This window comes from Talpa europaea, assembly GCF_964194135.1.
Source record: "Talpa europaea genome assembly, chromosome: 1".
In the NCBI taxonomy this organism is placed as follows: Eukaryota; Metazoa; Chordata; class Mammalia; order Eulipotyphla; family Talpidae; genus Talpa; species Talpa europaea.
The window spans coordinates 144,716,772-144,827,112 of record NC_140073.1 but is presented as its reverse complement, the minus strand read 5'-3'; the positions used below and the strand labels follow the sequence as shown (position 1 = coordinate 144,827,112).

At 56.1% G+C, this 110,341-nt stretch overlaps 3 protein-coding genes across 12 annotated transcripts; all 3 read right to left on the bottom strand.

Annotated features, from left to right (window-relative positions):
- Positions 1 to 6,809: 6,809 nt before the first annotated feature.
- On the bottom strand, positions 6,810 to 12,358 carry GMPPA (GDP-mannose pyrophosphorylase A; the record flags this gene model as incomplete). 2 transcript variants are annotated; one of them, XM_084241231.1, is made up of 13 exons in its annotated part: positions 6,810 to 6,910; positions 7,203 to 7,371; positions 7,472 to 7,564; positions 7,751 to 7,797; positions 7,966 to 8,063; positions 8,176 to 8,310; positions 8,678 to 8,692; positions 9,329 to 9,459; positions 10,304 to 10,363; positions 10,724 to 10,910; positions 11,169 to 11,272; positions 12,110 to 12,207; positions 12,313 to 12,358. In XM_084241231.1, the coding sequence occupies 13 exons, from the start codon at positions 12,350 to 12,352 to the stop codon at positions 6,810 to 6,812; spliced, it is 1,278 nt and encodes a 425-aa protein (XP_084097357.1). The 2 variants fall into 2 exon arrangements, with proteins under 2 accessions (XP_084097357.1, XP_084097356.1); XM_084241230.1 differs by lacking the exon at positions 8,678 to 8,692 and having other exon boundaries at positions 12,313 to 12,352.
- A 6,468-nt stretch (positions 12,359 to 18,826) lies between these two features.
- SPEG (striated muscle enriched protein kinase) lies at positions 18,827 to 73,506 on the bottom strand (the record flags this gene model as incomplete). 4 transcript variants are annotated; one of them, XM_084231240.1, is made up of 43 exons in its annotated part: positions 18,827 to 19,019; positions 19,204 to 19,353; positions 19,531 to 19,606; positions 20,179 to 20,402; positions 20,497 to 20,736; positions 21,173 to 21,785; positions 21,885 to 22,052; positions 22,164 to 22,286; positions 22,398 to 22,565; positions 22,712 to 22,828; positions 25,240 to 25,371; positions 25,719 to 27,720; positions 27,955 to 28,023; positions 29,033 to 29,075; positions 29,263 to 29,415; positions 30,055 to 30,081; positions 30,515 to 30,693; positions 30,797 to 30,874; positions 31,439 to 31,496; positions 32,465 to 32,665; positions 32,784 to 32,880; positions 33,122 to 33,290; positions 33,611 to 33,723; positions 36,209 to 36,384; positions 36,466 to 36,589; positions 36,945 to 37,151; positions 37,755 to 37,859; positions 38,103 to 38,222; positions 40,585 to 40,808; positions 40,911 to 41,100; positions 41,208 to 41,366; positions 42,456 to 42,716; positions 45,153 to 45,328; positions 46,428 to 46,516; positions 46,746 to 46,921; positions 56,656 to 56,838; positions 57,143 to 57,286; positions 58,785 to 60,082; positions 62,737 to 63,073; positions 63,157 to 63,246; positions 63,803 to 63,837; positions 64,679 to 64,721; positions 73,116 to 73,506. In XM_084231240.1, 43 exons carry the CDS (start codon positions 73,504 to 73,506, stop codon positions 18,827 to 18,829), a joined length of 9,921 nt encoding a protein of 3,306 aa, XP_084087366.1. The 4 variants fall into 4 exon arrangements, with proteins under 4 accessions (XP_084087366.1, XP_084087369.1, XP_084087367.1 ...); XM_084231243.1 differs by lacking the exon at positions 73,116 to 73,506 and adding an exon at positions 65,718 to 65,750 and having other exon boundaries at positions 63,803 to 63,832; XM_084231241.1 differs by lacking the exon at positions 64,679 to 64,721 and having other exon boundaries at positions 63,803 to 63,832.
- Positions 73,507 to 81,219: 7,713 nt separating this feature from the next.
- DES (desmin) lies at positions 81,220 to 87,324 on the bottom strand (the record flags this gene model as incomplete). Of its 6 annotated transcripts, none has more annotated exons than XM_084243655.1 (9): positions 81,220 to 81,280; positions 81,484 to 81,566; positions 83,018 to 83,061; positions 84,367 to 84,587; positions 84,955 to 85,080; positions 85,256 to 85,417; positions 85,565 to 85,660; positions 85,792 to 85,852; positions 86,750 to 87,324. In XM_084243655.1, the coding sequence occupies 9 exons, from the start codon at positions 87,322 to 87,324 to the stop codon at positions 81,239 to 81,241; spliced, it is 1,410 nt and encodes a 469-aa protein (XP_084099781.1). In that variant the 3' UTR covers positions 81,220 to 81,238. The 6 variants fall into 6 exon arrangements, with proteins under 6 accessions (XP_084099781.1, XP_084099783.1, XP_084099784.1 ...); XM_084243657.1 differs by having other exon boundaries at positions 84,367 to 84,566; XM_084243658.1 differs by having other exon boundaries at positions 84,367 to 84,518.
- Positions 87,325 to 110,341: the final 23,017 nt, after the last annotated feature.

The following is a 110,341-nucleotide window of genomic DNA, read 5'->3' as shown; positions in this document are numbered from 1 at the left end:
CTCTTCAGGGTTTCCCAAGTCCGTGGCCACAGCCAGGCAGGGGGTGGGGGTGAGCACTGGGTAAGCAGTGCAGGGAGCAGAGAGGCAGGATGAAATGGGGGAGCGACCCCCAGTAGGGGGAGAGGGTGTGGTAGAGGGAGGGGAAGCGTCCCAGTGGGAGTACTAGAGGGGGCCACTGTGCTGTCCTTCACCAGGAAGGGGTGGTGCGACCCCAAAGAAATAGAGGCGGGGTTCCCAGCAAAGTGGGCTGGGGCATCCAGTCCCGGGGTAGCTGCTGTCTCCAAGGAGTGGTGGGCTGTGGGCTGTGGGCACAGGCAGGGTGGGACGCCTGGACATGGTTTGGGGTCCCCAGGGTGGGGGCGTGCCCTTGGGGCCAAAGGAGAGCGTGAACCCTCACGGGGGAGGAAGCGCTTGTCCCCCAGAGGAAAGGGGCCCTGATTAATCGGGGTGCTAATGAGCAGCAGGGAGAGGAAGCTCAGAGGGGCGGGGGAGGCGGCTCCATCGATCTGAGCTGAGGAACCAGCAGCAGAAAAAAAAGTGAGAAGGGAATCGATCTGAGGGAAACGGCAGCTGCTGGGGATGAGAGCCTGAGGTCCACCCGCTGCCCAATGGCCACCCGTCCCCTACGCCAGGCCTGGCCCCGCTGGTCCGGTCACAGCCCCAGCCTGGCCCAGGGGAGGAGGCCTAGGACGGCCCCCTGGGGGGCAGGGAGCTGCTCCGCCCGCCTGGGCTGCAAGGCCAGGTCAGGCCATCAGTCACGGGTCACCTGAGCGCGGAGCCCACCCACACCCCGCCCTGGCCGCTTGCGGTGCCCTGCATGGGTTGTCCCCAGCCTCTTATCATCGAAGTAGCTTCCTCAGGGACCCCGCGGCTGGGCTTCCCACAGCGGCTCCCCAAGCTGGGAAGATAAGACCCCTGGGGTCAGGGGCTGCATCTGGCTCTCGGGAGGGGGGAGCAATGAAGCAGCTGCTGAGTTAGCACTAAGAGTCTCCAGATGACCACGGTAGGTCCCCCTCCCTGCCCCCTGCCCAGGCAGCCCCCTCCTGCCCTCTCCCTGGTAGATTCCCAGCCCCTTCCAGTGCCTTCTTCCCACCCCCTCTCACCACCCCCTCCAGCCTCTCTCCTCCCCTTTCTCCTAGTATTGATTTTTCTTTACTGGGTTTTTTTAAAAAGGTGATTTAATTGCTTTTTTAAGGTTACTTCAGTCTGGGGCTCTGCCAAGAAGCGGGGAGCTGCCCCCCAAGCTCTCTAGGGCACTCATTACTGCCTTGGACTCAGTGCATGTCCCCCAATTGCCCTGCCATCCTTTGAGATCATGGGGTCATCCTCCCCCAACATACTGGCCTCTCGGAGCCCAAATCACACCCTGGGTCCCGGGGGCGCAGCAGGAAGCCTCCAGCCTCTAAGAGGAAAGAGTTGGGTGGTGAGCCAGTGGGGGTGGGGGGTGGGGGGCGCTCCAGGCTGCTGGCAAGTGGAAAGGCAGTTAGCTGCTCGCACCACCCCTGCCCCAGCCAGCTGTCTCCAATTGTCCCCAAGCCCCGACGCTCCCGTCCCCCGGGCCCCCTGGCTCTGTTCAGCGGGCATACCCCCGTCTCTACAGCCCTTTCCTTGGCCTTTCCCCCCACGCCTCCAGTCTCTTTTGTCCCCCTCAAGCCTTCTATCCTGCACCCCCTTCCCCTCTGGCCCCCATCTTTCCCCCCTCCCTCTTCCCGCTTCCCTGCCTGCCTCCCTCTCTGCCCGGCTGCAGTTGGGTGATAATCTCCCTCATTTAGCCTCCCGGCTGCTTCCCCGGCTCATTGCCCAGCTGGTCCCTGGGGCCCGGCCCAGCTTCTTCCCCACCCCCACCCCAGCCCCGCGCCCAAGCTCCCCCAGTCCCTTCCTGCTTTCCCCACCCATTCCCCCGGGGCCAGCTGCCCCCTGCAGTGAGCCTTGGGGTCCGGTGTGGCTGGCCAGAACCTGAGCTGAGCGTGAGCAAAGGGTTGGGAGTGTGGGTGCAGGCGTAGGGGATTGGGAGGGGCTGGGGGGGTGTGGGTGCAGTCTCAGCCGACCAGCCTTTGCACTCCGGTTCTCCCCATTCCCTACACTAATCCCCAGTCCAATTCTCCGCCCCCCCGGCCCCCCCAGCCCAGGCACTGAACTAGGCTTCCTGACAGCGAGGAAGGATGGTGGAGAGGCAGAGACTGGAGTGGTTCTACAGCCGCTGCATGCGAATGGGGGCAGAGGGTGCGGGAGGGCAGAGGGTTCTGACTGAGCACCTAGCGGGAGGCATGGAGGCTTTATTTGGGCAAAATGCCCCCAAAGCAGTCCTCCCAAGATGGAGCTGGGGGGCTCCCAGGGCACCCTTGAGGCCCCTTTTGCACCCTGGTTCTGGGGCTTTGCTTCTCCCAGTATAGGGGAGTCCATACTGGCCGCATTTGCCCCTTTCCGTGCTTTGTGGGCCCAACTCCCTGCCTGCTGGTCCCATTCATGAATGACATGGTCCCCGAACTCTTCCCGTTCTCCTAGAGAGATGGTCCCCCGCTCCCCTGTTCTGAAGGACATCTCCTGGCCACTCTCCCCAGCCCTGACACCTGCCCCAGGTCTGGCTCCGGTGCGGACCAAGGATGAGCCAGTGCGGGACGGATGTGGGCGGGAAGGGACAGGGATGGGGGGGCGGAGGCCGGCCTGGGCCAGGCCTGGCTGGTGAGCGAGCAGCGGTGACAAACGGGCTGTGCGGGGGCCGAGGGGCGGGGGGCGGACGGCGGCTGATTTATCTGGGTTATTTATGCCGCGGACGAGGCAGGAGAAGCGGTTAATGAGAGTCCCAGTGAAGGGGGTGGGGAGGCCCAGACGTGATCTGCGGCGACTGAAGAGGGTTAGCGACCCACCGCGGGCCCAGCCCCCACTGCCCGACAGCCCTCTGTACCCGCCCCCATCCGAGGGCAAGCATGGCCTGGCCCGGACACCTCTCCAGAGTCCCTGGAGCCAACACCCTCCAGCCTCCTCCAAGCCTTCCCAAGGCCAGGCAGCAGGTCATGGGGCTGAAGGGGAGCCGGTCTAACACCGAGGGGTGGCAGGGAGAACTGGGGAGGGGGCGAGGAAAGGGGGGGCAGAGAAGAAAAACCTTGGCTGGGCAGAACTGACCCAGTCCATGGGGCCTGCAGGGGAGGGCTGGGCAGGAGGAGGCCAGTGTGGGAGTGGGTGGGCGCCGGCCCTCCGGGAGCTGAGGCTGGAGAGAGGGCAAAGGACGTTGGGGTGCCAACCTGGTGTCAGTCAGGAACCCATCACGGGGCACTGAGACGGAGACAGGTTGGGGGGTGTGCAGGTCGCAGAGAAGCGGGCTGGGAAAGGCAGGGGGGCGGGGGGAAGATCCAGGGAAGGAGGGGGAGAGGGCTTTGCAACTGCGAAAGCTGCTGGGAGCAGATAAGGCGGCACAGCAGCGGGAGGGATTAAAGCTCCGAGGGGCAGGGGCGGCGCGGTGTGGGCCTGGGGAGGGGTGAGGGAGGAGGGGGTGGAGGACAAGACTCCAGGACCAAGGAGATGGGTGGGGGGAGACAGGGGAAGGCTGCAGAGGGGCCATGATTTCACCAGGGGCCCCGAGGTGGTCGCCGCCTGGGAAAGCAGGAAGTCCAGTCATCCCCTGGGAGGGGGCTCTTCTACCCCGACAGCCGCCATAGACATCCTGCAAGTGTCAAGGGCACCGGAGCTGAGTGGGGGGATACACTGCTGGGGCAGAAGACTGGCAGATTATTGGGGGGCCGGAGGGGGGGGCAGGAAGGGGCCAGCCCTGAGAGGTACTGAGCTCCCGGCTGGAGACTGAGGGCACACAGCGCCCCCTTGAGGAAGTCAGTGGAACGGTGTCTCTGGAACAAGTCCAGGGTGCCCAGCCCACCTGGGCTGGAGCCCCCGGCAGGCCCCGGGTGGCCAGGACTGAGGAGTCAGAGGGAGCTTCTTTGTGGGAAGGGGTATGGGCAGGGAGTCTAGGCGGGTAGTTTCCCCAAGCTCATGCCCCACACCCAGACTCCTCTGCCACTCCCTGTCCTGTTCTCCAAGCTTCCCGGAGGGGTGTGCTCCCTTTCACGCGGGACAGGACGGAACGGCAAAAGCCTGGGTTGCTTCAGAGGTGGCCAAGGGGAGCCTGGTGATAGGAGGGGCAGGGGAGGGGATCGGGGGTGGCAGGCGGGGCAGAGTAATTGCATGTTTGTCAGTTCGCCTGTCTCTGCACACAGGGAGCATGAGTGCTGGTGGGTGTAGCTTTGCCAAGAGAAGTGTGTCTGTTGGCAGAGGTGTCAGTGTGTCTGTCTCAGGGGTCTGGGTTCTCCCAGTCGCCCGCCCCCTTTGTGTTTTGGGGAGCGTGGCTCTGGGCACACCCAGCTGTGCTCCGTGCTGATGCGGCAGATGTGGCGGGGCCCCAGCTGTGCCTGCTTCCCGGAGAGGGGGAGGGGGCTGCAATCTGCTCCCCCGATAATGGCTGCTAAGTGCCAGGGGGAGGGGACGGAGATGGGGTGGGACTGGAGCCCTGGGCAGCCCTGCCAAAGGGGCTGGAAGGAGATGTGGGCACTGCCCCCACCCCACCTCGTCCTGGCCAGCATCCCCCCAATCTGTGTTCTTGGCTCGGCCTCTCCCCCTCAATGGCTCCTGAAGCCCATCCAAATTTCTCTCCACACTCAGTCCCCAGCTCTCCTCCCCAGTCACCCTATCCAGCTTGGTGCCAGGGACCCGCCCACCACCCCCCCACCCCGGCCCCCAGCTCGCTCCCCCTCACTGATTTTACAGAATAATCTTTTTATGGAAACCAAAAAAAGCACTAATGGCAGGAGCGCACCCCTCCCCCGCATCCCTCCCCCAGCACATCCCCCACTTCCCACCCCAGCTCCCTGGGTTCTCTGCTTTGAAACCCCTCCTGGGGCCAGCACCTTCCTATCCCTACTGGGCCAAGGAGGTCCCAGAGGTGATGAAAGAAGGGGCCTCCCTGCTCTCCCCTCCAGAGGCAGCTCCAGATCATGGGCCCTGAGCTGTGCCCTCAGGTGGATGGGGCGCTAGGGCCCTCCTAGGTCAGACAAGGGGTGGAGAGGAGGGGGGCATTACAATTTCTCTCCTTGAACACCCCCCCCAGCATGTGTGCAGCACACAGCCAAGCACACAGTGACTCCCTCAGCCGGAGGTGGGGGGGTGGGGGGGGCAATGTTACAAAGATCTGTGTCACTGGCCCCTCCTATTTCCAACACTGACCCTTTCTCCTTCCCCTCCCCAACATGTCCCCACCCCCACTGGGCCTAGGAGGGGGGTCCCGGGGGCCAGGGCCTGACACAGACTTATTGGATTTCACGGTGTTTTGCTGAGAAAATAATTAAATTATCATATTTATGATGGAGCTGCCATGGCCTCTGCCAACCACTCGGAACAGAAGGGTCAGGACTGGGGGAGGAGCAGGAAGGGCCCTGGGCCCTGGCCCCAGGCCCACTAGCCTCTTCCTCAGGGAGTCGACCCCAGGTGCAGAATAGGTGTCGGCAGCCCCTCCCAATCCCAGAGGCGATGGCAGAGACCCAAGGAAAGGGGCCCAGTAGTCAAGACTGCTAAAATCCTGGAGGCTTTCATCCTGCAGAGCGTGCACAGGCTAGGAGGTCACATCTGGCCCAGTCCCCTTGTCACCCTCAGCCCTGCTTCTGAAACACTGTCTTCTGAGCTGCCGGGATGAAGCTCTGAGATCCTGGGCTCTGACCCAGACCCGGGTGCAGATAACAAGGCCCCAGCACCCTGCTGCCTGCCACCCCTGCCTGCTGCCAGGACCCCCTCCTCTCTCCCACCCACACCCTACCCCCCCATTCTCTTCGGGTAATTAGATTCCTCTCAATTAGCAGATTACGATCATTACCAGCTCATCTGGCAACTAAGCTCCGCACCCACAGCTGGGGAAGGGGGGGGTGCCAAGAGGGGCACATGGGGGTCATGGACAGACAGGAGAGGTGGTTGGGTTCCTCTGGGGCTCCAGGAATGTGGAGAAGTGAACTGCATCCTCTCAAAGGGCAGGGCCAGGGTGGTGGGAGGTGGCCAGGGCCCCTCCCCTCCCCAACAGAGGCTCCATTGTGTTTCTGGAGAGGCACCAGCTCCCGCTGCCCCGCCTGCCAGGGGAGTAGGAGACAGACTCGAGGGAGAAACCCCCACCTCACCAAAAACTGGGCTAGCAGCAGATGGAGCTGGCAAAGCGGAAAACAGGCCAGGGCTGGGGCCCAGCAGGAACTGAGGAGAGTGGCTTCTGGGTGAGCCAATCTTGAGCCTGTGGCTCCCAGGGCCCGTGCCCGCCACCCGCACCCCACTGCCCAACCAAAATCCTTCACCCTTCCCTTCAGAATCCTTCCACTCTGAGCCTGAGCCAGGCCCAGTGAAGAGGAACAGGAAGGCGGGCAAGCAGGCAGCGTCAGTAGGGGCGAAGGCGGGGGCCAGGCAGGCCGGGAGCCTTGAGGGCCTTGCTCTGGAGCCGTGTGTGAGGCTGAGGCAGTGGGAGGGGGAGATTTACCAGGCTCCAGATTCATTATTCATGAGCCCGCAGCAACGACTCCAATTTAAATGCTAATGTGGGGGGGCCTGACTCAGCTGCCCCCCTTCCACCCTCACCCCAGCCCAGGCACAGGCGAGTCCGTGCTGGCTCCAAGGTTCACCGGGGTTTATTAGGGAGTGGAGAGAGAGGCCCGGCGTGGGCCACCCACATCGCTCCCATCATATGAAGATCCTGCCTGGCTTCCTCCAGTCCCTTCTGGACAGAGGTGACCACACAGGCAGTCTCCTCCAAGGGAGTGAGTAGGAGCTGGGGGGCCCTGTGGCACCCCCCCTCAGAGGATGATCTGGTTGGTGAAGCTGCGGCTCAGCTCCTTGTGTGGCAGAACAATCGAGTTCAGGATGAGCACCTCAGCAGGGATCCGGACACGGCAGCCTGTAGCATGGACGAGGGCACCAGGAGGAGGCCTTGGGGTGGGCAGGCCAGGGCTCAGCAGCCAGGGGCCACTGCCTGCCGGGAGGGATCTCTCCCTGCCTATCTGTGCTCTCTGGCGTGATGCCCCCCACCCCATGACTCACACAGGGCCTGGCACACAGCAGGCACTGGGTAAATGTTTGCCACACATACACACAGGTGCACACACATGCACACGGGAACAGATGCCCCACAGGGCATGGCCATCACGGATGGCAGTTTCTCCCTGCTCAGGTCCCCCGGGAAGCCATACCCAGGATAGTGATGGCAGGCAGCAGCTTCCCATCCTTGAAGAGGCTTTCACTGTCCATATGAGCACGGGGGTCATTGGGGTTGGGGTCGTTGGGGGTACCCTCCACACGGGCCCAGCGGCCCACAGTGCTTCCCCAGCCCACAATGCTGTGCAGAACACATGTGTGCTCCTGCCAAACAGGATGAGGTGAGGGGTGAGAAGGGGTCAAGCACAGAACCCCCCCTCAGCCTCTCGGGGCGCCAGCCACTGCCTCTTGTGCCAGTGCCTACCTGCAGCGTGGCTCCGTGGAGGACAATGGTCTCTCGGAGCCGCACACCCTCGCCCACGGTCACCCCCTCTCCGATGGAGACGTTGGGGCCCAGCTGTGAAGAAAAGCATGCATGGTGAGTCCCGGGAGGGTTTGGAGAACCCCAAATCCAATTCCCAAGTGGACCTGCTGCAGCCACAGGACAGAGTGACAAAGCAGACCGGCATTCTGGGTGCGTGTCTGCAGTGCCCCGCCCGTCCTGACAGCCCCTGTCCTCTCCCTGGGGCTGGCCGCCACTTACCACTGCCGACGGGGCCACCTTAGCCGTTGGGTGGATGTAAACGTTTCCTAGAAGCAGAAGAGAGGACCTGGGGGCAAATACCCCAAACCATCTCTGGTTCAGGGAGGGCAGGGATTGAGACATCACCTCTGGACCTGAGATCAGGAGTTATGGCCCAGAGAGCAGAGAGGGCTGGGGAGGGGGACAAAGGCTAGGAATTGGGGTCAGGTGGGTACCTCGGATTCGCGGACCCCCTGGGTTGTGCTTGGCCAAACGTTCTGGGTGAGTGAGCTGGTACTGGCTCAGATAGAGGCGGGAAGCATAGAGGGCTGAGCTAGGGGCCACACAAAGTAGAGCAGGGGCTCAGGGGCCAGCAGGGCCTGTGCACCACTCCAAAGCCCCAACCATTAGGTGAACCAGCCACCCCATCAGAGCTCTCCCCATACCCTGCAGACTTGATCTGGCTCCAGATACCATCAGTCAGATGCACATAAATCTGGCCCTGCCCAGCCAGGGCTGAGAACACATCCTGCTCCAGGCGGATGGTACCTGCCCCTGGCCACAGGCCTGAAGAGTCTTCCCTGGCAGACGAAGAAGACAAGCTGACATCAGTTCCCTAGCTGAGGCCGATATAGGGGCCAACGGTGTCAGGGATGCAGGTGGGAGGGACCCCAATACCTCTCAGCACTGGTCAGATCTTTTCCCAGATCACATCCCAGGATCCGCTCCCTCATCACCTCACCCCCACCACCCCTCACTCCCCCAGCTGGGGTGTTTTCCCAGGAGAGCCCCAAGCACAGATCTGCTGCCCATCCCCCCCAGGTCCAGAAGAAGTCCGACCAGACCTGTCATCCCCCCATTTTCACTTTCTCTTCCCCATCTACTCCTCTAAACCCCACCTCCAGTCACCCACCCTCACTGGATGAAATGAAACACAGACAGACTCACCCCAGAGGAAGGCAGCTGGTGAGGGCAGAGACAGTCACAGAAAGAGAGGAGAGAGAGAGATGGTAGAGATGCCAGCTCAGCAGAAACAGACAGAGAGGCCAGGCAAGATGGAGAGAGAAGCAGAGATGTGGGTGGGAGTAAGTGAATGAGGTGCAGTGTGGGGGGGGGGGCGGACTTGGGTGGAGGGGTGGCTGAAGGCAGCTCCGGGACAGTTCCCGGGCCTAGGACAATAAGCTGGGTGGGACTGTGGCTCATGGCGTGCAAGGCTCTGAGGGATCCTCAGCCTCAGTGTGAGAGAGAGAGAGAGAGTGTGTGTGTATGAGTGTGTATGTCTACATTCAGGCGTGTGCACCCAAGTGTGTGTGTTGCCGTCTGTTCTGAAAGACATCTCTGGGACACTCAGGGCTTGAGAGAAATGGACCAGAAGGGGAGTGGGCAGGCGGGGACAGAGGAAGAACTGGGATGGATAAGGAAGAGGGACAGAATGAGGTTAGAAGGGGAGGGGCTGGGGAGGCTCAGCTGGATATGACAAGTGGAAAGGAGGGAGGAGGAAGGTGAGCAGGTTGAGATGGAGTTTGCAGAGACTTGGTGGGGGAGGGGGGTCTGTGACTAGGGGTAGTTGGGGTTACAGGGCCATGGGGCCCGCCTCACAGTTGCCCATCCTGCTGATTACGCTGGAAGACGTCCCGAAGGGGCTTCAGGGCTTCTGGGGAGAAGAGGTAGATGCCGCAGTTGATGATGTCACTGACGAAAGTGCTGGGTTTCTCCACATAGTGCAGGACCTAAGGGCAGAGGCTGAGTTTACTGGGGGACAGGTCACGGCAATGAGGCCCTAAGGCCCTCTGCATACTCAGAGGCAGGCGTTTCTCAAACGCACAAACGTCAGCCTCTGCCTGGCCCATGATGCTGTTTCCTGCCTCGGTGCCTTAGCACATCCCATTTGCTCTACCCGCAATGCATTCCCGCCTCCTTCTCGATCTGGACGAATTTAACACAGCGCAGACCTGGCCCCCTCCAGGCCTTGCCTCCCCTCCCCTCCCCACCCGGGCCAGGCTGGATTGGCCAGGTTGTGCTCCCACAGTTCACTGTGCATACATCTCTGCAGCAGTGCACCCATGAAATTAACCATCACCCCCTTGTCGCGCCAACACCTTTATTTATCTATCTATCTATCTATCTATCTATCTATCTATCTATCTATCTATTTATTTATGCATGCACTGGGTACAGTCAGAAGCGCGGGAGGGTGAGAGAATTCACCAGAGCCAGAGCAGGGAGCAGAGCAGGCAGAAGGACCGAAGTACACTGCTGAGGGGAGCAGCGGGCGGCAGGAGAGGTCTGCGCGCCATGCGGGACCCTCCTCCGGTGGCCGGGGAGCAGCCGGGGATCGAACCGGTGCTGCAGAGGCTGCGGGCAGATTCGCAACCCAGCGCTCAACCGCTGCGCCACCGGGGAGGCCCCCGCCAATGTCTTTAAACGGGACAGAAGATCAACAAGTGAGGGTGGGTCCCACCTGTTTGACAATACGGGGGCCCACCCCACAGCATGCGAGCATTCTCTAGAGGCAGGGGGTGGGGGTGGCAAGACACTGAGGAGACACTCAGCCAGTCCCTGCTTTCCTCTCACCTCATGTGTCTGTGGATTCTCTACGATGCAGCCATAGTTGAGGGATTGCGTCCTGTTAGCCTGAAAGACAGATACAGCCAGACGGTGACCTGCTGGCCGCAGAGCAGCAAGGTCTGTTTTCTCTTTCTTCCTTCCCTCTCCTGTGGCACCTGGCAGGCAGCTCCGCCACTGACAGGTCTTCAGCCCCTGACAGGTCTTCAGTGGGGGTGAGAACTGACAGCTGCCTTCCCCCTCCCTACTATGGAGCAGCCAAGGGCTGAAGGGGGGGAGTTGGTGTTCTGGCACATATCCCTCCTGATGCCCCTTCCACCTCCAACTCCCCGGGCTGCCCCTGCCTCCCCAACAACCTACATTCCAGGAACCTTACTGCATCAGGGTGTAGACCCCCTCTGTCCCTCCCAGCCCTCCTGACCTCCTCACCGTGGTGCCAAGGAGTAAGAAAGGGTGAGGCTGGAGTCTGTGGGCATCCAACATAGCATTCAGTGGGAAGTCGGAGCAGACATCAGCATTGAGCACAAAGAAGGCCTCCGGGCTTCCAGCCAGGATCTGGTCCCGGAAGTGGTAGAGACCACCGCCTGTGCCCAGGGGGGCAAATTCCTGCAGATACCTGTCCCAGGACCCCACAGCCAGCTCAGTAAGATGAGAAAAGACAGACAGCATGGGTGTGAGCATCTGACCCCTCCTGCTCCCGGGACTATGCCCAAGACCCACAGAGAAACTCAATGTATTCAGGAATTCAGATACCCAAATAAGTACCCTCCCAGTGCATGCAGAAGTCGTCAACACAGCAACTCAATCCACGCCTGAGAACCAGGAAGCCTCAGGCACTGCTCCCCACCCCCGTACAGCAAGTGTGCACAAACACCTGACCGGAAGGTTAAACTCCTGCTGGGCAGCTTCTAGGAACCGAGTAAGAGGCTCATCAGGTTGATAGAAGCCAATGAGCAGAATCTCCTGCATCCCAGGGACCTGAAGACAAGGGAAGAGATGGGAAGAAACAAAAACGTGAGGGAAGGCAATGCTGGGCAGTACCTGGCAATGGTCCAAAAGTCCAGAGATCAGTGTCAGTCTCAGCTGGACTGGCTCTGGGCACTCACTCTGGTCTGTTTGTTCCTTTGGACAATGAGGAAGTTGAAGGAAGTCTCAGCCACTCCCCACCCAACATCCTGGGGGAACATTTTGCCTACTAGGCTGCATTAAAGGAGAACCCATGCTTTCCCCGCATCTTTATTGTCTGTCAATCTGAGCTTGCGATCAGGCTGAGGTAAGGGTACCATTGATCAAATGCCTATGTTGGACTAGGCACTTTACAAACATCACCTCTAAGCTTCATCATCCTACAAAGTAGGTCTAATCATCCCCAGTTTACAAATAAGGAAACTAAGATTCAGAAAGGGCGAGAAATTTGCTCAAGTCCCAACAGCAGAGACTGGATTCATACAAAACCTTGCCAGTCCCAATCCCAAAAGCAATAAAGAAATGAGCTCCTGAGTGAGAAAGGATAGGAGGTCTGTGCTTTGCTATCTATTAGGGTTCCCCATGCTACAGCTTTAAATTGTCTCTAAGATTCCCATCTGATCGCACATGCTTTAAAAATAGGTGTGAAGCCAAAGAGACTAGATTGGGGAGGATAGTTGGGCAGCTGCCCTGCACAACTCCAGGGGGCACCTCTCACAATGCTGTTTGTAAAGGGGAGTTCCTGGAGTTATGCCTGATGGGAAGAAGTCATACTTGGGGGAAAATGGAAATGCAGCTAAAAGGAGATGAGCAGGAAGTGAGGTGGAAGAGGGGAGCCTAGGAGGTTACCTGGGCACAGGCCTCAATGTGGTGCTGGATCATAGGGACCCCTGCCACTGGAAACAGGGGTTTGGGCACCTCAAAAGACAAAGGCCTGAAGCGAGTTCCTGGGAGAGGACAGAAAAACACACTTCAGTTTCCTGTCTTCATCTGCCCCATGCCACCAACCACCCCAGTGCCCAACCTCCTCACCCACCCCCCCACCTCCTCACCCTTTTGAGGGCCTCCAATCAGGATCACAGCTTTGAGCATGATGGTGATGGCCCCCTAAACTTCAAATCCCAACAGAGAAATCAGACTCAGATTTCACACCCTAATCAGGACCCCCATGCACATGCCAACCAAACCCCAAATAGTGATATTTAGGTCTCTCCCACCATGTAAATCTGGGACTCTCTTCCTGGACATCACACCTCACAAATCCTTCACCTCAGACCCCAACCCTGATTCCAGTGGGCCTTCAAACCCAACAATTCTCCCCAGTTATGAGATTCACACACTGCAACTTGATCCATAGCAGACTTCTGCCCTCCGGCCACAAATTCAAACACTAGACACTCGGCGACAGGCGCCCTTCTCAGACCCCAATCCTCAAAGAGCCGAAACCCCATACCCACTTATTCTCAATAGTGCACCCTGCCTCTACATGTTAAATCCTGAACCCAGAGTACTGAACTTCAAATCCCCAATGAGCTTCACATATTTAACTCCAATCCTAATAGGGAATGCCAAGTATTGAACTAACGCTGATCCGGATCTGATGAACCCCATATCCTAGCAAAAACCCTCTATTTGCTGACCCTGCATCCTCACACTAACCTCTAGGTGACGAACCCTGAATCAAATGGCAGATTCCCAGGCGTCCCGAACACCGAACCTACCAACCCCCTGAGTCCCAACACTGACGACAAGCGCTGAATCTCCGGATTCGGGAGACTGACTGCTGGCCCTGTGAACCCCACCACTGACAGTCTAATAATTCTAGTCTCGCGAAGCCTGGGGTTGTGGGACCCACACAGGAGCCAACGTGCGGAGAGCCAGCCGGGCCCTCCGAGTCTGCCCTTCGCCCAGGGACCCTCCGTCATGGAGCCTCTCGCCGCCCCTCCATAGGCTCCCTTTACCACCAGCTCCCTTTATGCCAGCTCTGCCGCGCGCTACTGCTCGCTGCTTCCGCGCACGTGTCTTCTCGCAACTCGCGAGAAGTCCCTCGCAGAGCCTGCCGGGAGTTGTAGTTCACACGCCTTCCCCTTCCTGCTGCGAGAGAAGAGCGAGGTGGGACCAAGGGGTACACATGGGGGCGTGTCCAAGGGACCGAGTAGGAAGGGCTGAATTAGTCTAAGAAGCAGAGGCTGAAACCTAAGATTAGGACCTGGAACGATCTGGGAATAGGACCAGACGCAGCCTTAGTAGGGAAATACTTCTGTTACAAAGTAGAGGTCACAGGGAGAAAGTGGGGCTCGAGTCCAGACAGGGTGTGCACCCCCCCCCCCGGCCCGACCCCCGCGTCTCGAGCGAGGAAGGGCGGAGTCCCAGGCTGCTGCCAGTCCCGCTGGGAAGGGGAGCGCCCGATCCTGAGAGAAAGCGATTTCGGATTTGCTGCCTGTAGAATAAAGCCCTGCACTAGGCGCGGTGCCTTTGGTGTGCCCGGGGAGTGAGTGGGTGCGGGAGGGGGGCTAGGGTGTCTTAAAAGAACAGAATAGACGCGGAGGGTCATAGAAACTTTATTTAGCAGACTGAGGAGGGATGTCGGTTTCACCCACCGCCGGGCTTGGAGCCGGAGCGAAAGTTCTGAAGGTCCCATTCAGGCCACGTCCACGCGAGCAAAGCTCTGTCCATGCCAGGTGCTCCCCACGGACACCTCGTCCTTGCCGGGGTCCTTGGGCGCGGCCCGGCGAGGGGTCGGCGGGTGCTGGCACTGCCGATCTCGAAGGACACCCTGGGGTGGCAAGGGCGGGGCCGTGGGTGCCTTTGCCGACGCCCCTGCGGGGCTAATTAGCCGGCTCGGCTCCTCCCAGGGCTCCCCGCCCCGTCCCGCTCTCGCCCGGCTCCTGGGCCAGTCCCGCCCCAGTTCCAGCTCCAGGCCCAGCCCCCGCGGCAGGACCCCGCCCTTACCTGCCGCCCTCCGCGTCCTTCTGGACCTGCCCCCGCCGGTCGCAGGCTCGCCCGGGGTCAGAGCAGTCAGCGTCGCCTGCGCCTTTGCGCGCCTTAGTGTTCGCGGGTCCCTTCTGCATCTTAGCCGGGGCTAGAGGAAGAAGGGAAAGGGAGCGAGACCCAGCCCGAGGCCAAGAGGTGAGGCTGGGCAGCGGCATCTCCTCTCCAGCTAGCAGCTGGCCCTGAGCAGGGGAGCCAAGGCTTTCGCCTCTCTGGGGCTTCAGTCCTCAGCAGTTATTTATACCCGACCGATGGCTGCCTTTCTTACTTGGTAAGATCGAACTGGGGGTCAAAGATAGGCGAGGGTGAAAGCTCAGGAATGTCCACACATCTCGCTGTGTCTTGCAAGTCTCCTGGTCGTGGAAATTACCCTGGATTGGGAGCAAGAAGACCAGGGCTCTAGCCCTGGCTCTGTGACCTTGGGGCCCTGGAGACACACAAGTGAAGCCCACAGGGGCCTTCTCAGCCTGGGTGGGAGGGGATCCTGACATAGGGAACATGTACCCCGCCCACATGGCACTGTGCCCTAGTCAGTGCCCGGGGTTGTGTTTGGAGTTGCACTGGTTACAACTCAATTTAGACTCAGCTGGGCCCAGCAGTATATGTGTGCGGCTCATCCTGGTGCAAGCACCCTCAGGGTGGTGCTGATCTTCAAGATGGCACTGGGCACAAGCTGCCCTTACCTTCTGTGAGGATTCATGCCGAGTCGGAGCACTGGCCAAGGGGTTGGCTACGTTATACTGTACTGGCCCGGGTCTGCCAGCTCTCCATCACACACCACCAGTGCCACTATATCCTCCCTCAAGGATGCAGCTATACTAGGGCCCCTTGTGCAGCTCCATGCATCCTTGCTTCAGCAGGGGTGTGTCCGGGAAAGCCGAGATGCGGCAAGTCAGCTTAGTTATGCTGCCCTCCATCAGCACGTTGTTTAGCAGCTCCAGCTCTCACTGCGGCCTCTTCTCTCCCAGCTCCTTTGGGGACCTACCCATGGGCTGGGTCAGGGCCCAGGGCTCCCCAATGATGCTTTTGCCTGTAACCCTGTCCACCCTCACACTTTCCCCTCTGCCCCCTCGGCCTACTAAACCCTTGCAGGAGGTGGGGTAGGGAGAACTTCTCCTCCTGGACTGTTACCCAGATAAAATGATCTACTCCTGTCTTGCACCCTTCAACACCGCAGTAACTGCGCTCGCCAGTGACTCCAGCCCTCCATGGTACTGTGCTCAGCCTCTCCTTCCCCCCTCAACTCCCCACGCAGGAGCCTCCTCCTTCCCAGGGCTTCTGGGCTCTCCCTCCCCTGTGGCCCCTGTGAGAGGACTGGATGTGAGTAGCAGCACTCTGGACCTGGGAGTCGTCGATTTCCAGAGTGCATCCTGGAGGTGGAGCAGAAGGTTTTTCTGGTGGGACCTGATTTAGACATCTGGGGAGGGGGAAGCAAACATGAGTCTAAGCGGACACAGAAACTCTGGCTTCAGACTTTTCCCTGCAGACTCAGAACATCCCAGGGTGGGAGTGTCTGGGGTTGATCTGAGGATCCAGACTCATCATGGTGGGGGCGGGGCGTCAACTTCAGGACTTGGGAGGCCAAGCTGGGTAGCAGGCGGCAAGACCTTCCAACTGACACAGTAGGGGCGAGGCAGGTGCTCAGCCCTGGGCCCTGGTTTTATACATCTCTCCCCTTCTTGCCTTGTTTGATGTGGTTGCCCCAAATCCTCTGGGGCCCCAGCCCCCAGCCCCCACCCCCTGCCCCAAGCAGACTCCTTATTCAGCCTGAGGACACCCGGGATGCTGGCTCAGCCTATGAGACAGGCCCAGGGGGGAAAACTGAGTGGCTCTGGGGTACATCACATGTCAGTGCCTGGACAGCCGGACACAGTCCCAGCCCCTTTCAGGGCAGAGAGGATCCACTCCCGCAGGACATGGCTCCAGGTGACAAGAAATTCAGCTCCAGCTCCCTAATGGGACAGGTTTACACTTGAGTCAGTCTCTGGACAGTTGGAAATCACGCCCTTGTCCAGACGCCATCAGGTAGAGGGCGTGAGTATTTGTGAGGGTGTCCCTGAATGAGGGAGAGTATCTGTGACTTCACTGTCCATGCAGCCAATGATGAGAGTGCCAGGTGGCTGACAGGACCAATCTGGAAGTGCCTCCCCCACCTCCCCGTGCCCCCGCCTCCGGAGTCTCCGGCTGTGTTTTCTTCACTGTGCCCCCTGGCGGTAAGCTGAGGCAAACTTGGGACACGAAAGAGTTTTTGAGAATAGCTTTCCCTCCTGTCCCCACCCCCATTCACTCCACCCCCGGTGACCCCGTAAATCTGGTGGGTTGCATTGTCCCTGGGGATTGCCACTAACTGACTCCCCAAATCTAGGTCTGTCCAAGTCCCTGTTGGGGGCATAAAGTAGTCTGTAGGAGCATCAGCTCACCTGCAGGGATCTGAAGGGGGTCAGTGAACCCCTCTGGGCTTGCCTGGAGTCCAGTCTGTCCAGGCGGGGCTCCAGGTAGGAAGCATTTCTTGCAGTCGTGCTAACTGCCCGCTCAGGTGTGGCGCGCGGTCACCTTTTGATCAGAGCAATTTTGACACAGCTCTGCTGCCGTCAATTACCTGTGCTCCTCCGGGTTTGGCACAGGCAGTTCACACGCCATTTCCAATGGAGATGCGAAGGGAGCTCAAGATCCAAGGGGGAACAGGGGAGGAATTTTACCATTTATCAAGATATGAGTTCAGGCACCTCATTTTTATATGAAAACACTTGCAGTGAGAAGGGGATTAGAGATTCTCACAGGCAAACTGTAGATCTTCATCACTAAAATGACAGGTGGGCAAGGCATCTCTCTGGTTCCTTCCAGCTGGCTTTAACAGCCTGTTATTTTATGATGATGGGGCTTACCTCTTCCCTGGGGGGTCCTGAGAAGCTGGAGAGGCTGGGCTGGGCTGGGCGAAGGGCTGTTTGGACTCCAGCCAAGGCGCCCTCCACCTCAATCAGCACACACCAGCGCCAGCTCTCGGCTCCTAGCGGGAGGCTTTACTCCTTTCACTTTGCCAAGAACAGTTTCAAGATGGGGAGAGGGGTGCAGTCCCTCTCTGGACACAAGGAGAACTGGCTTCCTCCTGCCCCCACCTCAGGAAAGGCCACTCAGTTTTAGGACCCAGGGCCCGCTCTGTGGCATGGCAGCAGAGCGGCTAGAGTCAAGCGCCTCAGCACACAGCAGCCCCCACTGCTTGCCATGGGGATAGAAGTCTCTAGTCCCTAAGAAAATGCTCGTGTCTGTCTCCATCACCAGACACGCTGACCAGAGCACTCCTGGTGCATGGTGCCCAAGTGCCTCCATAATGCTCTGACACCGAGCCTGGGTGAGGGCCTCTCCTCACGGCTCCTCACACCACCTGTTCTCACTAATCATAGTGAGGACCTCTCTGCTCCAGGGGTCACCGTGAGCTGCCTGACACCCGGGCCGAGTGACGGGGGTGCTGAGCCAGGACTGGGCTGTGGGAGGCCCCATTCCAGAGCCAGCATCTTCTAAGCTGTGATGAGGGAATATGGAAGAGGAAGAGCACCAGAGTCTGGCTTGGGGGTGCACGCAGGGAGGCAGTTTCAGTGGCCCTACCAGGAGAAGTCACAGACCAGGAGGGCCAGGGAAGGAAGAAGGGACCGAAGGTGCTAATTGTTATTCCTCGGCCTTATTCCACTGGCCCAGGGGGTCTAAAATGCTGGCCGCGGCACCCCCAGCCACCCCACTCCATAGATCACACACAGTCCCTGCTGCTTGTCGTTTTTATTTTCCTCGTGACAGACAGACAGACAGCTGCACAGACAGCTGGATGGCTGGGGTGGGGGGGTGGTCAGGACAACACGGGTGATAGGGATTAGATGGAAGGGAAACCTCGTAAAAGTCAATAAATAAATAAATACGAATGGGAAGGACAAAGGCCACAGAGGGGTGGTGGAGACACTCGGGGCCCAGCACAGGGTGCCCAGAGCTTCAGCCACTGGGACTGGCAAGCGCTGGCTTGAGTGACCACTGCCTCCAGCCCTCCAAGTTCTCCTCCGGGATGCCGGCTGCGGCCACGCCCACCTGAGTGCTCCCCTCGCCCTCCCCCAGCTCACCGCCCTCTCACATGCTGGCCCCAACTCCCTGGCATGGTGTCCCTGTCCTGTCCCCGCCCCGCTGACCCTCATTCCCAGCCCGCGGCCCTTGGCGCTTTCCTTTTCCTCCTCTCCAGTCACTCACACCCTCTTCAGCTGGCTCTTCCTCTCACCCTCAGAACCTTCCTAGAGCCTCCCTCCTTAACCCTCAGCTTCTTCTCTTCATCACTTCCCCTCCCTTCCTGCCCCTCTTCCTGCTCCCACCACAGCCCAGCCTGGCCAACGGGTCCCCTCTGGGTCTGGCCAGGGTGGCATTGACCAAAGCCGGGGCCTCTGTCCCTGTGGGTCCATGAGGTAATAGCCTGGCCGGATGTTGCTGCTGGTGGTGTCCGAAGCCCCAGGCCCACCCGGCTTAGTGTGGGCCCTGGAATGTCCCGCGCAGCAGCAGGAACCCCGAGTCGAAGCCCGAGGCCGGCTGTGGTCCTGGCGGCCGCTAGGGGTTGCCTGGGTAGGAGCGGAGCAGCACCTTGTGATGGGTGGCGGCCTCGGTCCTGCGGCGCTGCTGCTCGCTCAGGAACTCCTTGAGCCGGTTGGTGGTGAAGGTGAGTGTCTGGCGGCGCAGCTTCATCAGGTAGGCGTCCTGCAGCCATGGGTGGGCCAGGCAGTCCTGCAGGGAGGGCCGGCTCCTGCCAGGCCAGGCCAGGGACAGTGAGTCTGGAGGGACAGCTCCTGCAGCTGGGGGGCTGTGCCCTCCCACAGGCCCTGTGCCAATCCTGGACTCGCCCGGGGGGTTTGGGTGTGTGCTGAGCCAGGGCAGTCTGGGCTACGGGCAGGTGGCGCTGGGGGCTGGCAGTTATGGGGCCCACTCACCAGGGATGTACGGAGAGGACCTTTCGCAAGAAAAGGGTGGCGCTTTGAGAGGTGTTGGGATATAGCTGGAAGGCATCAAAGCGGCCCCCCACAATCCGAGCCTCTGTTTCCTGGGGGTCTGGCTCATAGAATGGGGAGCGGCCACTAAGCCTGTGGTAGAGACACATAGGTTAAAAGAGAACTCACAGGGCAGGGACATTAGCGTGGGGATGCTGAAGGACCCAACGCTCGAGGGCAGGGCCCCCGGCTCCTGGGGCTCATGCGTGCTCATGTGTGTGCTGGGGATGGGAGAGGGTGTAGGCACAGGGTGGGCCCTGGGGTACTCACATGATGTAAGTGAGCACACCCACTCCCCAGATATCCGTAGCAGAGCCGATGGGTTCTCCCTTCACCATCTCAGGAGCTGACAGGAGACAGAGACCAGGCTGAACCAGCTACTCGTGGCAGGGGAGCAGGGAGAGGCAGGGGAGGTCCCTGGGGGCTTGAGGTGCAGGACAATGCCCAGGCACAACCAGAGCAGCAGGCCCTGGCCCTGGAGTAGGGGGGACCCTCAAGGGAGATGAGGGGTACCTGAGGAATGAGCACAAGTACTGAATGGTAGGGGTCCCCAGAATTGCAGAGAACCAGGGTCCCTAGTTTCCCCAGATCAGCTCCAAGGCAAGATGCTCAGTCACAAAAAGAGAGACCAGTTCTAAGATTAAGAGCCTTTGAAATCAGCCTGGCTAGTTTGACTCCCAGGCTGCTGTTCTAGCTCCTGGGAGCTGGGCCATTTACTAAACCCGTCTGGCTCTCCCTCCCCGGGCTGTAAAGGGTGGCTCGCAGAGGAACCCTAAGGAATAGGATTAGCTTGGTTCAGCACTCGCCCGACAGGAAGCACTCGACGAATAGCCTATCTGTGAGGAAGCAGGGTGCTCCCTGGCCGCTACCTGTCTGGCTCGACCCCAACTGCCTTCCCAGCCAGCACGGTGCTCTCACCCATGAACTCCAGCGTGCCCGTGCGGTGGCCGAGGGGCTGCAGGGCCTGGGGGTTGTAGGGCTGGGCACTGCCAAAGTCCACGATCTTGAGGGCGTTGTCAGGGGCCAGCAGCAGGTTGTCCGGCTTGATGTCTAGGTGCAGCACGTGCTGGCCGTGGAGGTAGTCCAGGCCTTGCAGCAGCTGCACCACATAGGTCGCCACGTCGTCCTCCGAATACCGGAACCTGGGGGCAGTGGTGAGCAGGGGTGCTGCGAGTGATATACCAGCCCAGCTCTCCCCGCTCTCGCTCCTTGCCCCCACCCCAGAATTGCCAGTACCTGTCGCTGAGCCCACAGAGGAGCTCCCGGTTGCCACAGCTCTCAGCGATGAGCACAAGGTACCGCGGGGTGATGTAGGCCTCATGCAGGGACATGAGCCGCTCGTGGTGCAGCGTCCGCAGCACTTCGTATTCCTGCAGGACCCGCCGTTTGCCCTCCGCCGCGTAGGGCACGATCTTGGCCACAAATGTCCGCCCCGTGGCATTCTCGCGGCAAGCTCGCACGACACCAAAGCGGCCTCTATGTGTTGGGGGCACACCACAGGCTCAGAGGAGAGGAGGGCACACCCCACTCTGCGACCTACAGGGCGGGGAGCAGGGGCTTGGGGGCAAGAGTGCAGCGGTTCCGAATGGGGGCTCTGGACTGCAACCCTAGTAACGGGGGTTCAGTCCTGGCTCTTGTGCCTTAGGCAAGGCCCGTGACCTCTAACCTCAGTTTCCCCATCTGTGAAAAGGGTGATGATAATAATACAGTCTCTCTCTCTCCATCTAGTTTGTGAAAATTAAATGTGCCTAAGGCTAAAGAGCTTAGCAGGTGCCTGGTACAGGGAAAACTCAAAATCACAAGTGCTAAGGACCTGGGTTTCGGCACTTACCCCCCACCCCGTCTGAGGCAGTCTGCTCCCCTCTCCGGAGTCCCTGTGTTCCCTTCGCAACTCCCCACCCCATATTCCCACCCCTCCACTTGCCTGGCCTTCTCCTCCAGGAAGGTGTAGGGTTTCTGAGGGGGGCCCTGTCGAAGAGTGGTGGCCTCTGGCCCAGGAGAGGTGGGGGAACCACCCCGATGGGAACTGACTGTGTCCTTGGCTGGGCTGAGGCTCCGCACAGTCACCTTGGTGGGCTCAGGAGGGGGCTCAGGGGCTGGGGGCTCGGGGGCTGGTGGTGCAGACACAAAGGATGTCACCATATACCGGGGAGTTGAGGAAGACACTGGTTTAACCCCTTGAGGGGTGGAGGCTAGGGTGGGGGTCCCAATGTCAGGGACGGAAGACTTGGGCTCACTTGGGGTGGCTTGGGCACTGGGTGGGGTGGGCTCTGTCTGCCTGGCAGCCGGCAGGGCCCTGTGCTTTCGTGGGGGAGTCTGGGGTGGTGGACCCACAGCCTTGAGTGAGGGCAAGGCCTGGTGGGGGGATGTCGGGAGAGATGAGGGGCTGAGAGCAGCTGACTGGGGGACTAGAGAAGCAGGGGCTGGGGTGGACTGTGAGGCCAGTGAGGTAGGAGGTGGGGCCCTGGCTGGCCCTGAGGTAACAGGGGCGTGGTGGTGAGCAGCAGGTGGCAGAACTGAGGAATCTAGGTGGAGGAAGAAAAGAGGTCACCACGGGGAGGTCACCAAGGAAGAGGCGGACCTGGGCCCCTCCCCTCTTGGATCACCTCCCCCATCCCCCTGACCTTGTGTGCCCCTGACGAGGACCTTCTCAGAAGGGTTGCTGAAGGGGCCTTGCCCAGCACGGTTGGCACAGGCCACACGGAACCTCACGGTCAAGCCAAGTGGCAGTTGGGTCACGTTGTAGTAACAGTCAGGGATGCCTGAGCTCACGGGGTGCCAGGCAGATTCCCCTGTGGGCAGCATGGGGGAGGGACTGAGACCATGGAAGGGGTGGCCCAAGCACACCAGCTTCTCTGCCTTCACCTGCCACCTCCACCCCAAATGCCGGCTCAGGGCCTCACCATCCACCCGCCGCTCCAGCGTGTAGGTGCAAGGCGCCCGGCCGTCTCCTGGCTTCCACACCACCAGCGCCGTGTCCTGGTAGGTCTGGGGCACCTCAGGAGGAGCGAGCTTTCCTGGGACCCCTGGCAAGAGGAGGCAGAGCCCCAGTGAGCCCCTGTACCCCTAGCTTAGGGCCTATGTGGCCCTGCCTGCCACCCCATCGCTGCCCGCCATGGCCCCTGCTCCAGGCTCACTGGCCACAGCCACAGTGCAGGAGCTGGTGATGCTGCCTAGGACGTTGGTGGCCGAGCACTCGTAGAGCCCGGCATGCCGCTTGGCCGCCCGGGGGATGCTCAGCAGCTGCCGCCCGTCTTTGCAGGACACGATGACCACCGAGGGCTCTGACCGCAGGGACTCCTTGTCTGGGGGCAGAGGAACAGGAAGAACTGCTGAATGAGGCAGCAGATGTGGTCCTACGAGCCCTTCCATTGACAGCATCCTTCCCTTAGCATCCCCTGGTGGAAGGGCCTCTTGCTTACTCCTCTCTGGGGAGAAGGGCTCGCCTTACCTTTCATCCAGGAGATGTGGGGTGCAGGGCAGGCCGCTGGCAGGCAGAGTAGGGTGGCGGCCTCTCCTTCCAGCAGCACCTGGTCCTTCAGTTTGATGTGGAAGACTGGGGGGAAGTCTGGAGGGAGAGTAAGGACAGCTAAGGGTCTGTGGGGACCCTGGCTCAGGTGCTGCCAAGGGAGGGCAGGAGGTGTATGAGAACTGGGAGTAAAGCAAAAGGTTGTCTCTTCCCAGACCTTCCCGAATCTCCTCTGGGGTGAGCCTCACATTGCCCTGGCACTTACTGTACGCAGAGCTATCTTACCCTTTCACTGCCTGTTGAAGATGCTAGCACACTTGTAAATTGCCCAGAGCAGGGCTTGACACTAAGGAAATGTCCTTTGAGCATTTGTTAAATAAAATAAAAACAAATAAATCTTGAAAATCTATAATAGCTAAGATCCCACAATACCTCCTCTCTGAGGCACGACAGGACAGGGTGTCCAATCAAAATAGGCAGTCCCAAAAGGTCTTAAGTGCAAGCAGAACCCAAAGGGTGGCAGCCCCCCCACCCCTTGTTCCACCTGGGATCCGGGGAGGTAGGTAGAAATTGAGGGAGATAATAACACCAAGCGCATAGAATTGTGAAAATCAAGAGGAATGTAAAATGCTTGACATGTGTCTAACACAGAATAGGTGTTCATAGGATTGTTGTCGTGATTCCTGTCTCATACACATGCCCAGGAGAGAAGCCAGACGCAGACCCCCAGAGGAAAAAGCTGCCGTGGCCAAGCTGGCTTCCCAGCTGGTTGGGGACGGGGCCTCCCGCCCGGCTGTGGACGGGCCCGGGGCCTGCCTCCAGGGAAGCCAGCCTCAAGTTCCTTGGTGTGTTGCTGCTCCCTGGGAATGTCTCTTTAGAAGCATCCTAATCTGGGCCTGGCCACCAGGGCAAGGAGGAGGGGGAAGAGGATGTAATTATTTTCTCACAGGCAGAGAGAAGGAGCAGTAGCTATCCCTGGGAGCCCAGCTGCTGCCTGTCTAGAGAACCAGGAGGGAGCGGGGCTGGGGATGAGCTGGGCAGGAGAGGAATGCTCACAGGAATGGAGGGTCAGGACAGCAGTGTGCCCCACTTGCCACTGTACCCCAGTGTTCCCCAAGGAGGGGTCCTACACCGAGGTGCCAAAAACACTGAGTATAGTGGCATCAATGGCTACCTCCAGACCAAGGGGGTGAGGCATAGGGGTTCAGAGGTGAGAGGGAGGGGAGGAGCAGAGGTGACCTTGCCCCAGCTCTTTGAATCCTACCCCCACTCCCCTGGGGCCATCCCTAGGATGAGTGGACAGGGGACAGCCCTCTTCCTGCAGGGAGGGATGGAGGGTGAGAAGGGGACTCTGCCTCAGCAGGGAGTCAGCTGCACAAGCAAGATGGGGCTGGCAGGGAGGCCCCCAGGTGGGAAGGGATCAGCTGGCCCCAGACCTCTGTGCTGGCTTCTCCCTCTCTCTTTCCCCCTCCTCCACCTTTGCCCCCTCCAACTGGCCTCTCTCCCTCCTCTCACTCACTATAGTTCTCACTGTCCCTGCCTGGAGTCCGATGCCCCAGCTGCCCTGGTCAAGGCCAGACATAATCCCCTCCAGGCCAGCTGAGTGTGGCTGGGACAGTTCTGAGATTCATCAGGAAACTGGGGAGGAACTGAACTGGGGCCAATAAAGATCCCACACTCAGCCTGGCTCTGGGAGCCTGCTCCTTTCCTGTGTGTTGGCCTGGAAACCGTGACTTGAGGTCTTTGGGTGAAGCCTCATTTTTAGATGGGGAACTGAGGTGACCCTAGATGAGTGACACCTCCCTCCCCGTGGCCTTAGAAAAACGCAGAAGGGCATAGCCCAATTCCCCCTGCCCCCAGCAAAAAGCCCTAAAGTCTATGTCCCTGCACAAGTATCTGCTGGGGTGCAGGGGGGACAGGGAGGGGCAGCTGGTGTTCAAGCTGTCAGGAATAGAAAATTGGGGGCAGGGTCCAGAAAGGAAGCTTCTAGGCTGAGAAAGTGTCTTTGGGTGCGCATTTAAGCGTACACACATCTGGTGGGGCTATGCAGTTAGGGGGGCCTCGCCAGCACACCTGAAATATGCCCAGTAAGAGAGACCCTCTAGGACCTCCCAGAGGACAAAGGTTAGCCAAGCAAGTGTGGTGTCCCGAAGCCACTTCTAGGACATGCCGTGGAGGGTCCTACGGTCCAGTTCTCTGGCTGCTCCACTAACCACCAGTTCTGTGACTCAGACAAGCTACTTAGCAGCGCTGAGCCTCTGCTTCCTCACCTAAAACAGGGATGAGGCTAGAGGCCTCCAGACCTATGCTCCTCTGAGGGAGCGCTGGGTGACACGGAGCCTGTGAGGTGCTAAGTGCCTGGCTGACGGCAGCTGCTGCTCTCACTACTGTCCTTTCCTGCCTCCCGGCACCTTCCACCCCGGAGGGGTGCAGCTCAGGATGCTCATCTCCCCGCAGCCAGGGCAGCTCCTGGGGTGGGCCGGCCGCCTCACGCAGCTGGCCTCTCTTACCTGACTCGCTGCGCACGTATGGGTGACCCGAATCCTCCTGGGCGCCGGCGGAGAGGTTTGGCTGCGATAACCCCTTGTCCTTCCGTGGCCGAGAGAGGCCCCAGCGCAGGCGGCTTCGGCCTTCCGCCGGCGCTGTGAAGGCCCAGGCCCACAGCCCGTGTCCAGCCAGTCCCAGAAAACTCCCACCTCCCTGCAGCCCTCAGCCCAGAGAAGGGGAGGACCCCCAGCCCCGCCGCTGGACGCTCCAGGCATCCTCTGTCCCTCAGGGAACTGCCCCTCAGGCCCTGCCAATTCCACCCTCAGGGCCTCCAGCCCCCCCTCAGTCTTTCGGGGTGTCCCTCCTGACCTTCTCCTCCTCCCAGGGCCTCTCCCCAGCGCACCTCACCCTCTTCGGGCTCAGCACCTGCCACCTCAGCCCTATCCCTCAACCCCACCCGCGCCCCACTGGTTCGCAGGCCCCTGTCCCTGCCCCTCCTCACCTGAGGACCCCGACGTGCCGCTGGCCTCGGAGCCCAGGGACTCGGCGGAGGGCGTGGTGGCGCCGGGCTGGGCGGCCAGCTGGTTGTGCGGGAGGCCCAGGCGCCGCAGACTCTCGCCCTCGGACGTGGCCCTGCGCAGCCGTCCAAACAGGGGGGTGCTGCGGCCCGACGCGCCCCCGGAGTCCTCGCTGCTGCCGCTGCGCTGCAGCCGGCTGGACAGGCGCTCGAGCGTGGCGCTGAGCTTCCTGCGCACGGCCAGCACCGGGGAGCCCCGCGCCGAGCTGCCCCCCTCCGAGCTCTCCCCGTCGGCGCCGCGCGCCTCCCAGGCCGAGGGGCGCTGCGCGGGCGGGGTCCGCCGCAGCCGCTGGGACAGCGACAGCGAGAGGCGGCGCACGAGGCTCGGCTCCCCGAGCGCGCGGAGGTCCTGCACGGAGCGGGAGCGCTCGGGCCGGCGCACCAGCTCCAGGGGCGTGCCCGCCGGGCTGGGCCGGTACATGCCGTCCTCCTGCGCCCCGCGGAAGGGGCCGCGCTCCTCCGACCGCGAGCGGCTCAGCAGCCGCAGCCCCCGCGAGAGGGGCGACTCCCGGCTGCGCTTGAACTTGGCTTCGAACACGGCCTCGGATTCCAGGTTCTCGATGCTGCTGCTGAGGCTACTGCCTGGCCTGCGGGGGACCGCGGGCACCTGGGCTTTCCCAGCCGGCCCCGGGGGAGGCCCCGGAGGAGCCCCCGCGGAAGGCGCACGCTTCTCGGGGGCCCCGGGAGGTGGGGAGGCCACCCTGGCGAACACAGCTGGGTGGGGTTTGGGCTCTGACAGAGGTGTGGCCGGGCCCTGCGGGGGCCCTTGTGCCTGGCCCGACAGCTGGAGCGACTGCATGATCTGGGCATAGGGTGTGGCAGGCGGCACTGGGGTTTGCACAGTTGCAGGGGCTTTAGTGGGTTTGGGGGCTGGGACTGGTTCTGGGGTGGACTTTAGGACCTTCTCTTGGGGAGGCTGGGGCACCGAGGGCTGAGGGACCTGACCAGGCATGGTGGCGGGAGGTTCCAAAGATTTGGGGGCACCACTGGGCTTGGGAGTGCTGGGTTTAGGGGCACTGGGTCTTGCTGGACTGGGTGGCTGGGCCTCACTGAGAGCAGACAAGGAGGGAGACTCCTGTAACCTGCGGGCCCCAAGCCTGGCCACGGGGATCTCTAGGGGTGCCCCAGCCCGCCGGTGCCGGCCCCGGGGCTCAGCCTCACCCTGAGAGAAGCTACTGCTCTTCTGCAGGCCTCGTGTCTCAGGTGGAGGCTGGTGGCGGGGAGCTGCCTCACTAGAGGCAGCCCTCGCCAGCCTGGGGTCCCGGTTACGGCCCCCCAGGCTCTCTAACAGGGGACCCCTGAGGCCGCTGACCTTGCCATCCTCAGGGCTTCCCCGTAGCAGCCGCTGGCGCAGGGCCTGCAGCCTCTGGGCATACTCGCCCTCACCCAGGCCTCCCCGAGCCAGGCGGGTGGCCCCCGGGCTGGGGCTTCGGCGCTGTGGCAGCTCCACGGATGCTGCCTTGTGCAGGCCCCGGCCCGGGTCCCTCGGCCAGGCCCGGGGCAGGGCACTCTCAGCGGAGCTGCCCCTCCTGAGCTCTCCCCGCTGGGGGCTAGACCCAGCCGGGGGCTGCTGGCCTGGGGAGGGGAGGGCCTGAGGGCAGGGGGCATCCTGATCCTGAGAGGGGACCCTTCCCTGCTCCTGCCAGTCCATGAGCGGAGCACCCCCAGCCTCTGAGGCCCCCAGGGTCTCATCCTCAGTGGGAATGTCAGTGAGGGACACGCGGGAGCCGGAGAACTCAGGCTGCAGTGGGCGGGGCACTGAGGGCAGCTCCTCCAGCTCTTCCTCTTCCGAGTCTGAGGAGGACGAGAGCCCCCCACTGGGGGGTGTTCTTCTGGGCACGGCCACCCACACCCGCTCTGGGGGAGCCCGCAGCAGCTCAGGGATGGGGCGCAGCACCAGGTGGCACTTGTAGCTGATCTGGGAGCGCTGGAGACAGGGTGCCAGAGTCAGCCCTGAGGGAGCCCTGGGGCAGGACTGACCCACTCAGTGCCCACCTTGGCCCTGGGGAAGGAGACCCAAGGCAGGCAGAGGGAAGCTGGGGGTCAGATGAATAGAAAGTGGGAAGACAGATGAACAGGTGCAGGCACACAGATAAAGGAAGGCGGGGGAGAGAAAGGGCTGCAGAACAGGCTGGGCGGGGCGGGGCTGCGCCAGACTTACCTGCCACCTCCGCCGGGAGAGGAATAGCTTTAGGTGATCCGTGCTCACCTCTGCGCCCTTTGCCTGTGTCTGCAAACCCAGAAGGAGGGTGTGAGAGAAAGCCCTCTGTCCACCGAGCCCATCAAGGTTAGCAATGGGGAGACAGGGCCACAGCAGGGAGACAGTGTTGCATTGAATCAGGGTTCCTAAGAGACCTCTTTTTGGACCTGTCAACATCCCCCATAGCCATGGTACCCACAGGGGGACAAATTCCCTGAAACTTAGCAGAAAGGCAGAAAACCTAGGGCTCCCCAAGTGGGCTTTGGGGCCTCACTAGGGCTCAAAGGCCCCATCCCAGCACACTGGCTGCCCTGGAGGCCTATGCTTAGTCACCTGCCAACACCCCCTTATTTCTTCCCAGCTCACTGCCTGTCTCAACACAGAGCCAGCACCCCAGACATGTGGCGCCTCCGTGGGCCAGACCCAGGCAGATGCTTCCCCAGCCACCCACCCAGACTGTCCTTTTCAGAGTGGGTGTCTGTTCTGAGAGACAAGGCTCTCACTCCAAGGTCAGATACCAGAGTCCTCAGGCGACCCAGCACAGTGCCCTAGGGAGTTCATTCAGTTGCTCTTTCTGGACCATTTGCTGAGCTCCCCTCTGTGGCTGGCGATGCTGAGGTCTGAAGATGAATGAGTGAGGACCCTGCCCACAGGGAGCTTATGCAGGGAGGCTGAGCCAACCAGGCCACTCACCCACCGCCGTGGTGGGACCCAGGCAGCTCGGAGGCGGGCACACGGGCGTGAGGAGACCAGAGTTGGTCTCAAGAGCCAGGGTGATCCCTGAGGATGACCCTCAGGATGAGGGGTCCAGACCTGTGCCTTGGAGTACATGATACCCCAACTTGAGGCTGACTTTCCTTAGCAACAAAATGGGAAAAATAATACCTGTCTCCGCAGAGCTATTGTAAGGACAGTGAGTCACTTTTGCATAAGGTGCCCATCCTAGTTACCATGCACAGCAGGTGCTCCTCACACGGAGCTGTGCCCAACACTCTCGCTCCCTTCACCCTCCTACCACGGCTTTACAGGCCAGACTCACTTTGAACCAGGGATGTTCTAGGGTCTCCTTTGCGGAAGGCCTCCTGTAAAGGAAGGGGGTTAAGAAGGCAGTTAGCATTTGTTCATTCACTCAGCCTGTCAATGCATTTATGAGAGAAGGGTGCCTTCAAGGAGTTGGGGGGTTGAATGTCTGAAGGTGCAGGCTTGAGGAGGAGCTGGGGTGCCCTGAGGGCCTCTGCAGATGGGGGTTCCCGAGGGTCAGGTACTCACAGCTGGTCCCGCACCAGCACTTTGATGAGGAAACCTCGGGCCTCCCTGCTCAGGCTCAGGAATGTGGTCTCCTCGAAGGCCACGTTGTAGTTTCGGATGTTCATCAGTGTTGTCCGGTCATTTTCCCCCACAAAAGGGGAGATTCCCGTCAGGCTGCAGGGATGGAGAGGGCAGTGGTGAGAGGAGAGCAGGATCCTGGGCTGATGCAGAGGGGCGACGGGATGCCACTGGGGGTGTGGTGTTGGGGACAGGGCTGTGGGGAAGGCAGAGGTTGGGTGACTCCGGCACATGGTGGTCTTTCAGATTGTTGTCTGTCCTGCCCCTACCCCACTAACCTGGATGTCAGGGAGGCAAGGGTTGCCCGGAGGCCTGGGCACCAGGTCCTCTGCCCTGGGCTCGTACTGAGAGGATCTATTCTGTCCCTGAAGTGAAGAATCTGTGCCAAGGGGGTATTCCCCCCTGAACCATGCCTGGACACTCAGGACCTTGCAGTTTCCTGCCTGAATGGCACTGAGCCCCTATTGGCCTCTCTGGACCCAGCCTCCTAAGCTTGCTGCTGGTGGGCCCCCTTCTGGAGGGCTGTGGTGGTAGCAGAGCTTGGACATGCAGACAGGGTGTCTGCAGTCATGTGCAAGAGGCCGGTGCAATGCAGGAAGGGATGGGAGGTGTGGAAGAGAAGGGGTGACTGCACATCCTGAACAGCTCTCTCATCCCAGGTCCTGAAGATGTTAGAGGTGGGCCTGCTAGGAGATCATTAGGAGACTGGGGTCCTCAGTGCAGAGGGGTTCTTACCAGAGGAAGGCAACGACACCCACGGGCCTGTGGGGAAAGGAAAGTGGATGGGTAAGAGGAAGCCCACCTCCCACAGGGAGTTAGCAGTTCTCTCTGAGACCAGAGTGGTGGACAGATGGGTACAGATGTCTCCTTTGGGGAGGACCCTGAACCCAGAGCTCCAGACATCCCTGGGAAAGTCAAGGGTCATGGCAAGGCTGGCCCAGGAAGCCCAGAGGAGTCTGGGAACCAAGGGATGGGGCCTGCCTCACTAGGGGAGACACAGTAGCTGCAGAGGGGGAGACCTAGTACCCAGGGGAAACAAGGAGCCAAGGACTACCAGGGCTGAGGCCTTGAGTGGCTGGATCAGCCCCAGTTATGAGGGGAGGTGGTAACAGGGCAGGAGACACTGTGCGCAGGTCCCCAGCACGGCATGACGGGAAGTTGCCCCAGCCTCCCCGAGTACCCGGTATGCCATTACCAGATGTCAGTGACTCCAGACACTGGGGTCTGGTTGACAATCTCAGGTGCCACAAACTCCGGTGTGCCATACTGGCAGTACTGGGGCTCTCCCGGGGTCAGCTCCTGGGCATTCCCGAAGTCACAGATCCGCACCTGCTCTTCACCCTCTGCACCATCCCATACCAGCAGGTTCTCAGGCTGCAGGACACAATGCAAGGAACAGAAGCTGAGTGAAGGGGAGGATATCCTACTGCCTGGCTTCCACAGGGGTGGCCTGCTCTCCCCTCCATCTTCCCCTTACTTTGACATCCAGGTGCAGCACATGGCTCTGGTGCAGGTAGCATATTCCTTCTAGCACCTGCTGCATATAGGCCCGGATCTGTGAAAACAAGGGGCCCAGCGTCCATAGGGGTAGAATGGGGTACTATGTTGGAATATCACTAGATCTTTGGTAAGAGGCCAGACGAGGCCAAGGATGTGACCTTCAGATAGCTGGTGGAGGGGCTTGAAACATAGGTTTGAGATTGCTGAGATCCAGGGTCTGCATGTACAGCTGCTCAGGTTGGGCACTGTACAATTATAGGAGGGAGCCAGTCACATTATTATAGAATCATGCAGTATATAACGTGTACAGTCCTACATGCAGTGAGATTGAAAAGAGCCTAGGCGGGGCTCCTTCTGGGAGAAATGTTTGGGGATATTTATGTAAGGAAGATTGGGAAATAACAGAGATATAAAGAGGACAATGCAAATCCCAAATACATGGGGCTCCGGCCTGATGTGGGGTGAGGAGTTCTGCTTCCTACCTAAAAGTGCTCTCACCACCACCCCTAGCCTATTTGTGGGCAGAGATGGCATGCCCGAGCCCCACCCCCTTGGTTCTCACAGCTCAGGTGGGTGAATGCTAGTGCCCAACCTGGCCCCTGCCACCCACTGCCCTCACCTCAGACTCACACACGGTGGATTTCCTGGCCATTCGCTCCAGCAGCTCCTCTGTGCAGCTGTGTCCTGAATCAAGGAGAACAGTACCCGGGCCAACTGCCCTCCTCCTCCCTCAGGTCCCAGCTTAGCGCAGGGTTCTCCTGCCCCTTAAAGTACACCTGACACCTTCATCTGCCCCCCAATCATCTAGGTGCATAGATGGGGTAACCCTGCTGGAAATCTCACTTGCTGTGAGACCTCAGGCAAGTCACCTAACCTCTCTGAGTCTCGGTGTCCTCAGGTGTAAAATGGGGGTGACATCTCTTGTCCACCCTGCAAAATACTTATAAGGGCCAAGTTAGCATAGCTTTTTTTGACTGTGGATGGCAGGGAATAATCTGGGGTTTTGTTGAATCTGGGGTTCTGAGGGTCCAGCTAGGCTGGGAAGCTGGTGGGTAGGAAGGACATGGTTACCCTGCTAGTGGGAGTCACCTGGCGCCTCTGTTTAGCCATAGCTCTCAGGAAAGGATAACTCTACTCTTTATGAAAACAGCCTCCCAAATAAAGCCAAGTATTGATGTTCATGAAATGCGGTCATGTCAAATGATCAGACATACTACGCTGCAGCCCTGAGAGACAGCACCCTTTGCCAGCTGTGTGACCTCAGATGAGTTACTAAACCTCTTGCTACCTCTGCTCCATCACCTGTAAAATGGGAACAAAATTCCATGAGGCAGGGATATATGAGGACTAAATACACTAATACTTACTAAAAGCTTAGAAAGTGTTCTAAAGAACACATAAGTACTAAAAAGGGAAGGTGATAAAAAATGGTGATTTTTGTAGAAATCTCCAGACCCCAATCTATGAAGCATTTATAAGATGCCTTCAGAATTCCCAGTTGTCAAAGGGAACGTGTGTAAAGGTGGTCAGCCCAGTGCTGACATGCTGCTAACGGGCTGTCACCAGGACCAGTTACTCAGACTGTGCTTGTTTCTCGTTCCCTCTGTTGCCCCCCCCCCCCAGCAGCCAGTCCGTCCCAGGATACAGCTCGGTGACAATGACCAGTCCCCGACGCCGCTCGAAGGCCTCGTGGAAGTAGAGGACGCAGTCGTGCTGGAGCCGGGCCAGCAGCTGGGCTTCCCGCCATGCCGACGCCTTTGGCTTGGCGTGGTTGGGGATGAACTTGGCTGCAAACTCCAGGCCAGAACTCCGTTCTACCACACGCCGCAGGTAGGAGAAGGCACCCCTGGGTGATACAGAAGGAGACGGAGCTCAGGTGTCCTGGCAGCCCTGGCTCTCCATGCCCGCCTGGCCTCAGATCCGCCTCTCTTGGCTCCCAGCACTGCACCCTCCCAGCCCCACACCTGCCGATCTCCTGATGGATGTCGTAAAAGTCACTGAGTCTCCTTCCTCGCTGCTCCTGGTCTTCTCCGGCCCCCTCCACCTCCATAGCTGTCTGAGCTGAGGAAGAGATGCCTGGCGTTAGTGGGGAGGGCGAGAGGAGCGAGAGCAGAGACTGGGAGAGGGGGGCAGATAGAGAAGATGGAAGAGGAATGAGAATTTGGGGGTTGGAGGCAGGGTGGCTGGGGCGAGAGGCCCGATGGTGAAGGAGTGGAGGGCCTGGTGAGTGATTCCCAGCCAGGGGTTCATATCAGATTCCTGAGGGTGAGCTTTGCTCTGCTCCCCTTGCACCCCAGCCCACCTGAAAGCACAGCCAGCTCCGCTTTGCAGGAGACTTCACCAGCCAGGTTCCGGGCCGTACAGGTGTAGACGCCTCCATCCTGGGCCCCCGTGCTGAGCACCACCAGGGAGCACTCATTCTCCTCGTACACGAAGCTCACGTGGCTGCTCTCTGTCAGCAGCACCTCATCCTGCAAAGGCACCCGTCACCGCCAGCCCGTGCCTGCTTCACCTGCCACTGAGGCCCAGGAACCTGCCCAGCCCAGGGACCTTGCTCCCCCAAGGACCGGAATTGTCTCCACCCTTATCTCCTGCTAATTCCTCTAACAGGTCTCCTGGTTCCTGAACCTCCACCAGTGTCATCCAGCACCCCTGGGTCCCTCATTCTCCTCCTAATGTCACCTCTAGGAGCGCCTTTCCTCTTCTCTGCCCAGACCCCTCCTTTCCACCCAGGCTCCTGGCCAGTCTCAGACTAGGACTCAACAGAGGCCACCTTTGCCCTCTGACTGACCTTGTACCACATGATGTCCGGCAGTGGTTTCCCCTCCACCACCACAGCGAAGCGAGCAGTCTCCCCAGCCCCCACTTCCACATCCTCCATGATAGACTCAAATCGAGGGGCCTCTGAAACATACAGAGGTGGAGGTGGGTGAGGGAGGGGGACAGAGGGCCTGCCTCTTCAGTCCCTCAGCAACTGGCTCTGGCAGAACACCAGACTCTCCCTTCCAACCCCTCTCCCCAGCACCTCACCCACTGGGGTTCTCAAACAGCCCCTGGGAATGCCCTGGCCTGGACTAAGCATTCTCCCTACAAATCCAAACGTGATGTTCTCCAAATCTCAGAAAACCCAAGGCAGAGGGTGCAGCTGGCTTTGTTTGACCCTCAATGCTCATTTGTCAGCTTTGAAATTAGGAGATTTTCACACACAAAAGAAATCTGGATTTCCTGCCTGTCTTGGAAAATCAGCACCAGCCGCTTCCCTCCCTGCATTAATGGGCTGGTGGCAGGCGGCTCGACACTGCCCCCCGTGGGTGACTGCCCTTCTGCACAGTCCCACAGCCAATTCTAGCCTCCCTGAGCCTCTGGCACTCAGCTCGTGACCCAGCCTCACATTCACCATGGCACTGCCTCTATCTTGAAGTTTTGTCTTGGAGTCTTATATAAATGTTTAAGGGACATTCCACCATGTGGCAAGATGAACAAACAGGTACCGATTCTCTGTTTAGTCTTCCCACATGTGACTGATTTCATTCTTTACACATATCACGCGGTCATATTATTTCCTGCAATACAGCATCTAATTCTTAGGATGGAATTAAACACATACTTCAAAGTGCCTTGTGGAGGAGCATGTGGCTTCCTGGTGCCCCTCCTGAGCATGTGTGAGGGTCTCGGCTTTAAGGTGTTGGGGGTGATCAAGGGACAGCAGGGACCCTGGACAGAGACTACCAGCGCCCATCTCAGGCACATAGCTCACTTTCACACAGACAAAAAGGGGGGCTAAGGAGGATGTGTCCCTGGGACAGGTGGGGGACAGGAGCCAATGCCCCCCCACCCCTGCCTGGGGGATGATGTGGGAAGGATGTCCCACAGTATCCCTCTGTCATTGTCCCGGCCAAGCTGGGCAGCAGGACCCTTGGCCAGGGCCTCCCCAAGCTCCAGGGGACCTCCTATATCTGGGAAGAAACATGAGTCTTGTGGAGGGTCCTGTCAAGGAGCAAAGTGGTGGCTGAGTAGGAAGTGTCCTGCGTGGGGTGAGGGGAAACTGGTCAAGGGTGATGGCCAGAAGGGAGGTCGGGGGCCCAGAAGATCTGTGGCCTTCCCCACCCCCACCCCTACCCCCAGCAGGAATTGTAGGGCTCTCCTTTTGCTTGCACGCCCTGTTGCCACTTCTCTCCCACTTTAAAGGTGCCTTGTCTCTCTAGGAACCCAGCCTCTCGTCTGCTGGTGGGGGAGAGGAGGCTGGGATGGCTTTATGGAGGTCAATGGACCAGAAGGTTTCAAGTAAATTTGAGCAATTTTTTTAAAGCACCAGGAAATGTACATTTACACACTCAGCTCCTGCGCTAAGTAAAATGTCACTTTGCATTTGGTTGGGATTGCATCTACTCAGCAGGTAGCACTGCTCAGCACATGCAGACACCAAGTTCTGAGTGGCAGTTACATATGTCTAGTTAATTAACAAACCGGAAAACGAGACAATTACTACCTAATCCATGCGAAGGATCGAGAGACTATGTCTTTAGAGGAGAAATTATTAAACGGGTCCTGGCTGCAAAGGGTGGGAGCCAATGGCACAGGCTGTGCTGGGGCACCAGGAGCCCAGGGCTGGAGTCTGGTGATAAGATGAGCTCACTTGGGCTTTTTTCTTTTCTAAATCAATTTGGCCTCCCTGGCCTTATGATATTAAGGTACTATTTCCCGTTGCGTTTAACTCAGGAGCTAGGAGCACTGTCTGGCTTTGGAGTCAGGCATCCAGGTCTGAATCCTGGCTCAAATGCTTATTAGATTGTATGGTTTTGGGCCTGTTACTCCATCCACTCTCTGAGCTTCCGTGTCCGCATCTGTAAAATGGGGACAATGACTGATCTCTTCTCACTGGCTTGATGTAAATATTAAATGAGGTGATGCATGTAAAGTACCTGGTACTGAGCCTGACCCATACTAGGTTCTCAATCCACATCTTAGTAGTGCATTACTCCCCTTTCCATGGGGAGTATGTTCCAATACCCCAGTGGATACCTAAACCATGGATGATACCAAACTGGACACATTCCATTCTATCCTGTGCTTACACACTTATGAGAAAGTTTAATGTATAAACAAGGCACAATAAGAGATTACGATAATTACTAGTACTGACATAGAACAGGTATAACAGTATACTGTAGTAAAAGTTATGTGAATGTGGTCCTTCTCTCAAAGTATCTTAGTGCATGTAATATTTTCAGGCCATGGCATAATTGAAACTATGCAAAGTGAAACCTTGGAAAGAGGACTAATGCAGGGGCTTAATTACGGGCACCAGATGGAAAGATGAGCTGGAAGAGGCAGGTGGGAATTTGCACCTGAAGGTGGGAGGAGAGAGAGGGAGGCCGCTGTCACTCACCTGCCAGCTCCAGGGTGACTGAGCAAGCCTGGGTGCCGTGGCGGTTGCGGGCAGTGCAGGTGAGGGGCCCCAGATCCCGGCGGCTCACCCGGCAGATCCGGAGACAGTACTGGTCGTCATCTGGCTGGCTTAGCTCGTACACACCTGCCCGAGCCTCAAGGAGGGCCCCTCGGCAGCTAAGGAACAAATGACAGGGAGGTCACCCAGCCACAGCTGAGTTGCCCCGGTGGCGAGCAGGGGTGAAAAGTAGGGCCCACCTCCTCCAGATGACCTGGGCCTCCACGTGATTGAAGGTGACGGTAACACTGGTGGGCTGTCCCTCTACCACATACACGACATCTGGCTTGTCCAGCACGGCAGGTGCCTCTTCCAGGGGCGGGCCTGGGACAGGGAGAGCACAGGCTCGGTGCCAGGCTTAATGCCAGATGCTTAGCACCCACCTCTCCAGGAACCCTCCTAATTGCCACCCGAACCCCATTTCACAGCTGAGGAAGCTGAGGTTCAAAGAGCCTTAGCAATTTGTCTAGGGAACACAGTCGGGAAGTGGCAGAGCTGGTACTGGACCTCCCAGCTTGCCAGCTTCACGCCCACCCCATGCATGGTGCTTTCAGAGTGAGAAGGAAACCCACCGGCTGTGCCGCCATAATGTCCAGACCGACCACTGAACCTCCACTGTGGGGACCCAGCTCCCCGACCCAGCAGCTCCCACCTCCACCCCCAGGGCAGCCAGATTCACCGTGCTCCAGCAGCTGCACAGGATCAGAGGGCGGGGAGGGCTTGCTGCTGCTCTTGATGGTGGAGCTGAGAACTCGGAATATGTGCTGGACCCCCTTACGCAGCCCTGTGGCTGCCCAACCAGGCTGCCGCAGGCCTGTGGCCAGCGCTGTCCACTGGTCTGAGCCCAGCACCTGGTGCTGCACGGTGTAGGTGAGGGCATCGGGATCTGGTGGGGGGGAGGCAGCTGCTAGAAATGGGCATTGCTGGGGTGCCCCCCACTCCCTTTCAGCAGGCTCAGGTACAGGATCTCATCCTTAGTTGGTTCTGAGGAGTTGCCTCAGTTTCTCCTGTTGCTTGTGGCTGCCCCCTTGTGCTTTTGCCTAAGCAGTGGCCTGGCCAAGGCTCGGCACCACAAGTGCTGGGCATGGGCTCCTATTGGAGGCCTGGAGGAAGTCTGATTTGGAGCCCAATTCCCTGCTACTACCTGAGGCAGGGAAAGCGAGGCTCAGAGCAGGAAGCGAGAGTGAATAAGGGAAGGAAAGGGCATTCTCAGGATCACCACCTGACCACCCACTCCCTTTGAGAAAGAGAATGTGGCAGGTCCCCAAAACCCCTTCTCCTCTCCTGACTTAAGAGGGGCTTCCTCCAGCCAAGGGAGAGGGCAGGCAGAACTGCTCCTGCCCATGCCCCCAGTGTGCCATCAAATTCCACCCCACTCATGTGCTCCCCTGGGCCTAACCTTCCCCTCCCAGCTCCCTTAGGCCCCTGCCTGAGCCTGTCCTGTCCATACCCCCTCGCCACCCTACAGCCCTAGGTGAGCCTGACCCACCGATGGCCATGTCCATGCTCCTGGGTGGGTTCCACGAGAGCGTGATCATCCTCCCAGTCACAGCCACCACCTGTGGGGCTCCATCCGGGGGGCCTGGGACCACATCTGAAAGGCACAGGTTGGATGGCTGTCCCCAGTCCTTTAAGGCCCAGTGGCTCTGCAGCATCAATCTCATGCCAGTGGGCTGGGAATGGGAGGCACTACCACGGGGCAGGGGCCAAGACAGAGGGCGCTCCGGGGTACTGAGGGGGAAGGGAGATGGTGCGGAGGCCCCTCCCTCACCCAGCCCCCCAGGTAGGCCAGAGGCTGGGCTGTGGGTGCACCTGACCTGAAGGGTACCTGCCTCACCTGTGACGTAGAGGTGCGCATAGCAGGCAGCTTTGCCCAGCTTATTGGCGATGACGCTCTTGTAGACTCCGGCGTGCTGCGGCCCCACAGCGGGGAACACCAAGCGATGGACATCCCTGTCTGTAGGGGAGGGACCATGACACTGGGCGTTGCTAGGAGGATTCTTTGCGGCTGAGCCCATCCCACCCTGGCCCTTTACCTCCACCCACTTGCTAGGAAGCAAGGGGGAGGATGCAGACAGCAAGAAATTTGTGCATTGGTTGGTGAGCCCTAGGGTCAGGCTGCTGGGCCTGCACTCAGCCCGGACTTCTCTTGCCTGTCCCTCCAGCAACTTCAGCCTAGATACTTCTCATCTTCCTCCCACACTGCTTCATCTGGGTTCCTCTGTGGACCCTATCCATGCCAAAGTTCTGATGAGGCTTACTGTCAGGCTTCCATGCCCCCAGTCTTGTCTTTTCTAGCCCCATGGCCATGGCCAGTGCCAATTCCAGCACAGCCCTCCACCATGTAGTCCACACTCCGACAAAGCAGTGCACACTGGAAACCTTAATGGCTCCTGCCGCACAGCAGGTGGCATCCAAAGCCCTCAGTCCAAACTCCATCCACTGTGCCCCCGTCACACCTCTGCATCTGACCCTGACACCCCATCAGGTCCCTGAACAAGCCAGATGAATTCCATCTCCGGGTCTCTGCTCACACAATTCCTTCTTTTGCGAGGACTTTTATTAAAGCCTCCTCTTTCAGATCCAGTTCAAGTGAGGGCAAGCCTGGGAAGTCACCTCTGCCAAGCCCCCCTCCCCACCCAGATGCCTGACCCCCTCCCCAGGACCACCAGCACTGGGCTCACACTGCTGTGGGTGGCCCTTTGTCTCACTGGCATGTGGCGTGGTTCCTGACCTGGCCTGCAAGCTCCTGAAAGGCAGAGCTGGCTCATCCTGCCCAGCCCAGAACCTGATGTCTTGCATACAGTAGGTGCTAAGTACATTATAAATAACAATAAGAGCTGCCTGCCCTGTGCCTAGCCTAAGCCAACTCTTTGACATGTATTTTCCCCCATAGTCCTTTCAGTGAGCCTGCAAAATTATCTTCATTTTACCAGTGGGGTCAGAGACATCCCAGATTTGTCCAAGGTTACCAGCTAATAAATGATGGAGCCTTGGCTTGAACTTGATTCCCTCGGAACCCAAAGCTCTCTCCCTATACTGTGCCCCTGGAAGATAATCAGGAGGCTGTCTCTGGCAGGGACACGTAGGGAAGGAGGCCTGTACTCTCCTCCTTCATGTCAGGACCAGCCCCAACACCCTCCCTCCCTCAGCGGTTATCTCTGCAGGGAACAGTCACCCATTCATTTATCTCTGCTGACACTATTTATAAAGGTGGAGAAGCCACGGGCTGCCACTGATCCCAGACAGAGACAGAAGCAGAGACGCGGCTCTGATTCTGAGACAGACACCCACCCAGGGTCTCAGAGCAGAGAGGAGCCAGCCGGAGGGCTGAGCAAGGAGTCACGAGGGGCTGAGGGCGGGAGCAGGGTGGCAGGGGAGGTGGGGGATGGGGAGTGGAGAGCTGAATGTGGGGCACAGGGGACATCCTGGTTAGGAGGTGGGTCCAGAGTCAGATGGTCCTTGCTTGCTTTGGGGCAAGTCCCTGCTCCTCTATTAACCTGTCTCCCCATCTGTAAATGGTGACAACAGTACCTGCCTTAGAGGACCCTGGTGAGGAAAATGAGAAGGTCCAGGCCAGGTCTGCAGCACTCAGGACCTGGCATCCAGGAAACGCTTAATAAAAGCGAGCTTTGGTCACATCGCAGCACAGAGGAGCCCATCATGGGCCGACGTGTGGCATGCACTGTCTGACCTCGGGACTCAGGCCCGCCAAGGATGGAGCTGAGATACGGACATCCCGGACTGAGGGGGACACGATCCCAAATCTGCTCCTCTGTATTCTCCCCCCACGCCTGCCTGCTCCTTCTTTATTCACTATTTGACATCGCTGGACCACCTCTCCAGTGCCAGTCACTACCCACACCAGTCTTTGCTCTGAAACTTCCCTGAGCTGTGAGGCACCCTGCTTTACCGATGATGATAGCAGCAACCGTAATTAGAATAGATTTAACATTGCTGACCTGGTCTGCTCGAAATGCTGTAGATGTTTTAAATGACTTAATTGCCAAAACAAGCTTATTACAGATAAGGAAACGGAGGTGCAGGGGCCGGCAGTCCTGCTGCTGGTCAGGACAGGCTGTACCACTTGCCCAGTACGTGCTAATGGGGCCACTGAGGCCCAGAGCAGTGACTCAGGGTGCTGAGTGGACTGGAGGAAGGAGGTGATGACCTCATGGCCCCCCTGGGCTCCCTTCCTGCAGGTGCCACAGCCCTGACCAGGCTAAAAAAGGAGGCCCTGGGGGTGGGAACAGTGGACAATGCAAAAACCAGAGGGTGCCGGAGGGGCCGTTCCCTAGAAGCCGCTCTGGGACACGTACACTGTGTCATGCGCCGGTCCTCGCTGCTCTGGATGCGGTGGCCATTGTGGAACCAGCTGATGGTGGGGTAGGGCAGGCCTGTCACCTGGCACTCCAGCATGGCCTCCTTGGCCAGCCCCACTTCCAGGTCCTGCAGTGGCCGCAGGAAGTCGGGCATGGACAGCCGCTCCAGCTCCCCGTGCTCTGGCTCCTCGGGGATGGACGGCATCTTCTCCAGTTTCGAGCTGTAAGAACCACACCGCTGCCCAGAGGTACTGAGCGGCACCCCCCACCAGGCTGGGGCACTGCGGAGGCAGCGCAGGCAGTACTAGGAGTCCTGGGCGTACCTGGGGCCCGTGGCCGCTGTCCGAGGCTCCTCCACATAGAGCTGGGCTGAACAGTGGGCCTGGCCGTGGGTGTTGGCAGCACTGACCGCGTAGAGTCCCTCGTCCTCACTGCCCACGTGGGCGATGTGCAGCGAGTGCAGACCCCCATCCTGCTGCAGCCGCAAATTCTCACTCTCCTCCACAGGGCGGCCTGGGGAGGGGCGTGGGAATGCAGAGCAGGCCCTCCGAAAGCGCTCCACCCGGCCCAGGACCCTTGGGGGCCCCCCCTACCCGACATCGGCAGGTGAAGGGTCATACCAAAATGGGTCCATGTAACGGAGGGGGGTGGGGTGCCACTGATCTTGCAGTCCAAGCGGGCAGCTCGCCCCTCCAACACCTCCACATCCTCCAGCAGCCGAGTGAACAGGGGTGCCAGCGAGGGCCGCACGGTCAGCCGGGCGCTGCAGGTCAGTTCATCTGGGAGGGAAGGATCAGCCCTAGGGTAGGGAAGTCCATGGAGCCCCCGGCACCCCAACCTGCAGGTTCTATCCTAATGCTGGGCAGGAAAGGGGAACTGGGCAGAAGCTGCAGTCTGGCAGGACTCAGGCTGCTTCCTGGGAGTGAGGCAGGGGAAGACCCAAAGGCAGGGTCTTCTTAGGAGGATGGGGACCAGCAAGAGAGGGTGGCAGTCTGCTGCCGTGGCTGGAGAGATGAAGGGGTACAGGGCCTGGCCCCAGGCCTCTGCCTCACCTCACCTTACCCACCCAGGAGGAGGCTCAGTCCAGCCCTAAGAGTGGGGCTGAGCAGCCAAGCCCACCTTTTCTCAACCTCACCCCCCAGCTCTGGATCCCCACCTCTGCACCTGGGGCCTACTCACACCCCCTCCCACCCACCTGGAGTCCACAGCTTGCCCCCTGCCCCATTCCATCACACCACCATGGCTCTTCTGGGGGAACTAGCAGCTCCTTACGCTGACCTGATACCTTCCTGCTAACAAAGCCCCTCCAGTGTCACCTTAGACGCTCATCCACTGCAACCTGGTGAGGTATTATCTCTGTTCTTCAAATGAGGACGGGGACCAGGTCAGGGATGTCATTAATAATCATAATGCTGACATTTATTAGTGCCAGGTGCTGTGCTTTGTTCTTTACATACATTATCTCATTATCTCCCAACCCCCCCCACCCCCGACAAGGTGGGTATCATCACCATCCCCCTTCAACAGACCCACAGTCTGAATTTCCCAGAGACAGTGGCCTCTCCTGCGTCACGCGGTTGGCACATGGCAGGGCAGGAACTGCAGCCCACATCCAGCTTTGTTAGCTACACCTCGGCAGACTGGCTCCCCACTCGGGACAGCCACTGGCACAGAACAGGACTTGCCCTGTGCCAGGTGCCACTCTGCATGCGACTTCATTGAGGCAAGTGGGCTGCACTATCTCCCACCCCACAAGAGGGTGCCCCATTCCTGGGCTTCTTATTCTGCACCCAGCTTCTTTCCCTCCGGCCCCCTCCCTCCAGCTGGTGGGCGCCCACGGCTGCCCAAGGGCCCAAGTGGGCAGTTACCTTTGGCCGTGCTGAGTTTGCAGGTGTAGACGCCGCTGTCGTCCTCATGCACAGAGGTGAGCAGCAGCTTGCATTTCCGGCCATCGAAATGCATCTTGCATTTGAGCAGCGCGGGCTGCAGCAGGCGGCCACGGCACAGCCAGTCTACCTCCACGTCGGCAGGACCCGCCACCAGGCACTCAAACAGCGCCATCTCCCCGGCCCCCACGTCCACGTCCTGCAGGGGGGCCAGCACGGCCAGGGACCGGCTTTCAGGGTGTGCTGGGGGGAAGCGGCCACGGGGGGCACGCATGGAGCAGAGACACGGGGCAGGGAGACACACACACGCACACACAGAGAGACAGACAGACACAGAGAGAGAGATGCATTTTGTTCCTTTGGACACAGGGAACGCCCACCCGCCCACTGGTCGGGACAGCACGGGGCTCCCAGGCCTGGCTTCAGGATGGCGACCCCGGCTGGCTCGCGAGTGTGAGCTCAGAAGCTAGAGGGAATCGAGGGCAGGAAAACAGAGGGCTGTGTGGGGACAAAGACGGCGGCGGGGAGAAAAACAAAACACAGCACACCAGCTGGGTACAAACTGGACTTTATTTGAGCTAAGAAACAGGTATTTCTGAATATCTCCACATACCTACAGCAGCCCCTCCCTCTGCACCAAGCCTGGACAGCTCCCTCCTTCCCAGATAGCATCCCTGGCCCTGACCATGAAGGAGGGAGCCTGAATGGGCCCCAAACCCACCAGAGCCAGGGCTTTGCCAGGCCTCCTCACCAGCACTGCGCCCTGGGGCCTCTGGCTGCTGGTCTCTTGTGAAATAGAAAGTGCTGTGCCATTGGAAACCCATTTCTGGAATGATCAGTGCCCTGACCCCCCTCTTTGTGAACCCTCTGCCCCAACCCCCAGGCCCTCCACCCTGCAGACGCCATGCCCTGTCCTTAGTCCCTTGTCAGCTCTGAGACACCCTTCCCTGACTGCCACAGACACACAGACAAACAAACGGAGAGACAGACAGGGCCTGTAGCCGCGTTAGCACATGCACTGCTGGGTGCTCCCCTATGGGGAGAGACTGGGGGGTCTTGATACTCCCCTCATGGCCACCCTTTGTTGGCACTCAGTCCATGGGGGGTTCCCAGCCTGCCCAGCCAGATGTCCACTCAGGGAGGGAAGGTTCACAGGAGCCCATGGGTTATCCCAGGGTGCTGTGTGGAGTGGGAAGGGGAGGGAAGGCTGGGGCGGGGTCCAGGCCGGCGGGCCGGCAGGGTCTGTGGGCAGGAGGCAGTGAAACACAGCGAGGAGGTCCGAGAGGTGCCTGAGACAGGGGCGCGGCTCGGAGGGTAGCGGGGGGAGCGCAGGTGGCCCCCTGAGCTCACTCGCCTGTGTACAGACAAAAACCTCAGTCAGCAAGCAGCAGGTTAGTGCAGCACACGCACGCACAGGCACACATACCCATGCACACACACGCAGACCTGGCTAGGGCCCCTCTGGTGGAGAGCTGCCTCTAAAACTGCTAGGTGGCACTGCCACGTTTAGCTCCCCAAGGTTGGCCCTGGGGTTGGGGGCCTGGCAGCCAGCCAGAGGCTGGGTCTCTCGGGTGCCTGGGCAACCGGGGGAGAGACTTTCACAGTTGGCAGGAGCATCCCAAAGCCTGGGAGATGTCGGAGGAAACCCAAAGAGAGAGAAGCACCGAGACAAAGGTTAACACAGAGAAGCAAGGCAGAGCCTGGAGGGGAAGGAGCAGGCCAGGCAATAGGTTGGGGGTGGGGGGCTGAAGAATTCAGAAGAGGTGGCAACCCCAGAAAAGGGAGGTATAGGGCAGAGCAACTGAGGCAGGCAGGGCCCAGTGGAGGTGCCCATGGCTTTTGGGGTCCATACACCAGCATGGCCTGGGGGTGTCCTGGGAGCTCTCAGAGCTGCACTCTGCCAGTCTGGAAGGGACTGAGCCTGGTAGGAGGCAGGGAGGGAGGATGGCTGAGTATGGAGCTGGGAGGGGCTCCTGGGCCTGACCCGTCCACATGGAAGAGTGAGGTAGAGCTGAGGCGAATGGCCAGCCCTGGGGAGGAAAGCCCACCAGTCCCCAAGGCAGCCTGGCTAGGTCTTGCTATCCCGCCGCCTGAGAGGCCCCTGCCCTCGAGCGCCAACTCCGGGGCTCAGGCCCCTCAACATTTCATAGCTCTGCTCACTGGCAACCCTGGGGTCCCTGCGATGCTCCATGCCCAAAGTCACCCCAAGGGCCCTCCGAACGGGTCCAACTGTCAGACTCTTCCCATTGCCACATCCCCAACCACAATAGCTTCTGCGCAGCAATGGCAGGGGAGGCAGGCAAAGGACAAGAGGAGAGCGGGCAGAGAGTGTGAGGGAGCGCCTGGGAGGACAAGGTGACAAAGGCTTGGAGGAGTGTGGGGCGAGGGCAGCGGTGGCCGGAAAGGTCTTGGGCTGGCATTGGGGGCAGGTGCGACGAGCTCGGGGAAGGCAGTACTGTGTTGTAAGCCGAGCACTGAACCATCTGCTGTGTGGCCTTGGGCAAGTCACTGTCCTTCTCAGTTTACTCAACTATAACATAAGCCACTAAATTTGGGCTCCTTGAGGACCTTTCCATTCTGGTATCCTGTAACTGGGGTGGTGTGAGCCTTGGGAGTAGGGCAGGGATGAGGCAGGGCTGGCGTGGGAGTTCATGGAGAGGGTGAGGGTAAGATACTCACCTCGGACCTCCAGGCGGGCCTCGCACTGCCGCGCACCGTACTCATTAACCGCTTTGCAGGTGTAGAAGCCAGCGTCGCCCCGCTCCGCCGCCAGGATCCGCAGCCGGCACAGCCCACCCTCTGCCTCCTCTGCGAAGCGCCGCTGATCCGGGCGCACGGGCTGCCGGTTCCTCAGCCTGCAGGGCGGAGAGAACTCAGTGTGGACCAGGGTCCAGGCCTGCATGCCACAGGAAGTGGGACCACAGAGGCCGATCACAGGCCGCTCCATCCTCACACCATTTGTCCACCTTCCAGATCTGTCCTGCCAATGAGGGGTGCGTCTGTGGTCCAGGTCTGGGCTTTCACTCCCACTCTGCAATCCTACCCCTTGTGGGACCTCCCGGACTACCTCTGCCCATTTCAACCTCTCCCTCCTCAGAACCTATTCAGCTCTTGATCATTCTTTAATTTCCTCTTATTTTATTTTCATTTGTTTATAAATGACCAACCAGCTTTCCTACTTCCTGAAAGGATATGAAATGACTTACAATTTAAAAAAAATCACACTGATTAGAAATCAATTAAAAATGAAAAATAGGGGCCTCCCTGGTGGGCTATGGGTTAAGTCTCAGTGCTATCACCTCTACGGCCTGAGTTTGATCCCCGACCAGGGAGCTGACCCTCATGGCGCAGCAGACCTCTCCTGTCTTGCCCGCTGCTCCCCTCAGCAGTGTATTTCAGTCAGTCTGCCTGTTCTGCTCCCCACTCTGTCTCTGGTGAATCCCTGCACTTCTAGCCTACACTCCAGTTCTTCTTTGCAAAAATAAAAAAAAAAAAAAAAAAAAGAAAATAGACCACAAACAATGAAAAGCTACAAGCCCAGTGATCAAAGTCCCAGGCACCAGGATAAGGTGCTGTCGAGGGGCATGCACTAGAGGCCAGGCGCTGGCAGCTCGGACACAAATGGTGACACCTGAGTACAAAGCAGGCCTCAAAAGTCACTGTTGCTGTCAACCCACTGGGCTGGGGGTGGGCTGTGTGGGGCTGGGCAGCTTCTCCAGGAGTGAGAGACCAGAACTTCAAGTGAAGACAGGCGGCCATTTGTCCCCTAGGCCTTCCCCAAAAGGGGGAGCCCTGGATGAGCCTGGAAGAGCAGGGCCAGGGGAGGGGTGTGCGAGAGGAGGAAAGCACTGTACCTGGGATGAGGCCCGGGGAGTCAAGGAGAAGTACACTCCCTGCGCCCAGAGGCAGGCCTGGACCGGGAATGCTGCAGGCAGTGGCGGGGCTGCTACTCACCAGGAGACCACAGGCTTGGGCTCCCCCTGCACACGGATGCTCATGGTGACATCTTGGCCTTCTCTTACTGACTGGTCCATAAGTGAGACCTAAAGGGGACCCCAAAGTGTCAGGGGAGACAGGGCCCAGTTTTGTCTCCTGGTGGTTGGGGGGCGTGGGACAGATACCTCTTCTGTACCAGATTGAATGAAGCTGGCTCTGGGTAAGGAGGGTTGATGGGGCCAAGCTCTAGATCTTGCTGGAGCCTGGCATGGCCCCCAAAACCAGGTGACACACGAAAGACTATGGGCACTCAGGGGCTGACCTCGGGGGGCTGACCTTGAAGGTGGGGGGTGCCTTGGAGCCACTGTCTGAGGCACGACGGTTCTGGCTGGGACTGAGTTTCATCGTGGGAGTTTGAGGCCAGGTCTCCCCAGATTCAGGGAACTCTTCTGGAGGGCTCAGATACTCCTCGTCAGAGGTGATGGGGCTGCTGAAGGGAGATGTGGACCCACCTGGAGGAGAGAGAGAGGAAGTAAGACAGTGGCACAGAGCAACCAGGGGGGCGGGCAGAGACAACGCTAGGGTAAGGATGAGGTGCTACCCCAGGGCGAACCCTGGGGACAGGGGCCTGATGAGGTCTGCAATGGCAGTCTACCCTGACCTCCCTTCCTGGGGTTCCCACTTGCCTGCTGCGTGAACTTACCCAGGTGTTTCCTGTCCCTTAGACCCTGAGTCCTGCTTGGCTCTGGACTCTCCCAACACTGACACTGCTGCTCCTCCTGAGCGGGGGGGAGGGGGGGTGTAGGGAGGGTGGGAGGTGGGGGCCATAGAGAATGGCCTGGAGCAAAGGATTTGGGAAGCAGAGGAGCTACCCTGGGCCTTGTCAGAGACCGGAAATGCTATGGGAGCAGGGAACCACATTCCCAGCATGGAACTACAAGGGCTAAATGCAGCTGGCTCACCTCTCTGTACCCCAGAGTGGCACAGCCAGGACACCCGTTTCTCGGGTGAGCTAGGCCTGTGCAGAAAGACACACAGTTCAGACAAGCCCCATCCTGACCTCGGAGCCAGGGCCAATGAAGTGGCTCTGTCCAACTGGCCCTTCCCCCTCCCTTCTCAGCTTCCTGCTCCAGACACCCCAGGGGCACCTGTTGGCCTCAGCCCTAAAGCATGGACCCCAAAGCTCTCAGGGGAAGGGAAGGCAGAGTTTGAGTCATACACAGAGAAGGGCATCTCAGGCTGGGGAAAAGGGGGGCACCACGTCATTTGGGGGGAGGGGTGTCCCCAGGGCCCTGACGCCCTCCCCTACAACTGGCCAGGGGCCCAGCCTCACTGAGTTGGCTCCTATCCGACTTCCAAATACAGACATGAATCCGTCACAGCCCCTGCCCCTCCTCCTGGTCCCCCCACCTCAAGCTCCTGTGACCCAGCCACCCGCCCGCAGAGCTGCACCCCAACTCACCCCAAGATTCTGCACGCAGACCCCAGCCTGCGCCTGTCCCGAAGGTTCTGCCCTGGCACCAGGCCCTCCTGTTGCTTGCCCACTGCCCACCCCACCCAGCTCCCCAGGGAGCAGGAGCCCAGCCTGCCCAGCCCCACTCACTGGCTGACCCTGCTGAGGCTGGGCAGAGGGCCTGGGGGAGGGGAGGGCGCTGAGGAGTGGGAAGGAGTAGGTGGGGGCTGGCTGGGCGGGGACAAGCTGGATGGCAGCAGGCAGCTGGCCGGGGAAGGTGGTGCCTGCTGAGACCACAAGCAGCTAGGGCCGATGGAGGGGGAAGGGAGGGGAGGGGCCAGGCCAATGGGCTGTATTTAGCAGCCCTGCTCTTTCCCAGCAGTGGGATCTGCCTTTTCTCTCCTGACAGCTTCTGGTCCCTGACAAGAGCGAAGCCCCCTCAGTGGCACCTTAACTCAGAGTGTGGGGCCTTGGGAAGATGGGGGTGGCACTGAATTCCAGCATCCTTTCCACATGTCCCCCAAGGAGGAAAGGATGCCAGATGGCCCGATGACGCCCCTTCTCTGACCTAGACGCCAAGGTCCCCATGGGCAGCCAGCCTCAAGTAATACAGAGCCGTGGCAAACCCCGTTTTCTCTGGTGTTGAGAATCAGAGAAATGCCTGGGCCTTTAGCTCCTTCCCAGAGATGCCCCCCAACCCTGAGGGCCCTGAGTCCCACCTCTACCTCTCTACTCCTGTTGGGCAGTCGCCTGGGGCACCAAGCCACACCCAGCCCTTCTCCTACAGGCGCTACCAGGCACCTGCTGGCAGCCGTCCTTCACCCCGTCACCCCACCAGGGCTGTCAGGAGGACAGGAGCCCCTTCCTGTAATGACCCCTCCCACACAACTAGCCTCCTTTTGTATTTGGGTGTACGAAGGGGCTTGGAGACCAAAGGAGAGAGGCGAGGAAGTCACATGTCCTTCTCCCTCCTCCTATCACCCTAGCCAGGGCCGCATTCCCAAGCTCTGACCTGCATTTCCCAGCATTGCCAATGAGGAAGGAGGGGTGGGGGCTGGCAGAGGAGGGGGGCCTCCATTCAGGTCGCTTGTCTTGCGGTGGGGGTGGGAAGGCAGTATGGCACTTGGTAGGCATCTGCTGGGGTTTGGCCACCAGCTGATGCTGAGATCACTGACTGGGTCCCTGGAGGCGCTGCCCCTCCCCTCCATGGAGCTTGATGACCTCAGGGTCACCTCCAGACAGTGCTGAAGTGGCTCAAGGGCCTAAGGAGGGAGAGCAGAGCTGGATGGGCCCTGATTGCAGGGCGCTTCAGAGACCCCTGGTGGCGGTCAGGGGGAGAGCACCTTGGGGTCGCCCAGGGCCCAAGGAAGCCAGGTCCTCAAGCCCCTCAGAGAGGGCCTGTCAGAGCAGCTCGGGCACGAGGCTCGGCCTCCAAAGGTGATAGAACGAGTCCTCTGCAAAACAAGGAAGTGTCCACAAGCCCTCAGTACCCCCCGAAACTGTGTGGCCAAGGAGGCTGATCAAGGACCTCCAGCCTCTGGTTCCCAGAGCCTCTGGGGTTCCATTCCAGGCTCGGGTGCCACCCTACCTTTCACTGGCCCCATCGCCAAACCATCTTTGTAGCCAGCACCTACATCCTGCTTTACCCACAAACCCACTTCTCACTGTGGGAAACAAAGTTATACCAGCTGGGGAGGGGGCAGCAGATGCTCCCCTAAACCTCAGGAGCACATAGGCTCACCGTGGAGGTGCTGCCCTGACTCTGTGGACATGTCTATCCTATGAACACTGCTCCCAGGTCCGCCTCACTTAATGGAAATAAAATACCAGCACTGGGGCCCCTACAAGTCGGGAGCCCCCCTCCAGACCAGTGCACCCCAAATCTCCACCATAGGTACAATCACAGCCACTGACGTATAAGGTGTCACACAAGGCCCACTACACCAGAGCGTCCCAGAACATATGCTGAACCTCCACACCAGGATCACCTGGAGCTTGTTTAAACTAGACATTGTAGGTCTCCCTCGTGGCTTAGGGGTTAAGTCTTGGTGCTTTCACCACTACCGCCTGAGTTCTAATCCCCAGCCAGGGAGCTGACCCACACCTGGTGCAGCAGATCTCTCCTGTCTCCCTGCTGTGCCCCTCAGTAGTGTATTTTAGTCAATCTGCCTGTTCTGCTCCCCACTCTGTCTCTGGTGAATCCTCTCACCCCCAGCACTTCTGGCCTGCACCCCAGTTCTTGGATGCATAAATAAATCTTTAAAAAAAAAAACCTATAAATTCTCGGGCCTTACTCTAAGCCAAAGAATTAGCTTTCCTGAAATGGGGGTTGGGAAACCACATTTTTAAATTCTTAGGTGCATGAAAGTTAAGGGGCCCCAGTGATTCTCACGGAAGGATGATCACCTTGAGTGGTACTACTGAATCCCCGCTCAGCCACTAAGCTTCAGGGCTGGGCTCTGAAAGCAAGAGGTCAAACCCCACAGCCCAGCTACTACCCACTGACCACCTGGCCTCTACCCTGAGCAAGGTCCCTAACCCTCCGGCAGCGGTTGTCCAACTTCGCTGCGCATCACTACCACCTGGAGGGCTCCTTCCACTGCAGACTGCTGGGTGCCTACCCCAGGGCTCCTGATTTAGTAGGGCTGGGCTGGGTAGGCTAATGTGCATCTCTCACACATTCCCAACAGGATCCCAGTGCTCTTGGGGTTCCATTTCAGGCTCTCATGCCACCCCACTTTTCACTGCCCCACTGCCAAAAACCCATCTTTGTAGCCAGTACCTGCATTCTGCTTTACCTGCAAATCCAGCTCTCACTTGGTTTTGGGGCCACAGTGGTCCCCTCTGCCATCCCAACCTCTACTCCTAAGCAGACAGATCCTCTTTACCCTTTACAGATGCTTCTAGCCTCTGCCTGCTACCTAGGTGGTTCCAGGAACTTGCAAAATCATGAGATCTCTAGCCCCCGCACACACACACTGACACCTCACCCACAGCTGCTGGACCCTGACTGTCCAGGTGTGGCTGTGAGGGCTAGGAGGTTTAAGGAGGAGGCCAAGGCACAGGAGCCTTCTGATGAGAAGCCACAGGAGCACAAGCCAGGATATCAGTCTGGGCTCAGGCAAGAAGGGTGGGGGAAGCTGAGGGAATGGGGTGGCATCGGAATGATGACTTTGGTTGAAGCAGGAAAAGCATTCCTGGCAGACATGTTCAGAGGTAATAAGTGTGCAGAGAATTATACATCTACCTTCTGGCTTTAGAACTGGGTGAGAAGGGGGGGCCTCCCTGGTGGTGCAGGCAGTTGAGCGCAGCGCTGTGAAGCTGTCCGCAGCCTCTGCAGTGCCGGTTCGATCCCCACCAGCCTCGGAGCAACCCACATGGCGAGCAGACCTCTCCTGTCTCGCCCGCTGCTCCCCTCAGCAGTGTATTTTGTCAGTCTGCCTGTTCTGTTCCCCGCTCTGTCTCTGGTGAATCCTCTCACCTTCCGCGCATCTGGCCTGTACCCCGGTTCTTGTATAAATAAATTAAAAAAAAAATAACTGGGTGAGAAGGAAGCAGGAAGTGATGATGCCAAACCAGAGGCCGAGGCCATCTCAATTACACAGCAGAGGCCAGCTGCAGAGGTGCCCTTCACAGCGACCCCTGAGGGGGGCTCCCTGAGGCATCTGTGGAAGGGGAAGGTGCTGGAGCTAAACAGGCTGATCAGGCCGGGGGCAGTGACTCAGTAGGTTCTCCAGAGGTGACCACAGGGTGCGGTAAGGAGTATCTCCCTGAGGAAAGGAGCAGAACTGTGGCTAAGAATGCTTCCAATTTGGTTTAAAATGGACAAGGAAACAGGGAATTTCACAGCCAGCCAGGCCTGGCTGTGGAAGGGGCTAATTTCCCACCTATGATTCCAGGTGAGACAAAGCACTGGTGGCCACAGTAACTTAGGACACCATTGCCCTAGTGTTAACACCATTCTGAGGCAGATTTGGGGGACACCCATTGGGGCCAATCTGCTTCTGGCGGACAGGGGTGGGGAGGAGGGCTGAGTCTGGCAAAGGGCCACAATGCTTTTTCAGATGCTGCCCCAAACCCCGTCAAGGATGAACAAAGATGGGTAGAGCCCCAGCACACACCAACACGCCCCCCACCATGGCCACTGCCTTCACAAGGGAAAACCTGGAAGTCTGTGGCATGGACCCAGGACTAGGCCAGGAGAAGAGGGGCAGATGTTGGTACCAGGACTTTCTCCCTTTCCTCTTGTATCCACAAACCCCAATAAACAACTCTGTTCTGTTGGAATGGGGCTGGTCTCGTGGCTAGGACCAGACCAAGCTTTGCTAAGCCATGGCTTCTCTCTGGCCCAAAAGTCCTGAGTTGAATCAGCAGCCCCACAGAGCTTCACAAATATTACTAAGTTGTGCAGGAGATATGAGGATCCTTGATTGCCAGATGAGAAAACTGCAGCCAGTTAAGGTAAAATGAAGAAGCCAAGGTCTCAGCTGGAAAATGCTAGAAGCTTGAGCTCAAATATATGAGACATGGGCCTCCCAGGTGGCGCAGCGGTTGAGCGCTGGGTTGCGAAGCTGCCCGCAGCCTCTGCAGCGCCGGTTCGATCCCCGGCTGCTCCCCGGCCACCGGAGGAGGGTCCCACATGGCGCGCAGACCTCTCCTGCCGCCCGCTGCTCCCCTCAGCAGTGTACTTCGGTCCTTCTGCCTGCTCTGCTCCCCGCTCTGGCTCTGGTGAATTCTCTCACCCTCCCGCGCTTCTGACTGTACCCAGTGCTTGTCTAAATAAATCAATAAATCTTTAATAAATAAATAAATACATAATTCACCAAACATTAAAAAAATATAGATATATGAGAGACATGGGCTTGAGGGAGGACTGACTGCAGGCTCCCACATCTCCCCTCCTCCTGACCAGAGCGCACAGCAGGGGTGGAAGTGGGAGTGGGGGTGAACCCAAGTGAGCCCTGCAGGCATGTGGGGAGATTAAGCAGGACCAGGGCAGAAGCAGGGAGCCCAGAGGGAGAGGAGAGGGAACCCCCTATTTCACCCACCCACTGAGGGCATTAGCAGTCTCTGCCCCCACCCCACCCTGTGAGTCCATGAATATAATTCTACCTTTACCCTGAGCCGCTGCAGAGTAGCAGGAAAGGGGGCCAAGGTTAGGGATGTAGACGTGGGAGACCCAGGCACTGGGCTTTAAGTCAAGGGTCAGCTTCTAACCAGCCTTCTGCTCCTGGAGCTGCGCACCCCAACAGGGCAGTCACTAGCTACCCAGACTATTTATTTATTTATTTATTTATCTATCTATCTATCTATTTATTTATTTATTTAAAAAAAGATTTATTTATTTATACAAGCACTGGGTACTGTCAGAAGCGTGGGGGGGGGGTGGGAGAATTCACCAGAGCCAGAGTGGGGAACAGAACAGGCAGACTGACAAATTACACTGCTGAGGGGAGCAGCAGGCGCAGCAGGAGAGGTCTGTGCACCATGTGGGACCCTCACCCAGCGGCCAGGGATTGAACCGGCACTGCCGAGGCTGCGGGCAGCTTCACAGTCCAGTGCTCAACCACTGCACCACCGGGGAGGCCTTATCCAGACTATTTAAATGCACATTCATTCAAATAAAAGGAAAGGAAAAATTCAGGTCCTCAGTTGCACTGGCCACCTTTCATGCTGATCGCTGCAAGAAGCTAGGGGCCACCAGATCTGGATGAGTACATTAGAGAAGGTTCTACCAACACAGTTCTATCACTCAGCACCACCCTATAGAATTTTCTAAAGCTTCCCAAGTCTCGGTTTCCTCCTCTGTGGCACAGAGTGGTAACAGAACCTACCTTTCAGGACTGGATTAAACGTAAAAACCCAGTCCACACAGGCCCCAGGACACACCAGCCCTCTGCAAAAGCTGGCCTGCCCCGGCGTCATGGTCTGCCAATCACACTGTTTATTTGCTTCACAGTATTGCCAACATCCTAAGTCACCTGTTGCTTGTAATGTTCCAGGAAGATTAGAGGGGCTTGGGAGGGCTGAGCTCTGGGCGAGCTCTAAATCACTTGACTCTCCAGTTTCCCACCTTCCCCTCTGTAGAAGGGGAATTTCACCCCCGGCCACATCCCTCCAAGGGGTGCCTATGACTTGATGGAGCTCACTGAAGGAAAAAGGTGTGAAAGGAGTTGGGAAAGAGTAGCCAGCACTCTCTAAACAAGAAAAATGTGTAGAGAGATGTAGCACTTGGCACCTGGTGGGTTCTCCATAAATGCTGATGTGATGGATGTGGGCAGCAGCCCAGGCTGCCGAGCCTCAGTTAAGTACACTTCTCACATCCCTGAGCACCCACCCCGACACATACACACCCCTTGGGAGAACTGTGGTCTCAGCAGAGTTATTTGGTGGAGTGGGAGGGACAAGGGGCTGCCGGAGCCGGGAGGGCAGACCCTGCCTCCTAAACCACACACCCTGGTCGCTACATTTGTCACTGCGTTCTTGAGTTACCCATTCCTTGTCTCTGCCCCATCCCTTGTTGGGGTAGGCACCCTGAGGGGGCACAGGGCAGGCAGTCCCGGTTATCAGGGCACTGCGCTGGGGGGGCAGTGAGGAGCAATGAGGGAATTCCACAAGGCCTCATCCCAGAGACACTACATATTTGCTCCCTCAAGCTGCTCTCACCCCGCTCACAGTCACACTGCGGGACAGCCTTCCTAGCCCCTCCCCACACTCCCTGCAGACTCCCAGCCCCGGGACCCCCTTCCTTGCCAAATGTCTGTGCCACCCACTAGTTCTGCCTATTCCTGCTGCTCCAGGACTGCTGGCCCCTCTCCAGCTGCTCTGGACCAAACAGTGCCTTGTAGGGTAAGAAAGTCTACCTCCTCCGCAAAAGCCTAGTCAAGACCCACGTGCCTGCTCCTCAAGCCCTGGGGCCCTCCAGCCAGCCTGATTTACGGGGGGCTGTTCTCTTGCCGCAAAGCCTAGTGCTGCTGACTAATGCCATGGCTCCCTGCTAGCTCCCCAGGGTAAAGGAGGCACAGGGATGCCCTGACAGACTGAGGACACAGTGGCTGGGAAACATGGGGGGGGGCGCTGGGGGCCAGGCAAGGGCAGGGGGGGTGTCCCCATGGTATAAACAGTCTGATGAAAGAGCAGAAAAGAAAAGGCAGCTTCCCGGAGCCTGTGCACAATAGCACCCCTTAATAACGCTAACAACTAACATTTGTCTACAGTTTTACAGTTCATAAAGCTCGTTCACACATTTGCTTTCATTCGTGAGGCTGGTATAATTATCTCTGGTTTACAAATGAGGAAACTGAAGTGCAGGGAGGCTCGGTGTGGCAAACACAGACTTCCAGTGCAGGGCTGACAGCTGCCTTGCCCCAAGCCTCCTGCCCAACCTTAAAAGGCTCCCAAATGGCCCTAAGCCAGTATGGGGGGGACAATCCCCACCACCCCTTGCCAAATTTCAGCCCAAGCCAGGTATCGACCGAGTCCTGGAGCCAGGCCTGGGCCCCCTAAGGGGAGCAGGAGCTGAGTCAGAAGCCAGATCCCAGAGGTGATGGAAGGACGGAAACATGCAATGGAGGGCTGGGTATGATTCAGCGCAGTGGGAGGGGCAAGGCAGAAAAGCCTTAAACCCAGGCTCCTGGGAGGGTATGGAAGGTAAAGAAGACGACCTGCCTTCCACAGAGCCATATGGTGCAACCCAATGGGTCTAATGCAGCACTGGGACTCGGGTCAGATACCACCCAGGCCTCCCTGAACAGGCAGGTGCCGAGGCCCTGGGACCACAGCAGGACAGGCTCTGTAATCTTGTCTCCCGCAGTGCTGAAAGAAAGGGACAGAACAGCGTGTGCTGTTCCCCCTCCTGCCATGCCCAGCCCCTCCCCCTGCTGATCTAAATCCCAGCCTGCTCCAGGCCCCGATGCTTCTCCACCCAGCATCCCCAAACACAGCCCCACTGGACTGGTCTGGGCACTGTCCTCTGGCCTGCACTGTCCTCCAGCAGAGGATCTCCAACCTCTGAGGGGGGTTGCCCACCCAGTGGTGATATCCCGAAGGCTTCAGTCTATACCTTTCCCTTCTGGAATGCCCCCTTCGCAGCCTCACCTCCCACCCTGGCCCCCCTGGCTAGGACCAGCACATTATCAGGTCTGGCAACCGAATGAGTTGAACTGACACCCATGCAGCCCTGCCCTGAACTTCAAACAAACTGGGCTTCAACCCAAAGGAAGTAGTCCTACACCAAGTGAGAGTTTTCATAAAAATAGAAAGCAAGGTAACCTCAGCCACTGCCATCTCTGAAGGGTGCTCTTCACTGCACCCTCTTGAGGGCTTCAGGTTCAACAGCAGGAGCGAGGGAGGGGGTAGGCTGTGGCACTTAACAGCATCTCCTTCTACTGGGGGTAGGGTGGGGGGTGCTGTTCTACAGAGAAAATGACTTCAGAAGGCTCCTCTCAGCTTTTAAGCCCTTTGAGCTGAGAGATTTTTTCTCAGAGACTCAAGGATAATTTGCTTTCCCCACAGGACCCTGTTCGGGGAAATGCCATGGGAGGATGGCATTTAGAAGCTGTCTAAAGACAAATTTCAGTGACTTCATGAATTGGCTGGCCTGGTATGTGCCCTGGGACTTGGCCCTGTCCTGAGGCAGGAGCCATTTAAAATGCTGCCACGAGAGCAGACAATGCACAGGAACAGACTGCACGCACCGGGGAGCAGGAGCGCTCGGCTAGAGTGGGAAGGCAGCCTGGCCCACCAGGGACGGTTACTGCTCCCGCCCGGCCCCGGGGCTCGCCGGCTCCCTACCAGGTCTCACGGCCAGGGCGGCAGCACAGCTGGCCTGGCCCAGCTCATTGGTGGCTGTAGCTGTATAGTTCCCGGCGTCAGCCTCCTGGGCCTCCCGGAGAAGCAGGGTGTGCCTCTCGCCTTCAGCACGGATGAGAAGGCGGCCATCACTGCGCAGCGTGGACCCATCCTTCTGCCAGGACACTGTGGGGAAGCGTCGGGGTGACCAGGGCGCCATGACCCACAGGGGCCCACTAGAGATAATCTCCCTGCCAACCCACATGCCCCACACTTTGCCCAAACCACTCCTCTCCCAACCCCAGGGAATCCTGAGGACTTTCCCTCACACACAGAAGCTCAGGCCTGTCGTCCCCTCTTGGAGGATTCTGGGAAAGACACACACGGCAGGCCGTCCCCATGGATGGAGGGTCTCCCCTCCTCTTCACCTGTCCCTCCAAGAATTCTGGGTGCAACACTCCCCCAAACCACCCCCAGCCTTGGAGCTCACCTTCAGGCCAGGGGTTGGCGGTGACGATACACTTGAGCAGCACGTCAGCTCCTGGAGCCACCACCGTGTTCTGCAGGGGGATCTCAAACACTGGGGCCTCCAGAGGCTCTTCTCCAGCAGACACATAGGAATCGTCGGAAGACTCTGCCAGAGAAAAGGGGGATGGGGTGAGGGGATATGGTCCCTGCGGGAATGACTCAGGAGAAGAGGGGGTAATGGCAGCCCCACATCCTAGGAAGCCAACTGCAGAGGGAGGGACTCCAAGAAGTGGGGGAAGGGCGGGGGTGGAGGGGAAGGGTTTCTCTCTTGAATACCCTGAGGAGGTAAAGAAAGGAAGACAGGAAGAGGGCTCTCAGACAGGACAGGGCACTGTAACCCTCTGTTCATTTCCCCACTCCTCAGCCTCAGCCACAGAGTGTTGGTTTCTGGAGAGAGGTGGGGCCGTGAGGTTTTCACACACATCAGGCATCAGCACTGGTGGATCAGACCCTGTGCAGGTGCTCGAGGACCACAGAGCCTTACCAGCTTCGGAGCAGAGGACTAGCTAACAGCGACCCAAGACTTAAGCGATACCAGCGCTGGCACAGGGCCACACATAGTGAGCTGTCAACTTAGTGATGTCACAGGATTCAAAAGAGGGTGCAGGTGGGGCCTGTAGCTGACAGCTACATGCTACATGGCACGGGCAAATCAGATAACCTCTCCGAGCCTCAGTTTTGTTGTCATGAAGATGGAGCTGACAGAGAACAGGAAATATCTTGGAGCGCCAGCATACAGATGAAAATAAAATAATCCCCCTAAGCGCCCAGTGAACATACTGCCTGGGGCGGGGGGCTGTGGGTACAATGATGAGGCTGGTAGGATGATGGATAGGGGCGAAATCGTTAAAGATTTTGAAGCAATCAATACTAAAATGAAAACGAATTTTGATGAGGAAAAATACAGGGTGGTGAGCAGACGTAGAAAGGGTGAGCTGGGAGCAGTGGTAGAGGTATCTGGCCCAGGGAAGCAGCAGAGGGAAGGAGCCTGTCAAGGGTGGATTCCTCTGCCTTGCTCCAGGCGAGGCCCCCGAGTGGATGTGCAAGGTGAGCAGACAGCATCAGAGACGTTCTGGCCACTGGCCACCAGCCATGGACAGACTGGGAAACAACACAGGTGTGACACCGTCTTCGTGATGCAGGGATTCAAGATGGGAGAGGGGAGGCTAGAAAGGAAGACCGGCACTGAGCTCAGTGGCCAGGGATGGGTCCTCCGATGGGGCTGGGATGGCAGGAACTTGACGAACGATTGAGACCAGTTTCCAAGTGCCCGCCCTCCAGGAGTGGGGTGTGGATTCGGGGCTCCTTAGGTGCCCCCCCATCCCAGCCCCCACGGTTAGGTCCTTGAGCCGAAAACAGCAGGACACCGGACTCAGGGGACCTACGGCATCAGGCCTCAGCTCACGCTGCCCGTCAACACACTCAAGCACTGCCCCACCTCCTGGGCACATGCTCTCACCCTCACCTTCACCATCCCCCATTCAAACGGGGAACCTGGGTCCAAGCCTTCCCTGGGAAATCTCATGCTGGCCACAGCATAGCCACCTCCTCTCCCCAAACACCCTCCCACCCAGGTCCCTGCTCCGCCCTCCCCCGGCCCTTACCGAGCTCTGGCGAGGTGGGCCGGGCCCGGCGTCCTCGGCCCTGGCTGCGGGTCCCTCTGCGGTCCCAAGCCCCCCAGGGACCATCTTCCTCGGGTCCTCTGCGCAGCCTCTTCTCGGCCTCAGGCCCCGCCCTGCTCTTCTCCGAGGTCTGGGGCAAAGCCGCGCCCTCTTGGCCCGGAGTGGCCCAGGGCAGGAAGCGCACGGCCTGCGCAGGGGGCTCCCGCTTCCGACCCGGGGGAGCTTTCGTCCTAGCCTCGGGGAGCTCGGCGGCGGCCGCTGGCACCGGGCTTCGACACTCCTGGATGGTTCTGCCCCGGGTCAGCGGGAACTGGTCCCGCCGCCTGACCTCCTGCTGCGGGCCTTCCACCGGCTCCGTCCTGCCCGCCGGGCCGCGGCTGCGGGGCCTCCCCGGCTCGTCCCCGGGCTTCCCCGCACCGCTGGGAGGGGGCGGCTGGGCGGGCGCGGGGCTCGCGGCCCGCGGGGTCTTGGGGGTGGCGGGCCGGGAGAAGAGCGGGGGCTCGCCGGGCTCCCGGGGGGACGGCGCGCGCTGGAGGGTGGCGCGCAGGGACTCGTGCGAGCGCACCAGCTCCTCGCGCGACGTGGAGCGCCGGATGCGGCCCAGCTCCAGCGCGAAGCGCAGCTCGAGGTCGGAGGCCGGGCTGCGCTGCCGCGTGCGCTCGTCCAGCGAGGCCGCCTTCTGCTGGAACAGGCGGCGCCGCTCGGCCACGCTGCCCGCGGGCGCCCGCAGCTCCTCCTGCGAGGCCCCGGGCGTGCCCCAGGGCGCCGCGCCGTCCGACTTGGGCTGCTCCAGCGAGCGGGCCTTGCGCAGGGGCACCCACGGGCGCAGGGGGGCCGGCGGCGAGTCGCTGCGCTCCAGGCTGCGCCTTCGCTCCTCGAAAAACTGCAGTTTGTCCAGGATGCGCGAGCCGGCGCGCGCCAGGCGCGGGGAGCGGCCCAGCGCCGACAGGCGGCCCGAGGCCTCGCTCAGGGGCGTCTGGGGCCGGGACTCGGCCGCGCCGGCCAGCGCGGGCCCCGACGGCTTGGGCTTTTTCCCTCGCTTCTCTTCGGCGGTGTCCTCGGGCGGCACCGGCTCCGGGGCGCGCCGGTGGGGCGAGGCGGTGGCGGCGGGAGGCTGGGCGCCGGGCCCCGGCGGGGGCCGCTTCCCCACGCGAGGGGACGGTGGGGGCAGCAGCGCCGACTTGGAGGGGGGCGGCGGGGCCGGGCGGCGCGGCGCTTCGCTGGCAGGCTGAGGCTGAAGGTCAGGTTCCTCCCTGCACAGGCCGCTCGGAGGGACGCTGCTGCAGAGCCAAGACCAAGAGGGGTAGCAGATTCAGGGGCTCTGCCCTCCTCCACCCCCAGATCGTGACGGGAACTGGGCGGTGGGGCATGCTGGGAAGGCTTGGGGGTGACATGGGCCAGCCCCTCCGCCCCCTCCCCGCTAAGAGGAAGGTGCAGCCAGAGCAGGTGCTGGGGAGAGGCTGGCGGCTGTGGTTGGGTCCAGGTACAGACTCAGTCCCTGGGGCTCTGGCCAGCCCCCTCCCCCCAGACCCCGGGAAGCAGAAACGGGACTAAGCGGTGGGAGAGAAAAGAATGAGGCTTAGGACCCAAAGGATGGAGTGGTGGGGCAGGCAGGAGGGTTGGATAGGGAGGGGCCCTCTCAGGAATGCAGCCTCCCCCTCATTCCTGCCCTCAGCTGGCCCCCACAGCCCTGCCCATCCTCAGTAAGACATAACTCCTTCGGAGTGGCCCCTAGAAGAACAGGCACAAAACTTTGGGGAGCAATGCCCCTCTCCCTGGGATCACCTAGCACCTACTCAGACCTGAGCCCTTCGGCAGTGCTGGCCACACAGCAGGGGCAGCTGAGGTCCCTGGGAGTGGGTTCCCTTTGATCAATCTACCCCCAGTGCAGGCCTTTGACTTTGTCCTGCCCTTGGGAAAGTTACCTTGGAAGTCCTTGGAAACCCCCCAAGAAGCACAGAAGTTCCCCAAAGGGGTGTGCTCAGAAATAACTCAGCTCAGAAATAACTACCGCGTGGGCCTGAATACGGGGTGTGGGGGAAGAGGAGAAGGGGAGGAGCTGGTCAGCCCAGAGTACCCCTCTCACCTACAGAGCTTTGATGCCCAAGGGCTAGGCCTCAGTTTGCCCCCTGGACCTTGGCAGGGGGTGGGGGAGGATACATAAAACATAAAGATTATTAGGAAGAGGTTCTGACAGGTTAACACCATACCTGACACACCAGAGAGCTCTATGGAAACTCACTGAGTACTTGTGTGCCAGGCATGTACTGAATGCTTAAAAACATCCAGCTGTTTAATCCACATCAGTTCTCTGTGATAGGAACCATTATTAAGTGCATTTACAGATGGGGAAACTGAGGCTTAGAGAGGTAAAGTACCTCAAGGTGACACAGCTAGGAATGGTAGGTGCTAGGATTGAAAGCCAGGTAGTCTGACTCCTGAGCCCTTGTTCCCTCCAAAATGTCCCTCCAAATGGATTTCTGGGGACACAGAAGGGAGGAGAAATAGTAGGGCCCTGGGCACAGCAGAAGTTTTTTTGGGGTGCCTGAGTACAAGGATGTTGTAGACTAATTGGGTCAATTACCCACACTGTAGACCCCACCTCTTACTGGGAGATGGGGCGGGGGGCAGCGGAACCTTGGCCAGGTACAGGGAGGCAGAATCTACTCTTGGGGAGGGACAGCAGAGTCCCTGAGGATGAGCCTCTGGGAACTAGGTGAGGTCTGGAGAGAAATTGGGGATAGCGAGAGGAGGAGGCCTCTTGCCGGCAGCTTCAAGCTCCAGGCCAGCCTCTGTATCGCAGACATCACTAAGGAAATGGGTTCCTCCGAAGTTGCCATAGCAACTCCAGGCTCTGGCTGGGGCCTGGCAAAGATAGGCCAGGAAGGAAAGGGAAAGGCAAGTCCAGGGCACAGGAGAGCCTGGCTAATGCCAACTAGATAAAGCAAGGGAGCCCTGGACCTCTCCCCTGCCCACCACTAGCCACTGCAACCACCCTCAAAGCGGCCTCCCCCACCAGGCCCCTTCCTTCTCCTCCATGGAACCTCCCCCACATACCCACACCCATCACAAATCAGGCCCCCTCTCAGCTCCCCAAATGCCCCCCAATACCTCTATCATCAGCCACTCCCCTCTTCTACTACAGCACTCCCTCCTATATCTGCCAGCCCCCAAGTCCCAAAAAATCGCTCCCATGCCTCACTCCGACACCACCACTTCTCTCCACCTGCTGCCAGGATGACCTTCAACCCCAGCCTCCCCCACCAGCTCGTCACATGCCCTGCTTCCTTCGCTGTAAGCCCCCTGCCTCCCCCCAGCCCCCTCTCTATCCCTTCCTACCCTGGTCCCTGCCTCCCCACATCCTCCTGCTTTCCCAGGCCCCTGGCCCCGTCTAGCCCCCCTATCCATCCCCCACCACCACCACCTCGCTCTCTTCTGTCTCCTGGTTGCTCTCCTGCTCTCTCCTGCTCTCCCGGGAGCTGCCGTGCAGAAAGGTTCCGTTCCTCCCCGAAAAAGGCCCACATGGGAACAGGAATGTGCAGAGAGATGAAAAGGCAGCAGCTGCTGAGACAGCAGGCACGGAGGGGGCCCCTGAGGAGGGGGGGGAATCCTGGGGACAACTGGAGCCTGAATGGGTGAGGCGGGAGAGGGCCCCTGGGAAGGTGGAGATCTTGGAGGAGAGGAGAGAGGGACAGACGGGTGCACGAGACCGTGGAGATGGCACAGTGAGCTGGGACAGGTGGGAGCGGAGGATGTGGGTGGTGATGGCCCGGGGAGGATGGAGCTGTGTGGGGAAAGAGAGTGGAAGCCGTGGGGGGTGCGCAGGGGGATGGATGGTGGAGGGGAGATGGAAGTGGAGGCTGACGGAGCAATGAGGGGCAGTGCAGGGCAGCATGGTGAGGTGGGTGCAGGCCCATGTGAGGCCATTACTTACACGTGGATTGAGAGCGCCCGTCCTCTGTACAGACTGAATGCGCTGCCGTACAGGTCACTGGCCACCGAAAGGCTATCCTCTGACCCCCAGCTTGCGCCCACCAGATTAGCTCGAGACGCCCGCACCAGCGGCTCCACCCCCAGGTGCCGTGGCCCGGCCCCGGTTGCCTGTGCTTGCCTTGGGCTGCCTGGGAGGCGGCGGGTGCCACCCCTGCTGCCCGCTTCCTGCTCCAGGACCGTCTGCCCGCTGCCCCACCAGCTCACTTGCTCCTCAGAGGTGCCTGTCACGGAGGTCGGGGGTGTGTCCAGGGAGGTGCCCACCAGGGTGTCGGAGCCCCCTAGAGAAAGGAGCACGGTGAAGCCGAGGCCCCTCTTGTGGGAAGCCCGCCTGCCTGCTCTTTGAGCACCCCGGATAACTCACCCGTGGGGGTGCTGAAGGCCCCGTCATCCCGAAGCTCCAGGCGCTGGGTCCCCTGCACATCGCTGATGTCATCCTCGCCCGTCTCCGAGTCTGGAGAAGAAGGGGTCTGTGTGGGCAGGGCCCTCCTCCCTCTCACTCCAACTCTTCCCTGTCACCTCCTGCCTCCCCCACAGCAGGGCTTCCTGCACCTCTCTTCTGGGCTCTTCTGCTCCCCACCTCCTGGGCTGCTCAGGGTAACCCCTCCCATCTCAGTCCCCTGGCTCCTGTCCGCTCTGGGCCCCTGGCTACTCACCCTTGCCTCCTTGGTGGTGTCAAAGCTCCTGACTGTCCCCCTTCCCAGCCATTAATAGATTGCCAGGGCCTCGGGCAATCCCTTTGTCAGTGATAGCTTAAGTTCCCATGCAGCCCCCCCAAATAATTAGGTCCTAGTTTCCAAGCTATAAATTCTGGGTTCCAGGATCCCAGGAACAAAGGGGAGTCACCTCAGAGATGCACTGTCAGGGCACTCGACCAACTGCAGGGCCCGCCTGTCCTCTACCCCAAGCCAGCCAGAGCACACCAGGGTGCAGCTGAGGCGGGGTGAGGAGAGGCCAGGGTCGGGCAGGGGAGGGGGAGTGCAGGGCTAGGGCAGGAGCCAGTTTCCTACCGTAACTTTGCTTTCTGCAGGAGCGGAAAACTTCGCTTCCATAGGAGCAGCAGGAGAGAGACATGGACAGACTGTTATCAGAGCGTTTGTGGGGCAGGGCATGGTGGGCAAGCAGGACAGAGGGAGCCCTGGAGGGACAGGCCGTGGGGTGGGAGACACCTGAGGTGGCCAAAGCACGTCTCATTCTCAGCTGCCTGCAGGCTTCCACTGTTGCCCACCATTCACTGTGGCTGGTGACTCCAATTACCCCGGTGATTCTGGACCCTGAGCACTTCCACGGGTGCTCCCACTGGCCACAGACATGTACTCACACACACCTCTTGTGCCCGACCCAGCCACAGACCGAGCCCCCTGCCCCATTAGGGGGCCAGGCCCACCGGCTAGTACAATATTTGCGCTGTGCTTTAGCTCCTTCTGGCAACCTTCCCCATCTCTCCTGCATCTCGATGAGACATGTCCGCTCCCCTCAGTCCCTCTCCTACTGCTGGATGGTCCTCAAAAATGCCCAGGGCCAGGCTAGGAGCAGAATGTCCTGGGCATATGTTTAACTTTCCCAGAGTATACCATGTTCTGTGCCTCAGTTTCTCTACGAGTGCCATGACAGCCAGGAGCCATGTGCTGGTTGTCAAAGCATGGCAGTGAACGCATCTGCACTTGGTTCCACAAGTGGAGAACAGTGAGACCAGGCCCACAGTGTGGTGTGCTAGGGGCCCCCAACCCCTACTGCTAGGTCCTCTCAGTTGCAGGGAATAGGGCCCCTTTTTGGGTGAGAGTGTGAGTGTGTCGGGGGGCTGTGTCCTGGGTGTCTCATGAAGGGCCATGGACCAAAAGGAAGAATGGGCGTGGGCTGGAGCGGGGAGCCCATAGTCCACGCACCATGGGTGAGTCGACCAAAGGCCCGGCGGGAGTGGCCGGTTTTCTGAAAGAGAAAAGCCAGAAAGAGTTGTTGAGGGGAAGGGTCACTCCTGATGTCCCTATAATCTGCGCAAACCTCTGTATCAAACAGAAACTCATTCCAGAGGCCAAGGAGGGGCTGGGGAGTGAGGTGGACAGAGACCCCGGGGAGCCGGCTTCCCCCACAGGGCATGTCTCTGCTCCTCCTTGCCTGTCAGCCCTCCTCGCTGGAGTTCCAGCTTGGCTCTGGGCTGGAGCCGGGGAGGAAGGAGAGAGAGGACAGCAAGGCTGCATGGGTCAAATGCTGGGATTCCTGATGGACAGAGGCTCACAGGATGGGGACCTGAGCGACACCCCCAAGGATTGAGTCAAGATAGGCACAGACTGAGGTGAAGAAGGGGGGGGTGCCTGGATGACTGGGGGAGATGGAGGGACAAGGACACAGATTCCAGCTGGGGGAGGAGAGATACCTGGGAGAGGTGTCAAGCGGGCAAGAAGAGTGATGGGGGACAGAGGACAAGGTCCCCCAAAGGGCCAGAGCCTCAGGAATGAACGCAGCAGGAGGCCCAGGTATTCGGAGGACAGGGCAGGGCTGGGGGGTTGTAGTGAGCTCAGCGCGATCTCTGTGCGTTGCTTCCAAGAGCCCCGGAGGATGGAAGGCTCCGGCCTGGGGGGCTGGGGAAGCCGGGCGGGGGCCGGGGCTGGACAGAGCAAGAGGAGAGCGGGGGGGCCCAGACGCAGAAGGGCGCTCCCGGCCGGACCTGCCGCGGGGCCCTCCCGGGGCGGCCGCAGGGATCGCGGGGTGTGGGGGTCTGCCCTTGGGCACGGGGAGGGGCCTGCGCGCCCAGGACGCGGGCCGGAGCCCCCCGGCGCGCCCTGACCCCCGGCCCGCGGCGCCCGGGGCGGGGCGGGCGCGGCGACAGCGCCCCCTCCCCGGGGCCCGGCGCGGTGACCCGCCTCCCTCCGGGGCGCCCAGCCCTCCCGGCCCCCTCCCGGCGCCGCCCGCCCCCGGAGCCCTCACCTGGAAACGCTTCTTCACCCACAGCTTCTTCATGGCGGGGGAGGGGGCCGGGCCGGCGGCCGGGCGAGGAGGGGACGGGCGGGGGCGGGGCGGAGTCGGAGGCGGGGCCGGGGGCCGCCGGGGGGCGGGCGGGCGCGGGCGCCGGCGGCGGAAGGAGCCTCGGGGCCGCCGGGGCCCGGGCGGGGGTGAGGCGCAGGCGACCGCGCCTGGAGCGAGCCCGCCCTTCCCCCGCCAGCCTGCACCCCACCTGGCGCCCCTTCCCTAGCCTGCGCCCCTGGGCGGCGCTCACCTGCCTCCCGGCACCCCCACCCCGCTTCTGCCTCCCGGGCCCTGGGCACATGGGGAAACTGAGGCACAGAAAGGGGCGCAGTAGCCCCAGTGAGAGTTGGGGCGCTCTCATTGGCAGCCCATCGCGGCCTCCTCGCCACCCCCACCCGCCTCCCGCGGGGCGGCTCTGGAAGGTCAGCCGCGGCCCCACGCGCTCACCCTGCAAACATGCGCGCAGGCTCGCTCGCCAGGCAGCACCCAGCCCGCCCCAGGGGTGCAGCCCGGCCCTCCACACACGCCAAGGGTCCAGGGGTGGGGCCTCTGAAGGGACCGGGACCCAGACTGCCACTCTCTCGATGGGGGACACTGCCCTGCAGCCTGGCATGCACCGCCAGCGAAGGCGTCCAGAGCTCACTCTCTTCTTCACCCATTCGACCCACCTTCCCACTCACAGGTGAGCACACTCGCATCCTCTCACCCCCTTCAGCACCATGCGCATTTGGGCCACACAAAAGTAACTTGCTCTTGCCCCGCACCCATCTTCCCAACTAAGATTTTTTTTTAGCATTTACTAAGTTCCAGACACTTTATAAATGTCACCTCATTCATGACAATCTGGTGAGCTTGAAACCCTTCCGGACATTTAGCTGGCTCCATTTAACGAACAAGGCACAGGGCTCAGAGAAATCCTGCTGCTCAGCCAAAGCCACACGGGGTCTGTGTCTTTATTTGTCCTCCAGATCCACATCCTCCCCCCAAATGGCCCCAGATGCCCCCATGTTTTTTCTCCATGATTGGCCCCCTGTCACTTCCCAAACCCAGCACCCAAACTCAGTCCTGGCTTCTGAGATGTGTCTACTAAGTAATTCTCATGAACTCTTATTGCATGCGAAGTGTTCCATGCATTGGGCTAAGCACTTTATACAGTGCAGTCATTGAGTCCTCACCAGGGAGGGAGGGAGGTACACTGAGGCACAGAGAGGTTACTTGCCCAAGGTCACACAGCCAATAATGGGGAAAGCTTAATCCAGACACTGTGACTGCGTTATAGGCCACTACACCACCACATGTCACCTACTGATTGGTCAGTGGACCCCCTCAATTTCTTTCTTTAACACATGGGTGGAAAATTAATACAGAGCCAGCTGGTGAGTTTTGTTCAGCTGCACAATATTTTAGGTGGGGCACGCATGCTCGAATTCAGCCTTGCTGACAACTGTTTAGTTTCTACTTGCCTCCTGGAGGTCTTTGAGTTTATGACCTTTTTATTTCAATCTTTCAGGTCATGTCTTATGGGTACACACAGGTGGTCCTTTTTTCCGGACCCCCCAGAGGGAAATGTGGCACGTGCAGACACATGCATGGACATGTACTAAGAGGCACACGTGTGTGGCCCTATCAATTCCAGCCAGAAGACCCTGGTTCCCCACAGGCACTTTCCCTGCCCAACCCCAAACACGCCCACTCACAGATGGGGAGCTGAGTGAGGAGAGGGGTAACTTGAGCCCCTGTTCCCCAGGAGAATCCAAGGGGCTGGCACATTCCGTAGCAAAAATAACCAATGGGCAGCAAGCATGAGTGACGGGACAGCTGGGAGAGAAGAGGCCTGTGGGATTCTGTGTTCCTGCTCTGGGCTGTGCTGCTCTCCCCACAGGGCTGGCCTGGGGCTTGCACTCACCAGGGCCTCCCCCAGCTGCTCCAGACAGCCTCCTTCTTCTTCTCTGATTGGGCAGCTGTACCCCCGCCATTTCCCCAAACCCAGACTTCCAATTTCTGCCCCACTGGCATTTTCCCTGAAGCAGAGAAACCCAAGCTATCATGCCATGCCCAGTGCTTTGTGCTGGCCCTCCTCGGAGCTAGATGCACCCCTTCCCTACTCTTTGTCTCCTCGCTTTCCGGAATGGGTTCAGTTTCTCCCTTTTCCCCTCTGGATGACCCTAATCTGTATTTCTGACATGTGTTTAAGTTTTAATTATGTATTATGTTTATTGCACATTGTCTGTGTCCCCTTACTAGAAAGTATCCCTTGGAGGATGGGCATCTTGGCCTCCCCACCCTGCAAGCACTTAGAGCAGTGACTGGCTTAGAGTAGACAATGGGTAAACATGGGAGGGTGGCAGAGGTGGGGGGCAAGGGGGTGACAGTAATGGGGATGGGGAAAGTGAAACTTCCTGGAATAGCTCATTCATCCTGCCTTCCTCCCTTAATCAGTCCTGACCCAGACCCTTTTTTAAGAAACAGCTGGAGAAGTGACCATGTCACATCCGCTAGCTTCTACCCGGGAAGGCCTGACCTGGTTTCAGAGAAGGGCTTCTAACATGGGCTCTGGCATACTGGGGCTCTCTGCTCCACTCTCTTCCCACTGCCCCCACTCTGGCTCCTCCTCCTATCCCTGGTTGGGCCTTGGCATGAATGGAGAGTTGCGCTCTGTCCCTTCTCAACCCAGTACTGGTTTCCTCCTGGTTTTTCATCCTGTTTCAAGTTCCAGGTGAAACAGATGATGACTGCAGAATATACCTCAGTACGGGTTTTGGTATATTCCTCACCTTTCCTTTGCCTAAGCTGACCCTCTCTCCTTATCTCCGAGTGCTCCTCTCCATGCCCTCAAGTCCCCAGCATGGTTCACTACCATCTATTCACCTTTAGCTCTGACTGGCACCAGCATCTTCCAGACCCTGGCTCTGAAACTTCCAACTAACAAACATGGCGAGACCTTCAGCTTGGTCCTTGTCTAGGCTGTGCCCTCTCCTCCTTACCCAGCCTTTAGTGCAGGCCTTCCTCTCCAGCCACACATACCCAGGCTTTGAGGGTGGCACTTGCTGTGTCACTTGATTTGCACATGGCTCTCAGCCCATGCAGGTGGGAGCCTGATGTTCTGAGAGAGAAGCGCGCCTGCTATTTTGGAGACTGAGCCAAGAGACAGCTTGGGCAATACTGACAGATCCCTGCCTTAGTCTTCCCAGGCTTCTCGTTCTGAAAACAGACAGTGTGGACCAACCCAGCCTTTCAGATCGGATCTGCTCTCTCACTAGCCATGTGACCTCGGGCAAATTCCCTCTGAACTTGTTACACGTACACCAGTTATATCTGTAACCTGGGAGCTGAGAAGGTTAAATAATTAAATGAGATAGGGTGCATCATATGTTAAGGTTGGTACAAAGATCCTGCATTTCTGCCATTTTCATCATTCCTCTTCTTTCCTCATATCTGTACCCCAAGTCCCATGCTGCTGTTTCTCGTGCCCCAGACTTTCCAGTCTGCAACTCGCTCCTCTACTCATGGACCCAAAACCATGCCATTGTTCCTCCACCCGTGAACTAGCATCTCAGGCTTCGGGAGTGCCAGGAACCTTAGCATCAACCCCTCTCACTAAGCCAGACAGCAGTCCCAGCCAGGAGGCTGCCTCCTTCCCACGGCATCTAGGTCCTGGCTAGGCTTCCTCAAGAACCCAGAAATCCTCCTGTTGTTTACCCTAACCTAGAACATTTTCCACAAGTAAGTCTGAGTGATATTGAGCTGCTTTGCCCAGCTGCCTTCTGTAGTATGGCAGGACATTTAATGTCCCTGAGCCTCAGTTTCCCCAGGGTTGCTAGGGCTATATCAAAGTTGTTTAAATGATATGTCAAAGGATGTCATAGCATATTACCTGCCACACAGTAGCATAGTAGCGAATCATTATACATTAGTAAGAATTATTACCAGTTAATACTAATTATAAGCCTGGTCTTGAGGTGAAGATTTCACTGGTATGAAAAAGTTCTTGAAATGGATTTGTTGCAGGGCCTCCCTGGTGGTGCAGGGATTAAAGACACAGCGCCATCAAACTACTGCCAGCCACTGCAGCACGAGTTTGATCCCAGGGCCCAGCCAGGGAGCTGACCCACATGGCGCAGCAGACCTCTCCTGTCTCGCCCGCTGCTCCCCTCAGAAGTGTATTTCAGTCAGTCTGCCTGTTCTGCTTCCCGCTCTGTCTCTGGTGAATCCTCTCAACCCCTGCACCTCTCTCTGGCCTATACCCCAGTTCATGTATGCATAAATAAATAAATCTTTAAAAAATATGATTTGCTGCAACATAACCCTCTTCCTGCTTTGAAAAGACTGTCGAAAGGCCCCAAACCCAAGCCCATAGCACCCAGGGTCCTGTCCTCAGTCCAAGCCACTCAAACATACAGTTCTACCTGACTCTGTGTATGCCCAGCCAAGGTTCAGCTTTGCCAACTAATGCCCCCCAGATTACAGAGTGCCTCAGGGAGCAATGCCACTGGGGGGCTCTAGAACTGTCACTCTCCACTTTAGGAGAACAGGGGAGGCTAGGAGGCCCTGGTTATTAGAAAGGCTATTACAGGCTATTTAAAAGGTTATTATGGGCTACTCTCCATAAATGGGCAGCTCCTAGCCCATTTTGCCTCTTCTCCATAATTTCTTGAGTAGTTAAAAGCCTCCAGAAACAACAAGAGTTGTTAAGGATGTGGAGAAAAAAGAACCCACATACACTGATGGTAGGAATGTAAATTGGTCCAGCCTCTATGGAAAACAGTATGGAGGTATCTCAAAATACTAAAAGTGGATCTACCAAATGACCCAGCAATTCCACTCCTAAATATCTACCCAAAGAATACAAAACACTTATTAAAAGGGATATATGTACACCAATGCTCATTGCAGCCCTGTTTATGGTAGCTTAGTTATAGAAACAGCCTAAGTGCCCAAGGACCGAGGAGTGGATCATAAGAATGTGGTATATATACACAGTGGAAGACTCAGCAATACATTAAAAAAAAATCAACTCCTGTCATTTGCAACCATGTAGATGGGACTGTAGGGGACAATGCTGAGCAAAATAAGTCAGAGGAGAAAGACAAATATCTGATGGTCTCACTTATATGTGGAACATAGATAAACATAACAAAGGGTCAGTCAAAACCAAACTAATAATAAACTCTTAACATCGGACTATAAAACTGAGGCAACCTTGGGCCTCACTGGTGGCACAGGAGTTAAAGTCGCAGCACTATGAAGCTATCTGTAGCCACTGCAGCACAAGTTCAATCCCCAGCCAGGGAGGTGACCCACATGGCACAGCAGACCTCTCCTGTCTCATCTGCTGCTCCCTCAGCAGTATATTTCCGTAGATCTGCCTATTCTGCTCCCCAATCTGTCTGGTGAATCCTCTTACCCCCTACACCTCTGACCTCTTACCTCTGACCTACACCCCAGTTCTTATATGCATAAATAAAATAAATCTTTAAAAAAAATTTGAGGCAGCCAGAGGGGGAGGACAGTAGGGTGGGAATAGGGGAGGGAGGGGACCCAGAGTAACATGGTGGAGGATTATTGGGGTACGGGTAGTGGGCAGGGTGTGAAAGTAGACATTTACAGGGACTCGAATCTATAGCCCCTGAAGCAGATACAAAGATGTAGATCTGCTTTACCTCAATAAGCAATTTGGGGGTGGGGGGAGCCCCCAGAGTGGGAACCTAGTTCTTAGTTCTGGGATGGCCATGACGAGCTGCTTATCTTATGGCTGTCCCCCCTCTGCCCTGGGCTTTTACAGTGTGCTCACCTGTGAAAGGCAGTGTTTGAGCTGCTCTCTGTGGTCTTTCCACCTCTTAAGCAAATGTTATGGCCGCTGCCCTCCTCTATGCTTCCTTTCCCTGTCCTGATTTCTTTCTCTCCCCCAAGCTGTGTCCTCATCACACTATCTTATCTTGCCCTTTGATTTCTGTTTTGTTCTCAGTCCCTTTTGCCCCTGAGGAAAACAGAGCTAAGATCACCAAAGAGTCTTTTCTTCCTCGGATGGGGGCTCTGCCAGGATGTACCCCATCAGGCTGGGAAAGCCTGGACTGGGCCAAGTACAAGGCCTCCCAAGAGAAGCCCACGTGGCGCTCTCTGTCAGTGAAGACTATGGAGGGGGGGGCACGGTGGGGCTCGGGGGAGAGGAGGTGCTGAGCCTGCTCTGCCTCCTGACTCTGCTGCTCCCCAGTTTTCTTTCCTCTTCCCCTTTCCCCTCCTTCATCCCTGTGTCTCCTTCACAGCACCCAAGCCTGTGCCCCATATGACGTCATTTGGAGTGGGAATTCCCTCTTAAAAATGCCCAAGACAGCTCAGTAACCCGTAAGCTCTTTGCCATCTGTCCCAACTACAACCTATTTCCTCAGAATGCTTGCTCATGGCTCAGTCTGCCGAGACTCTGTCTTTGGCCTAAACAAGAACTGATTGGCTTTGGGGCTAAGAAAGTTAAAAGAGAAGCCCAAGTCCTGGCGCAAGGAGAATAGATGCTGGTGTGGCACCCACGCCGGCCCCAGCAGGACCCTGCACACAGGCCCGGTCTCACACCCCACCCCTTCTGCCTTGCACCATCATCCCTTCCTTCACAAGAGCTTGGTACTCTACCTGCACAAAGGCCATGGCCTAAGGCCTGGCCGGAGCACCCCATTCCATGCCCTCCAAAGCGTAGGTGATGTGATCCAGGGGCTTTCTGTAGCAACCACACACTCCTACCCATCCCTCACCAACTTGGACCACCAGACCCTCCTCCACAGCCTGCAGACTTGCACGGGGAATCTCAAGCACCCACCTCATACCTGGTCGGAACCCTCAGCCCTCGTCCCAACCTCCTGATGCTCCACACCCTGTTCACACCTGTTAAACCTGCCTGGAGCAGACCTTCCCAACCTGCCCCAGCAATCAACTGCAAGGAGTTCTGACCCATGTCCTCAACACTGCAGCCATGGTGTTGGGGGGCGCTGGATCCCCCTTCAGACATGCACACACCTGTAAGGGGCTTATCAGAGATCTCAAGTCTAAATTATTGGAGCTGATAAAGAACATTTCTCACAGGAGGCCTCTCTCTACAGAGAACCCAGGAGAACTGCCTCTGGGGAATTTTCAGAGAGGTCTGAGTGGGGTTCAGCTTTGCTTGGCCTCTGACCACCGTGTGGCAAGCCTCTTTACCTTGACACCCCTTTTCCTGCACTTTCCTCTTGATGGGCGCTTCTGGGTTAGCTAGCTGAGCAGCCGGAGCACCAGGGAAGAAGCTGGATGAACACCCACCTCCCCCATGTGGCAGGGAAGCCCTTCTCTGGCCCTGAGTACCCCGCCCTGCGACGCGTGCCCCCACCTTCCCATTACCTCCGACCTCCAGCACAGTGAGGGCCGCCTCACAGGAGGCCTGGCCCTGCTCGTTCTGGGCCCTGCAGCTGTACACCCCGGCGTCCTGTGGCCCGCAGCTCCGCAGCCACAGGCAGCTGGGCTCAGGGGTCGGCGGGGGCAGGAGCTGCCCATCCCGGAACCAGCTGAGGCTGGGCCGGGGCGTCCCGCTCACCACCACTCGCAGCCTCACGTCGCTGCCCACAAACACCGCCGCGTCCTTCAGGGGCCTCAGGAAGACCGGCGCCCCGGCTGCGGCCCCTCCGCCGGCCCCTCCGCCGGCCCCCACCTTGGCCCTCTTCGGGGGTACCCCGGGGCTGGGGGGTGCCCTCGTGCCCGTGTCCTCGCCTCGCAGGCCCCGGGCTTTCTGCATGGCCTCTGCGAGCTGGGCTGGAGGGACGCTGGAACCGGATGGCACGGGGGCGCCCGCGGGGTGGTGCCCTGGGAGATGAGTCCTGGGGGGCCGGCGCCCTGCCTTCCTGCTGCCCGCCCGCCTTCGGCCTGTGCTACCCAGAAGGTCACCGGGGCGGCCTGCGGTTGCGCCTCGGGGGCTATTTTTAGGCCCCCCGGCTCGGGTTTCGAGGGAGCTCTGGAGGGAGGGGGCGGCAGAGGAGGGAACTTGGGCTGACTCTGCTCCTTGTCTCCCCCTAGGATCCCCCTTCAGCACCTCTTCTTAGCCGAGTCCCTGAGGACTTGTTCCCCACCCTCCGCGATGGTCTGGGGGCGGGGAGGGGGGCCCCCAGCAGCCCCCTCTGCGGTTGGTTTACCCTCTGGGTTCAATCCTGTTTGCCTTCCTCCCTCTGCTCAGGCCCGATACCCAGAACCACTCCTCTGGCGAGGGGAGAGGGAGAGCACAGTCCTGGGGGAGCGGTCTGAGAGGTAGGTAATGTGCAGGCAAGCCCAAGTGGAGGAGAGCAGAGGCCCCCACCCGAGATGAGCGCTGGTGGCCTGGCCTCCATGCCGGCTTGGTAAACAGTAAGACCAGGAGCAGCGAGTCCCAGCTGGATTCCGCTCCCAGCTGGTCCTGCTCTTACTCGCTGCATGACACCAAACCTCTGTCACCTCTTTTAAAATGTCCTTTTTAAAAAAGTATTTTGGGGGGTCTCCCTGGTGGCGCAAGGGGTTAAGCACTGCACTATGAAGCAATCCTCAGCCTCTGCAGGGCAAGTTCCATCCCCCGCCGCCTGGGAGCTACCCACATGGTGCAGCAGACCTCTCCTGACTCACCGGCTGCTCCCCTCAGCAGTGTGTTTCAGTCTGCCTGTTCTAATCCCCACTCTGTCTCCGGTGAATCCTCTCTCACACACACCCCCCCCCAATCTCTGGCCTGTACCGCAGCTATTGTATGCATAAATAAATAAATCTTTAAAAAAAATTTCAAAAAAATGAAAAAAGTTCTCTTTAAAAATGAGTACAGTTAACCCTTGAACAAGACAGGGGTTAGGGGCTTCCACTTACACAGTGGAAAATCCATATATAACATCTGACTACCTCAAAACTTAACCACAGTTGTCCCCTAATATCCAAGGAGAGGTTGGTTTAAGGACACCCCACCCACCCAACACCTATGGTTAGTTGAATCTGTGAATGCGGAACCGCGGATAGAAAAAGATTCCTGTTAAATGGCCCCACATGGCTCCGTGCAAGGGTCAACTGTGGTTGAACAGCATTGCATCTGCCAGAGAAGGGTGGGAAGGACCTTCAAGGCAGAGGGACAGCATGACCAACGTCAGAGCAGGATGAGAGTAGCTGAGGTGCTCTGAAAAATCAAAGGGGTTGGAGGAATTTTAGCCAGTGGGGTGAGGTGAATGGTGGTGAGAAGTGGGGTGTCTGACCCAGAGGATTTTGCTTGCTGATGTCTCTATCCTGGTGGCAGTGGGGCGCCATGCAGGGTATTAGGCAGCAATTAACATGGTCCGAGGTGTGTTTTATTTTATTTATTTATTTTTAAAGATTTATTTATTTATGCATACAAGAGCTGGGGTGCAGGCCAGAGATGAAGGGGGTGAGAGGATTCACCAGAGACAGTGTGGGGAACAGAATAAGCAGACTGACTGAAATACACCATTGAGGGGAGCAGTGGGTGAGACAGGAGAGGCCTGCTGTGCCATGTGGGTCACTTCCCTGGCCAGGGATTGAACTCATGCTGCAGTGGCTGCTGATAGCTTCATAGCGCTGCATCTTAAACCCTTGTGCCACCAGAGAGACCCCTGAGATGTGTTTTAGAAGGACCTTCTGGCAGTCAGAGTACGGAGGATGCATTGGAGATAGGAGCGTTAGAGGCCTGTTAAAGCAGCAGTTCTCAATGTTTGACATTGATAAAAGTTTCCCGATCCCAGAGACACAGGTTCCTAGGGGATTCTGGGAGCACCCAGGAATGTGCACATTTAACTGGTGGTCCAGCTGACTCAGATGCATCTAAGAGTTATTCAAGATAGGACATCATGGCTTTTAAAGGTCCAAATGAAACTTGTGTGATGCAAAAGTTCTGTATCTTGATGGTGATGGTAGTCACATGAATTGACATGTGATAAAATTGCATGGAACTAAATGGATATGCACGCATGCACACATGCTGAGTGTATGCAAAATGTAAAATCTGAAGGAAGTGGATACACTCAATGGCAATTTCCCTGTTGTGAGATGTTGCCATTGGGAAAGACCAAGTGAAGGGTATAAGGGCCTCTTGTATTATTTCTTAGAGCTGCTTGTATATCTATAATTATCTCAAAATAATTTTTTTTAAGTATAGGTGAGAGACCCAGGCCTGACCTTGAACCCTGAGGGATGAAGCCTGGACAGGGTGAAGAGGAGTCAAAGTGATTCAGAGATGGAAAAGGTACTCCTGATGCTGCCTCCTCAGCCCCCACCTCATTCAGGGCAACGGAAGTCAAGTGTGCTTGCGTTTGTGTGCATGGAAAGCGTAGAGAGAAAACATTTAAACACTGAATTGCATCTGCAGGGATTAAGTGCCTGAGGAATGAGATTTGTTTTATTAGCATGCTTTAAATCTTATTCTTTGTGCTGTGCAGTGCTCAGTTTTGACAAATGCAGAGAATCAGTCATCTGCCACCCAGGACCAGACAGAATAGTGCCATCATCCTAAATATTCTCCTGAGCACTGGCTTTGTAGTCAGCCACATCTCCCTCCAGCAACCGCTGATGATGAAATGAATTCTTAAGTGTATATTGAATTCCAAAAGGTAAAAATATAGGGCGAGACACTGAAAGCAGATGGCACACTAAGAAGAAGGGACTAGAGACTGTTTTTAGGAGTCACTAACCCAAAGCCAATGAGCACCATGCTTCAGCGTTGGGCTTGAATGCAGCAGGGGTCTGTAAATGTTGGGTGGGGGTGGTTGAAATATGAACCGTTCGATCTTGAGCACGTCACTGACTATCTCTAAGCCCCAGTTTCCTCATCTATAAAATGGGGCTAACCCAACTCAGGGTTTAGTCATTCAACAAACATTTTTGAGGTCCTACTATGTGCCTGGTGCTGACCTAGGTTCTGGAGATATGCCAGTGAACAAAATAGACAAGGATTCCTACCCCTGTGTTGCTTATATTTGAGGAAGGAGACAGACAAATATAAAGACAAGATGTTAAGTCCTATGAAAAAAAAAATGGAGCAGAGTTATGGAGCTGGGAGATGGTGGGGACTTGCTCTTCCAAACAGGGTGGTGGGGGCCAGTTGGGTGGTGTGAACAGCTAAGCCAATGTTGAAGGAGTGAGGGAGCTAATGTTGCAGCTGTGTGGCTAGGACTGCTTCAGACATAGGTGGGAATATGCCCCGCGGGCAACAGGAAGAGCCAGAGGCCAGCTTGCTGGGAGCAGGAGGAGGAGATCAGTCAGGTAGCAGCAGCCAGATAGCCCAGCATCTTGAAGGCCATGGAGCCTTTATTTCTAGTGAAACGGGAAGTCAGGGCAGAGGTTTCGAGCTGAGGAATTACATGATCTGATTTAGGTTGTTGTGATGGCATTAAATCATTGTATTAAATATTAAAATGAATATTAACTATTTAAAAGGGCCTGGCACAAAGCCTGGAGCATGGCCTGTGCATCTCCTGTCCGAAAGTCCATAATGGGGGCATTCATTGATGTGCCCGAAGGGATGTGGGTGCCAGGGGAAGGAGGGCACAGGCCCGTGTGAGTCGCTGGCGCCCTCTCCTGGAGGAGTTTGCACTGGTGGACCTGAAGCCCTCAGGTCCTGGCCTGGCCTCCACTCTGGGCAGCTGCCTGCAGGACACTCATCTGTCCCTCAGAATGGGCCCCACAGTGCTCTTCAGCCTGGCGCCAGGCTGGGTATGTGCTGCCTTGCAATCACAAGCTTATGGTGTCATGGAAAGAAATCTGGGCTCAGAGGCCAAGGAGCCTCGGACTCGGTCCTCCCCTGCCACATATAAGCTGTGTGACCTTGACACTTCACCCAACCTCTCTGGGCCGGGAGGCATTTCCTCAGAGTTTTAATGAGGCACCATGTGCCCAGCACAAGGTAAAAGCTCAGTAAATGTTCATTGAATCAACAAGTGAAGTGGGGGCCATCAACCTTAACGGTCAATATTTAATTTAGAGAAAAGTAAATAAATGTATTTTATTTTTAATATTAATATTTTATTTTATTTTTATTAAATAAATGTTGAATGTATTTTCATTCAACAAGTATTTAAATATTTAATAAGCACCTTCTGTGAACCAAACACTCTTCAGGGCACTGGGGATAAAACAGTGAATGAAACAAACAGAAACTTTGCCCTTAGGTAGCTGACATGTTAGGTGTATGCGTCCTGTACAAGCTGGTGGTGAGAGCAGGAACCAGGGGGAACGAGTATGTTGTCTTAGGGTGGATTGATGGGAAGAAAGTAACCCTTTAGCCCTCAGTTCCTGGCTTAGGCACATTTGCTTCCAGTACCCTCCCTGATCCACCTCCTTCAGGTGGGGTCTGGTGGTCCCATGGGAGTATCAACCCCTTCATTCTGGATGTTCAGAGTCTTGAAGGAGAAGATTCCAGAGAGTCCCAAAGAGCAGAGGGAGGTTTTGCCATGGAGGTGATGGGTTGTGCGTGACCACAGGAGACCCAGATCTTTTTGGTTTATTTTTGTCCATTCCCTGCGAGGACCACATCCATCTGTCTGCCCTAGATTTGTTGGGTCACCGTCCAGTTCCCCACGAGACAGGCAAAGCAGGGTGCACAGAACCAGAATTCCTAGTCCCAGAAGGCTCTGAGCAGGGACTGCTTCCCCACTGGGGGGCACTGGGTGGGGCTGAGTCTTCTCAGAGGACCGGTGCTGGCAGTCACAGGAGGCAGATGTATGCAGAGAGCAGGGCTTCTGACTCAGCTGTCTCTGGCCGGGAGGGGCCGCCATAAAGGTAGTGAGTTCTCTGACACAAGAGGCATTCAAGCAGAGCTTGATGACTGCTCGTCAAGGTTTTGGGGCAAGGCTGGAAGGGGCTTCTCCACTGTGGGGTTATCTCCTGGGGAACATTGGGGTCTCACTCTGAGAGTCTAAGATTCTCACACTCTGTCCATCTTAGCGACATGTCTGTATCTAAGCTTTTGTTGAGGATGGGGCTGCCTCTATGACCTTCCCTGGCCAGTGTCCCTTTATTCATTTTTTTTTTTTAAAGATTTGTTTATTTATTTATACAAGCACTGGGTACAGTCAGAAGCGCGGGAGGGTGAGAGAATTCACCAGAGCCAGAGCGGGGAGCAGAACAGGCAGAAGGACCGAAGTACACTGCTGAGGGGAGCAGCGGGCGGCAGGAGAGGTCTGCGCGCCATGTGGGACCCTCCTCCGGTGGCCGGGGAGCAGCCGGGGATTGAACCGGAGCTGCAGAAGCTGCAGGCAGCTTCGCAACCCAGCACTCAACCGCTGCGCCACCAGGGAGGCCCCCTGTCCCTTTATTCTTTATATGAGGGCGCATAACTCATTCAGAGCAAAGAGGAAGGAACTAGAATTACTCACAGACACAAACGCACAGACAAACATGCACATACGCACGCACATATCACCTCTTAGACACATGGGCCCAGCCTCCCCTTCCCCCACTGTGTCTCCCATAGAGACTAGTATAGACTCCAGGGCCCCCAATGGGCTTTAGGCTAAGAGTTCCTTACCCACCCCTCCTATGTCCCAGTGGGAAAGCCCTGGAAATGCTAATTCCAGTCTCAGAGTTCTACTGCAGGTTGTTTGGGGCCCACAGGTTTCATCCCACTGGAGCAACCAGAGAGAAGAAATGAGCCCCGGGGGGCCTGGGTAGGAGGGAGGACCTGGAGCGTAGGCCCAGATGCTCCATGGCAAAGGGGAAAATCTCCATGAAGAAGGGGGCCTTCTCAGAGGGAGGGACTACACACCTATGGGGAAGGGCCACATCAAGGAGGGGAGGAAGTCAAAGACAGCAGAAGGGCTTGTAGAAGTTTCTGGGGAAAGTCAGCTAGGAACGTCAGACAAGGGACCTTAAGTCTAAATCTCATTAGGTTTATTTCACCTACTGACTGGCTGAATGTGTCATGTTTGTGATCTCTACCTTCCCTGTCTCTAAAGGGTAATCCCTAAATCTGTGGGGAGTGGCTGGAAGGCCAAGGCCTGCACGTACTCATCAGGCTTCCTAAATCTTTGATCCCCCTGAAATGTATTTTCTGGAAGGAGTGTGAGAGAGAGAGCTTTCTCTCCCGGCCCGCCCCCACGCTGCCCAGTTACCCCCACGCTCTATATTGACTCATTAAGCTTTGGCCACAGACACTTTCAACATATCAGTGTGAATGTTTGATTTTTTTTTTTTTTTTTTGTATCCCACCCTCCCATTTTCCCAAATTCTCCCCAAATGTCCCTTTGGTGTTTTAATTGAGATGGCAGTGCACTGATGATAGATTAATGTAGGATGAAATGACATCTTTAGAGTAATGAGTCTTCTTATCCAAGAACAAGACAGAATTTTCCATTTCGCTTCACACTCTTCTTTTCCCTGAATTGACCCTTGTGTATAGCAGGTACTCTGGCAGGTTTAAGTGAGCTTCTTTGGGGATGGGGCTGGGGACCCCCACTTCAGAGCCAGCCTGTGGGCACCTGCAGTGTCCTTCCAGGAAGCAGTGGGAAGTGCCCCTGGGCCCTGATGATCTGAAGATGAGGTAGAGGGCCCAGGGTGCAGTCCCCGAACTGGGGTATAACAGGAGGTGTTTGTAGGTCCCCAACCATAGTGCCTGACCCATCCCCTCCCCCATACACCATATGCATATGGCAAGACTGGGAGGCTCTGGGAAGAAAGGGGTCACGGGCCCTGAGGGACAGTGTGGCTGGGCAGGAGGGCAGCACACAGTTCATCTAGGGGTGATCCTGGGGGCCCCCAGAGGACACCAGGCAGTGTTCTCACTTGTGCTTATCTTTTTATTGTTTCTGTCCAGAGCCCCTCCAGTGGGGGAGGGGCAGGCACGGGGAGGTGGGCACCCCTCCCACCTGCCAGAGACCGCCCTCTGCCTCTCTCCTCTCCTCTCCAGCATCTCATCCACCCTCTCTCCTTCTAAATTTCCTGCTCCCACATCTGGCACCTTCGGGATTCCCTCTTGCAGCCCCTGCTTTCTAAGCCCACCCTGGGAAAGTAAGGGACCATGGGATCAGTTTCAAGTCCCACCCTGGTCTCCACAGGGGGCTAGTCCCCCAGTTCCTTGCCCTTTCAGTCCCTGACCCGGGCTGGGGAGTGGGGAGGTCCAAGGGGCTTGATCCTGACCCTGTGGGTTCATGAAACCCTACTCTGAGGCCCTCTCCTAAGCCAGAGCCTGGGGTCCCGGAGGCGGGGCAGAGGGCAGGGTCAGCACTCTGCCTTGGCTCCATCCCGGCCCTGCCCAGCACACCTTGAGGGCAGCCAAGAGCCAGGCTCACTCATTTCCTAATATCCAGGACTCACACGACTGGGGTGTGCTCTGTGCCGGGCAGGGAAGTGCCGTGTCCCCAGTGGGGACCACGAAGGCATTCTGGTGAGCAGGGGTCAGAGGCTGTGAGGGGAACTCTGTGGCTGTGTGTGGTGCCCTGGGATGGAGGGAGGCTGGCTTCAGGAGGCAGTGAGGACAGGGGCAAGGACGGTCTCTGGTGGCAGAGGAGTCTCTGGCTTTAGAGCACCTCGTGTTGCTGCTGTGTGGCCTCACTGACAACCTGGGGAGGAAGAGAAACCAGTCCAGAGGGATGCTGACTGGAGACTGGGGCAGCCGCTCTGGACTGCTGCCTGACCCGGCGCGGCAGGGCCTCCTCCCCAGGCAAGGGCTTCAACCAGCCCCGCTGGGGGAAGGCAGGGGCTGGCAGTCTCCAGACGCACCCCATACCCCCAGCAAGGATAAGGGGCCAGGCAGACCACTCACCTCCCCGTCCCGGGTCTCGATGGTTTTGATCATCACTGTCTTCTTGGTATGGACCTCAGAACTCCTTTGCTCAGGGCTGGTCTCTGCAAAGGATCCGTCCACATGCTCAGCCTGACCAAGTCCGTCCCTGCTCTCGAGGGGCAGAGCCGGAAGACTCCCATCCCCTCAAGATGGGCCTGTTAACTTCTTCAGCAACTTCTTTATCCCCGCCCTTGAGCCCAGCACCAGCAGGGGACCATTCCAGAGCTGACACTGCCTGAGATGGCCAACAGTTGTGCTCCAGGGGCAGAGGGCAGAGACCCCGAGGCCCTAGCCGCCCACCACTCCCATCCCCCACACCTCTGGTTCCCACTCCACTCTTGCACTTCTGTTGAACCCCAAAGAATTTGTATCCTGCCAGTTAGAACCCCAAAGTCCAGTTCCAAGATACTCTGTAGAGGACCTCTAAGTGTCCTTTAGGGTACCTCTCAGTACCCCACAGCATTTAGGACTTGGGATGAGCCACTTGATGTCTTAACGAAAGAGAGCCAGGCAGGAGTCGGTCACTAATTCAGTGTCCTGGGGGCCGGTCTCTGCCCCTCTGAGCGTCAGTTTCCTCACCATGGAATGGTAACGACACTTGCCCTGTTGTGTCCACGGAACTATTGGTTTGAAAAAACACTCAAGTTTTAAAGGCAAGACTCACACTTGTGTCTGCATAATCTCCTAACTGAAAAGAGAGGCTCTGAATTTTACAGGGAGGGTCAACTGGAAGTCCTGGGGGTGACGAGTGTGGTGTTCATGAATCTCCTTAGCGAGCAAGCAGCCTGGGTCGAGCGTGTGGCTCGGTGCAGCACTGCGTGTATTTTTTTCTGATGGAAATGAACATCGAAGACATAAAAGGTTTGATCTAGGAAAGGCAGAGCTGCCAAGGACTCCGACTCGCTTTCCTAATGTATCATTATGGTGTGTTTTTCTACTCTCTGGGGTTGGAAAGCCACCCGATCTGCATATTACTAATGTCAGTATGGCAAAATGCCCTAGGACCTCGTTCTTTTCATTGTTTGGCTTTGCTGAGGTTTGGCTTCATTTTTTTTTTTTTTTTAGCGTGCATCCAACATTTTGCTCCAGCAAACTGGAGGTGTTCAACAAGCAGCTGTGAGCAGGGGGATTGGCAACCTGCCACACAGACCATGGGTGGTGGGGGGAAGGAAGGAAGGCCTGGGCATGTGGTTCTAGATGCCCCCACTCCAGGCCCCAAGGATGCCCCTGGTACCTTTGGGGTTGGTTTGTCAGAAAACAGAAGCTGTTTGCTGATGCTCAATACTCTAACAAGGTAGAGAGGACATGTTAATACCATGAAATAAAATCAAAAGCTCCCTCAGTTTAGGTAAACTCCCCATCTCCTGCAGCAGCCTCCTTTGTCTTCCCTGAACCCAGACCTGTCACCACAGTTCCATCCTCTGCTTCTGGCTGGCCTTAGACAGTGCCATGCTGGACACCTAGCCCCTTCCTAGCCCCTTCCGCCTGATCCTCCACCAGCTAATGCACTCACCTCGGAAGTTGAGGGAAGAGTAGGTCTGGATAGGCATGCTGATCCTGAAAGGGAAGAGACAAAGTCCCCTAGTGGTTAGGACACTCGATCTCTCCGTGCGATGGCCCTGGTCTTCTCTACACACCGTCCTCAGTGGTCTCAGTCCAGTGGACCCCACACTCCCACTGCTGCCCTGCTCAGGGCATGAGGTCAAAGGCCAACTCCAGGCATCCCAGGCCCTGTCCCTTCTAGAAAGATCACCAATTCCATCTCTGATCTACTGAGGGACAACAGGACCCCCAGTCCGATTGCACTTTCCAGTTCACCAGACTTTACTTCTTGCTCCTGGCGCTGCAGTATCAGTAATCCCTGTGGGTGACATCCATTGCGTGGGCCCACCCTCCAGCAGGCAGGGAACCTCCCGCCCACCATATGAGGGCAAGTTCCAGGAGCTGCCAGTCCCACTTATCCCCAGAGCTGGGAAAATTCAACACAACTTTAGCTGCCTTAAAAGGTCAGTCTATGTAGATGTTATTCTATAAAACCTGGTCTCTATAAAATCTAGACTATAGCTAAACAAGTCGGCTGATATTTTTTAACTTCAGTTAGTATCATTTTCATGAGTATCAATGGGTAGCATCTTTTTGAGTAATTGCTCTACTTTTGGTTGAGGTTTAGTTTACATACAGTGAACCCCAAAGCTCTTTAGTGCACCATCCCATCCAGTGAGTTTTGATCAACATATACATTCATGTAACGACCAGTCCGTCCAAGCCAACTTACAGAACATCCTCATCACCCCAGAAGGTTCCCTCTCATTCCCTTCCAGCGGTTTGTTGTTTTCTGGGTCTAGAAGTGAGTTGCTCTGAGCACGTCATTCCGTCTCTTTTTCTCCTAGCACATGTGTACATGTGTATATGTGTACATCCATGTGCATGTGTTTGTGCACACATGCACCCTCAGTACACAGGCCCCTGTATCCTCTCTCTCAACCTCTGTGTCCAGGTCTCTCTGGTCTGTTTGTCTCTATCTGCTCCTCCCTTTCCTTCCTGATCATTCCCCACTCTGCGCTCATCTCTCCCTTGACTGGCAGTAATATTTTATTACTGGTTGCTGAATATGGTTTTATGCTGCTGGTTCTTAATTCTGAAGGTGGATGAGGGAATACTTATAGTTCTCTTTTTATAAAAGCTATTAATTAAATCATTTTTTACCCAGGTGGCTTTGGTTAATTCTCTGCAATTAGTGGAGCGGTAACCTCTTGTCTAAAACTGCTTCCAGATGTAGCTCAGGTGATCCCCTGATCCTCCAGGGCAGGAACACCCTCTTTCCCCTGCCCCCCAGCACCCCAGTTCCACCCCGACCCTCACCGGCTCTCCTCGCCCTCCAGCAGTTTCCTGTAAGTGGCAATCTCCACGTCCAGGGCCATCTTGACGTTGAGCAGGTCCTGGTACTCGCGGAGGTGACGGGCCATCTCATCCTTGAGGTGACGGATTTCCTCCTCCAGGCGTGTGATACTGTCCTGGTAGCCGCTGGCCTCACTAGCAAAGCGGTCCTCCATCTCCCGCATCTGCCTCATCAGGGAATCATTCTGCAGGGGAGGGGTGCCCAGGTCAAGGACAGGCTGGGGGTGGGGAATCACACCAGGGTGGAGAGAGGCACACCCTCCGGGCAGGGGGCAACTCCAGATGGCCAGGAGCAGGAGTGGACTCTTCCCAGACATGAAACCCTGCACTCAGCTAAAGTCTATGTGGAAACTCATGGAACAGAACTGGTCAAAGGGAGCATAGGTATGCGCCCCTCAGTCCTGGACACGAGCCCCGTGATTCCTCAGAGTCCAACTGGGAATCCATGTTTTTGCGCCCGTGGACGATTTGAGGAGACAGAGACCCAGAAAGGGCATGGAATGGCCCCAGGGTGGGAAAACGAGGCTGTCTGGGTGACGTGGGGGGACTCACAGTGCCCTTGAGGGCGTCGATCTCGCAGGTGTAGGACTGGATCTGATGCCGGTACTCCATCATCTCCTGCTTGGCCTGGCGCAGCGCGTCGTTGTTCTTGTTGGCTGCCTGGGTCAGGTCGGACACCTAAGGACAGAGAGAGGGGTCCTGAGACTGGGAGGCCACAGGACACAGGCAGGAGTGGGCACAGGGGCTGGAGACCCAAGCTCACCCTTCTCCCCACAGATGGAGCCACAGAAAGCACCCCAAACCAGGATTGCGTGGGCCAGAAAGGCCAGAGTCCCTGGACCAGGCTGCCCACCTTGGATTTGTACCACTCCTCAGCTTCCGAGATGTTCTTAGCCGCGATGGTCTCGTACTGAGCCCGGATGTCCCTGAGGGCAGCGGTGAGGTCTGGCTTGGACATGTCCATCTCCACCTGGACCTGCTGTTCCTGAAGCTGGGACTGCAATTCTCGGATTTCCTGCAAGATGAAGCGATTCAGCTTCAGTCTCCCACCAGGCCCTGCACAGCACCTCTCACCCCCATTCCTAGAGCCTGGGCACCACCCCCACAGTCTCAACAGCTTTCACCAGGACCTAGCACCCCAGGAGAGTGGCAGAGGGCATACCTCCTCGTGAACTTTCTTAAGGAACGCGATTTCCTCATTGAGAGATTCGATTCTGCGTTCCAGGTCAATGCGTGCTAGAGTGGCTGCATCCACGTCCTGGGAGAGGTCAAGCGAGAGGGACAGGGTCACCAATCACCCAAGCAGGGCAGAGGGAGTCCAGGGGCCACACGGGAGGGGGGTGGCAGTGCAGAAGGGATACAGCTGTTGGAGGATCAGAGAGGGCTCACCGCTCGGAAGGCAGCCAAATTGTTCTCTGCTTCTTCTCTTAACTGAATTTCCTCTTGCAGCCTGGCCATGACAGACAGACAGAAGGACAGACATTAGTGGAGATAAAACCGTCAGTGGAGATGACTAGCTAGGGTCTGACCAGGGAATGGGCTCGGGACTCAGAGCGGAGGCCTGGCCCACTGGGTAGAGACAGGCCCCGCCCGGGGAGGGGACAGGAAGTGACCCAAGCTCTGCCCCGGAGACACACCCTGGAAGTCGATGTCCCCAACAGATTGTGACCTCCCTGGGGTTAGAAACCAAGTGACTGCTTCCCTGCCCCAGCCCGGCTGATGTAGGGGTTCAATTAATGTTTGTGACCTGGGTGGCAGGACCCGACTCTGCTCACTTGGGCTGCAAGCTTTCAGAGGGCTGCACCCACCCCACTTTCTCCTTTCTTCTAACTTCTCCGTCCCCTTATGCACAGACTCAGCCAGGCCCAGGGACCCAGAGGCCCTCTCTACTCTGTCCCCAGGTCTTCATCACAGATGAGGTGAGAGCTCCCGCCTGGACAACCCCCCACTCCCACCCGCGATCTCCTATCAACCTCCCTCTCCCTCTGACGGCACTGGGGCCTCCATGTTACATCTGCCTGTCTGATCTCAACATCACCCCTTCATGGGCATTACTCTGGCATCTTCCATGCTTTTTAAGCTTGGTCTCTCCCATTTCCACCAATAAAGCTCCCATTGTCCCCAAGAAAACTCCTCCTTTGCAGAGTGAGGGCACAGGGAAAGAGAGATCTGGAGTCCCTCTCCCTGGGTGGGCAAAGGTAGACGCCCTGTCCCTGCATGGGGCAGGAGAGGGTCCCAGGAGCTCTGGAGAAAGGAGAAGGTGGTCAGCTGCCAGCCGGCCCTAGGCCTGGGCCTCGCCTCCCACAGGCAGCCCGTGGGGAAGGGGTCCGGGCGCGCGGGGCCTCACTTGGCCTTGAGGCGCTGCAGGTCGTCGATGAGGTTGTCGCGCTCGAGGTCCACGCGGGCGCGCTGGTTGGTGAGCACCTCCACCTGGCGCCGCAGCTCGCGCAGCTCCTCCTCGTAGATCTCGGCCACTCGGGTGGGCTCCCTGCCCTTGAGCCGGTTCACCTCAGCGGCCAGCACGGCGTTCTGCTGCTCCAGGAAGCGCACCTTCTCGATGTAGTTGGCGAAGCGGTCGTTGAGCTCCTGCAGCTCCGCCTTCTCGTTGGTGCGTGTGGTCAGGAACTCCTGGTTCACGGCGTCGGCCAGCGAGAAGTCCAGCAGCTCCCCTGCGCCGTAGGAGGGCGCGCGGGCCGACCCCAGCCGGCTGGAGCGCAGGGAGCCCAGGCCGCCCGCCCCGCCCGACGTGCGCGACACCTGGTACACGCGGGATGTCATGGAGCTGGAGGAGCCCTTGGAGCCGAAGCCCGCGCGCGGGAACACCGGGGAGCTCAGGGGGGAGCCAAGCGAGAAGCTGGGGCCGCCGCCGAAGGTGCGGCGGTAGGAGGACACGCGCTGGCTGGACGAGTAGGCCTGGCTCATGGCGGCGGCGCGGCGAGGCTGGGCGGGCTCGGGCGAGGCTGGACGGTCGGTCGGCGCCGGCTGGAGAGCGGTGAGTGGAGGGTGGACGGCCCCCAGCCGGCTGCACTATTTGTATCCCTCCTGACATCACCCCCCGCCGCCCCTCCCCTGACAGCTGCAGGATCCCGCTGTCCTGCCAGGAAAGGGCGGCGCTGGCCTTGGGGGCGGGGAGGCCAGCTACCCCCCAGCCCCGGCGGGAGGCCTGCGCCCCTCAGCTGGCGGGTGGGGGGCCCCGGGAGGGGTGTGGAAGAGGCCGGTGGACTAGGAGCCAGCAGTGGGGCAGACTGGCCCGCTGCTTCACTCGGGTGCCGAGCAGGACCGGGGATCCTCAGGCAGGCCCCTCTGGGGAGAGGGAGAAGGGAGAGGATCCATTTAGGTTGAAGGTCTCCCTTCTGCTCCAAGCAGAGATTTGGGGCCATTTTCTGAAAGGACAAGGCCTGTTCCCAGAAAGGCCACACATCTACGTTTTCTTTTTTTCTGAAGAGTGTGTAGAAGCGGCAGCAGTTGTGAGGGCTCAGGCAAAGACCTAGACTTGGAGGAGAAGGCTCTCCAGGCAGGTAGGGAGGCTGGGATACCCTGGGCGTGGGGAGCAACCCTGGCCAGAGCTTGCTCAGTTATGTCCACTGTGACTGGGCTCCAGCCCTGAGCCTCAGTTTCCCTCTGAACTAGGCTAGGCCCTCCCAGCCGCCATTGGTGAGGGCGGGGCCTCCATTTTATAAACAAGTGTGATTACCAGAAAGGGTCTGGTGTGCTTTCAGTTTCCAGTTCCTGTGTACACTTTCACCCCTGCCCTACCAACTTTCCCTGGCTTCTGCCACCCTGTGTACATCCCCCACCCCCTCTCTGATTCATCCCCCTACTCACACCACCCACGCCCACACACAGGGGTTTGTGTTTTGTCAGGAGCCTCATGTCAACTAACCGTATCACCGGCAGCAGCAGCTGCCAGCCTCAAATACCAGAGCCGGTATTTATAGAGGAGAATGCTTCAGTTCAAGAAACAGGCACTCAGGAGAGGAGTTCTGGGGGGTGGGGGCCGGGTACCTGAAAAGGCATAGGTGTCAGATGGTAGAGGCAGGCTTGGGGTGGTAAACCCCAATCACTTCCAACCCCCCCCTATACCCAACCCTCCAGCTTGGATGAAGTAAGCATGGAGCCCCAAAGAGGGCCTGCCCATCCTGTCACAGCCCCCCTCCTTAGCACAAGGCACTGAGAATATCCCCACTTCTCCAGGAACACTGGCTGTCTCCCTACACCTCCATCTGGCACTCCACAGGCATCTCCTAGGCCTGACCCTTTTGGAATGCAAACCTTGGAAACAGAGCTCTGGTCCTCCTTTGACTCTGTCATCATCAGCAGAAGCAATTGCTAGCAGGCAAGCCCTTCACTTCTCTGTGTCCTCAGCTATAAAGTAGAAATGGTCAGCCTTGCCGTGTCTACCCTGTGAGGGTTTGAAGTAACAATACACTAATAATAATAATAATAATAATAATAATAATATCTTACATGTACTGAGTACCTACTGTGTGCCACTCTGCTGAGCACTCCACACCATTGCACCCCAATTCTCCAACACCCCCCCCAGGTAGGAACTAGTATGATTCCCATTTCATAGCTCAGGAAACTGAGGCAGTCTGACATCAGAGCCTGTGCTTTTCGTCCAGGGTGAGTGTGACCTGTAAAGGGCTTTGTTGCTGCTGTCTTTCTGAAGCCCTATGACATTAACTGTCTAATTTTTATCCAAGAGACAAGCTTATGAGGTGGGTGGGGAGTTCCAGATATTCTTATCCAGGCTTCAAGTCAGTGCAAGCTGTTGTGCTCTGGTTATTTTTATGTCTCATCTCCCAAACTAGATTATATGCTCCTGGAGAATCTCGGAGACCGTGTGGATTCTTAACACATCCCAGGCAGCACCATCTTTGTCATTCAAAATGGCCTGGAAGCTTTATTTCTCATCTCCTTAATCTGCTAACAAATGGTGTATTCTGGCAGTGGGTATGCACACACGCACACACACACACACACATACACACTACAGAGAGCCCACTGTTATTCAGATCCCAGCCACGCATGGAACTGCAGTGATTGGGTCTGACCTCAGCGGGACCAGTCATAGACCTTCCCTGGAATTGATAGTTGGAACTGGTATTGCTAAACAGCAACCTGTGACAACTATGTCTCCTGCTTGCTGGGGAGGTCTTTCTGGAGTAGGAGGGGGAGGGAGGTCAGCAAGCGAGGAGGAGCCGAGACCCCTGGAAAGGAGGAGACTGTCAGGCAGGAAGTCCTAAGTTCTAGGCCCCAGACCTGGTTCCTTCAGCTCTTCCCTTGATTTTTGAAAGCACCTCATTGCCTTCCTGGCTTCAGTGCTGATGAACTTTTCCCTTTTTTGCTCAAGGCATTTAGTGTCAGTTTCTGTCACTTGTTGCCAAAACAATCCTGACTAACCTGATATAGGGGACTGTGCAACCATTTCCATGATGCTGGCGAGGACAAGACATTTTGGGGACTCCTCTCTCCAACAGTCTCTGGGCCACATAAGGAAAGAGGTCAGCCCATGGCTTCAATTTTTTTTTGTAAAATGAGGCAGAAAACAAATAATTGATGCTATCTATTGTCTAGTAAAAACCAACATCTACCAGACTTGGCACTGGACCACTTGGGGCTGTTTCCAAAACTTAGTTCTACCCTTGAGGATTTGCTACCATGGAACACAGCAAAACAACACTCAGGCTTGGAAGGCAGGTGGGAGAGGAGTGTTCCAAGCATATTCTGAGCTGGCAGCCCTGGCACCATCACCAGAGAGTGTCCAGCCTCCCCAGGGGAATTCTTAAAATTGGACACACTGAAAATCATCATAATTTATCTGGATGAGAAATGTTCTTGGTACAAAATTCAAGAGCTATGTTTTACTCAAGGCATAAAATGAAAAGTAAGTCTCCCTCTTATTTTTTCTCTTTTCACTGGGGTAATATTAGTTTACAATATTGTATAGGTTGCGGGTGTACAGTTTCTCACCTCAGCAACTATATACTTCACAACATCTCTACCACCAAATGTCCAATCACTAATCCCCACCAAGCTATCCTCTCTCTCCTCTTCCCCTCTCATAACCATGATTTTGTTGTTTGTTTTTCTTTATTTTCCAGAAATGAGTGAAATCACATAGTATTTGTCTTTCTCTTTTTGACTCATTTCACTTAGTATAAGTCCCTTAAGTTCCATCCACATTGTTGAAATTGCCAACATTTTGTCCTTTTCGTGACTGGGTAGTATTCCATTTCGTATATATACCACATCTTCTTTATCCTTCTTCTGTTGTTGGGCACTTAGACTGTTTCCATATCTTGGCTATTATAAATAGTGCTGCAATGAACATAGGGGTACTTACATCCTTTCAAAATAGTGTTTTTCACATTCTGTGGGGAAATAGCCAGAAGTGTGATTTTCGGATCATATGGTAGTTTTTTTACTTTTTTGAGGAACCACCATACTATTTCCCAAAGAGGCTGCACCAATTTACATTCCCAGCAACAATGCATATCCCTCCCACTCCTGACACCCCACTATTCCATACCCCTCAGCAAGCACAACCAGTTTTCGGTGGTGGTGCTTGTTTTTGCCCCTTCCAGGCATACTGTCTACATCTAAGCACATTTGAATTCCCCCCTTTTACTCCTTTACATAATGTTCTGAATCAAGCTTTATTTCAATGAACATAAATCTCACAAATTGCTCCACTTTAGTACATTGACAGCTAACTCGTTTTGTGTGTGTATAGTAAAATATACAAAACATAAAATTTACCATTTTAACCATTTTAAGTGTGCAAGTATTACCACCAGCCATCACCAGAACTTTTTCATCTTCTCAAACTGCTACTGTACAACTATTAAAAATTCTCCATTCTCCTCCCAGCTCCAGTTGCTACCACTCCACCTTCTGTCTCTGTGAATTTGACTGTCCTAAATATCTACCTCATTTAAATGGAATCATACAATATCTGTGTTTGGCTTTTTTCACGTAGCATTATTTCTAAAAGTACATTCATATTGTACCATGTCTGAATTTACTTCCTTTTTAAGGCTGAGTAATATTCCATTAGATGCATAAACACCATTTTGTTTATCCATCCATTCATTGATGAATATTCTGATTGTTTCTAGCTTTTGGTTACTGAGAATAACATTTTGATGATCTTTGGTGTACAAATATCTATTCCAATTCCTGCTCTCAATTCTTTTGTGTATATATTCAGCAGAAAAATTACTAGATCATGTTAGTTCTATGTTTAATTTTTTGAGGCACTGTCTCCACAGCGGCTGCACCATTTTATATTCCTACCAGCAGTTCACAAGAGTCCAGTTTCTCCACATCCTTTCTGGGTTGTTTCCTTCTTCCCTTCCTTCCTTTTTTATTTTAATGGGTGTATGTCATTGTGGTTTTAATTTGTACTTCCCTAATGATTAGTGATTTTGAACACCTTTTCATATGGTTATTAGCTAGCCATTTGTATATATTCTTTTTAAAAAAATATTTATTTATTTATGCATACAAGAACTGGAGTACAAGTCAGAGGTGCGGGGGTGAGAGGATTCACCAGAGACAGAGTGGGGAGCAGAACAGGCAGAATGACTGAAATACGCTGCTAAGGGGAGCAGCGGGCAAGTGGGATTAGCTTCCTGGCCAGGGATAGAATTCATGCTTCAGTGGCTATGTATAGCTTCATAGTACTGTGACTTAACCCTTTGTGCCACCACGGAGGCACCCTTTTGGTATATATTTTTTGGTTAAATGTCTATTCCAGCCATTTGCCATTTTTGAATTGGGCTTTTTTTTTTTTTTTTGAGTTGTAGGCGTGCTTTACGTATTCTATTTATTAGCCTCTTATCAGATATATGATTTGCAAATATTTTCTCCCATCCTGTGAGCTGCTTTTTCACTCTGTGGATAGTATTCTTTGATGCACAAACTTTTAAATTTTAATAAAATCCAATTTATTTATTTTTTTTTCTGTCATTGTCCATATTTTTGTATCACATCCAAGAAATCATTGCCAAATGCAATATCATGTTTTCCTCCTGAGTTTTCTTCTAAGAATTGTACAGTTTTATGTCCTTAATATATTTTGAGTTAATTTTTGCATACAGTAAAAGGTAAGGGTCCAACGTCATTCTTTTGCACATGTATATTCAGAGTTTCCAGCACCATTTGTAGGAAAAGCTGTCCTTTCCCCACTGACTATTTTTGGTGCCCTTCTTGAGAATCAGTTAGCCTGACATGTGAGGATGTTTCTGGGCTGTCTACTGTATTCTATTGGCCGATGTTTTTGTCATCATGCCAGTACCACAATGCTTACCACAGTGAGTGTTGAAATTAGGGAGTATGTCTTCCAACTTGTTTTTTTTTTTTTTTAAGATTTTTTTTTGGCTATCAGGGTCCCTTGAAATTCCAAATGGATTTTAGAATGGATTTTTCTATTTCTTCAAAAACTTGATGGGACATTGATAGCGATTGTATTAAATTTTTAGATCAATTTGATTAACAGTATTAATCAATGAAAGAGATGTCTTCCAATCAATGAAAGAGATTTCTTCAATTTATTTGTGCTCTCTTTAACTTATTTCAACAATGTTTTATCGTTTTCACCATGTAAGTCTTATGCCTCCTTGATTGTGTTCATTCCTCAGTATTTTTTTCCTTTTTTCATGCTGTTGTAAACAAAATTGTATTCATGCAGTATTAACTAAGATGATTATGTGGGTTTCCTTCTTCATCTTGTCAAGATAGTATATTGTATTAATTGATTTTCACACATTGAACCATCTTTGCTTTTCAGGAGTAACTCCCATTTGGCTGTGGTGTAAATTCTGTGAATATGCTGCTGAATTTGGTTTGCTGGTATTTTGTTAAGAATTTTTATTTCAATATCCATAAGGGATATTGATCTGTGGTTTTAATTTCTTATTGTGTCTTTGTCTGGCTTTAGTATCAGGGTAATGCTAGCTTCCTAGACTAAGTAAGGAAGTATTCCCTCCTCTTGAAGCTTTTTGAAGGGCTTGAGAATGTTCAGCACTAAGTCTTTAAATATTTCACAGTAAACCCTCATCCTGCTCTTTTTTTTCTTGAGAAGTTTTGAGTCATTCTTATGAATATCTTCATCTGCATATCACTCTCTCAATTTCCCATAATTTATTTGACCAATTTTTATTGGACATCTGTTATTTCCACTCTTTTGCCATTATAAATAATACTGCAATGAACATCCTCAGAATACACTTTTGAATATATAAATTCTGGTAAGCTTAAAAAAATCCAGCCAGGTTATTTTATGTTCACATCTCTTACTTTAACTAATTGATATTGGAAATGGGAGATCTACCAAACAGACCATTTCATTTAGCATTTGTCAGAAAAGGGTGACAATTTATCCATTTGTATATGTAGTAATGGTGTCTTGCACAATGAGTATTATCAATAGATTTTGTTGAATCAATTAAAGGAGATTACTCTTGCTCTTTGTTGAAATCTCCCAAGATTACTCTGACTTTGGAGAATCTTAGAAAGTTAATGTTGGAGGTAACTTCATAAGTAATGAGCTCAACCAGTCCCATGCCCCACTTCTCAGGCAAAGCCTCAACTTCTCCACCGTGATTCCAGGAAGCACCGGTTCACCTTGAATCTCCACTGCCTGAAAACACACTGTCTCTGGGCAGATCTTTCCACTCCATAGAGTCATGAGGTATCTAACATGTGTCCATCATGGGACAGTGGGCCCCTCTATTCTTAGAAAACATTTCTTTATATTTCACCCTGGATGCTCTGTCTCCGCCATGCCACTTATTCTAACCCAGGAGTCAAACAGAGCAAGAAGAACTCCCTTTTCACAATCTGCTCTTCAAATATCTGGGGGCAGTGCTCATGCCTTTTGGAGACTTTGCCTGTTTCACCATTCCCAACTTCTCCCCCTTTCTTGAATGAATGAATCAGCAAAATCCCAACTCATTGTGGCCTCCGATGCCCACTGGACTGACCCTGGCCACCTTGCCAAGCTCAGCTCTCTCACCTCTCCTTTGGGCTCCCCTCATTTTAGCCACACTGACCTCTTTACTCTTGAGTGACACTAGGAAGCTTTTTATGGCCTCCAGACCTTTGCATTTGCTGTTCCCTGCTTCCCCTAAGCTCATTGTCTGGTGTGTGTGTGTGTGGGGGGGGGGGGTTATGGATGCCTGGGCAAGTTTCTGAAGCCCACTGAGGCTCTCAGGAAGACAAGTGCCCTGGATACCCGTGGAACCTCCCAGATCCTCCACCAAGAGCTCCCAATGGACAGGTGGCTGGCATGGGAAGATAATTGGGTTAGAGACACTAATGCGAAAGAGGTCACAAGGGAGAGACCAGGCCAGAGCAGCTCTTCAATCTTGTCCAGTCTGGGAGAGCCACACCTACCCCAGGGCTACCCCCCAGGATTCCAGGTATGACACTGGCTGACACCCCAGGTTGCCCTTTGTCCCTTTCTCCTGGGCCCTTCCTGCTTCTCTGTGTGTTTCCCCACTGAGGACTCAAGCTTCTACCCTGAGCTGGATTGGGCCTTCAGGAAGCTGCCATTGCCTGAGACCTTTGAGGTCAGTATGGCTGGTTTGGACTATGGGAGGCTAAGCCCTTGCCTCTGTTTTAGCACTTGCAGGAAGGTAGGAGGCCCAGGCGTGGGATTGTGGGAGCAGGGTAGTCAACTGGAGGCTGAGACATGGGTGTTCATCCAAGGGGTTCACCAACTAACCATCTCTGCAAACTGGGCAAATCCTGTTTGCTCTTTGGCCCTATCATGCCTGGATTTGAAAGGGGATTCGGTCAAGGTCATTTCTGAGGTCCAGCAGCTTCAGATAACCTGTCTCTAGACTGCCCCGTGGGACAGTGAATGGTCCCTGACTGAGCCCTTGCACTCTCCTGCCTCCTTACCTCAGTGCTCCCGGAGCCCTGCCCCCACACTACCCCCTCTGTCCACCTTCCTCTCGGCTGTAGCATTGCTTAAGCTCCTGTGGCTGTTGGGATCCCCGAGTGACTGTAAAAGGGAAGGAATGTCCACAGGCAATTGTTTCTTCCTGATATCACAGCGGGGAGGGGGGCAGGCCAAGAGTTGGGGGGCATGGCAGGAATGGTGGTGTCAGGATTCGCCCTGAAACTTATCTTTCTTGTGCTGGCCCCCTTCTCAGGCTCAGCCAGCTCCCGCCCCTCTCATCTGCCTCCCTGGTGTCCCCCTGGCTTAGGACACTCGGGCTGCCTGCCTCTCTCAGCTTCCTCCACCTGACCCCAGACCTTTTTCTCTTCCTTCACTGGCACCCCCACCCCAGTTCTCAAACACCCCTCTTATGCCTCCTCCTCATCACCGCACACCCCCACGTGGCTCCTCCGGGAGGCCCCATAACTCCAACCCCCTCCTGCCACGCACTCCTTTTACAGACATGGAGAGTTGCAGGTTTTCTGCCAAAGTAGGATAAGTCTGGGGCGAATCTCACCTCCTCCCAGCCCCCAACTTCTACCAAATAGGACATCCAGCAGGCTAGGAGAGGAGGTAAGGGGGAAAGGGAGGAGGAGGGCAGAGACAGGAGAAGGAGGGGGGATGGCAGGACCTGGGGTGGGGGGTCGATGCGACTGAGCTCCCAGAGGTGAAAAGTGTTGTGTGGGTTCTGAGCAGCCTGTAAATTTCAGATGTCATTGTCATCAGTAAGAGATGGGCTGCTGGGGGGATGGGCATGGAAGTCCCATGGGCAACGGGGAGGGGGCTTCGGTAACAAGAAGAGAAGCCCCCTTGGAAGGCATCTTGATGCGTTGGGAGCTGTGTGGCTGGGAGGCAGGAGACTCCCTGGCCAGCTCCAGCTACGCTGTGTGACCTTGGATTGGTCTCGGTTCCTCCCTGATTGAAGTGAAATATCCTGGACATTCCTCCCTACTCTGACCCCCAAGGAGAGGCGTGAGAGGACTTTTTCTTCTGAATTGAAACTTTGGTTTCTCCCAGAGCAGCTGAAGCGTCTCAGCTCACCCCCAGACTCTCCATCAATAGGGACCAACCTCTCAGCATCTCCCCAGAATAGACCCAGTCCCACTGTGCGTTGATGACATGCAGCTCCCCTGCCTGCAGAAACAGAATCCACTTCTTCTTTTGATGCTCTTCTCCAGCCCCAGGACCGCCAGGCCTCCTCTGTCCTCACCCAGGTGGCCATCCACACACCCCGAGCACTCCGTCCTGCCCAACAAACCTGGGCTCACACGCATGCCTTGCCCCTCCCCAATTCAACCACCACCCCACAATTCCCAGCAGTTGTAGGGGAGGCCCCCAGACTTCTCCAAATCCCACCCAGTCTCTAGCTGTTTCTGGAAGAGACAGAGACCCAAGGCAGAGGACCCCCTTCCTAAGCACAGGCACCCCTTCCCCTACACAACCCCCAGGAGAACAGGGTCTGCCTGGGCGGGACAGGGAAGAGGAGTCTGAAAACTGGGTGTGAGGGTGCTGGGTGGTGGGGGAGCTGCTGATGTGATACAGGATGGCACCCAGCCCTGCCCCAGCCTCCACAGAAGGCGATCTCACAGTCCCGGCACCCTGCATAGCCTCTGAGGCCTCACTGTAATCCCTCCGCTGAAACGTAAGCCCCTCTTTCTCAGCTCAGCGAGCAAGCGGCAGTTTCCTCTCCCCGCTGGAATTCTCCCTCAGGTTCTTAGTGTGTCACTCAGCTGCTCTTCTCCCTGATTTACCCCCATTCCTTTCATCTTTCCTCATATGCTTTTTTGGTCTCGGTCCTCCAGTTTGGTCATATCCCTGCTGTCCTGGGCCCTTTCCAGGTTTCCTACATCCTTATGAGACAGTGGAGTGCTTTAAACAGGGCCCAGGCGGGCTGGCCATGACCTCACAGGGCCACTATGCACGGTTCTATCTATAACCTTATAGGATCATCCTCTCTCCCTCCACCAGCTGAGTCACAGGCAGCTTGGGGTCCCCTCAGTGCCTTCTCAGTCACTCCAAGCCACCAAGCACCCTGAGCTGTTGTTGCTGTTGAGAGGGAGGCTTCGTTCTCCAAACCATCCAGGTACACAACGAACATGAGCCTTGGGTTCTAGAAGATACCCTTTCTTAGCACGCAGTATTGTTATAGCCCCAGCCCCCCACCCTTCTGCTTCTCATGCCTGCCCAGAGGGCCAGTCCATGGCCTAAATTCCATTTGACACTGCACAGGTGTGGGTGAGGGGAAGAACTTGAGGGGCAGCTCTGATCTAATGCCTGAATTCAAATCCTGGACCTGCCACTTTGCCTCTCTGAGCCTCCGTTCCCCCATCTATAAAATGGTAATAACAGCACAGGGTTGTGGGAAGATTAAATGAGAAATTATAAGGCACTTAGCACAGTGCGTGGCACTTGGTGAGGCCAGCCATTACTCAAATGTTGTCCCCTTTTTGACTGATAAGGAAACCAGCTTGAGTTGGTCCAAGAACTGGCTTGAATCCTTGCTTAAGATCAGCAGGTGCAGGGTCAGAACTGCTTAATCCCTAAACTCTCATCCCAAAGCTCTTTATCAGAAGCTATATGCCTCCAATAATGATTAGTTTCCCACCTACTGAGCACTGATGGTATACCAGACCGGGTATTCTGGGCACCTTGACATATGAAATCATTCTATCTTGAATCTTCATGACACCGGAAAGTAACTATTATCCTCATTTTATAGTTGTGGGTACTAAGCTCAGGGAGATTAGGTAGATTCCCTAAGATTGCACAGCAAGAAAAACAGTCTGGATTTTAACTCATTTGAACTCCAGCTCATTTCTCTGTGGCTTCCAAGGCCTTGCTGGAAACTGACTGGGTGGGCTTAGACCTTGGTCCTCCGCCTTTGAATGGGGCCCTACCTGGGGATCTCCACTGAAAAGCCCCTTGCCCAGTCTTGGCAACAGTCTCCCTCCCAACATTCTGTCCACTTTCCTCCCCAACCCCAGGCCCCCCCACCCAAGCAAGGGGGCTGAGCTTGGAGGGGGCACGTGGGTGGTGGAGTCAGACCCCATCAGCAGAGGTATCTGCCCTTCATCTCACAGGAGTGAAGGCACGAAGATTTCCTATCTGGGGCATAGAGGCCAGTGGGGCTGCCAGCCTTGTCTCCCTCAGGCCAGTCAGGCACTGGGGCTCCCCTACAGGTTGGAGAGGCTCCCCTAAGTGCGTTCTGGCCCCAGACTGCCCCCAACTGGCCAGGGAGTGAGGACGCAGCAGCCTCACCCTTCTGGACTGGATGGACTGCCTGGGCACAGGGTCTGGGGCCAGACTGGAGCCTCTAACCTCAAGTTCAGAAGAAACCCTGGAGTCCCCTGTTAACTGCTGGGGAGTCCCACTGCCCCACTGCCATGCCCCAGAGCCATCAAGACACAGCCAGATATGCTCCCCTCCCCAATTTTAAAGATCCAGAGAGACAGGTTGTTGGAAACAGTTCTGGAGTCATTTCTCCCCACCCAAGGGGTCAGAACCCTCTTCCCCAACTGTCCCAAAGAGCCTCCAAAGCCCCCTCCCCACTCAGCTTCAATGAGACTGGCCAGCCCCTCCCTCGGCCCTCCCCCAGCCTGGGCCTCCACCCAGGCACCAGAATAGACCACTGACAGCCAGCTCTGGCTCGGGGCTCGTCACAGCCGGTCCTGCCACTCAGACTGGGGGAGGGGCTGGGATGGGAGGCGGGGCCAGAGAAGGGGGGATTGTGGAGGGGGACTCCCAGGCCCTTGCTCACTTCCAAAGGCTCCTCTGCTTTGTGTGCAAAGAGCATCCACCAACACCCTGCAAGCAACAGCTCCACCACTTTCCAGCCAGGGCAAGGCTTGGAGCTCTAGACTCCCTCAAGATGGAGCTCGGGCTGAGTCACCTTCCCCAGCTTCCCCTTGTCCATCTCTGCCTCATGCAACTTATCCCACCTCTCTTCTGAAATCTCCCCTCCCCTCCCATCCCAAGTCCTCTACCTCTCCAGGAGTCTGTCCCCCATCTCTCCCTCTCTCTGGTCTCTGGGTCTCTGCCTTCTTGCCTCCCCCATCTGAGTGAGGATGGCCTGGCTTGGTGACCCCACATTCCAGCCTTGCTGGGGTTAGGAGGGCTTCCTGCCTGGTGTGGGATCCCTGCCCCCACCCTGCAGCCTCTCCGGGGCGGTCCAGCTGCCGGCCCTTTGCAGCTCCCCTCGGGGACACCTCCCCCAGCCCCTGCCCGATTTAGCTCCTTTAATCTTTGCTGTAATCCAATCCGGCCGTTTCCTCAGCACACACTGCCCTTCCCATACTGCCAGTGCCGGAGAGGGGAGGGCAGGGCAGCCTCGGCTCTTCCCAGGCCTGGAGCACCCCCACCCCATCTCAGGTCCACCTGCCCCACCCCCTCGCTTCTCCCCGCCTGGGAGGTCCCTGGGAGCTCTGCCATCTCAGGCTGGCCTCCCGTGCCCAAGCCTGGGACAGTCCTGCCTCCTCACCTTCTGCTTTCCCACCTCTGGGCCTTTGCTCGGAGCTACTCCCTCAGCCTGAAACATGCTCTCCTCCTGGGGCGATCCTTCTAGGACACTCATCCCTCTCCCCCTTCCTGGCCACTCCAGTTCATTCCCCAAATTCCAGTAGGGACTCTGGAACCAGGCCTCCTGGACCCCTAATCTTGCGGTCAGGTTCAGAGTCAGTGGGTTGCTGCCCACTCCCTGGCTCCATCCCCCCATCTGTAAGTGGGGGTCATAATAGCACAGAGCCCAGAGGGGGGCTGTGAGGATTCATCCAGTTACTTTATGTAAAGTGCTTAGAACAGTTCTGGGCACATAATAAGCACTCTAAGTGTTAAGCGAAAATTATCTTTTCCTGCCTTGTATTGCAATTTTATTTCCTCTAAGTTAAGACGCCATGAATTGCGAAACACTCCATTTATTTAATAACATCATTTCAGGGGAAAAAAAGAAACATTGCCACATGAAATGTACAAATTGTAAGTCATCTTCCAATTTCATCTGTGTCAATTGTTCAGTAACAATATTTGTGCAGTATACTCATCTCTCTGCTTCTGTCCAGAGTCCGTTTTTCAGCTTCGCCATCATTCACTGTTTATGGTCAATGCCTAAGGACGTGGGTTCAAGTCCCGATTCCCAGATTTTAGTTAGCTGAGCGACTTTAGGTAAATTCTTTGGTTTCTTTAAGCTCCAGTTCTTCCTAAACAGCCAAGATAACTCACATATCTGTAGTGAATATCAAGTGAGATAATATATATTTAAGATGTTTAGCACCACAGTGGGCATTCAACACAGAGCTATCATTATTGTGAGGATTTAAAAATGTTTATTGGATTGAGTCAGGACTCTCCAAAGACGTGGGAGATGAAGAGCTGGTATTTCATGGTCAAAGTGCCCTCCAGTGGCCACAGGGGAAAGTGCAGGTTCCTGATGTACGTAGGGGGGGTCCTGGCTGGTTCAGGAACCAGTTCCCACACCCAGGTCCATGCCAGGTTAACCCCAACCCCATCTGGAATTCTTCACATTGCAGAAGTACTAGGGGGCTTTTAAAAAGCGCTTCATAGAATAAGAGCGTGGAGGCAAAACTTTAGCCAAAGAACTGCACAGACAGCCCAGACATCGATACTGTCTCTTAAAGCTGTGGCCCGGGGAGGGAACAGGTGGAAAGCTGTGTGGACATGCATTCTCCCCGCACATGGACCGTGGAATCTGGCTTGTGAGAAACCTCTGTTGCAAAAAAAACTCTGGCATAAGCCAAACAAAGCCTCCCCCACCCAAATCACTATTCTGTGCTTTGACAGGTCTGTGCACCCAGGTACCCACCCTGCTTCCCTCCTTCCTTCCTTCCTTCTCTCCGTCCTCCACCCATCAATAGTTATTGAACACTGGCTGTGCACCAAGCCTCACGTCCTAGGTTCTGGGGTTAGAGATCAATGTAACACAGACACAGACACAGCCACCGAGAGCTGTTCACAATGTCCCAGACACCACACGCAGAGTTAATCCTCGCACTGGAGTGTTTATGGCTGCGCTGCGGCTGAGTGGAGGCGCAGCCGCAGGGACATAGATCCAAGCTGCCCCACCTCCCCTGATGAACTGTGTCCATAATGGCAACGATCTGACCCTGTTGGGGTGCTGACTTCTTCCTCCTGGGTCACACACTCCCTTGAGAAGCCTTCCAAACACTGACCAAATGCCCAACTCCACCCGCCTCTGTCCCTGAGCTCCCCTCCCGCCTCACTGCCCTTCTCCCCAGACCCAGCGCTGGGAGTCAGGGGAGGGGGATGTATTTTTTTTTTATTTATTTATTCAAGATTGATTGATTTTATACAAGCACTGGGTACAGTCAGAAGTGCAGGAGGGTGAGAGAATTCACCAGAGCCAGAGCGGGGAGCAGAGCAGGCAGAAGGACCGAAGTACACTGCTGAGGGGAGCAGCGGGCGGCAGGAGAGGTCTGTGCGCCATGTGGGACCCTCCTCTGGTGGCCGGGGAGCAGCCGGGGATCGAACCGGCGCTGCAGAGGCTTCGGGCAGCTTCGCAACCCAGCGCTCAACCGCTGCGCCACCAGGGAGGCCCAGGGGGATGTATTTTTAACGCACCCTTGGAATGGATGGTCTGGATATGGATCTCACCCAATGCTAGCATCCCAGCCAGCTCACTGACCACTTCCCCGTTGTCCAGTGCTGAGAGGAAAGGGCCTTACTTGAGAGCCAGTGCATGAGAGGTGGCTGGAGGGTCATCTCTGGAAGGTGGCAGGACGGGGAGGAAGGGTGGGTGATGGAAATGCGTGTTGTTCCCCAGACAAGAGGCCTCCTTGAGCTGCCATCCCCTCTCCTTCCCTACAAGATCAAACTTCTCTGAGTATCTTCCCGCGCTCTTCTTCAGTGCCCCCTTGCTAGCTCCCGATTGTTCCTTTTCCTCAAAGTCTTCCCAGCTGCAGTAGCGCAGGCTACTGTACTGGTCCCAGCTAGGTTCCCTCAACTCCTAGACCAGTGCTGTCCAACAGAGATGTAATGGGAGGCACAGGTGTCATTAAATTGTCTTGGGAGTCAGTTTTAAAAAGCAAAAGATGGGGCCTCCCTGGTGGTGCAAGGGGTTAAGCACAGCACTGTGAAGCTATCAGCAGCTTCTGCAGCACAAGTTCTATCCCCAGCTGGCCAGGGAGCTGCCCACATGGCGCAGCAGACCTCTCCTGTCTCTCCTGCTGCTCCCTTCAGCAGTGTGTCTCAGTCAATCCGCCTGTTCTGCTCCCCCACCCCCAACCCCTGCACCTCTGGCCTACACCGGAGTTTTTGTATGCATAAATAAATAAATCTTTTTTAAAAAAGCAGAAGACGCAGGTGAGAGAAATTGTAATAATATATATATAAAATACAATGTATTCAAAGTATTGTCATTTCAACCTGTCTTGATATTTAAAAATTAAGATACATTTTTTAAAAGATTTACTTATTTATGCATACAAGAACTGGGGTACAGGCCAGAGGTGTAGGGGGAAGGGGATGAGAGGATCCACCAGAGACAGAGTAGGGAACAGAACAGGCAGATCCACTGAAATACACTGCTGAGGGGAGCAGCGGGTGAGACAGGAGAGGTCTGCCTCACCATGCGGGTTTCTCCCTGGCAGGCCTGAGTATCAAACTTGTGCTGCAGAGGCTGCAGACTGTCTCATAGTGTGGTGCTCAACCCCTTGAGCCACCAGGGAGGCTCAAGATACATTTTTCTAATAATCTGATATGGATTTCATTTTATATATAAGGCAACTTCTCCATTCATTCTAGCCATACTCCCAGTGCTCAAGAGGCACTGCCTGGTGGCTCTCAGGCAGTGGAGTTCTAGAGCCTTGGCCCACTACTGGGCACACACGCCTCCTCTACATGAGCTTAATCATCTCATCTCCCGGTGTCCTGCCCCACAGGGAGATCAGAAGCCCCCCCACCCCTGCCCCAGACTGAGTCCTCATTTCATTCATCTCTACCTCTCCCATGACACCTTAAAACTTTGCACCCCACTCAGAAGGCTCTCCAAGCATGTTGTTGAAGGGAGTGAGCATTGAGGATTGATTTTTGTGGTTTAGTTATGGCTGTAAATGGTGTTTTATAGATTGCTTCTGTAGATGCACCCTGCTGCAATATTAGCAGAAACAAGCAGCCTGGTTGTCAGCAAAGGCAGGGCCTCAGGGCAGATGGGGCTCCCTGCATGGGAGGGTGCGGAAGGGGGGGGGGGTTCTGCCAAGCCACAAACCATTTCTCTGGTTTAAGAGCCTGTCATTGCACAGTGTGCTCTGTCTGCAACCCCCTCTGCCCTGGAGCCCGGGGATAGCCCGGGTCAGCATGCTATTACACAAAGGAAGTGTGTCTATCACCCCACAGCCAGACTAGGAGCTGCTCTGGGCAGGAAAGGAGTCATTCCGGTCCATGAGGGCCTGAAACATAACAAACGCTTGAGACATGCTTGTCACGCGAATACAGGCACAGAGGGCTGGAGCCAGGAAAGCCTCTCCGGTGTCCACACACCTGCAAAATTGTTAGTGTGCACTTACCATGGTCAGGCACTGTGCGAGGCACTGGGGATTCAGCAATGAATCCAGCAGGGGCAGCTGTGTCCTCCTGGTGAGGAAACAGACAATAGACACATAATAGACCACCCCCCACTCCAAGGAAACAAAGGGGCCCAGGTGGAGAATGAGGCTGGAGGTCTTCAAGAAAAGAAGAGCCTGGGCCTCCCTGGTGGCGCAAGGGATTAAGCACAGCACTGTGGAGCTGTCCGCAGCACAAGTTCGATCCCCTGCCAGGGAGCTGCCCACATGGCGCCCCAGACCTCTCCTGTCCTGCTCGCCCGCTGCTCACCTCGGCAGTGTATTTCAGTCAGTCTGCCTGTTCTGCTCCCCACTCTGTCTCTGGTGAATCCTCTTACCTCCCACACCTCTGGCCTGTACCCCAGTTCTTGTATACTTAAATAAATAAATCTAAAAAAAAGAAAGAAAAGAAGAGCCTGTATTTGTGGCCTCCTGATACAAGACCACCCTCCCCTGGGGTCAAGGCTCATCTAGACACTGCCTGAGGCTCGGGTCCTGTGAAGATGTTACTGATTCAAATTGCATTGATGATGTCATAATGGGCTCCATCAGATGGATGGAGAACCCCGCAAGGTGGAGCAGAGGGACCCAAGGCAAGGGACGAGCTGGCCAATAGCCTAGTCACTGGGCCTCTGACGGACCTGGCCTGGCCCTGTAGGAGGCCAGCTGATGACCATGACGCTCAGCCTCTCCACCACATCCATTCCCAACAACTGGTTCCCAGGCTACCCCGAGGTAACCAGCTGCTCCCTAGGTCTGTCCTGGGCGGGAATGTCCCAGCCACAGCAAAGTGCCCACCTGGGAGCTGGGCTGTCTTAAGGATTATGGGGGATCAAAATGAGCCAGATATGGTCCCTTCCCTCCCCTTTCTGACAAATTAGACCTAGAGCAGGTGGCTGATTAGAGTAATAATCCTCTTCCTTCTGGCTAACTTGATAAGTATTTATGGATTCATTTCAAATAGCCCTACCTGGTTCCATGGCCTCTCTCTCCATGTTGCCCCCAAACAGGGCTCTGAGTTCAAGGGCAGCCCACCCACTGGCAGTAGTATTTTTGAAAATGGAGATTAGTTTTTCTCAGAAAGGTCTAAGGATAGCAGAAGTATTTGCATTGTAGGTTAAAAATGCACATCTCTGGGGCTCAGCCAAAGCTTCCCATACAGAATTTCAAGTGTAGGGTTTGTAAACCTGCATTTTTAAAAAAAAGATTTATTTATTTATGCATATAAGACCTGGGGTATAGGCCAGAGCTGGGGGGCGGGCAGTGAGAGGATTCACCAGAGACAGAGAGCAGAACAGTTGGAGCCACTGAAACACACTGCTGAGGGAAGCAGCAGGCAAGGCAGGAGAGGTCTGCTGCTCGATGTGGGCCAGCCCCCTGTCTGGGGATCGAACTCGTGCTACAAAGGCTGCAGATTGCTTCATAGTGCTGACACTCAACTCCCTGTACCACCAGGGAGGCCCCAAAAACTGCATTTTAAAAGTACTCCAGGTGGTGCTGACCCTGAGAACCTATCCCAGCTCCCAAGGCCCCCGTCTGGCTGAACAGGGATGGGTGTTGACGTTGATATTTTTATCACTGATGAAAAGCCATGATTCATTCATAGGCTGCTGGCGGCCAGCTGTCCATTTGGAAGGAATCAGAGGCCACTGAGAGCAGAATTCTCTATCTTTCGACCCATCTATAAAATGCTTACCTGAGCAGACACTGTTTAAAGGCCATTAAAATACCAGACACAGAATAACCCAGTCCCTGGAACTTTATAGACATATTTACTCAAACCCCAGTGCTTGTGAAGGGTAAATAAAAAGGAAGCAAAATGAGCAAGCACCCCTGGAAATACGAACTGAAAGTAAACAGCCCTGTTCACTAAAATAAACAGGACAAATCCAGAGAGGATTAAATGACCTCTAGTCAGGCAGACTCAGAGCCAGAAAGGCCCATGTCGGCTGCAGGAGGAAGGAGAGGTGAGGTTCTGTCGCTGCCACCCGTGACCCATGGGCACGGCCTTGCTGGGGCCAGGCCAGGTCTGCAAGAGGGTGTGTATGCTCCCAAGCCTCTCTGGAAGACTGCCAAGGGGGCTGAAAATCTCCAGAACTAAAAATCAAGGGTGTGCCCTGCAAGGTCTTTGGGAAAATGTGTGGGTACCTTCAGCCACTGTTTCATATTCTTACCACTTCTTCACTCATTTAGCAAACATTTGTTTAGCACTGGCTGTGTTTCAGGCCCTGTGCCAACCACTAAAGATAGCAAGATGAGTAAGGCCTAGGCCTGCCCTTGCTGGCCCCTAGTTTAATAGCAGAGATAATAATAGTGAGCATGTTTTGCTCACTTACTAGGGACACGGTAACTGATAAGCACCCAATGTGTTATCTCAGTACATTATGGGGTTATCACTGGTATCGTCCCCATTTTACTGATGAGAAAACTGGGGCTCAAAGTCTGCGGTATGATGATAAATGTTTAACATCAGCTCTTTGGAAGAAGGGAAAAAAAAAAGGGAAGGCCTAGTTTGTAGCGTTTGCCAATCTCAGCGCGTCAATGTTCCCAGATAGGTTTCAAGCCACCAGCCTGATGCGGCTGAATGAGGAGTTCACCCCGGGCATGGACGTGGGAGCTGGTTGCAGCTAATAAACAGAGGAGCCAGAATTTGAACTCAGGGTGTGAGATCCCAAGCACACATGTAAACCACCCTGTTACACTATCAATAACTACAGTAGCAGTTTGTGGACATGAGAGGGATGCATCTTAAGACCTTTGTGAGGTGCCAGTTTCATAGCATTCCATAAAACTTCTAAGGTTAATAACTGCCTATAACTCTTTGCTTTTATTGCCAGCCGGAGCAGTTGGTTTTCTTTTGCAGGCCATTAAAAAAAGTTTTTATTTTGAAATAATTATATATTCACGGGAGTTTGAAACAATAGTCCAAAGAGCTCTTTCATTCCCTTCATGCTTTTGCCTCAATGAAAAACACACCATCTCACAACCAAGCAAGTGACATTGGTTAAATGTGTGCGCATAGGTCTGTGCCATTTTATCTAGGATTGCCAGACCTAGCAAATAGAAACACAGGACACTCAGTTAAAGTTTACATCTAGTGGACCTCCCTGGTGGCTCAAGGGGTTAAGACACAACCTATGAAGCTGTCCACAGCCACTGCAGCATGAGTTCGATCCCTGGTCAGGGAACTTCCCACATGGTGCGGCAGACCTCTCCCGTTGCTCCCCTCAGCAGTGTATTTCAGTCAATCTGCCTGTTCTGTTCCCCCCACTCTGTCTCTGGTGAATCCTCTCACCCCCCACACCTCTGGCCTGTACCCCAGTTCTTGTATGCATAAATAAAGAAATCTTTTTTCAAAAAGTTTAATCTAGTGTAAGTATAGCCCATACAACCCTTGGGATATACTTATACTAAGAATTTAATCCTTGCTTATCTGAAATTCAACTAGCTGTCCCATGTTTTATTTGGCATCCCTAATTTTATCACCACAGTTGTCAAGATACAGAACAGTTCCATCACCACTAAGTTGTTCCCTGCACCTCTCTTTAGGTCCACACCTCCTCCTCTCCCCCCAGCTCTTGGCAAACAATAATCTATATTCTATCTCTAAAATGTTGTCATTTTTTTCCCCACTCAACCTAATACCCGTGAGATCCTTCCAGGTTGTTGCAGTTCTAGTGTGGTCCTTTTTATTGCTGGGGATAGTCCATGAGGGCCATTTTCCACAAAAAAACAATTATCTTTTAAAATTTCATTCATTCAATATATTTATCTACATTTTTTAAAAAAGATTTATTTATTTATTTATACATGCACTGGGTACAGTCAGAAGCACGGGAGGGTGAGACAATTCACCAGAGTCAGAGCGGAGAGCAGAACAGGCAGAAGGACCGAAGGACACTGCTGAGGGGGGCAGCGGGCGGCAGGAGAGGTCTGCGCGCCAGGTGGGACCCTCGCCCGGTGGCCGGGGAGCAGCCAGGGGTCGAACCAGCGCTGCAGAGGCTGCGGGCAGCTTCGCAACCCAGCGCTCAACCGCTGCGCCACCGGGGAGGCCCTATCTACATATTTTTTAATGACATTTTTAAATTTTAAAATAATTTACTTAAAGGAAAAATTTTAAATTTACTTAAAGGAAAGCAAAAAAATGAGAGCACGGCTGGAGGGAGACTAGAGATTAGAAGAGGATTCTTTTGCAAGGGGAGTAATGACAGCGCCCAGGGATGCTACTCAGCATGACCGCCTAGAAGAACTGTGAAGGCTGAAGCGGGCGTAAGGGGAGAATTGCTGAAACAGCCACCTGAGTAGGCCAGAGGGGCAGGTCCTCTTGCACAAGTGGAGTGGGTGACCTTAGGTAGGAGGACAGATGATTCATGGGGACAGCAGAATATGGAGCTCAGATGCAGGGAGAAGCCTAGCTTAGAATGTTCTAGCTTAGAACATGGGAAGTCCTCTTCTTGAAGGCTTCTATTTTCTCAGGAAGATAGGAGCCCAGCTCAGCTGCTGAGAATGAGGATGGGGGAAGAGACAGGATGAAAACTGTCCTCCAGGAGAGTGGAAGAATGAATAGTCTGGAGATATTTAAAGCAGGAGCTCTGGGCAGTACACAGAACCCATTGTAGCTTCCTAGACACTGCTTTAAAGTGAGACTACTCAGCATGGCTGTGGGGATTTCTCTAGCCACAAAGGAGCAGGTGAGAAGCTGGTTGCAGCCCGGGCTGGGGTTTGCCAGAGGTTTGCCAGACAAGAAAACAAATCCAGAGTTCGCAAGGGACTTCACGGCAGACACACGGGAGTGTTTATAATAACAGAGCACATGACTTAAGGTAGGAGGAAGTGGAGACAGAAGTGTGAGGACCAGGGAAAATGTAGGTCAATAGTTTGGGTAGGTGAAGAACTAATGGAATTGGGTATCATTTTTCTGAAAGTTTCCTTATCTTTGGTTGTAATTTTTGGTTTAAAATATCAGTATCAAAAACATGTCATCGGGCCTCCCCAGTGGCGCAGTGGTTGAGCGCTGGGTTGCGAAGCTGCCCGAAGCCTCTGCAGCGCAGGTTCGATCGCCGGCTGCTCCCCGGCCACCCAGAGGAGGGTCCCACATGGCGCGCAGACCTCTCCCGCCGCCCGCTGCTCCCCTCAGCAGTGTACTTCGGTCCTTCTGCCTGCTCTGCTCCCCGCTCTGGCTCTGGTAAATTCTCTCACCCTCCCACACTTCTGACTGTACCCAGTACTTGTATAAATAAATAAATAAATCTTAAAAAAAAAAAAAAAACAGGTTACTTAAAAAAAAAAATGTCATCTACATCTTAACAATAAAAAGGACCACACAATGACCATATCAAAGGATCAAAGAGCTTTATGTGGGCATTTCTTAACAAAAGGGTTAGGGTTAAATGTTAGCCAACAAATGCTAACTAATTTAATCAGTGTACAGAAGAAAACAAAAGTCAAGGTCACAGGAAGTACTTAAAGACCATCTTTCTACCTGTTACTCTTAAAATTTACATATGAAGATTTTAAAAGTGATATATGAACATAGAAAAAGAGTCCAAATGTACCAAAGGAAAAAGAAGTGTCCCTTCTACCCCAAGCCTTCAGCCACCCCATTACTCCTTCCCAGAGTTAGTTATCATTTCTTGGGACTCCTGGTATAGTTTAAACATAGAAGGACCTTATGTATGTCTGTGAGTTTACAGTATAATTCCTATTCTGCACTATCTTTTCACTTAGTAATATATTTGGAAGTTGGTACCTATCCGTCCTTAAGGAGGAGCTTGATTCTTTTAACCATAGAAAGTCTTTTTAAACTTTCCTCCTAGAACATAATTGGTTGGAAATTATAATTTTGCCAGAGCTGCTAACCTCAAGGCATCCTGGGATTCCTAGTTCTCTATCAGTTCTGTCTGCCTGGAAAACAGGACCTGAGGGGAAAACGCATGTTGAAGTTTAATGTGCCCTCCCAACAACTCTGTAAGAGAACAAATTGCACTTGTTATACAAATGCCTATCATTATACCCAGCAGCAAATTAAGCATTGGTTTCGATATCCAAGACATCTACCAGTAATGAGACACCTGTGCTGACTTGGCAGCAGGTAATCAGATAATCTGATTCAGCCTTTCAACTGCATTTTAGCAGATGGGGACACACACACACACACACACACAAACTCTCTCTCTCTCTCTCTCTCTCTCTCTCTCTCTCTCTCTCTCTCTCTCTCTCTCTCTCTGTATGCCTTCTATTCCTTGCAGCATTGCTTTGGTCTTCTGTATCTCTAATCACCCTTACCAATTATGTGACAGATTCCTATTATAATTTAAGTGGCTGATCTTATAGACTGATGGATCAGAAAGGACACATATTACATCAACTCACACAGAAGTGAATGTGACCAATTGCTTTGTTAATAGGCTTTTGC